The 144,179-nt window shown below is 39.9% G+C and overlaps 3 protein-coding genes across 23 annotated transcripts; all 3 read right to left on the bottom strand.

Annotated features, from left to right (window-relative positions):
* Window positions 1–6,374: 6,374 nt before the first annotated feature.
* LOC123946545 (protein mago nashi homolog) lies at window positions 6,375–15,992 on the bottom strand. 5 transcript variants are annotated; one of them, XM_046011929.1, is made up of 5 exons: window positions 15,132–15,992; window positions 11,717–11,775; window positions 10,669–10,779; window positions 8,408–8,490; window positions 6,375–6,732 (listed from the first exon to the last, which is right to left on the bottom strand). In XM_046011929.1, exons 1-5 carry the CDS (start codon window positions 15,223–15,225, stop codon window positions 6,633–6,635), a joined length of 447 nt encoding a protein of 148 aa, XP_045867885.1. In that variant the 5' UTR covers window positions 15,226–15,992; the 3' UTR covers window positions 6,375–6,632. The 5 variants fall into 5 exon arrangements, with proteins under 5 accessions (XP_045867885.1, XP_045867886.1, XP_045867884.1 ...); XM_046011930.1 differs by having other exon boundaries at window positions 11,717–11,819; window positions 15,132–15,983; XM_046011928.1 differs by having other exon boundaries at window positions 15,117–15,983.
* Window positions 15,993–17,182: 1,190 nt separating this feature from the next.
* On the bottom strand, window positions 17,183–63,461 carry STYK1 (serine/threonine/tyrosine kinase 1). Of its 16 annotated transcripts, XM_046011914.1 has the most exons (13): window positions 63,257–63,461; window positions 59,217–59,274; window positions 43,940–44,169; window positions 39,672–39,768; window positions 38,194–38,335; window positions 37,617–37,751; window positions 34,611–34,877; window positions 33,723–33,904; window positions 32,033–32,116; window positions 27,781–27,989; window positions 26,201–26,241; window positions 25,507–25,603; window positions 17,183–23,169 (listed from the first exon to the last, which is right to left on the bottom strand). In XM_046011914.1, the coding sequence occupies exons 3-13, from the start codon at window positions 43,960–43,962 to the stop codon at window positions 22,965–22,967; spliced, it is 1,482 nt and encodes a 493-aa protein (XP_045867870.1). In that variant the 5' UTR covers window positions 43,963–44,169; window positions 59,217–59,274; window positions 63,257–63,461; the 3' UTR covers window positions 17,183–22,964. The 16 variants fall into 16 exon arrangements, 15 of the variants coding, with proteins under 15 accessions (XP_045867870.1, XP_045867872.1, XP_045867880.1 ...); XM_046011916.1 differs by lacking the exon at window positions 43,940–44,169; XM_046011924.1 differs by lacking the exons at window positions 39,672–39,768; window positions 43,940–44,169 and adding an exon at window positions 45,666–45,853.
* A 13,484-nt stretch (window positions 63,462–76,945) lies between these two features.
* YBX3 (Y-box binding protein 3) lies at window positions 76,946–102,582 on the bottom strand. Of its 2 annotated transcripts, XM_046012955.1 has the most exons (10): window positions 102,044–102,582; window positions 97,793–97,856; window positions 96,715–96,748; window positions 94,203–94,292; window positions 91,381–91,503; window positions 87,379–87,582; window positions 81,994–82,091; window positions 80,175–80,346; window positions 79,191–79,290; window positions 76,946–77,516 (listed from the first exon to the last, which is right to left on the bottom strand). In XM_046012955.1, the coding sequence occupies exons 1-9, from the start codon at window positions 102,303–102,305 to the stop codon at window positions 79,225–79,227; spliced, it is 1,113 nt and encodes a 370-aa protein (XP_045868911.1). In that variant the 5' UTR covers window positions 102,306–102,582; the 3' UTR covers window positions 76,946–77,516; window positions 79,191–79,224. The 2 variants fall into 2 exon arrangements, with proteins under 2 accessions (XP_045868911.1, XP_045868912.1); XM_046012956.1 differs by lacking the exon at window positions 87,379–87,582 and having other exon boundaries at window positions 102,044–102,579.
* Window positions 102,583–144,179: the final 41,597 nt, after the last annotated feature.

The following is a 144,179-nucleotide window of genomic DNA, read 5'->3' on the forward strand; positions in this document are numbered from 1 at the left end:
ATTTTATTTATTTATTGGACAGACAGAAATCACAAGTAGGCAGAGAGGCAGGCGGGGGGGGGGGGAAGCAGGCTCCCCACCAAGCAGAGAGCCAGATTTGGGGCTCAATCCCAGGACCCCGAGATCATGACCTGAGCGGAAGTCAGAGGCTTAACCCACTGAGCCACCCAGGCGCCCCACACACACACAAAGCGACCTTAATCTCTGATCACCACTTAGTCTTCATGTGCAGGTAGTCAGCTGAATACCTCCCAGACACTAATTTAATTCAATAATATAAGCAGAGCTTCATGGGTAGAATCTGGACACCTCAAGAATACCGGCTGCTGGGCATTTTTTTTTCCTTTACTCCAATCCTGGATTGGCTTTGCTAATCTCAAAACAGAGAAAGATCCTAGCCCTCTATCCTAATGCCAAATATAAATAAATTGATAGATGATAGACAGATGATAGGTAGATAAACAACTGCTGAGAGAATTAGGGAGTAGGGGTGCGAGAAGTATTAATGGTGATCGGAAAGGTGGCAGAGAGAGAGAGAGAGACGCGGTCATTTATTGAAGGACCCACTGTATGTATAACCGTATCAAAACCTCCCCACGCTGATAGCTGTTTAGTATTGCCCTCATTTCATACATGAAGAAACTAATGTTAAGTTCATTGACTTGCCAAAAGACACATTATTGCTAATTCTTGATCCATGTTTAAATCAGGCTCATTAAATATTGAGTATAGTTGAGGTCCAAGGTTCAAATCTTCCCTAGATGTAAAAATGTCAACAAGTCACTCCTGATCGAGACCCCTTCCTCATGTGTTCAATAAGAATATCACTCACTTCATAAGCTTGGGAGAATTCAATGAGAGTAAGAGTAGATAGGATTTCTCAGACTTCAAAATACAAAAATATTCATTTTTTCCCTCTCTCCCCAAGGTTCTATAAATAGTGCAAGTGCTAGGACAGCAAAGTAGAAATCCTGACAGGCTGAGCTGGTTTCTCTCTCTTCATGTCAGGCTTGGAAGAGAGGGGTGGGGAGGGACAAGAGCACATTAATACAATTGAGGAGCTGGAAATATGTGGCAGCATAGTGCCACCTCCATTCTGTGACCTCAGACACCGTTACTCACACCTTACTGTCCTATGAAGTCACTAGTAACGCTGAGCCTTTATTCCGTTTTGATTTGCATCCTTAGAACTGATGGGGGTGCGGGAGTCAATTTCCATGACACAGGCTAGCCAGGTGCAGAACACTGTTTTACGCCACCATAGCTGTCTATCCTCTGTAAGCTGAGGACCACGTCTGTCTGGTTCCTATTCGTAACTGCAGCACAGACAAGATGTGATGCTGACATGTGCGCTCGATGAACAAGATTGGGGCAAGTGAAGAGGGATTGGTTTCACTCTTATGTAGACCATAAGGAATAGCGCAGAGGACCACAGAGGAAGGGAGGGAAAACTAATGTGAGGAAATCAGAGAGTGAGGCAAACCATGAGACACTCTGGACTCACAGAAACAAACTGAGGGTTACAGAGGGGAGTGGGGGTGGAGGGACTAGGTGCCCAGGTGATGGGTATTAAAGAAGGCATGTGTTGGGTTGAGCCCTGGTTGTTATACCCAACTAATGAATCATTGAACACTACATCAAAAACTAATGGAGTACTTACTATATGCTGGCTAACTGAACATAATAAAAATAAAATGAAATAAACTACATTTTCTGAAATTTAAAAAAAAAAGAGGAATTGACTAGAAAATCCAATTTTTCAGCTTTAGAGCAAAGCAATTGAGATGAATGATTGGGTAGCCAAATTGTGTAGCAGCTCCCTCCAAGCTCTAGTTATTTGGTTTCTTTGTCACTAATCTCGAATTTCTGAAGAGGCAAATTTCTTCTTAAAGAAGACAAGAAGCATCAGATAGTAGTTGCACTGACTTCAGGTGGCACTAAATGAAACTTCTAGCATGGCCTTTTGATCAAAGCAGCACAAAATGGGAAGCACCAAACTTCATCTGAAAAACCATTGGTTCATAAAACAGAAAGATGAAAAATTTGAAGAATATTTTCAATGTTGCTGTACTTCGTCATCTAAATTCACTTATATGCAAGACACACATAACACATACACACTACGAATATATAAAGCATGTATTTATTTACTTCCTAGCCGTTTTGCTGTAAAAGCCTGTTTTCATTTGGGAAACCACACATTGTACCCCAACCATTATTGACCAATTATTAACGTTGTCAACTAACTTAGCTCACAGCTTCTAGTCACACCTTCAAACTTTCTGGTAACACCTCAAACCTCAGTGGCTTATCACTTCACAGCAGCATGCTGTTCTTCCACTTGCAGACCAAAGTGAAGGATGTCTAGAGGCAACACCAGCTTCTACGGAAGGATGGTCTGCATCCCTCTAAGAGGAGTACCTCACCTCGCCAGGTTCCCACCTCCACAGTTAGACTTCATACCTAACCTTTAGGACACTGAGCAGTGCTAATTTTCTGGCCCTTGATGTAAAAACTCAAAAGACCTCATTTGAGGTTTCTTGTTCCTCTAACTGGCTACCTCATCTGTCCTTTACAATAAAATCTGCTCTAATGTTCTGGAGGTAAAATCCTTTACATGGGCCCAACTGCCCTCCAGCAGTCTATCAAACAATACCCATCCTTCCTCCAATTTCTAAATAACTAAATGAGAAGACCAACTCAGGAAATAAGCTTGAAAAAATTATGGCAAAAAAAGGACTTCAGGGGCCATATGGACTCTCTGACACTAAAGGTAACCTGTCTACTCACAGGTGGAAAAGGAAAGTTAAGTCTGCAAAGTAGGGGCATAACTGAGATTTCTGATGCTTCAGTTAGTGTTCCCTCCACTATTTTACATGGTTTAGACTCTGAACTTACCCTTATTCATTTACCTGTTGTTTATTTTTTCATTAAATTTTGTGGACATTCTATTCTAGCTCATTACCATATAATGATAGCAAGCCAATTATTAAAATAATCAACAAACTTGATGATCACCCAAAACCTACACATAGATGTTTATAGGAGCTTTATATAATTGCCAAAATCTGGAAGCAACCAAGATGTCTTTTACTAGATAAGTGGATAAGCAGAGGTCCACCCAAGCAATGGAATATTACCCAGTACTAAGAAGAAATGAGCTATCAAGTCATAAAAGACATGAAGGAAATTTAAATATGTAAGTGAAAGAAGTAAAAGAAGTCAATCTGAAAAGGCTACATATTGTGTAACTCCAACTACATGACATTATGGAAAAAAAACTGTGGAGACAATACAAAGAGTAGCAGTGATGCTAAGGGTCAGTGATGAGGGTAGGGAGATACGGATGGAGCACAGAGACGTTTCAGGTAGTGAAAATAGTAGCTGTGATACTGTAAAAAAGGATATATGTCATTATACATTTGCCTAAACTCACAGAACAAACACTGCCAAGAGCGAACCCTAATGGAAACTATGGACTTTAGGCGATGATGTGTCAATGGAGGCTCATCAAATACAACAAATGTATTTGTTGGAGGCTAAGTATGCATGCAGGCTGGAGTATATGGGAAATCTCTGTACCTTTCTCTCCTTTCTCTGTGAACCTAAAATTGCTCCCAAAAAAGTCTTAAAAAAATTACAGGGATCAGTACTGGAACTTACAGCATAATCCATGTTCACAAGTCTCATATATTTCAAAATAGAATAGTCTAACAACACGATATACAAAATAAAGAATCTCAGCTATCATTCAATTTATATTAAAACTGTCCATATGCATATAAACCCAGCCTCATTTGGTAAAATACCTGCCTGTACTTTTTTTTTTTTTTAAGATTTTATTTATTTATTTGACAGAGACAGACAGCAAGACAGGGAACACCAGCAGTGGGAGTAGGAGAGGGAGAAGCAAGCTTTCCACCAAGCAGGGAGCCCAACATGGGCCTGAATCCCAGGACCCTGGGATCCTGACCTGAACCGAAGGCAGATGCCTAATGATTAAGCCACCCTGGTGCCCTACCGGTCTGCACTCTTAACTACAAGAAGCAGAGGTACAAACCTCAGAAACTTAAAATAAAATAAAAGTAATAGAATGGTAGAGGCTGGCAGATCATCCCAATTCTCAACAGTCCTCTCTGCTGTCCCATTATCTACTGCTTTGTTTGAGCAAAGTTACAGTGCTCTACTTGAGAAATTAGGATCACAGCTGGACCACATCCAAAAGACACATCTTTATCCAAAGTGTCTGAATATACAACTCTGGCAGTATGGTCTACGCAAAGTTAATGGTGATTGAAAGGATTTCCATAGCAGCAGAAATGAACCTCTTCCCCTTCACACTAAGTTACAGAGACAAAATAATCTGATGGCAGTAAGTACAAAAGAAAATCACCTCAATACTTTTACAAAGCACTGACTCTGTGAAAAATATTGTGCTAGATGCTAGGAAACAACACTCCATCCCATAAAGGGGCCAAAGGAAGGATGGGCACAGAACCAATACTTGGAAAATAAGTTTTGATTATTGCTTACAGGGTGAGGGGGAAGGGAACGTGTATCTGCTGACCTGAGTACTAGAACCTTCCAGTTTCATATAAAATTGTATTATACAAAATTTAATTTTAGTGATCATTGTCCACCAACAGCTTACGAACAATTAAGAGCCAGTTCAAACAAGCTATTAGAAAATCAGAGACAATATAAAATATTTATCTTAATGATGTAGCCTCCAATCTTGGTTTGAATGTAAGAAACTCAGTAGACAGTGGAGATGGAGACAGACATAACAAATCAGCATGAGAGGGAAGTCAGAGAATGAAGACACGTCAGAGAATGAAGAACTTTCTCCCAACTTTGCTCTATCTTGATCATCTTACACAATGTCTTACTGGGGAGCCACAGAATGGCTATTTGGAGGAGCAACCAAAAATTGTGGGCCCACAAGACCAAAGAGCAAGCATTTCTCCCTTTCTCCTTGAGGTTGACATCTGAGTGTAAGAAAATTACAACGTGATTTGACATTGCATATCCCTCAAGGTCTACAACTTGAAGAGAAATGTTTATTTCCTGAAGAGACCTGGAGGTGATAACCAGTAGAGTCTTGCACAGTGGAGATCAGGTGACTTTTTAGGACAAATCTTGAGGATGGCCATGGATGTTCATGCAGTGTCAAAGATCAGACAGGACTTCATGGCAAACAGGCTGCCAAGACATGCTCTAGAGCTACAATATCTGAAGGGTAGCCACAAGGCACACTGGCTATCGAAATTTAATCAAATTAAATAGCACCAAAAAAAAAAAAAATGGTTTGTTAACAGCAATTACACCATTTTATCCTTATGTGAAAAATTAACATGACATGATCTAGAATAGACTTACTTTAGTAAAAATTGTTAATTAAAGAATCTGAATTGACAGATGGGTATTCATTTTACAATTCTTATAAAAACTTCTATGCTTGAAATTTTTCATAATAAAATCTTGAAAAAAGTTTAATAGGACTATAAATTCAGTTATACTAGCCACATCTCAAGTACTTAGTTGCCATGTGTGGTAGTTAGTGGCTACCTTATTGGTCGACAGATACAGAACGTCTCTATTATGTCAAAGAAGTTTATTGGACAGACCCACTCGAGAACTGAGCTCAGGAATACTAGCAAACCTTCAGAGATCAATTCTTCCCAATAAGGTCAGTCCTAACGTCCCAGGGGCGAGTGAATTCTCACTACTAGGACTGCACACTTTTAAAGACTGGGGGTTCAGATGAGGGATTAACAATCCCAGGGGCATAGTTACTAGCAGGGGAAGTTAATGAAAGAGGTTGCAGGAAACTGAGAATCATAAGTTGAATCATGCTCTTAATAGTGCAGATACACACACACGTGCATTAAAGTCTCGATTTTAAATAACTTGTAATGCTGAGAACTCATTTAATTCCTACAGAAACACAAAATATATTCTGAAATACCTTACAGACAAAAATCTACTGTGAAATAAGGAATAAGGGCATAATAGAAGATGTATTTCAACTGGGGTGCTGACCTGACTCTTGTAACTCTTTAGACAATTACTGATTACACCAAAAATATTAAAATCTTAAGAATTCCTGAGGGGTTTGGGATACATGTGAAAAATCCAGAATCTTCTGTAAACAACTTCTATAGGCACCAAAAAATTACGGACCATTAGGTATGAAAGAAATAAGAAGACATCTGCAATTGCTTTTAAAGGATGAAAATCTGGCATCACATTTCTGCCTGAAAGAACTTCTACCATAGGATGTACCTACTAGAACAATTCTTTATTACCTTAAAGTGAATAAAGAGACTTAGCCTTCTGGAAAAAAAAAAAGAAAACAAAAAACCCACTCTCCATCCAGGCTTTGATATGTTTTATTAGAGCAAATTTTCAACAAAAGGTTGCTTTTATTTACAGAATTTCATGTGTGAGGACTATCCACACCACTTGGACCCAAGCTGAGAATAACCATTAAGCCTGTTTATGTATTTTCTTATTGTTAGTTGGCATACAAAACAAAACAAAACAACCTTCACATTTATAAAAATCCCAAGAGTGTAAATGACAAACCCATCCCTTAATTAAATATAAAAACAGCTTCAAAAACATACAGTTTAGATTGGTTTAATCTTGAAATGTAATCCAATAAGACTAAAAACTAAACATTTCAGGTCCTGCACCAAATAGTAAAATACTCGAAGGCCTTCAGGATCCCTAAAATTTAAAAAGGTAAAAGTTACTTTTTTGTTCCTAAGATGAAACACATAATTTTAAAGTCAATTCCCAAAACAAAACACACACCAAAACAAAGGAATTCAGGAGAAAGGAAGGATCTGCTGCAACTAAAATGAACATACTGATATCATTTCTGTCTTTTCTAAAAAATATATAAATCTCTTCACCAGTTTCATTTATATAAGTATTTATTTCCTTATAAAAAGAAATAGCTATACATAGTAAGAATGTAGAAAGCAGATAAAATTATAAAGATAGAAAAAAATAATACTCAGTACTATGAGTCACTCCTCACAGGATAACTATAAATATTTTGGCATTTCTCTATTTTCATACCTAAAATCATTCCCTGTGCCCTTTTTAACATTATTTTTCCCTCATTATAACACACGTCTTCCCCAATGTCCATCACCCAGTTATCCCTCCCCCGCCCCACGCAACCATGAATTTAAAATGTTAGCAGCTTCAGGATGTAATGAACACTGGGTATTATAGAAGACTGAAGAATCAGTCTACCTCTGAAATTAATAATATATTATATGTTAATTAATTGAATTAAATAAAAATAAAAATAAATTTTAAACAATGAAATGTTAGCAGCTTTTGATGCATAATTATCAAACTGCTTCCCAAAAAACCCTGTACCAATTTAAAATCCCAGTTAGGGTATGAACACCACATCCTCATCAACTGTGGGAAAATCAGCTTGATAGTTCAAAAGTATCTGACTGGTCTTTACAAACATAGCCTTTTGTATCCAATAGTTACTATGCATTCATTCCTTTTTTCTTTCCTCTAATAAATATTTACAAAGCACTTCTTGTGTGCCAGGAATTGTGCTAACTTTGGTGACACGGCAAGGTTCTCACGGAGTTCACATTCAAACCAGAAAAGCAAACAAGTAAGTTCTTACAATTTAGGATGACAGAAGAAAGAGCACTAAGAAAACATTTTGAGGCATAACCGAAAGAAGTGGAAGCACAGAAATTTTTTGGGCAAAAACAATAGTATGTCCTACAAAGGCCCAGAGGAAACAAACTTGGGAAGATAGAGGAAGGTAAAACCACACTTAAGTTATACTGATTTTTTTTCAATTTCTTTCAAATATTAAACTCAAGGAGGAGAATGACGTGATATTAGGCTAATGAGGCTGATATAATCCAATAAGGATTTCTTTCAAATTTTATGAAACCCTACCCAGATTTTTACCAAAAATAGCAATTAAAATTTGCTCACTGTTATGCAGTGGTCAGATTAAATTTTTTTTTGACAATCAAAATATAAACTGCTAATCACTTTGACAGGAAGTCTTTAATGACATAAAAGTCGAATTTCATTTGCAGAATAAACTGATTAACTGGCCACTGAAATAATCCTAGAAAACTGGCTACTGTTCTAAAATGAGCCTCTCAAATCAATTATGTCAATTTATTTTATTAGATTTTATTTATTTGTCAAAGAAAGAGCACAAGCAGGGGAGTGGCAGGCAGAGGGAGCAGACTCCCCTCTACCCCACTGAGCAGGGAGCTGGATGTGGACTCAATCCCAAGACCCTGGGATCATGACCTGAGCCAAAGGCAGAAGCTTAACTGACTGAGCCATATAGACATCCCTAAATTACATCAATTTAGTTAAAATACTTTAGCATACTTACTTTGACTGATTTACATCAATAAGAGAACCTATTTTGGATGTGGTAAAAGAAATGTGTTCATCTCCAATTACAATTTCAAGCTCCTGAAAAAAATAAAATAGATTGCTGTAGTTAATGTAAAACTTCACCTCAAAGGTGTCTATATCCTTGTTACCAAGAGGTCTCAATTTAGCTGCAAGTTTTCTAGCAGTCACAGAGGGGGAAAAAAAAAAGGAAGAAATAAAAGAAAAGGAAAAGGAAAACAAAAGGAAAAGAATGATAGACATAAACTGTGTCTATAAAATAAAAACCTCATCAACTGCTCAGGAGTCCCCAGTATTAGGATCAACCAAGAATAGCTTTCCAGAAATCTCAGAAAGAAGTCACCATAAATATGAATGATACACGTTAAGAGTACACACAAATATTTCTTAAATCAGTAAAAACTAAAGATATAACTTTGAAGCACAATTCTGTAAATATGGGTATAAACCTATTTTTAATAAATAAATACAAGCACATTTAGTCCTTCTATCAAACTTTATAAATAAAATGTGTAATACTAACAGCACTGCTTTGGCATCTACTAGGTAGGAGACCCTGCTAAGGACTTTACAAACATACTCTGTAAGCCCTAAGACACTCTTCTCAGGGTATTTTATAAATGCACAATACCAGACGCATAAAGCACAGGGAAAAAACAATGATGTATTTACAACCATGAGTAAGCAAATGTATTGGTATTTGAGTCCTTGGCTGTTAAGACTGAAAAACACCCTGGTTTGACTTCACAAAGCATTGAAAATTAAGACCTAGGGGCGTCTGGGTGGCTCAGTGGTTTAGCCTCTGCCTTCAGCTCAGGTCATGATCTGAGAGTCCTAGGATCGAGCCCCGCATGGGCTTTCTGCTCAGCAGGGAGCCTGCTTTCCCCTCTCTCTCTGCCTGCCTCTCTGCCTACTTGTGATCTCTGTCTGTCAAATAAATAAATAAAATATTAAAAAAAAAAAGAAAATTAAGACCCAGTAAAACAAATATGACGTACTGTAGACATTCTTAGTGTGCCATAATTATTATAGAAATTATTTTCTACATTTTATCTGCAAATCTAAAACCAATAATTAAGAGGCTATATGTCTATAGTGATTTACCAGGTTAAATAACAAATGCCAATAAAGATGATCTTAGCTCCGTACTTCACTACGAGACCTAATTATGCAAAGTTTTTGGCACACACAAAACAGAGAACTAACTAAAGCTCTCAAACGATCAAAAAATTTTGACTTAAAGATCCAATAGATGATTTCTGGAACATGCCTACCCCTCCCCACTAAAACATATGAACATATCAAAACCTAGATGAAAATACTGAGTTCTACCTGAGTCTAAAAGAGATAAAAGGTTTACTGCTGTGGTGTCTGTTTTTTAGTACGTATGTACCTATTGCATCAAACAAACCGAGACTTAAATTTACTTTTTAAAAGTGTTTACAATGCAGAACATAAATTCTGTTAACTTTACCTTTGCTTTCCTAAATGCTTCTTTAAATAGAAGAGGAGTTAAGTGACTGCTACAGAATGTCACCATTTATTTGATTTCTCCACATTTTCATTTAGTCAAGGAAGGGGATGTTAAGTATAATCCTCAGGAATATACAAAAGTGAAATTAAGTGTTTCTTCGTCCAGGAGTTGTATCTCATTTCTTTAAGAATTGAAAAAAAACAATCAAACTGTCTCTCTACAAAGTGAAATTAAGCCTTCAAACTTCCAGAAGCCCTTTGAGAAACATTAATTACTCCATAGGGAATAGGAGGCAAAAGTAATGGTCAGTTTGAACAGAGAAACCAATGAAATCCTTCTCTGAGGCATAAGGGTGCAAGTAAAGAGTTCTCAACATTATGAAAATCAAGAAGGTGAATTCTACAGTCAATAAGAATCCTCTCTTGAATTTCACAAACACTGTAGTTATTCTTAATAGAAGTAATTAATATTCAATAGCAATTATCCGTAACAGGAAAACATCCTAACTTTAACTGGTGAGGCTACAGAGAAGACTGGTCAGAGAGAAGTCTAAATTTAGAGCTCTGTACTGACTCCTTTCCTATTCAGAGGTAGAACAGAAAATGAGACTAAGTGAAATAAAATTAAAGAGTATTTACTGGGTACCTACTAAATGGAAAACCAAAGAATCAATGAGGATCTATGCTAAATAAATAAGAAGAAACATAAAAATTACATCACCAATTTCTAACATGTGTGCACATAAAGAACCACTGAATACAAACCTGTCGGCCAACTCTGTCAGGGGGAGGCCACAACGCATCATCTTCTTTTGTAATTTCACTGTCGTCAATAATCCTCTTCAGTTCCTCCATTACACTCTTGTGCACATAAGCCTGAGAATAAATTACAATAAAAATTCAGCAATGTCTATTACTTCCCATAATTCAGAATGAAATAACATACAAAGTTACAAACCCTAAATATTCAGACTGTCACAGAAAAATCTAATACTGATCCCAAAATACAAGATGGGAGAGAATCACTCATCCTTAAGATTTTATTAACTCGCTTGCCCTTTCCTTCAATATATATTTGTCTCCAAATTTAAAAAAAAAAAAAAAGATAACTTACACTAGCCCCCTTTTAAAACCCTGGATTTTGCCTTTGTAACATGGGATTCAAATACCTCTGAGTAGTTAACAATGATAACAGAAAATCTGTGAGGCAAACAGAGACAAATACAAGTATACATTACAGTTACTGCTCTAAACTTTTTCTTACCCCTAACTTTTGAGCCTTTCATTTAAAATTCATACTGTGTTTAAATCTTGACTATTGGGGACCTGGATGGTTCAGCTGGTTAAGCGACTACCTTCAGCCCAGGTCATGATCCTGGAGTCCCAGGATTAAGTCCCACATCGGGCTACCTGCTCAGCAGGGAGACTGGTTCACCCTCTGACCCTCGCCCTTCTCGTGTTGTCCCTCTCCCTCTCTCATTCTCTCAAATAAATAAATAAATAAAATCTTTTTTTTAAAATAAATAAATAATCTTGACTATCAATTAGTTTAAACAGGGAATGGGATAAAAAGACAAACCTAAATAGGAAATGAATGAAATTATATGTTCAAAGGTGGGACAACTTAATATATTCAGAATGCTTCTTTGGCTGTTACACATGCTACATTTAGATCTAATTTAAATGGACTCTTTTTTCAATCTATAAATTGGCTTCTTTACAGCAATACAACCTTAGATGTACTTTTGTAAATTCTTAAGACATGAAGAAAATGGTCTAAATGTAAAAAATTAAACAATTGAAAAGAACTTACCTCCTTTCTGATCATGACATCATTCTTGTAATTGCTGTTGTTGGCATATCTAAGCTTTCCTGTGGGGAGTGCAAAAAAATTCACTCTATAACAGCAAAAACTGCTAAAAAAAAATAATAAAGATATGACACCGTAAGCAATTTCAAAGGTAAAGACTGTTTTACAGTACTACTTTTATTAATATTTCCACCTTTTAGCATAAGATCAATGTTAGCTAGACCTGTAAACACTCAAATATTTTTGGTAAAAAGTTGGCTACAGCTGAAGCCAGTCATTTTCAAAACTTTCATGCCTTCAAAGAATTTTTAAATATTCAACATAATTTTTAAATATTTCATACCTTTAACATCATTCAGTGTAACAGGAGGGTCATTTTTTTTTTTTTTTTTTTTTTTTTTTTTTTTTTTTTTAGTTTATGTTTTCTATTTATTTATTTTTTTTTCAGCGTAACAGTATTCATTCTTTTTGCACAACACCCAGTGCTCCATGCAAAACGTGCCCTCCCCATCACCCACCACCTGTTCCCCCAACCTCCCACCCCTGACCCTTCAAAACCCTCAGGTTGTTTTTCAGAGTCCATAGTCTCTTATGGTTCGCCTCCCCTCCCCAATGTCCATAGCCCCCTCCCCCTCTCCCAATCCCACCTCCCCCCAGCAACCCCCAGTTTGTTTTGTGAGATTAAGAGTCATTTATGGTTTGTCTCCCTCCCAATCCCATCTTGTTTCATTTATTCTTCTCCTATCCCCCTACCCCCCCATGTTGCTTCTCCATGTCCTCATATCAGGGAGATCATATGATAGTTGTCTTTCTCCGATTGACTTATTTCACTAAGCATGATACGCTCTAGTTCCATCCACGTCGTCGCAAATGGCAAGATTTCATTTCTTTTGATGGCTGCATAGTATTCCATTGTGTATATATACCACATCTTCTTGATCCATTCATCTGTTGATGGACATCTAGGTTCTTTCCATAGTCTGGCTATTGTAGACATTGCTGCTATAAACATTCGGGTACACGTGCCCCTTCGGATCACTATGTTTGTATCTTTAGGGTAAATACCCAGTAGTGCAATTGCTGGGTCATAGGGTAGTTCTATTTTCAACATTTTGAGGAACCTCCATGCTGTTTTCCAGAGTGGTTGCACCAGCTTGCATTCCCACCAACAGTGGAGGAGGGTTCCCCTTTCTCCACATCCTCGCCAGCATCTGTCATTTCCTGACTTGTTAATTTTTAAGGCACGTTTGCTTAAACTATGTCATGAACTAGACAGGGAATCTGAAAAGGAACTAACATTTCTTTTAAAGCCTATGTTATATATCTGTATTAGCCCTAAGTGATTTACCCAGAAAATTTAATTTAATTGGTAAAACAATCCTTAAAATGTTTTATTCTCTCATCTACTCACACTTGAGAGAACAGAGTTAAGTAACCTGCCCAGGGTCAAAAAGATTCATCTCTAGTCTACCTTCTTCCAATACTCATGTTTTCCCCAATACTCCAAAATGTTCTTTTAATTATTTCCTTCAAATTAATATATGTATATAATACAGCAATGCTACTATTTTAGCACTGTGACTAAGATGCACATGAACTATGTACTGCTTCTAGATAAAAACTGGTCAGTTTGTTAGCTGACCAATGTTTAATTTTAATCCATCATGACTTTTGTATTGCCTGATGCATGCTTCTCCTCATGGCTGTAGTCAGTTGCTCAGATATAAATGTAATGTGGTCCTGATCTCTAAAATGGTAGGTTCCCCTAACAAGGTTATCCCTTCACCACTGAAGGAAATACATGGTGGTGTGGTGGCAGATAACTGGATGAGAACCACTGTTCTGGCATGAACTCTCCCTGATAATATCAGACTACTTAATTTATGTGATTGGCTAAACATGACAGAGGCAAGCTGAAAGCTGTTCAAAGGCAAAGGCACTAAGAAGAGTATCATCTAAGAAAAGAATAGATGGAGAATTCAGGTAAATTTGGCTCCTTAGCTAAATTTAGAAGAGACATGAGGAGAACGAGGGAGAATAAAGTGATTAAGGTTTCTGAACTTCTGAACTTAAATGTCTTGATACTCTTCCTCTTTCCTAATATGTGATGCTTCTCTACTTTTTTTTTTCACTTTCACAGAACTTTGTCCAAAGCTTAATACACCAGTTAACATCCACACTGTTTTATGACTAGGTTCATTCATGTCTGCATCAGCCACCAAGACTTAACTCCTTCAGAGAAATTAAAGAGACTTACTCATTATTGTACCCTCAATTTTTGTACTTACGTGTTGCCCTGCACATAACACGCATTCAAAGAATGCTCACAAAGCTCTCAAAAGTCTATGCAGGTGAACTGTCCTTGATCTAAGCAGAGTTCAGTACACAGTAAGTCTCTAAAAAGAGTACTGGGGCACTCAAATCATAGAATATGCTGCACCTATGTGTCAGCAGACAGTTCCACCTCTCCCTTTGTTCATGCTGCTTTCAGCAGTCTGAATGGTTTTTTCCCCTCGAAGGCCAAGAAAAATACCTATTCTCATTTCAAGGCTCACCTTGAAAGAGGACTTTCCCTACTTACATTATTATGATCTCAAACCCACCTTTGCCCCACATTTTTTTGGCACGTATTTTTGGCATTTTGCAGACAGTCTTTGAGATGCTACTACACTGTCTTCCCGATGCTGGCCTCTCTGAAATAAATTCCTTTCTTGTCTCACCACCAGTAGATTCTCTGCCTTTGGATTTTGTCAGATGTGAGCCCCCAGTACGGTCTGTTTGGGAAGCCCAGAGCATCCCTGCGCACCAGCTACAATTTGAACTGCTACCTTCCCTAGGAAGCTTTCTTTGACTCCTAGTACCCCCTAACCATTTCCCCCTTTTTATCCTTAATGCATCTTATGGAGAACGACTATATTTAAGCACCCTACGCTTATTTTTCTACACGCGGAGCTCCCTCCTTCAGAATAGGTCTCATTCCTTTTCCTAGACACGTGGCCTTACATAGAGCGTCTGCATGAATACAATGATTGCATGGGAGTCCGAAAATTACCGGTCACCGGAAGACTTTAAGCATCCATTGCACAACAGCGTGGTGGGACGTTCTTTAAAGTGTTCAAGGATGACGCCAAGTAAACCAGACGGTGTGCTGAAAGTAGGATTCTGATTACCCTATGTTCAAGTTTCCAGTATCTGGCAGGATTAGATTTTATGAACTCACTTACACCAACTTATGCTTCTGATAGGCTTAGGTTCGGATTTACTTTGGCTCTAGCAGTGCCCTCAGTCCCCACTGTACACCTGCAAGCCCACTGAAACGGGTGCACTCCACCCGCCTTCTCCACGTCCTCTCCGCCCCGCTTCCCCTAGTCGCGCACCGCGCTAGGCTGTGGCCGCGGCTCACCGCTCTTCTGCTCACCGTCTGGCCGAAACTCGAACTCCAGAAACTCGTGTCCAAACTTGCCCTTGTGTCCTACGTAGTAGCGCAAGTAGAAATCGCTGGCCATAGACATTTTTTGCCCCCTAAAGCCAGCCCAAGGCCCGGCCAACTTGCCGCCGGGCGCCTGGTAGTGACGTCACCGCCCGGGATTAATACGTCACTGCGGGCGCGCCTTTCGGGTCCCAGGTCACCGAAGGAAAGCGGGAAGACAGTTTCCCATTTCAGAGGCTTGGAGGCGCCAGGGCGAGAGGAATTTCTCTTTACTGGGGTTGGAAGAACATTTTTCCCCCCAAAATTAAGTAGATCAGATTATATTAGTAAAACACAGAAGTGTGAAATGTGAGATTATTTTTTATGGGTTTAGAATTGAGGTTTTCAGGTCGCTTACCTTTCGGGTCTCTAATTCTCGCGGCATCCTGTCCTCACGAGGTGGGTGTGGCCTCGGCCCCCTTTAACTGGTGGAATGAGAAAGATAAAGCCCAGAACCAGAAAGGTAGACATGGAATATCACCCTACCCTCCAGTTAGATTCCTAACCGGAGCTTTCCCCTTTGGGTAGTGACTGCTAGTTATCCGGCAGCTAAAAGCCTAGAATAGAGATGAAGTAGAAAGAATCCATCAGACAAGAGGTCTGAAATTTGAAAAGCCCATTGGAACTAAAGATCTCTGACAGTCACGGTATAAGAGCGTTCCTCTTAATAGTAAAACTTTAATCATTCAGTAAGGGTTAATCTTTAGTAGCCTATGGAGTTTGACAGTTTGACTTAAGATCAAATGATTTAGCCCGCGTTTCTTCTTTCTTTTTCTTTAAGATTTTATTTGATAGAGTGTGAGCAGGGAGAGGGGCAGAGAGAGAAGCAGACTCCCCGCTGAGCAGGAAGCCCCATGTGGGGCTCCATTAAGTACTCCCCTGATCATGACCTGAGCTGAAGGCAGAGGCCCAACCGACTCAGCCACTTAGGTGCCCCAGCCCACGTTTCTTACCAGAAAGAATTAAATCGGGGAGATGAAGAAACGCTGCGATGTGGAATGGGTTTTGAAGGAAGTAGAAAGACTAGGTGAACTTTTATACAAAATCTACTTTTTAAATATTATTGATCACCCTTTTTTTATTTTTACCAGCAGAGTAATTCTGTTGGGTGACCTTTAACCTTCCGCAAGATTTAGAAGAGTGTCAGTCAGAACACCTGGATTCATTCCCACCACATACTACACTATCTACTAACCTTGGTTACTTACTTAGTCACTGTCTACATCTCTTTTTGTTCACCAGCCAAATGAATACCCTACAATGTCCTACAGTCGACTTTGTGAACCTCCAGAATTGCTGAGAAGACCAAATGAGATAATAAATGTATAATAAGCTTTAAATTTTATAAAACACCTAATGATTTTAACAGGCATTTCTTATGTGCCAGAAATAGATGGACGCTGGTAATAATAGAGCCCTTTACATTTTCAGTCCAAAGAAGAGAGCAAAGAGTAGAAAAATTTAACATAACGAAACAAATGTTAGAAGAAAGAATATTTTTAGTTCCTTGAGGAAGGAACAGTGTCACAGCAACAGTAGAGCTTTGGATCTCCTGCTCCTGCTCTTGACTCACCACTGTTCCCCTCTCACAGGGGAACAAGTCAGTCAGGAAGCCACACCGCAGCCATGACTTTTAAAGACACCAGGAAGACACCCATAGAACCAGAGGTAGCGATTCACTTAAGAATTACTCTAACCAGCCACAAGATAAATCTTTGGAGAAGGTGTGTGCTGACTTGAGGACAAGAATCTCAAAGTGAAAGGACCAATTCAGATGCCTATCAAGGCTTTGAGAATCACTACAAGAAAAACTTCTAAGACTGGATCCACAGGGTACTCCTTGATTTGCACCGTCCTCCTGAAATTGTTAAGCAGATTACATCCATCATTATTGAGCTGGGAGGTGAGGTTGAAGTCACTATTGCAGATGCTTAAATCAGCCATTTTTAAAAAAATTATCAATTGTTAAATAAAGGAAAGAAAGAATATTTTTAAAATGCTGGTAGAACAGCAGAAGCAGCAAGTCATTCTATTGGGGAATGGGGGAAACTGCAGAAAGGGAAAAATCAGGGAAGGTTTGTGACAAGGGGTACAATTCGAATCAGACCTCATTGAATAAGTTCAGTATATGTTCAAAGGGAGGAAAAGAATTCCAGGCAGAAAACAGCCTTAAGCAAAGGCACAGTGGTAGGAAAGTGTGTGATTTGGGAAAGCGAAGAAATCGCTATAGTTACAAGATAAGGTTCATGCAAGTAGAATAACTAGAAAGGCAGACTGGGCCAGATTATGTGGAGTCTATATTAACGCTTCTATAACTGTCAATATAGAAATCTATATTAACCATTACATAAATGTTAATATATAAAGATTATTCTGCCATTATGGAAAACATTCAAAAGACATAAAGCACTATCCCTTACCACTAAGGTGACTGTTCCAGTTCGACCAGGATTGGGGCATTTCCTGGGATGTGGAACTTTCAGTTTTAAAGCCTGCAAAGTCTCAGGCAAACAGGAATGAGTTGGTCAGTGTACTTATTACAAGAATAACCCACAGAAATTTGGCCACGATATCCCATAGTAACTCTGAAAATATAAGCAGTAATCCATTTGGTTTGTTTTTGGAAGGGAGACTCATTCAGTATCTTTAGATTCCCTGGTGCATGTCCTTCAGATTTCTGGCACACATGCCAGTGTTCATGTTCATGCTTATGTAAGAGAGCGAGCTACAGGTATCAGAACTTACTACATGTAAGTAGTGAGTGTGGAATGCACAGTGTTAAGATATTTATCTATAGGCCAATTACTGTCTTTATCCCCTTCTGAGGTAAAGACTAATCCTCTCTAACCCTATCTGTTTTTAGGATGAAATGTGAAAATATATGTATTTAATCCTTTATCTATATGAAAAAAATAAGCCACTCTCTCTTCTATCTGAAAGGATTGCAGAGTGATAAAGCCTTTGTGTTTTGTAGTCTTTTCTTGGATGTTATACAACAGAGATGTGGAAATGTTCTGAACAGCTCTTGAGCACTTGAAATGTGAGTGGTGAGGCCAGGAACTGAATTTTTTTTTTTTCATTTTACTTCATTTGTATTAACTTACATTAATATTTAACTAGCCACATGTGTGTTTTGACTACTGTGTTGGACAGTGAAGTTACCTAAGAACCACTTCATACCCTTTTACCTGGGCTGGAAATAGTGAAAATGTTTTTCAAACACTGAGAAATCTCAATCTCAGTTGCTGTAGGGTTCAAATTAGAGCATACTTACCAGGATCGCCAGAGTTTATTTATGAAAACAAATGTTTGGGCAGCTTAAATGAAGCCAAATAAAGAACTATTTCTGCCTTTGCCAAAGCAACCTATCTGTGATTAGCTTTAAAATATCCTTCTTAAGTAGTTAAGAAATACACATTTTATTTCCAACTCCAGGCAAAATTAAGGCTTAATGGTTTAATCAAATACACAGTATTCATTGATAGAATAATGATTTTCCCCTGAAATTTTAAGTTTACTGCTTTCAGCTTCACAGTGATGAATCAAGTCAGAGGGCTATGGTCAGAGATGATTATTTCTTAGAAGTGTTAATCTTTTAAAATGTTCTGATTTTTCCTGCATCTCAAATGCTCTCTTCTTTTGATCTCTCGAGTCTGCTCTGTCCTCACACTTTTCTTTTGCCTTTTGCCTATTTAAAATTATCAAATCATTCTTACTTAAAATTTTCAGAATTATGTCCTGAATTTCCTGAGATAACCACTAAAGAGGAGAGGTATAGTTGTTGTTGTTTTCATTTGTTTTCTTTACTTTATCAGTAGCTTTTGAATAGTTTGAATTTGTATTTACAGAACAAAAGCTGCCAGGGCTATCTCATTCCATTAAATGGGTCAGAGTAATAAGTCAAGAATATTACATAATCTAAAACAACATTCTAAGGTAATCAAAAAACTTTTAATGTCAGAATGAAATGGTCTATTTCAGCCTTTATGCCATCCACCCATCTTTCTCTTCTCTCTTCTAAAACAGACTTCTTGGGGCACCTGAGTAGCTCAGTCGCTTAAACCTCTGACCCAATTTCAGGTCAGGTCATAGTTTCAGGGTCATGGGATTGAGGCCCACATGGAGCCCTGCGTGGGGATCCAAAATCAGCACAGAGACTGCTTGTCCCTCTCCCTCTAGACCTCCCCCTGCTGCAAACATGCATGCAGTCTCTCCCTTTCAAATAAATAAAACTCTCAAATAAATAAATATATCAATAAATAAATGAAATCTTTTTAAAAATAAGACTTCTCTATGGATTTTTAACATTTATAATTGTCTTTTCACTTAGTGGTATTACTTTTTTAATTCACTTTTCACTTAGTGGTATTACTTTTTAATAAGAGAAACACCATTACACAGAAACACCAAAAGTTTCATACCATTGTTTCTCAGATCTATGTTCCTATGTGGTAGACACTATTGCTAGATTATTATGACATGATGATATATTTAATTCCAGTATTCAGACTAATAATTTTTCCAGTATATGACAATATCATATGCCTCCAACTCAGCATGACCACTAACTCTTATTTCCAAAACAAATAAAAACAGTCTCTAAATGAAGGATAATAGGATATCCTCCCAGTTTCCACTGTATTTCCTAAACTTTTTTAAAGGAGCTATGATAAAGCAAAAATTTAATAAAAATTATTACAGCAAGGTTAAGAAAATTCTATCTACTACCTTACTTTTTCTTTAAAAATGGTAAAAAAAATATTCAATTTTAATAACACCTTAATCCACCCTGAAAAACACTAGTGTTCTGCACAAGCGTCATTTGAAACTACTGGTTCAGACTATTCTAAGTTAAACTACATTTTCAGCTTTCAATTAGACTCTATCTAGGTGGTCATTAGGTCAGTTCCTAGCTGTTAGAGGCTTTTTTAAACAATAAAGCATAAATTGGAAAAACAAGATGGAGGGTGGAATCAAAACAATAAAACAAATCCTAGCCCAGATTCAAGTTAATTGAATGGTAAATATTCTAATTCTCTTTTTCACTCATTAGCTCAGAAATGCCTGGTTTGGCTGACCAGGTAAAATGCCAAAAATATAAACCCCCTTTTGGAGGGAGCCTGGCCAAGTGAGGGGGAAAACCCAGTTTTCTTAGAATAAACAATTATTTTATCCATTTTTCTAAACCTATATTCAGAAATGCAAATAAAATTAAGGATAAAAATTTTAAATAGGAATTGTCTGCTGCTTCCCCTCCTACCAAAACAACTATTAATATACAGTATGAAAGAGCAGTGTTCTGATGAATTATGCACCACTTTCCTCCTAACCTCACTATGCCCCCATCCACTGCCTACTTGCAGTTCCTCAAACAAATCATGGCTTTTTCCTTGCCCCAGATATATATACACATTTATAGCCCCCCCACCCCCCCCATGGCTCTTCTCCTCACTTTTTGTCAGGTTTACCTACCTGCCCCTAAGGTTTGCGTTTAAATGCCATTTCTTCAGGAAGTCATTTTACATTTCTTTCTACTACCCTATGGTTTTTCTTCATAGCACTTACAATTTGTAATTATTCCCACACAAAGTTATACCTAAAGTCTCTTACTTTCTAGACTGTAATTGAAAGCTCTCGGTTTTATCCAACACCCTAGAACAGTGCCTTGTACAGTTGGATCTAACACTCACCTTTTTTTAGTTGAATTAATACATAAATATTTTGTAAATTTGACTTAAATTAACAGGCAAGTGACAACAACGAGATTCCATAGGACTTTATCATTACGTGCCAAGCCCTCTACCTCCCTTCTCCCTATTGCAACTTAACACTCACTTGCATTCTTACTAGTCATGTGGTATTCTGAAGGGGCAAGAATCATTATTCAGTTGGATGACTAATCATGACCTCATAAGGATTCCAACTTCTACAGAATTGTCAACTGTCAGTCATCTTTCCTGCAGTAGCCTTCAGTGTCCCTCCCGGAGCACCCAGAGTGTTCTTTTAAAACCATAGATCACATGTTCAAGTACATTGTCATCACCCTGTTATTTTCTGTATTTTTAAATTGTTTGAGGCTACTAGCATCATCTAGAACCTCATACAAAAATGATGAGCTCATGATTTTAGTCACGCGGTACATGTACCATACCATCCTTCAGTGTAGTGTGACTGACACATTGAGCTTCTCTTTCTGGCTACAGCAGATTTTATATGAAAAAGAGATGAAAGATTCTAGGACAGGAAGGGAAAACGAAAGGAAACTACCACTTATTGAGCACATATGAGCCCAGTACTCTACAAATGTATATTCTTGTTCAGTCCTCACAACAACCCTGTGAGTAGGTATTATCCCTATTTCACACATGAGGAATCAGTTTTCTGACAATGTAGATTGTCTCTTGAATTTTTCTGTTGACATTAACTTCCATTTATTTACTTTTTTTTATTTATTTACTTTTATCCTCCCTATCGTAGAGATTTTGGCAGCTGTGTACAAGAAAAACCCTCCTTTACTCAATAAACATTAATTTAACTAATAAATTTCACAGTACATCAATAAATGATTGAATCAGAAACTACAATCCTTCTGTCTCAGATTGCGCCCTTTTATAACCCTTTCAAAGACCTTCTGGACTACTAAGCATTCTTTCTTGGCTTTCACATTTCCTACTTATTAAATACACACATAGTACATAGTACATTGAACAACACAGCGATTAAGTTGTCAACCCCTGCACAGTCAGAAATCTGTCTATGACTTTTGACTCCCCCAAAACTTAACTAGTAATAGCCACTGTTGACCAGAAACCTTACCAAAAACAGTCAACACATATTTTGTATGTTCTATATATTACATACTGTATTCTTATAATAAAGTAAGCTAGGAAAAAATCATAAGGAAGAGAAATACATTTATAAGCCTGCACTGCATTTATCAAGAAAAAAAACTCCATGTATAAGTGGACCCACATAGTCAAACCTATGTTGTTCAAGGGTCAACTGTATATTCCTAACAGCCTAATGGACTCTCTTGGCTCAGTCTCCCTAGTTTTATGGGGACCAGGAAGCTAGTCTGATGAACAATAACTGGCGAACGTTGTTAATCATGAAAGGACCCCTCCAGCTTCGAGTTAAAAGTAGTACCAGCAGAGTTCACTTGTCTCGTAGATCAAAAGAAGCCATCTCTCCCTTATCTATACCCACAAGGAAACTTGGAAGTTTTCCTTCGTGGTCCTCCTCCAGTCCAGCATGAATGGACCAGGGCTGAGGAACTTCATCTCCTTCCTCCACCCTCTGTTTGAAGGATGACCCTGGTCCATGTCTGTACTCTTGAACAAAGAGAACCTTTGATTTTCTTTCTCATCATATTCTTTAATGGCTCTCTATTCCCTCAGTTGACTCCAACTTCTCTGGATCCTATAATAATCTAGATAAAAGCATGCTTCAAGTGGACACCATCCTGTGGTGGGAGGATCAGCTTATTTGTGCAATGCCAGACAAACATTGTAAATCTCTAAGACTTGCTTTGTAATGGTACCAGCCACCTCATCTACCGTGGGTCTCCAGGGTTGGGACAGCAGAAATGAAACTCTCCTTCTCAGTCTCCAGGGTAAATGGAGTGTAAAGCCTCATCTAGCATCATTTCAGGTATCTAGGGAAATGTGTAGGGGAATATCCTATTTCTCCCTTTATGTCCCACTAGAAAGCTATTCTCCGTTCTTGAATGAATCCATCCCAATAGTATGCGATCACCCGTAAATGTTTCTTTCCCCAGGATCTTTAGAGGATGCTGTAGCTGTAGGAGAGGCTGTCCACGCTGATTCCTGCCACAGCTGCATACAGTTCAGGCACCACTAACTCAGGTACTTGCAACACAGCTTTGTCATCTGCAGTTCGAGTGGCGATTTCTACGCGTGAGTGCAGCTCTCTCAGTGAAGGGCGGCTCTCCTCACTCCAGCGCCAGCAAGACTTCATAAGACCATACCTGAAAGGGAAATAAGAGAAACTGGCTTCCTTGACAAGGCAGATGTTTGAGGAACGTGTCTCTTCTCCTTACAAAGCTTAACAACAGTAGCAACAAATTCTGCAGTTTTCATCTCCTCCTCATTGTCCTCTCCTGTTCTCCCTGGAGAATAATATTCCTTCTCCTCCTCTAAGTATTAAGTCACTTAATACCATCTTCTTATCAGGGTCCTTTTTATAAGAAGAACGACTGAAGTTTTCTCAAACTAGAATCAGTATGACAGAACAGTGTTGTTGATTTTTTTTTTCATTCTATTGCCCAAAACTCTGAGAACTGAAGTGTTCTCATCCTTTAGATGTACTAACTTGTAGCATTCCAGACCACAGCTATAAGGTATCTCCCAGTAAAAGTTACCTCACAGCCAACAAAATAAGAAGCTTTGGAATAATATGATTCACACGAATTTTGAATAATCTAATTAATTAGATGTTTCCTTTCATTAATCCACATCATTGACCTCCTTTATTACTTAGCTTCTCCAAGAAATTGCCTTAATCTAGATAAAGTACTTACCCACCTTTAAGCTGTCTTTTCTTCAATCCAGTTTACAAAGAATTAATAATGTAGTCTGTTACCAAGCACTTCTTGTCACGTCTTATCCTTCTCAGGAACCTACAGTGGTGTTCCACTCTCTGCTATGTAAAACTGACATCCTACCTGCTAGCTTTTCTTCCTCAGAGACCTAACATTGCCTAACTGAATGCCTCGCCTCCAGCCAAGTGAGTGTCTTGCTATGCCTTAGATGTTAACACCCCATCTTTCTTCACCCCATCTAACTCTGTCTTTGCTCATGCTATGCCTTGAGCATCCTGTTGATGGTCATCATTTCCTACAGGTTTGTTTTAGATCTCAATTCTTCTAGGCAACCTTCCATGATAAGCCTCAGTCCACACTGAGTTTCCCACACTCTTTATTGTTGTACAATGAGACTGTGTAAAAGATGCTAATTTAATAACACTTAGAAACATTTAGCAAGAACTTACTTATTTTATTTATAAGGCATGGTAGTGGAACTTGACATGCATTATTTTATTTTGCCCTCACACTAACTTTGAGGTAGGATTATCATTATACCTATTTTAAGATAAGTAAACAATGTTCAGTAAAGTAGCAGGACTAGAAGTGAACATGGTCTTTTTGACCCTATGACGTGAGTCTGAGCTTTTAATCCTTCTCTTATGTTGCCTCCCACTTTATCTTGATTTTCAGGTTGTTTTAGGCGTCCACATATTAAATTCTTCAAGATTAGATACTTTATTGGTTGTCCCTTCCCCCAATTACTTTATTGGTTGTCCCTCTTCCCAATATAAAGGACAGATTTTTACACATAGAAAAAAACCTATAAGAAATATTTTTCAATAATCATTCCAGTATACCCAGATAGTATGATTATACTGTATCCATGCTTGTGTGTGTGTGTATATATATATATATATACATATATAAAATGTATACAGTTTTGATATTTAACATTTCTAATCTGCTCGATACAGTAACTATTTATTGGTCAGGAACTCTGGTGATGGAAATTTATCCTTTCAATGCTGAAGAATTTTAAAATAGCAATAATTTTATCAGAAACTTATAGTAATATATTCTCCCCTGACTTCTTACAAATATTTTAACCATTTCTTATATTCTATAACAATCCCTTTTTGTAAATTACAGGTTATTAAATTCTGTGTATACTTTTTAATTTTTCCATTTTCTGCCTCTGCACTGGCTCATCAGCTGTTCCCCTTCTACTGACATTATTAGATACTCCTTCTCCCATCTTTCTAATTTCTTCCTACCCACCTTCTTCTTGTTGGCTTCTAGTTTGCTCAGAACTGGAAAAACAGTCAACATTTTTTAAAAGTTAAAGCTAAATAAGAGCCAGTGCATAACTGTAGAGCAATGGATTTTTTGGCAGTCATATTAGAACTGAGGCGGGCGGCCTCTGATACTGACATTTAGATAAGCAAAATACTACCGTATTTACATTGGATCTGGTCCACTTCTTACCTATTTTAGAAGCTTCTGGAAGAACTAAACTTTATCAATTTAGATTCCTAATATAGTCTTCAGTTGTTGCTTCAACACTGTGTGTGTATATGTGTATACACACACTTATACATATATATGTATATAACATATGAGCAGATGTATGTTACTGCATAGGTTTGTATGTAGTCTATTAGGCTGTATATTAGCACATAGGGCAGCTAGGGATTATCTGAGCCACTCTAAAAGGGTGCAGTTGATGAGGATCAAAAATGAGTTGTAATGAGAGAAGAATAGACCCTAAAAGCCACTTACATGGTATGTGTGCAACTACTGGGTCTCTTCATGATCTTCCTTCGTTGGAGATATTGTAAGATGCTCGTAGGAGGGACTTCAGGATATGGTGGTGCTCCTGTTGGTATGGAAAAAATGAAAGTAGCAAGGGAACTTTAGGTCCTCTAGAATATGAACTATAACATGACTCTTTATCCACCTGGGCTAACTGCCTGCAAATGGTAGGGCCAAAGGAAAAATGTTAGATACAATATAGTTGCTCCCCGGTGATCAAGTAAGAATGTAGCGTAGAGAGTTTGGGGGTTTTAAAAAAAAGTGTTTAGGAGGGAAAAAATACTGGTAATTTAGGGAAATGTTGAGTCTTTATAAAAGTAACAGAGAAAAGTGAGAGATGAGACCGGCCCTCCACTCCCCAAATGTGGCAGAGTACTGCATTTTCTCTATCAAATGGGTAATTAAATTTAAGGACAACATATTTATGTTCATGCAAAGTCATTGTTGGAATTATTCTTTGGATTTTCAAACCTCTTTTGGAATTAGTAAAGTGTTGAGGGAAAGAAAGAAAATAAAGTTAAAAGGAGTAAAGGATTTCATGTCAACCCAGTTCAAACCTCAGAGATCATACTGAAACCTCTTCCCATAGCATATGTCATCCCCACCGCAATAAAGATACTTTATATTTGCATACAGGCAGTACTTTAGGGACCCTCCTTACCTAGAGTCACCATCTCATAAAGCAGGATCCCAAAGGACCAGCTGTGAAATAAACAAAGCCATTTACTTAATTTCTATTTCTTCCTTTCCTAAAGAGAGTACTTAAACTATCAGGGGCCTTCGTAGGAACCATATAAAGGCAACACAGGGGAATTGAAGGTGTCTCATAACATAAAGTAATTAGAAAGCATTAAAAAGTATTTCTGTTCAATCCCCATCAAGTCTAATCTCTTTTCAGAGTGGTTGTATGTCTCCTTTCTTCTGTATTTCACATTAATGGATGTTTATTATAAATTGCTAAATTGTGGGTGTGTGTGTTTATGAAAACACACAAACACATCTACCCAAACATGAAGAAACTACTTTCTGCATCTTTTTCATCCTTTCCATTCATTCCTGCTGAAATTCTAGCCTTTATTCTTAGCACAAGTCCCAGTGAGGCTTATCATTTATCTACTATTTCCTCAATAGATCTAACTGCCCAAACCTAGGAAAAATATTAACAGAACAAGCTTCCACATAACAGAAATAGATATTTGTCAGAGCAATATGACTTAAGACATGTTAATTTCGCTATTCTATAATGTCACCATTAAACAAGCAATATTTCCCAGGTAAGCTTATTATTCCCAGACCTCTACTGGAAAGCAGATGTCAGTTAAGCAGCAATGGAAATCTCTTAATTGACTCACCATATTAACTGATGTTCTAAATTTCCTCTGCTGCTCATGAAATTCATGCTAGTAAGATATTATATGTTACATCTATGTGCTTCTCCAAGCTGCTGAATTATATGGTTACCTAAAGTCAATTGTTATTCTTTACAGTACTATATCATCAGATATATCAATGTAATTATGTAACCAATTAAATATAAATGCAAAGAAGTATTAGCTCCTGAAAACTAGGCCGATTGCTTTGAAAGTATACTATAAAAATGCACTGCTAAAAAGAAAGGGTTGCCAAATTGTGTGGGTGAGCCAACAGTAGAAAATTGGAAAAAATAATAACCAGCAGCAGCAGTCAAATTGCTTTACCATTTTTTTCAGATTTTTCACTCAGAATCATCCCAAGCTGAACCCCAAAATTAATGTGTTATGGATGCTATTTATACACAAAATACAATGTATAACTTCATTTAGCAGGTCAATCCTCATAAAAAAGGCTTTGGTCTTCCCTCAAAAGATCAATAAATATATATTTCCTTTTCATTTTAATAATTTCTGGTTTAATCGAACTTTTGATTAAGTGGACCCACCTCCTTCAGAGAAGAGGGACTCTACTAGATTAAGTCCTTGGATATTGGTATGAAGAACCTTTTCATGTTTCTTTTCTCTTTCCTAATTAAAACTGCTAATCTAATACGGAAGGAATACTTTAAAAGGCACTAGAAAGGATTGCAGTCAGATGCCAAGTATGAGCTCTGTCACAAAACACATATTTCTCCTGGAGAGTCTGTCTGACTTCTCAGTAGAGATTTCACAGATAGACATAACCGACAACAGATGCAGTCATGGTCAGGAACTGGAGGACACCTAGGTCAAGAAGGGAAGAAGTCCAAAGGGCAGCAACAAACCGTACACATCTCCTCTGATGCCAGCTGGTCTCAGCAGAAGCCGTTCTGGGGCAAGCCACTTGAGAGGTACAGTGTGAGTAGCTGGGATGGCCCCTCGAGCATGGGCTTCATAAGCCAGGCCCAGTCCACAGAGCTTGGCAGTAAGATCACTTTGGATCAGGATATTCCTAGCTGCCACATCCCCATGGAACAGATGCTTATCCTGGAGAAATTCCTGTCAGCATAAGATCAAAGATGGATCAGCTGTCTGAGGTCATGGCTCCAGTCAAAGACAAGAAGAAGCAGTCCTAGGAATCCTCAAAAAGACAAGGACATTTCAGCTTTCAACAAGTCTCGTTGTTGACAGATCACTTCCAAATCACCACAATGAATCAGACATTTTTGCATTATGGTTAGGATTACCAAACTGAGCAAATAATCCAAATAGCATTAATACTGGGTTTGGACCTTATGATCACTCATTCTGTGTCAAGGTCTGACCCCTGCCTGAGTTTACATTTCTCTTGGATGTGTTCCAGCTAGATCCTGGAAAAGGAAACAGGTTTCAAGTATCTAGCAGCAGTCCCCGAAATAAGATAATACATACAAAGTGAAATTGAGTGTCATAATAATGAATTTAATACAGAGCTTTATATCATCTCATTCTGCCCCTAAAATAAGAAGGTCAGGTGAGTTAGGGAAGTATCTTTCAGATAAATCTAAATGATTACATAAGGTCACACACTTTCAAGTGGTAGTGACCACAACTGGGTATTCTAATTCATAGGAAGTACTACAAATTCTGCTAATAATTCTCAAGCCAGCCTACAAATCAGAATTGCCTGAGAGCTTTTTTAAAACATATGATTTTTGGCCCAGGTTTACCTAGCCAAAATCTAGGAAGAAGGACCTTTTAATCTCTATTTTTAAGAAGTATCACAATGATTCTAGCACAGCCAACGCATTTGAAAGCCAATGCACCTGCATGACACGGATTTGCTGGAGTCATTTCCCCAAACATGAGGCTATTCAAGGCATAAGAACTTGAAAAGCTATACATGACCAAAGAGCTAGAGATTGAGGTCTATGATTGCTAAACAAGAATAACATACATACATACATACATACATACATACATACATAAAAGGTTAAGATGGTCATTTCCAGTCACTGATGTTAAAGGAAACAGTACCTAGCAGCTTTCTGTCCCTGGTGAGGTGAGGTTTTAGGACAAAGAGATTATACTGTCATGAGAAGAATTAAAGAATGTAATGACTTTGAGGTTGTCAAAGTAAGAAAAAAAATAGTATGACAATGCCTTGTAACTGGTAACCCAGACCCGTGATCAGTGCATCCCTTTGGGGAACCACTGCAATTGTGGCTCAGAATATGAGATATGCTGTATCCTAACACCCTAACTTTATCAGGGGAGCATACCCACTAGGCCCTCCAAACACTGTGGATAATATTCATTTCTACACTGTGGATAATATTCATTTCTACGATGTGCTCTCTCCTATGCCATGAGAACTTCCGCTGTTAACTACTCCTCTTTCTCACCTCACGGTTTCTTTTCTAAGCCTTCCCAGATTTCATTTAGATCCCTGATACATTTCACACCTCAAGGAGGTGAGATATATCAACTACCTAAAATAGTAGGTTCACAGAGCCTGATTTTCTATATAGTAAATGCTAATTTTAAGCACAGTTATCTAAATAACTTCATAGAAATAGTCATCTAAATTTCCTAATTCTGGTAAAGGTACATTATTTTTTCTCTTAAACCCTTTAAACCCTATTTTTCTCTTACCTCTTTATTTAATTAAGTTGGTTTAGAATGGAGGCTTGATCTCACTGTTGCCCCCTTTTATTTCTTCTTTTCCATTTGTTTGTTGTTCTTTTTAAAGTATGTGTATTTCCTCAGAAAGGCAAATTAGAGAATCGATTCCATTTACTATAGCACCAAGAACCATAAGATAACTGGGAATAAACCTAACCAAAGAAGTAAAGGATCTGTACTCAAGGAACTGCAGAACACTCATGTAAGAAATTGAAGAAGACACAAAAAGATGGAAGACCGTTCCATGCTCTTGGATTGGAAGAATAAACATTGTTAAAATGTCTATACTGCCTAGAGCAATCTATACTTTTAATGCCATTCTGATCAAAATTCCACCGGTATTTTTCAAAGAGCTGGAGCAAATAATTCTAAAATTTGTATGGAATCAGAAGAGACCCCGAATTGCTAAGGAAATGTTGAAAAACAAAAACAAAACTGGCGGCATCACGTTACCCGATTTCAAGCTTTACTACAAAGCTGTGATCACCAAGACAGCATGGTACTGGCATAAAAACAGACACATAGACCAGTAGAACAGAGTGGAGAGCCCAGATATGGACCCTCAACTCTATGGTCAAATAATCTTCGACAAAACAGGAAAAAATATACAATGGAAAAGAGACAGTCTCTTCAATAAATGGTGCTGGGAAAACTGGACAGCTATATGTAGAAGAATGAAACTCGACCATTCTCTTACACCGTACACAAAGATAAACTCGAAATGGATAAAAGAGCTCAACGTGAGACAGGAATCCATCAGAATCCTAGAGGAGAATATAGGCAGTAACCTCTTCGATATCAGCCACAGCAACTTCTTTCAAGATATGTCTCCAAAGGCCAAGGAAACAAAAGCAAAAATGAACTTTTGGGACTTCATCAAGATCAAAAGCTTCTGCACAGCAAAGGAAACAGTCAACAAAACAGAAAGGCAACCCACGGAATGGGAGAAGGTATTTGCAAATGACAGTACAGACAAAAGGTTGATATCCAGGATCTATAAAGAACTCCTCAAACTCAACACACACAAAACAGATAATCATATCAAAAAATGGGCAGAAGATATGAAAAGACACTTCTCCAATGAGGACATACAAATGGCCATCAGACACATGAAAAAAAGGCTCATAATCACTAGCCATCAGGGAGATTCAAATTAAAACCTCATTGAGATATCACCTTACACCAGTTAGAATGGCCAAAATTAGCAAGACAGGAAACAACGTGTGTTGGAGAGGTTGTGGAGAAAGGGGAACCCTCTTACACTGTTGGTGGAAATGCAAGTTGGTGCAGCCACTCTGGAGAACAGTGTGGCGATTCCTCAAGAAATTAAAAATAGAGCTTCCCTATGACACTGCAATTGCACTGCTGGGTATTTACCCCCAAAGATACAGATGTAGTGAAAAGAAGAGCCATCTGTACCCCAATGTTTATAGCAGCAATGGCCACGGTCGCCAAACTGTGGAAAGAACCAAGATGCCCTTCAACGGACGAATGGATAAGGAAGATGTGGTACATATACACAATGGAGTATTATGCCTCCATCAGATAGGATGAATACCCAACTTTTGTAGCAACATGGACGGGACTGGAAGAGATTATGCTGAGCGAAATAAGTCAAGCAGAGAGAGTCGAGTATCATATGGTTTAACTTGTTTGTGGAACATAACAAAGAACAGGGAGGACATGGGGAGATGGAGAGGAGAAGGGAGTTGTGGGAAATTGGAAGGGGAGATGAACCATGAGAGACTATGGACTCTGAAAAACAACCTGAGGGTTTTGAAGGGGCGGGGAGTGGGAGGTTGGGGAACCAGGTGGAGGGTAATAGGGCACATAGTGCATGGAGCACTGGGTGTGGTGCAAAAACAATGAGCACTGTTGTGCTGAAAATAAATAAATAAATTTTTTAAAAAAAGTATGTGTATTTCCTATCACATTCAGCATCAAAGCACATCTCCAGCCTAACATGTTCTGAACTCGTCTTTCTTGTTTTTCAGGCATAAAATTGTGCACTTCCTTTTAGCTCTGTAGCGTTTCACCCATTTGGTTTCTCTTCCCAACTCACTCACTATTTGCCATTTTACATATCTTTTTTTTTCATTTTATATATATTAATATTAGTATATATGAGGAAGTAAGAGTGTCAAGCATATAATTCTTGGCCCTGGTTTTTGACCACCTTTTAAAATCCTTCCTGTTCCTTCTACAAACCCTATGACTTTCTGCCTAGAATTACCAATCCTGTGGTATATTTTCTAAATAATTTCATAAAGAAAGAACTGAAAACAATTTATCAGTGCTTGAGTTTCTGCCTCTTAACTTCCATCCAGTTTTCTTAATTATCTATACCATTTGGAAATATAAATATGAGAAATATGATGTCAAATATCGGGCTAACAAGAAAAATCTATACCAGCTGTTGTCATTTTGCCCAGCCTTACCAAAGCCAGGAGGACCTGCCTCCCAATGTGATAGACTTGTTTTTCTGTGAGATCATAGAGAAGGCCATCCATGGTCATTACATCCTAAAGAGACAAAGAAAAAACATTATATCAAAATGACATGAACAGCTTTGAAAAAATAAATAAGGGCAGAGATATTCTTAAATTCAGATGTCAAGGCTAAGGGAAAGATACAAAAACATAGGGATGAAGATTCAAGAAGAGGTTAACATGAGAGATTCTCAGATATGCAAAGAAATACAATGATATATCCACCTAGAAAAACAATAAAGAGCGTAGATAAATAACAGAACAAAGGAATAACAGAATAGCAGTTAATAAAATCCGATATGCGTAAGACTATCTCCTGGATAAAGCAACAGTTTTCCTGGGGCGCTGTGTATGTGTGTGATTAATTAAGCACATTAACTCAGCACATTACTGAATGCCTACTACGTGCCAGGTTCCATCTTAGGAACTCAGAACACAAGAGTGAGTAAATTAACACGTCTGCTGCCTTCTGGAACTCAAAGTCTATAACCATATATAAACATATGGTTACATATCTATAAGCTCCATGAAGGACATGGAAAAGAGAGCAGATGATGGTGACAAAAAAAGATCTGAAGGATGAGCAGACAATGACTGTGCAAAAAAGTAAAAAAAGGAAAGGGGAGACATTTGGTGTAATGAGAGAAGCATGTGTAGATGGTCTAAAACAGAGAAGCATAATCATTTTGAAAAACAGAAGAGCGAAGTTAGAGCAGAGAACAAGTTACAGACGAAGAACCTCTTACAAAGGTTTTAACGCCTCAAGACTTGCACATTGTCCTATTTGCACCACCAGATGTAAGGCATTAACAGGGTCGCTTTATCATACACATTTAGTAGTAAAGTAATCAGTCCTTGGAGGAGGCTTGGTTAATATTAAACTTGTAAGTGAGGAACTAACTAGGGAAACATGCAGTACTTCAGATAGAGGAATATGTAGAGAAGCAGGAAAACTGCAAGGAAAAGGACTTGCACTTTACTCTGGAAATTTCTGAACATTTAAATTTGTTTAAATATGAATTTAGATATGAATATGAATATGAAGTACAGTAACTTTCAAGCTGGATTTCTCCTTGTTGACCCTGGCACATTGGAGTGATGGTATAGAACAGAAGACACATTTAAGACTAACAGCAGTAAAATTGCAATCCATACTAACAATAGTTTTTACATACATAATTTCTGTTAACTTCAATAATAACTTATTATTATTCCCATTTTACAGCTGCAGAAAATTCAGGCTCAGAGGGGTGACTTGCCCAAAGTCACATAGCTCGTAGGATATAAAGTGCAAAGTTCGTACTCCAAATCTGCACTATCCAATATGATAGCCATTAGCCACATGTGGCTATTTAAGTGTTTATCATTTAAAATTAAATAAAAATTTAAAAATTCAGTCTTTCAGTTACATCATCCACATTTCAGGGGCTTTAAATGTGATTAGTGGCTACCATTTTGAACAGAGAAGATAGAGAATTTTTCTGTCATCATAAAAATTTCTACTGGATGGTAATACTCAATCATTATTATGTTGCTATAAGATCTTTCTGCTTTGTCATCGGCCAGGCTATTTGACATGTGAACAGCTCATCAGCCAGGTCAAGCCTTTCCTTCCCAACACATCTACCCTGCTGCTCACCCGCCGACAGGTCCAGAGAAAGCTGAGCAGGTCTCCTTGGGCCACATCCTCCAGCACCATATAGAGCGGCAGCTTCTCCGTGCAGCAGCCTTCCAGCTGCACCAGGTTCCTGTGCTTCCCCAGGTACTGATAGAATTGGACTCGCCCTAAGAAATCCTGTACCTCCTGGAGTCCAGTCGGTTCTGTGGAGGACAGATGAGCCATGGGAAATGGGTCAGAACATGATCAATACAATGGGAGGTATGAGGGAAGACGATGGTAATTTTCAAGACTCTACAGGAGAAGAAATACTGACAAAAGGTTAAGAGAAGGGGAATTAGAAGATAATTCTCAATGTCACTGACTTTTTTGTCAAAGCAAACAGAATCATAGGCTTTAGAACTGGACAGACTTTCATCTGCTAAATAGACAAGTGTTCACATTCAAATATTATCACTGCCTAGGCCTTTTGATTAGCATACTTGCTTATCCTATTCTTGTTCTGTTTTATGTATCCATTAGTCCTGGTCCATATAAAGAGAGAGAAAGTAAGGGGGGGGGAGAAGGAAGGAAGGAAGGAAAGAAGGAAGGAAGGAAACAATATTAGGGAAAGTGATAGTGCAGACAAATGAAGGAACTACCTCAAAATCCTCATGCACTAAGATTCAGTATGAAAAAATCAGTTCCAGCAGCCTCAATAGGCAACACTGAGCTAGGGAAAGACCCCAAGAAAAATATTTCTGCCTTCAGTTTTCACTTTCTATCCTGTTCTTCCTCTGCACACAACTATGATCACTGCTATCCAGTGATTAACATCTTCATGTCCATAAGCGTGTCAGCATTCAGACCTGGGGGCTCACTGTGGGAAAGTAAAAAAGAGATAGGGAAGTCAAACACTTCTCCTTTTACCTTCCAAAGCCTTGAGGACAACACTCTTTGGCTTAGCAGGGTCCCCCGTGTACATCTTGGTTCGGTAGATGGTTCCACAACTACCATTGTGGATCTGCTCCAGAATTTCAGAGAGTTGCTCCCGGGGCACCTGCAGCTTAGCCAGAGCATGAGTGGTAGTTCGGAGGAGGCTTTCCACTGAGGTCTCCTTAAGTGGCACAAACACACTTCCTCCATGCCCTGCCACCTCCTGGCTTAGGCCCCTAGATGGAGGTACAGGGCCAATGCCTAGAACAAAGAGATGATACTAGTCATCTTTACCTACCCTAGGGGCTCCAGGAAAGCAGAGCCTGGAACACACAGACAGACGACAAGGAAGTTCCTTTAGCAATTTTCTCTCTACGCGATGTGGCGGTACCTTGTGTGAACCAGCATCAATACGAAACTTGGAAAACATTTATAATAACCCTATTACTTCTAAGACAACTCAAGATGGACCTCTGAAAAGTGGTAATGTTATTTTCTTTCTACCTTTCTCAGGATCACAGCTCAGTATTAGTATGGAAACAAGGACGTTCCTGAATAGGTACTCAAATTGCTGATATCTAAAAAGTGGTGGTAACTACCACTAGGGACTCATGCTTAAGTCAATCAACTCGAAGGCATGGTTATTCTTCCTCCCTTAAGATGTCCCCAAAGTCAAATTATTACATATTTCCTAGAGCCTTAGCCAAGTGTGTATATATATATATATATATACACACACACATATATTCTGTTACTTTCCCCTTTTCTTAGTCCATTTTTCTCCATTGGAAAGAGAAATTCATTCTTCTCATTAAACCACCATTCACCCATTAATCTATCCATTTATGTGACAGTATCACATCCTGCATGCCAGGACTATTCTACGTGTTGGGAAATAGGCAAAGTCCAGATTCTTATGATTACTTTCTCGTGGTAGGCTAGAGGATGCAGATAACAACATACCAGGGGATGAGTGCTATAAAGGACAACAGCAGAATCAGAGGCTATCTGTAATGCTATTTTATATTTCAAGGCCAGGACAGGCCTTTCTGATAGGATGACATTTGAAAAGTGCCTGGAAGCAATTAGAGACCAAGCCATACTGGTATCAGGAAGGATATTACAGACAGAGGGAACAGGAAGAGCAGAGGTATTGAGGAAGAAACATGCTTGGCATATATGAGGAAGAGGAATGAAATTAGTACAGCTGGAGCCATGTGGGATAATTGGAGAATTACATGAGATGAGGCCAGAGTGGGCCCAGATTCTAGAAGGCCATTGAAAGAATTGTGTCTTTTTTTATTCTAAAAAAAATTATATTTTATTCCAAGCAGAGAATGGCCAGGACTGATTTAGACCTTAAAAGAATCATTCTACTGCTCTGTGGAGAACAGTGGATGAAGGGATAGGGAGAGAATGAGGGAAAACAGTTAGAAGTGTACTGCAATGATCTATGAGAGATGAGAGAGGCTTGCATTTCTTTTGAAGATAAGAGTTAACAAGATTTGCTAATGGATTGGATACAAAGTATAAGAGAAAAAGGAGTCAAGGACATCTGCAAGATTTTAGACTGAACACATCGAAAATCAGACAACATTTATGAGGGAATTTCAGGACCTTTGCTGTGGCATATTACATATGACATGTGTATTGGATCCAAACTGTGAAATTAGTTGTTGAACACAGGAATCTGAAATTCAAGGGGGACTACAATTAGAAGAGAGAAAGTGTTTGAATCCATGAAGACCGAAAATGAGACCATTAAGGCAGTGACTATAGATTTAAAAAGAAAAGAGTGTTTCAAGAAGGAGAAGGTGCAAAATTGTTCCAAATGCTTTTGACAGGTTGAGAAGAGGACTCAGTTATAGCTGTCATTGGCAATCTCAGAAAGAACTGTTTTGGTGGAGTGGTGAGGATAAAAGCCTTATTTTAGTCTGTTCGAAAAAGAATGTGACAAGTAGAAGTCATGGGAGTGAAGTTAGACCACTTCTCTAAGAAGTTTTTCTATAAATGAATTAGAAGAGAATTGGGATAATTTCTTAAATTTTTATTTAAATTTGGGGCGCCTGGGTGGCTCAGTGGGTTAAAGCCTCTGCCTTCGGCTCAGGTCATGATCCCAGGGTCCTGGGATCGAGCCCCGCATCGGGCTCTCTGCTCCGCAGGGAGCCTGTTTCCTCCTTCCTCTCTGCCTGCCTCTCTGCCTACTTGTGATCTCTGCCTGTCAAATAAATAAATAAAATCTTTTAAAAAAATTTTTTATTTAAATTCAATTTAGTTCACATGTAGTGAATTATTAGTTTCAAGGGTAGAATCTGGTGGATTCATCAGTTGCTTATACTACCCAGTGTTCATGACATCAAGTGCCCTCCTTAGTGCCCATCACCCAATTCCCATTTAGAGAGGGAATGGGGATCACCCACCAAATAGTTTCGGATCCCTGTCAGGACTTTTTTTTTCTTTTTTTTACTCCTAGTTTCATGTAAACTAATTCACTTTCATTATACTCCCAGTGATACTTCAGAACAGGACATTGTCTCCTACTTAATGCTCCAAAGACTGCTATAAAGGCCACCCCCTCTCATCGTACAGTCCAGAACAGAGAGCAGAGCTGGGATGTATTACAGAGTAAAATATCATCCTTTGAGGCTGGTAAAAAAAAAAAAAAAAAGCCTTGGGCTTTACCTACTAAACTTCCTCCCCAATATGTAGACACTTACATGGCCAAATATTTGATAATGCAATAGGACACAGAAGATAGAAACTAGTTGCATGAAGTCTCCTCTGCCCACTATTGTTTCAACCAACAAGTATTACTGAGTTTCCACTCATGACTTCCTAGAAAAGAGCTCACCTTTCCTCAACTCCACAAGATAGGCCCCATACTTCCTCTCCTGTATCAAGGACCTCACCTTCTAGACTTGGGCTTACTGAGATTTGGGTCTTCCTTTTTGTAATCCCCATCTTCCCTGGCCCTCCTCCTAGCCCCAGTTTGAGTTTTACCTCGAAGTCCAGGAGACTGTTGTTGAGCTCTCTGTCCTCTGATAAAAAGCCACAGGATGACAGCAAGAAGGATAAGGAAGATGCCAACCAGGATGGTTGGGATGATGATAATCTCATACTGCTGCTCCCGGACAACTGGGTAGGAAATCAAGCAGAGAGAGGAGAGATTGCAGAAGAACACCAAACTCACATCCAGACAATTTCCCCTACCCACCAGTCCTCAGCTCCTCATACATGAAATGATCATCCCTTCCTTCTTCCCCTCCACTTCCACACAATGGAACAATTATTGGGAGCAGCTCTCTAATCAGAAACCCCAATGTCCCCACATCTCAGCCTATCAAGTGTGCCCTATGTCTTATCTCTCATTTTTCCTGCTGAGGTGAAGAATGTAGCATCTGGATCTCTGACTGGCACTTGTCCCTTTTCAAAGACAGTGACCTCTAGTACCCATTCCTTTATGGACACTGTCTTCATTTCTACTAATTGTCAACTCTCCTCCTTCTGGAATCTATGCAAACCTTAGTCTCTGTCATCCTGGAATCAGAAGATAGGCATCTGTGGTGTCTGCCCTTACCACACAGCTTGTCACTGAGACTGCATTCCAGTAGTATTCGTGCCATGCCCCTCTCATCTCCCAGGAGCTGTCCACTCCTTTGCTTGGCCCTCAGAGAATGTACGGAGCACCACTGAGAATAATTCCCAAGGATGGAGTTATTCTGAAAGAAATAAAATGGAGCATGCAGATAATTTTAAGACCCCTCAAAAGGTCATTAGGGGGGCTACTGGGTGGCTCAGTTGTTAAGCTTCTGCCTTCAGGTCAGGTCATGATCCTAGGGTCGTGGGATCAAGCCCCACATCGGGCTCCCTGCTCTGCCAGAGAGCCTGCTTCACCCTCTCTCACTCCCCCTGCTTGTTCCCCCTCTCACTGTGTCTCTCTCTGTCAAATAAATGAATAAAATATTTTTTAAAAATTAAATTAAAAAAATCATTAGGTATTAAGTACATGGCTACCTGGAACTTTTTGAGTCATCCATTCATCTCTGTCTATCTACCTGATATTGAAGTGTGAAGCACTTTGTTTTTTCCTAGCATTTTTGTCTTTTGTCTTTTCTACTATACAGCAAGTATAGCCCTGATATGGCTTTATCCTTTCATGCCATTGTTTCTCAAATTATTTTAAAGTTTCCCCTCCTATCCAAGACCCCTGCTCCAATGTTCAAATTCACCATCCCCAGCCTCCTGTGTGAGCATTTGTGGTCGGCAGGATTGATCTAGGTCCCCTATACTCCTAAGCAGGTTTAATTTTTTTTTTTTTTTTGGTGTATCCCTTATTTTTTAATTGGATCTTCCTCTGATCATTAAATTTAGACAGATGCAGGCATTCATTCCTACTAGTATGTAGATTAAAGGGAGTTTCAGAACCAAGCCATCTTCTGTGTCTCTCTCTTTAAAAAAAAAAAAAATATATATATATATATTCATAAGTTTCAAAACTAAAAAAAAAAAAAAAACCTAAAGTGATATACCATAAAAATCTTTCTCCCACCCCATCCTTCTCCTTTTATTCAGTTCCCAACTGTCCTCCAAGGAAACTAGCTTCTTGCTTACTGGGCCACAGATTCTTTAGGCACATCACTTTTAACTGTATGGTCAGCATATAGATGAAATTACAGCTCCCAAAACCCGGTTCGCTCTTTCTGAAGAGAACTGGTGTCTATACATACATACGTAAAACACACATACACACATATATGTAAGCTTGTAGATAGATATATTATAGATGTCTGCAAACTTTATTTTGCTTTTGGTTAACAAAAGTCTTCCCTGGTTCTAATTAATTCTGACAAATCTGAAAAAAAAAATGATTTTTTTAAACTGTCCAGGTCATCCTAAGTATGTGATCTAGTTTTATCATGATCTGCTAATAAGAAAAATTTTACAAATCAGAATTGCAGAACACTATATTGTACATATGTGCTCTTCGCCATATATGTGGTTTTCTATTACATGTTGTGCTTTATTGTTGATACTAGGAACCACAATGTGACTTACTGAGGCAGAGTCTCTTAGCGCCTGAAACACATACATAGAGTCTTCCAGTTTCAGCCTCGCCCCATTCTCACTCTTTTTGGAGCTCCATGAGCTTGTACTGTGAGATGAGAAGTAGACAATTTTCTTATAACTCAGAAGAAAGACAGGTGGCTGGTTGACAGGAGCGCATATATACAGAGGAGTAGGCAAGAGGAAGACCTGGGAGAGGAGAGGCACTTTGTGGCCTTGTGTAGAACAAGAGATCTACAAAGTCAGTGAATTAGAAGATAACAATGTCCATCTTCTTCTAGTTTATAGGCCAAGAAGACAAGGTGAAAGGCATTTGGGAAAGTTTCCACATCCCACAAGACCGCATAGCACTGGTGTTAGGGCAGGAATCAGGGAGATTTGAGATGGTAGAGGAGGAGAGGATCTTAAATGATGAGAGATTAGCACAGTCAGGAGAATTCCAAAGCTGCTTGGAAATTTCTCACCGCCATTCTCATTCTCCTTCTCCTTTGCTCTTACTTCCCTTTAGTGCACTATCAGATGTAACTGAGTTCATTTAGGGAGCAGCCAGTTTAACGAGTTTGGCTCTCCCGGGAGTGTTCCGTGAGCATAATCTCTCTTAACCACAGTACAAGTAGAAAAAAAAAATTGGTCAGCAGCCAGCTCCAACTTGCAAGCTCCGCCCAGAAACCAAACTACACACCCACTACACGTACAGCAGGAAGAAATGTAAAGGCCTGTGTGCACACGTATCCTGCTAGAATGGCTCATGGCAGGCCAAACACAACAGGCACGCGGCCAAACATACCCACCCACACCCAGTGACTCAAATAAATCCATGCTTATCCCCTTGCACCTACATATCACACTTATTACAGAGCACAGGGTGGTCACCTGGATACACTATGACCTTCTATTACATTTCCCGAACAAGGTTCATTTGTGTAGTTTTATTTGGGCATGGATACTTTGAAGAAGCTGGTGTGGTTAACAACTAGAAGCCCAATGTCACTGGATGCTGGAGCAGGGAAACAAACGTGTGGGGGAGCTATGGTGAGGGCCACTCGTAGACTGCTTTCCAGGCATTTGTACAATAAGCTCTTTCCAACTGTTACAGTTTGGCTACAGACATATGGAATATACAAAATGAGTCTAGAATTTTTAAGGCTACAGACATATGGAATATACAAAATGAGTCTAGAATTTTTCCGCCCCCAGGGGCATGGAAGCCTACACAGGAAGCCTTACCACCTTTAGAGCCCACCAAAGCACTTCTATTAGAAGATGCTCATATTCACTTGTAGCAGCAATATTCCTCTCCACATCGCTTTCCTCTCTGCAGTGAAATATTCAGTTACCACACCACTTTGCCTGCCCCCTGAGTCAACCTGAGAAAAGACATGCCTTCATGCCAGAACCTTCTAGGATGATTCTTCCTCTTGGTTAGATTCTAACCTGTCAGTGTTCTTGACCAACATTTATGTTCATATAGCTAATACTCTATCCCCTTTGATTACATCTAGACAGTTTTCTCCTTGTGTTAAGACAAAAATGTAGGGGCACCCTGCTGGCTCAGTCCACAGAGCATGCGACTCTTTATCTCAAGGTTGTGAGTTTGAGCCTCATGTTGGGTGTAGAAATTACTTAAAAATAAAATCTTTGATGGGGTGCCTGGATGGCTCAGTGGGTTAAAGCCTCTGCCTTCGGCTCAGGTCATGATCCCAGGGTCCTGGGATCAAGCCCCACATCGGGCTCTCTGCTCAGCGGGAAGTCTGTTTCCTCCTCTCTCTCTCTCTCTCTCTGCCTGCTTGTGATCTCTGTCTGTCAAATAAATAAAATAAAATTTTAAAAAAATAAAATAAAATAAAATAAAATAAATAAAATCTTTGAGGGGCACCTGGGTGGCTCAGTGGGTTGGGCCTCTGCCTCCGGTCAGGTCGTGATCTCAGGGTCCTAGGATTGAGCCCTGCATTGGCCTCTCTGCTCAGCAGGGAGACTACTTCCCCCTCTCTGCCTGTTGCTCTACCTACTTGTGATCTCTCTCTCTCTCTGTCAAACAAATAAATAAAATGTTTTAAAAAATAAAAATAAAATAAAATAAAATCTTTAAAAAGAAAAAATGTATGTTGGCTACTCCTTCTCTTACCTAGACTGTAAGAGAAGTCCTTACATATTTAAAACATTATCCCACAGTTCTCTCCTTATGCCATGTATTACAAGATTCAAGCCATTAGAATCAAGGATCCAGTAAAGTTGGGAAATTGTTTATTCTGATAATTCCATTTAGTGGTTGGAAAATATGTACACAGCTTGCCTATAGTTTACATATACCTACATCTAACAGTGCCAAATCTCCTCAGGCAGGGCTCCAATTAAAATAATATTATCGCCTCATTTGTGGTTATCATTCCTTATTTTCTCTCTTCTCAACCACTTCTAGCTTTCTGTTGGCATACTGAAAAGTTCAGCTCTCTTCTTGAATTGAGAATCTATAGAGGAGGAAATAGCACAACGAAGAAGGAGATACGATAGGAAGAAAATGAGAGTGAAATGGGGGGTAAAGTTCAGTCCAAATCTTTGCAAGATTACAGTCTGGAGACCAGATAAGTGAATGTTATAACTGAAATTAAGCTAACTATGAACATAAACTCTCTTTTTTTAAATATTTTATTTATTTATTTGACAGACGGAGAGCACAAGTAGGCAGAGAGGCAGGCAGTGAGAGGGAAAAGCAGGCTCCCCGCTGAGCAGAGAGCCCCATGTAGGGCTCAATCCCATGACCCTGGGATCACAACCTGAGCCAAAGACAGAGGCTTTAACCCACTGAGCCACCCAGGCGTCCCAAACTCTCCAAACTCTTATACGTAGGCACAGTGCAAGGATAACACCATGCCACATCTTTGTACCTGCTTCATTATACACAAACACAGTTCTATTTGCAAGAATAACACAACTCCTACTAGCAACACTTCTGTCCAGTGAGCACAATATAATCTCCCAGATATAGTCAGCAATTTACTCAGAAGTGTCCAGAAGAAATTCTTACCAAAATATATCTACAAATAGACTTAAAGAATTAGATCCGTTCTTCTGTATTCCATCTGCCTACGTCTTGTGAGAAATTCCTCAGCTGACCTCTGTATAACACCTGGCTCCGTTCCCATAAGATATGATTTAATGTTACACCAGCCTCACCTCAAACTTTCCATCTGTGTGTCAACACAAGTGGGTCTGCCAGCCATGTTCTTTTTATGAAGACAAGCGACCCATCCGCCCAGATGGATGCCACGCTGGGTAAGGAGCTATTAATAGCTGTGGGCTAGGAGGCAGACAGCTCAAAGGCCTCAGGTGAGGGTAAAAGATACGGAAGCAGCAGCCCCCAGACTCAGGCAGCCCACCCTCTACCTCACTCACCTTCTCTTCCCATCCCCCTTCACCCCTACCTTTGAGCTGTCTAGCAAAACAAAACAAAACCAAAACCAAAAACCACTTACTGGAATGAACATCTTAAATTGGAAATGAGATAGAAAAGAACTGCTCAGCTCTATCTACAGGATTCCAAAATGACTTAATCTTCAACATTCTAAAAAGCAAGCTGTCCTTCCTATTTTCAGCTCTAATAAACATATGTTGAGCAACTACAATGTCCCAGGCATTATGTTAGGCATTTTTTCAGAAATGAGGAAACTGCAGCTCAGAAAAATCATGTTTTGAATAAGCCAGGATTAAAAAAAAATAAGTTAAAACATGGTTGCCTGGATGGCTTAGTCGGTTAAACGTCTGCCTTTGGCTCGGGTCACAACCCCAGAGTCCTGGGATCAAGGCCCATATCTGACTCCTTGCTCATCAGGGAACCTGCTTCTCCCTCTGCCTAACACACCCCCCTGCTTGTGCACTCTCTTTCTCTCTGTCAAATAAATAAATAAAACCTTAAAAAAAATTAAAACACAAAAAAAGCAAGTAAATGACACAGCAAGGTTTCATGCCCCAATCTTTTAATTACAAACCCAATATCCCTTAAACTACTTTACTTCACATCTGTACTTGTCATTCAAATGGACAAGACCAACAGTGTCAAAAAAGAATTATGTCAGAATCCAAAAGAATCACAGAAAGCATAATGCTGAAAGCAAACTTCACCAACAAATACAACATAATTTGGGAAGTACAGGTGAATAGTTCTCCAAGATCTTACAGGGGCACAGACAATATCTGCATGTCTGTTTTCAAAATGTAGTCAGAAAATAAAAGTAGCATCAGCAACTTTTCCCAGGACTCACCAGATCATGGAATCCTGGATCATTTTCTTTGTTTGCTCACTTTCCTGGATCTCATCTCAATCCTTTTTCTACCTTCTGCTTTTTGAGAAAAAGGGTCTAGCTTCCAGAACTAGCAATCTTTCACTGAAACCTTGAAGGGAAGGGGCTAGAACTCCCAGGAGACAGGGCATTGGCCTCAGGGGTAGAATCACCACACAGCACCCAAGCTTCCAGCTTTCTCTTGAAGCACACTGGTCAGAAGACAAAGAGTAAAGAGAAAGGCACATTGAAAAACCCTCTTTCAATCCAAAAAACCTGACCAGTGTAGATAACTTGCCTTGTGCAGCATGATACCGCCTAGTGTGGATGAGACAAAGAGAAGGGGAGGTTGCCAGAAGGAATCCCTTGTCCTCCTGTTCTTCTCAGATGCTGAAAGATCGTGGTTGTTCTAATCTTCAGCCTCCCCCACTTTCCTAGAAACCTGGAGTTTGAATGCACTTACAAATAGTTGGAAGAGAGTCTTCTGTGGTGTCTGGGAATCCTGGCCTTGTTTAAACAAAGGTTCTGGGGCATCTGGGTGGCTCAGTGGGTTAAAGCCTCTGCCTTCGGCTCAGGTCATGATCCCAGGGTCCTGGGATTGAGTACCACATCCGGCTCTCTGCTCAGCAGGGAGTCTGTTTCCCTTCCTCTCTCTCTGCCTGCCTCTCGCCTACTTGTGCTCTCTGTCTGTCATATAAATAAATAAAATCTTTAAAAAAAAAAAAAAAAGTCCTGACCTTCTTTTAACAATGAGCCTGAGTGTTATCATCTTTTCTTATTTTTACATATCTACAGGAATTCCTAAAGCATATGCTACACGAGTAGAGACAAGAAAGCTTAACTTCCATCCTGGTACCACCCCCAAAATTTGCTTTATAGAGGAGCAATGTGATTGCAAGACAGGCTCCCTAACATCTAGGTAAGAATTACAGTAACACTACATGCCCCATCAGATTTTAAATATGATTACAGAGATTACATTTTCTTTCCTTTGAGGTGTTGTACAAATTCAAGACATTTTATTTTTATTATAAGGATCATTCTATTTTGCACATTCTTGATTCCATTATTCTCCATCTACCATGTTTGAACCTCAAAAGCCCAGAAATAACATATGTATTTCAATATTCTCCCACTGACTGTTTTCTGTTCCCGAGATCACTAATGAACCACCATTTCCCCAGCCCAGGATAAGGCTTCTCAATCAGGGAAAAGCCAAGGACACACAACTATTGCCCACCCCTAAACACAGAATCACTTCTGTTCCATCTGCGTCCCCTTTCTCCTACCTGATGAACACACCAGAAGACACCTGCTGGGGCTTCTCTCAAACACCTCTCTGCTACTGCTGTCAGCCACAGTGTGTTTCCAACAATCAGTCCTCCTCACTCTGCTTGACTTTTCTTTCGGAGTGCGGGGGAGACTCCTGATACTTTAAAAATCTTGGCAGTTTCCCCCATAATTGAGAAGCCCTTTGTTGCTCTGCCGCTTCCCCAGCCTATCCTAGCACACTGCCCTCTGGCACAGAGGAGAGCCACACTGACCAGGACAGAAGGAAGACATTTTGTGAAAGACTGAAGGAACACGTGTGCACGCGCACACACGCACACTTTCTCATAGTCTAATAAATGAGTCCCAGACCCAGGCAGGCAGAGAGAAAAATGGGCAGGGATTTCACAATCAGGAAATCAGCTCAACTGCCGTTTACCTCAAGGCCGTGTCATCCAGGGTGTGTCCCTGCTAAGATTCTATACATAGAAGGTAATCCTAGGTAAACAACAACAAAGGCCTGGCAAGATGAAAAAGATGCCTCTGGGAATGTCATTCTGCACCTCGAGGAGCAAACAGCAGAGTCCCTCTTCAGGAGTGGGTCAGCATGCTGCAGAGCAGAGCATTCTGGAAATTATGAGACGTGGAATCAGCAAAGAGCTGGTGCTGTGATAACAGAGTCGGAGGTCTGAGGTCCTGGTCTGGCTTGATAGGTTATTCATCAAGCATCCAGAGGCATAACACCAGAACTTGCCATGCCTTCCCTTTCTCATTTAGGGAGCAGGACGTCTCTTTCTCTCCTGAGGGCGGCAAAGAACCACAGAGAGCAGCAAGAAATGAATCCCACCAGTAAAGGGGCAGGGCAACCAGCAAGTCCCCTCAAGCAGCTGTACGTCTTGCCTCTCAAATTCTGAAGACTCCTTCAGACTGGCATCTTCTGACCCATATCACAGAAGCCCCAGAAACTCTCAAGTTTCATTCCTATCCTACCCTGCCTATAATTCCCTATGGGATAGTGGTAAGAGAAGGAGATTTGGAATCGGACTTCTATTTGAATCTCAGGTCCACCGTTCATCATAAGTGCATATAAGTCATTCTTACCTTTCTGAGCCTGTTTTTCCACTTGTAAGTAGAGACCGTAATATCTATCTGTCAAGGCATTTGAAAGCTCTACAGGATATTTTATGTAAAAAACCTAGTATAGTGCCCAACCATGACAGTCAATACATCACAGTCTCTCCTCCCTTCCTCCCTCCTTCACCTATCTCCCCGACTGGGAGGTAGTCACATAGCTGTATCAATCAGTAAGCATCTATAACTCTGAATAAGAAAACAAAACACCTATTATCAAAACATTTGTATATGTGGATCTTGGAAGAGATTGTGGTGATTATGAATCCCATAATTATGATTTCTATCACCACTGAAAAAAGCGACTATTTCCCAGGAGATACTAAATTACAGCTAGGCTGAGAACTATTAAGATTGATTATCATTATGTGGATTATGCATAATATGCATATTATAGTTACTCATTTGACAATAATAATTTCCATCCTTACTTCATTCCTATGCAAAATTAAATTTTAGTTGTAAAAATGATTACATGTTTTAAGAAACAAAAAATAACAGTGTAAGTTATATTGGATTGGTGAGGACTTGATAAGTCTAAAAGAGAAGACGCCTGGGGTGCCTGAGTGGCTTAGTTGGTTGAGCATCCGACTTGAGATTTTAGCTCCAGTTGTGACCACCCCCTCCGTGGGACTGAGCCCCCACCTGGCTCCCCACCAGGCACCAGCTCAGAGTCCACTTGTCCCTCTCCCTTCCCCTGCTTGTGTGCTCGCTCTCTCTCAAATAAATAAATATTTTTAAAGAGAGAGAGAGAGAAGACGCCTTCCAATAGGGAAAAAAACTCACAAAGAAAGGAGCCAACCAATGAACAAGGAAATTATATATGACTTAGTAACTATAGCAAGAAAATTACTAAGATGATAATAAATAAATGGTCATGAAAAGTGAAAAACAAAAGAAAACCAACACACCAAACCAAAATGTTAATATTTAACAAATATGGAAAAAGGGTAATGTAAGATCAAAGATGCTTACCTTAACTAGTAATTAAATAATACACCTTCAAGCAAAAACAAGATGCAAATATTTTTGCCTATTCACTTAAGAAGAAAAAAATGAAAGAGAATTCTGATACTCTAAAGAACCACAGGGAATCTAAATTTCTACATTTATGGAAACAAATTTTGCAACATGTAAGAAAAGAGCCTTAATGACATTCATATTTTTGACCCAGGAATTTCTCTCCCAGGAGTCAATTATAAAAGGATTTTTTTAAGATTTTATTTTTAAGTAATCTCTACACCAACGTGGCGCTCAGACTCACAACCCTAAGACCAAGAGTCGCACACTCCACCAAATGAGCCAGCCAGGCATCCCTTAAAAGGATTTTTTTAATGGAAGATGCTTCTGAACATGTAAAAAAAAAAAGATTATTATACATTATTTATTTCTTTTGAAAGCAGAAATAGGCATGTGCTTCAAAATAATGCCAGGTTTTAAGCAATGGAAGTGTGTGGAGATAAATATGAAGCATGATTGGCCAGGTGTTGAAAATCACTAAATTTGGGTTGTTAATACATAGGTAGTCATCTTACCCATCCTACCTATTTGCTTTTGTATAATTTTGAAATTTTCTACAATTAAAAAAAATTAAAAGTAGAAATAAAATTTTCATCAAGAAGAGTGTGATGGTTAATTTTATGTCAGCTTGGCTAGGCCATGGTACCAAGATAATTCATCAAACATTATTGATGTTTCTGTGAAGGAATTTTTAAAATGAGATTAATATTTAAGTCAGTGAAATCTGAGTAAAGGAGATTACCCTCCATAATATGGGTATGCGTCATCCAATCAGTTGAAGGTCTTAATAGAAAAAGGCTGACCTCCCCAAAAAAGGAGGAAATTCTGCCAGCACACTGCACTTAAACTGCAATATCTTCACTGTGTCTCCAGCCTGCTCACCTACCCGGAAGATTTTGGACTTACCAACTATCCACAAAGTCTTTAAAATAAATCTCAATGGATGGTAGATACATAGATAGATGACAAACAAATGTTCAGTTCATTCTATTTTTTCTTGAAAACCCTAATGAATACAAAGAGGGATATCAAATTTTTATACAATTGTACAATGGACTACTATAAATATATTAATTTTATGTTGAAGTTCATTAATTTTATTTCAATTTTATATTCAGCTTAAGTTTTAATAGATGGCTTTTTTATGTTAGTAGGTAAAGTAATGTAGTCAGATTTAAAATTTATCAGGCCCTAGTTTAATAAAGTTCTAAATTGGCAGCCATGTTTTAACATTATCTCTGTCTCTCTATGACTGTCATTTTGGGCAAGTTTTTTTCCCTGGCTTTAACTTCTAATCCATAAAATAATGGATCATGATCCTTGAACTGCCTAGTCAGAGATGTTCTGGCAAGACAAATAAGATAAAACATACAACAGGACTTTAAAATTTTAGACTAAAAGAAAGTTATGGATTTCAGAGGTCTAAGGTAGAATTATCATGTTCCCCCTTTCCCCTGCCCCGCATGCCTACGGCCCTTCCTTCTGAAGTATCCTTGCAGCCCACAGTTATAACTTTTCAATAGTAAATGATTGGGAAATAGATTAACCTGCTATTAAGACTTTGGTATTTCAGAGAATTTCAGGCCAATTCTACTCATTGTTCCATCATTAATCATATTTTTTCTTCTTTCATATATTGACCAATAATTTTTAAGAAGACAGATTAATGCAGATATGAGGTGGCCTTTGGAGAAAAACCTGAGATCATATGAACATTAAATAATACTATTTCTATACTAGCATGGATTCAAGTATAATGAGGCTCTGGCATCAATCTTCACCTTGGTTTCAGCTGCCTTCTGCCCTAGAACTGGTCATATTTTCCTCACCTAGATTATTTCTTAATAGAAAGTTCTAGGAGAAATGTAGAATGAAAAGAAAGTATCCTCAGGGCACCTGGGTGGCTCAGTCTGTTAAGCATCTGCCTTCAGCACAGGTAATGATCCTAGAGTCCTGGGATTGAGCCTCACATAGGGCTTTCTGCTCAGCAGGGATTCTGCTTCTCCCTCTCCCTCTGCCTCTGTGTGCGCGTGCTCTCTTCCTCTCAAATAAATGAATAAAATATTTAAAAAAAAAAGAATCCTCTGCTCATACAAGCAAAGGGGATATGAGATCTCAGTTACCGCCCTGGGTTAGCCCCATCTTGTGTGTGACCTTACGTAAGCCAATTAACATCTCTTTGTCAGAGGTTTGTATATAAAGCATCATGAAACATATAAAGGAAAAATATAAGGCATTAGAATTATTTATTTAGTATCCAAGAAATCAAAATTATGATCTGAAGCTATGTAACATATATTCACATAGAAGAGAATTCAGAAGTATAAAACCAAAGGAAAGATGGACAACAGAATTATTCTCTATCCTTTTAAGTAAGAAATCTAATACCTTCTACCATCCCCTCAAAATGGCTGTATAATCTAGTCCTTCTTTGCTACATGTTGACAGAAAGAATCAGATCTACAGGAAACTTAGGAAGAGTAAATGCATCCTACAAGGAAGCAGAAAGCAGTTTGAAACAAAGGGATGTGAATATTGTTAGAAATACTTGACACAGCCCTGGCTTCTTGATTGTCTCGGGAATAAAAACGTGGCAGTGGCATGAACTTTAAAGATTTGCTTGGGATGCCTGGGTGGCTCAGTCCACTGAGCGTCCAACTTGTGATTTCAGCTCAGCTCGTGATCTCAGGGTTATGAAATTGAGTCCCACAACAGGCTCTGCACTCAGCACAGAGTCTGCTTGAGATTCTCTCTCCTTCTCTCTCTCTCTCTGCCCCTCCCCCCAACATTCTAAATAAATAAATAAATAAAATCTTGAAACAGCTGTTTGATTTTATTTTGGAATGAAAGAAGTAACAAGATCCCAGTAGAGACAGGAAGGGAAGAACAAAGATCCTAAGTTTATTATCTAAAACCAGAGGAAAACCCTCAAAATTTTTGCCTAATATTTATCTAAATTGAACAACAACAATTTGAAAGTACTTTTCACCATACCTTGCTTGGGTTTCCTCCTCAAATGTACCTCCTAACATAGTTTTGATCTTTTTCAGGACCCAGGAAAAGTTAAATATAGATACTGTATCCTGGACCCATACTCTCTCCCTCCTCTCCCACTAAACTTGATTTCTTTCCATGAGTCAATACGGAGCAGTGTTCAAACAATAAACCAAGTGAAGCCATCTGCTTTGGACTCTGCCCTGCTGTGCCCCTCCTTAACTGTCATTTATGGGTTAGCACAGCTTCCCGCTCCAGCCTAGTGCATTTGATGGCATGGAGATACAATGACAAACGTTCATATAGAGCTCCCCATGTGTTAGGTGCTGTTCGAAGCACTTCACATATAGATGAAGAAACTGGGTCACAGAAAGATTAAGTAACCTGCTCCAGATCACACAGCTAGTAACAGGGATTTGGAATTTCCAGGTTGTGTGGCTTTGGAATTTGTTTTCTTACATTATGCCATCTTTCTAGCAGAGCTTTGAAAATCTTTGCTCTTTTCTTTTCTCTCTCGCTTTCTTTCTATCTTTCTTTTTGCAAAATTAGAATTACCTTCAATATTGCTTTCTTTTTGACCAAGATATAATTCACATACCATAAAACTCATCCTTCTTAAAGTACACAATTCAGTGGTTTTTATGTTCACAAAGTTGTACAAGCATCGCTGCTTTGTAATTTTAGAATATTTTCATCATCCCCCAAAGAAATCTGTACCAATAGCAGTCACACCCTGATGCCCATCCCCCAGCCCCTGGCAATCACTCACCTACTTGCTGTCTCTGTGGATGTGCCTATTTTTAACATTTCATATCAACGGAATCATCCAATCTGTAGCTTTGTGTCTGGTTCCTTTCACTTACCATGTTGTTTTTTTTTTCTTTTCAGCATAACAGAATTCATTGTTTTTGCACCACACCCAGTGCTCCATGCAATACGTGCCCTCCATAATACCCACTACCTGGTTCCCCCAACCTCCCACCCCCCACCCCTTCAAAACCCTCAGGTTGTTTTCCAGAGTCCATAGTCTCTCATGGTTCACCTCCCCTTCCAATTTCCCTCAACTCCCTTCTCCTCTCCATCTCCCCATGTCCTCCATGTCATTTGTTATACTCCACAAATAAGTGAAACCATATGATACTTGACTCTCTCTGCTTGACTTATTTCACTCAGCATAATCTCTTCCAGTCCCGTCCATGTTGCTACAAAAGTTGGGTATTCATCCTTTCTGATGGAGGCATAAAACTCCATAGTACTTACCATGTTTTTAAGGTCACCCATTGTATTAGGGTTCTGGAGAATAGAACCAATAAGATATATAGATGTAGATAGATAAATATACACAGATATGCAGATATGTAAGAGGAGACTTATTATAGGAATTGGCTCATGAAGTTATACAGGCCAAGTAGTCCCACAGTCTGCTGTCTGCAAGCTGCAAAGTCAGGAAAGCTGGTGAAACAATTCAGTATGAGGCTGAAGTTCTGAGAACTGGGGACCACTCGTGTTAAGTCCCAGAGCAGGAAGGCCAGAGAACCAGGAGCTCCAATGTTGGAGGGCAGGACAAGACAGAAGTCCCATCTCAAGAGAGAGAAAGTCACCCTTCCTCCACCATATTTGCCCCAAATATGATGATGCCCACCCACACTGGTGAGGGCAGGTCTTTTACTCAGTCCACTGATTCAAATGCTAATCCTTTTCAGAAACATCCTCACAGAGACACCCAGAAATAACATTTCCCAGCTATCTGGACCTTCAACAGCCCAGTTAAGTAGACATATAAAATTAACCACCAAAGTCTGGGTCTGAGAAGTTTTCTTCTTACGCACACCTGATGCCACACTCTCTCAACCTGTCTCTCCCTCTCTCCCCTTTCTCTCCCTGCAGAAAGGGGTCCTTCCCCTCCACAGCATGGCAGCTTTTCTCTCCTCCAATTCAGTTCCACAGACCTCACACCTGCCACGTTATCTCCCTCCAACTATGGAAATCCTTCTTCCAATCCTCAGATGGGTTTCCTGGGTGTTCCAAGTGAACAGACTTCAGTACTACTGTGTTGAGGAATGAGGAAAGCCCCAGGTCCCCCTACTTCTCCACCATCTGAACTCCACCTCCTAACCATCACATCCATGCTGTAGCTATAAATCAGTGCTTCATTCTTTCTTGTGGCTGAATAAAGGTTTTAGTTCTCACATTCGGGTCTATAACCTATTTGAAGTCAATTTCTGCATATGTTGTGAGGTAAGCATTCCACTTTATTCTTTTGCATGTGGATATCCAGTTGTTTCAGCACAGTTTCAGTGTCTTAGTGTTCATATGAATATCCAATGTGTTTGCACAATAAACTGTTTCAGCATTGTGTAGTAAATCAAATGGCCATAGGTATGAGTTTATTTCAAGACTCTTAACTCTGTCCATATGTCTATCCTTATACCAATAGTACACAGTCTTAATTACTTAGGTTTGCAGTGAGTTTTAAAATCATTAGATATGGGCGCCTAGGTGGCACAGTGGGTTAAGCCTCTGCCTTCGGCTCAGGTCATGATCTCAGGGTCCTGGGATCCAGCCCCACATCGGGCTCTCTGCTGAGAGAGCCTCTCCCCACCCCCGCCTACTTGAGATCTGTCTCTCTCTGTCAAATTAATTAATTAAATATTTAAAAATCATTAGATATGTGTCATCCAACTTTGTTCTCTTTTTGATGATTGTTTTGGATATTGTAAGACCCTTGCATTCCAATGTGACTTTTAGAATCTGCTTGACCATTTCTGTAAAATAGGCCATCTGGAATTTTGGTAGAGAATACATTGACTATATAAATCAACTTGGGGAGTACTGCCATCTTAATATTAAGTCTTCCTACCTAAGAACACAAGAGGTCTCTTTCCATTTATTTAGATCTTTAATTTCTTTCAATGATATTTTGTAGTTTTCAGTGAACAAGTCTCATTTGCTGTCAACGCTAACATTCACAGTTCTATGGCCTCTAAAAGTTAAGCCAGAATTTGTGTCTGACTTGGTGCTATCACAGAATGTTCTGTCTCTAAGAAAATCCATTCTAGAACAGGTTGGACAATACCTGCCTTGTAGAAGCTGGCCAGACATCCTATCTATATCTAATATGGTAGCATACTAAAAGGCCACTACTGTTCCTTCTCATGTTTGGATAAATGCACAGACCATAGAGCACCACATTTTGTAGCTCTTAGTGTCAGAACCCAGTTTATTTTCTTGGATGAGCCTGAGTTCGTCTAACTTCTCAGATTGCCCCATATTGGTGGGACTCATGATAGTATTCAAAGAATCACATCTCTAAATTTCTATCCACATAGATGTTTCTGCATATGTAATCTATGGACAGCACTGCTCCCTGGGCACCCAAAATATGTTTGACTGAAGTTTAAACAAAAGCCACAAAGGAGCAGTCCCTGATATTACTGTTAAATCCTATAACTCAGAGTAAAAATAACAAGGATTTCCATCTAGCACAGAGAGTTCTTTTTTTTTTTAATTTTGTTTATTTATTTGACAGACAGAGATCATAGGTAGGCAGAGAATCAGGCAGAGAGTAGGGGAAGCAGGATCCCTGCCAAGCAGAGAGCCCAACACAGGGCTTGATCCCATGGCCCTGGGACCACAATCCAAGCTGAAGGCAGAGGCTTTAACCCACTGAGCCACCCAGGCGCCCCTAGCATAGAGAGTTCTATCCCAAGGCTCAATGAACTTCTTTTTGTGAGGGACTTATCTCACATGCTATCTGAATATCTATAAACCCACAACCTTGGGCCCTGCTGATACTGTCAGATCTTTATGGGCCATCTGTTTGTAGTTAACATAAGCTCATGCTTCCATTTTTAAGTCCACTTGACTCCATTCTCCAGTCAATGCTAACTTAGTGAGTTAAAAATAGTCAATTTTAATATCAGCCCAAGAAAAGCGACTTGGAAAGATAAAAGCAGGGGTGTTAAAGGGGTAGTTCTTTATAGAAAATTATAAGATCACATTTGGTTTACTTATATTTCTTTTTTCCCAGTCCTACAGAATTGGAATAGTCCTCAAAGTTATTTCCATTCTTGTTTATTTTTACTTAAGATTTTGTTTATTTATTTATTTATTTATTTACTTGACACAGAGAGAGAGGGAGAGGGAGAGAACATGAACTAGTGGAGTGGCAGATGGAGAGGGAGAGGCAGACTCTTCAAGCAGGGAGCCTGACACGGGACTTGATCCAGAAACCTATAACTGTGACCTGAGCCAAGGACAGACGCTTAACTGACTGAGCCACCCTGCTGCCCCTCTTCATTCTTATAATAGAAAGCCACTTCCGAATACTCTACAGTCTTACCAACTTCATCTGTGGAAACCAAGGTCTGAGTGATAAGGTGACTGGCCCAAGGTCAGAAGATAAATCAGAGATCTAATCAGATGTGAATGCTCCTGATCTAGAAGTCCAGATTGGACCATCCTACGAATGGAATGTGGGTGAGGATGAGAAGCACAGCCAGTGAAACCCGAGTCACCTGGTGGTGATATATGAGATACTTGGGCTTCAAGAACAGATGCAAATACAACAGGTTCAATTCTCAATATCAACAAGCCATTCTATTTCCATGCTGGAAAGGAAGTAACCACTGCTGGGCCTTCTGGGCTGCTATAGCCACACCTCCCCACTAAAGTAACAAAAGAGCAGCTCTGCCTTCTATCTCTTACTCTGCCTGAGGAGCATGCTATGGAGGGCAATGCATGCTCCAGAGATGCCACAGAATCCTGAACAAGCAGCAGAGCCCTCTGAAAGCAAGAGGAAAACTTGCCTCCTCAACTTACCAATGAGGAAACTCAGCCACACAAGAGAGATGTCTTTCAACAGTCAATGAGCCCTTAAACTAAGACTTCTATTGTGTGTCTTGAATCTCCACCTGGTTCTCTTTCGCTACCATTTTCCACCCTTCATAAGGCTGGCTGGAGATCTGACCCCTTGTCATTCAGTTAAGTTTTGTAGGAGTGAGGATAAGGAAAAGGATACTAGTTTTTAGAATTCCCAATGCGTGCATACTTTCATAGTTTCTTCTGCCTGCTGGATCTTGGGTTGTGTATATGTCTGGACCAGCCTGTGGAAATCAATGCCCTACGTGTCCAAGGTTGAAGACTAGAGACTTCACATTCCAGCTGTGTTTTCATTGCAGGCACTACAGGGCTTTAAGAATACTCTAGTGGATGCTTTATTTCCTTCTTCTTCCTCTGCCAGAACTCATTTTGACTCATAATAAGACATCAGTCCCCCGAAACAACTAAAGGGACCAAGCACTGAAACCTGTAGGAAGAGACCACAGAGGTAGGAAGCAGGACAGCTGCAGATGAGACTGGCTGGATTTGTGGAATTTGCTTACAAATCTGATGAAAAACAAGGCAATAAAGATAAATATTTAGCATTTTCTTAGCCTTCCTCCTCCTTCCTTGAACCATAAGCAAGCCTGTCACCTCTACTACTCAGCTCAACAAGCCCTTTCCTGCTGCCTTAGCCTCTAACCAGCCAGAAGGATCTCTATACTGGGGCCCCAACTGAGCATGGGGCCAAGAGCCAACAGGAGCTTTTCTTGCCTGGGCCAAGCCAGACCCAACTGACTTAAGAGGGACTTTGGAGAAGGATACAAACTGGGCGGTGGTGGACCGGGGGGGGGGTCCACAGGCTTTGATATACGACTGGCCCTGATAGCTGAGTACCCTCAGAAAAATGTGCCTAGGGGGCACCTGGGTGGCTCAGTCAGTTAAACGTCTCCCTTGAGCTCAGGTCATGATCCCAGGGTCCTGGGATCGAGCCCTCCATTGGGCTCCCTGCTCTGTGGGGAGCTGGCTTCTCCCTTTCTCTCTACCCCTCCTCCTGCCCTGCTCATGCTCTCTCTCTTTCTCTCTTAAATAAATACATTTTAAAATAAATTCAAATAAATTTTTAAAATATTTTCAAAAAAGAGAAAAGAAAAATGTGCTTAGGATCAATTTCTCCAAACTCCAATTATCACCTTTCACAAATGTTTTTCATCATTCAGTTAACAGCATAATATGGATATAACATACATTTTGTCTCCTGAAGTTCTTCAACACAACACTCTGCATCTACCCAACATAGTGTATTTGCTTAAATCATTCAAAATTGTTGAGGCAAAAGTCAATAATTCTGAAGCCTTCTCCAGAAAGCAAACTGTCTTAAAATATGAGTATTATATGTTCATTATTGAGATTTACCTATGGCCATAACGTATATTTTGAAACAGTTTTTTTTTTTTTCAAAGATTTTATCCATTTGACAGACAGGGGTTACAAGTAGGCAAGAGAGGCAGGCAGGGAGAGAGAGGAGGAAGCAGGCTCTCCACAGAGCAGAGAGCTGGATGTGGGGCTCGATCCCAGGACCCTGGGATCATGACCTGAGCCGAAAGCAGAGGCTTTAACCCACTGAGCCACCCAGGTGCCCCTGAAACAGTTTTTTCTTAACCTTTAGCTTCTGCTACAATTTGTTCTTAGTAGAATTCTAACATAGCCTAGAACTATGTACATATGATAAGTTTAATTTAGGCCAGTGTTCTAGAAATAGCACCATATTTCTGTCTTTTGTTACCTGACAATGTTAAAAATTACTGCTAAACATATACAAACAGGACAGTTTACTATGTGGGGCTATAGGAGGTTAACAGCTACAGCAGGAAAATTAAAACAGGTTTCCTTTTCATTTATAATTCTTGCCAATAATTTAGTCCCTAAAAATCTACAACTGCAGATTTGAAAAATGTCATCACTATCTTCAAGTTGATTTGACCACGGCCATTATTAAAAATTAGCTATATGGTTAGAGGGCTACTGCCAGAAAGACTGTAATTATAACTGAGGAAACAGACTGAGTTACGGGGTGGAGACAAATCTTAGAAGTTGGAACATGACAGAGACTTATGAGGGCTAAAGAAGGCAGGAGGATCGGGAAATCCTTCTGTTCCTTGAAAACTCATCCTTCCGAAGTCGCATTCCCTGGGATCTATCTTGCCCAGCTCAGCGGCTGTTCTAGGCAGGAGCAAGTAGTGAAGGCCACCTGAGCTGAAGAGGTAAGAGTAGTCAGCTCAGGAAAAGAGGCTGAAGTCAGGGAATGGGTGGGAACCCCTTCACCCCACCCACAGTTTCCTTTCTTGCCCAGAGGTGACTGTCTCCCCAGCTAAATTCTAACCTATCCCCTCATTCTTATCCTGGTGGAAACTGAGAGAAATGGTGAAACATTCAAAAATAAAAGACTCATTTTTTAAACCCAGGAAGATTCCCCTGAGGTTTCCCAGTCTACATGAACACTTCATTCACTAAGGGGGGCGGGAATAGGAGACAATGAATGACACTGAGGTAAATCATAAAAAAGTGAGCACGGAAAGAGTGCCAGAGCTTAAAACAGATTTCAGGTCCCTGTACTCCGGACCAGACTCTTTGCACCCTACACGGATGTTGGTGCAAGTAGCTGCTTCGTGGGCGGATGGGTGTGCACCCATTCCCTCTACTTTCATTTTCCCTGTTAGAAACTGTGTCCAAAAAAAAAAAAAAGAAAAAGAAAAGAAAAGAAACTGTGTCCAAGAGATGATATGCTAATATAGAGCACTGAGTACCCAAGCTGCTTACTCAGTGCTTAATCGGTTCGCCTGTTGTTATCTGTTTCTTCCCTTCCCAACCTGGTAATTTCCTGGAGGGCCTGGTCACCTTCTTTAGCACAGCCCAGAAGCAGGCAAAGGGCATCTGAAGTCAGAAGTATGGTGGGGCATTGAGACTGGCTAAACCTAGGCTGGTGGGAAGGCCGAGAATGAAGCGAGAGAGAGACACCTTCATGAGAACAAGAATTTCAGGCCTTCGTCTACTTTCTTTCTTCATTATTGTACCCTTCCCACCTAGACCAGCATATAACACATACAAAAATTCATATGTTTAACGAAAGAAAATTGCTAACTTCACCTGTAACACTGGGGGGTGCCTGGGTAGATCAGTCAGTTAAGAGTCTGACTCTTGGGACACCTGAGTGGCTCAGTGGGTTGAGCCTCTGCCTTTCCGCTCGGGTCATGATCCCAGAGTCCTGGGATCGATCCCCACATAGGGCTCTCTGCTCATCAGGGAGCCTGCTTCCTTCCGCCCCTCTCTCTGCCTGCCTCCCTGCCTACTTGTGATCTCTGTCTGTCAAATCAATAAATAAAATCTTAAAAAAAAAAAAAGAATCTGACTCTTGATTTCTGCTCAGGTCATGATCTCAGGGTTGTGGGATCAAGCCCCTCATCAGGCAGCCCACTTGGGAGAGAGTGCACCTGGATTCTCTCTCTCCCTCAGCACTCCCCTCTCACTCTGTCTCTCTAAAATAAATAAATAAATCTTTAACAAATTAAAAAATAAAAATAACATTGGATCCAAAAGAAATTTTTATAGAAAAATAACCTACACAAATAAATTGGGTATAAAGAATTTAATTGTAATGCTAAATTACAGTAGGGCTGGGAAGTGGTTTCTAACCATGTTAGATAGGAAGTATCAGGGTGCCCAGCTCTCTGCTCAAAGAGGACACATCTTTGGTTCTATCATTAGGCAGGATGCTGGTTGTCTCTATAACAGGGATATATAGTTCTCTGCTACACATAGCAAGCAAAACATTGATCCCCCAGAGTGAAATAGGACAATAAACCCAATAAAGAGAACCCAGTCATTGAAAGCTCAGTGTGGCTGGCAGGTAACAACCATCAAAGACATCTATGTCCAAATCTCCAGAACTATGAATATGTTAGTTTTTTTAAGAGTGTCGAAATAGCAAAAGGGAAGAGATTGCAGACAGAATTAGGCAACTGACCTTGAAACAGGGTGATTATTCTGGGTTATCCAGTGAGTCTGATGTCACCACAAAGACCCTGAATATGGAAGAAAAAGGCACAGGTGTCACTGCCGGCATAGGGAATGTGAGAATGACTTGAAATGGCTTTGCAGGTGGAAGCATGACAAGCCAAGGAATGCAAGCAGGCTTTAGAAGCTAAAGAAAGGCAAGGAAAAGGCCTCTGCCCTGAGCCTCTAGAAGGAATGCAGGCCTGTCTACCCACTTGAGACTTCTGACTTCCAGAACTGTAAGATAAAAATTGGGGTTGGTCAAAACCAACAAATGTGTGCTGATTCGTAACAGCATCAATAAGAAACTAACCTGCTTGGGGCGTCTGGGTTGCTCCTTCAATTAAGCGTCTGACTCTTGATTTGGGGCTCAGGTCTTGATGTCAGGGTCGCAGGATTGAGCCCAGTGTCAGGTTTCCTGCTTAAAATTCTCTCTCTCCTTCTTCCTCTCCCTCTGCCCTGCCCTTCCCCTCACCCCACCCTCTGCTCAGCACACATACTCTCTCTCTCCTTTAAAAAATAAAATTTAAAAGGAAACTAACATGCTCAGTTTAAAACAGAGCTGCAGAATCACAAAACTCCCCGGAAGAGTTTGGAGCACATGCCTGTAGGAGCTGGTTGGGAAAGGTGGGAAAACAAAGTTTCTGCAGAAGACACCTGAAATAGATGCGCTCAACTAACCTTGAATGTGTACATAATTCAAGAACGAGGAACTGTTATGGGTTGAAATGTGCCTCCCCAAAATTTAGATGTTGAAGTCCTAGCTTCCAGTACCACAGAATAGGATGTTATTTGAAAATAGTCTTGGCAGAGGTAATTGAGTTAAAAGGAGGTCATTCAAGGGGGCCCTAATCCAGGATAACTAGTATCCTGTTAAAAGGAGGAAATGTGGGGCACCTGGATGGCTCAGTGGGTTAAAGCCTTTCCTTCAGCTCAGGTCATGATCCCAGCATCCTGGGATCGAGCCCCGCATCCCGCTTCCTCCTCTCTCCCTCTCTCTGCCTGCCTCTCTGCCTACTTGTGACCTCTATCTGTCAAATAAAAAAATAAAATCTTTAAGGAAAAAACAAAGGAGGAAACCTGAAGACATATGCAGGAGGGAAGCCATACGAACAAAAAGACAGCCATCTACAAACCAAAGAAAAAGGCCTAGGACAGATCTTTCCCTCCCGGTGCTCAGAAAGAACCAACACTTCCAACAGCTTGATTTCAGACTTCTAGCCTCCAGAACTATGAGACACTAAATTTCTGTTGCTCAAGCCACTCAGCTTGTGGTACCTCGTTAGAGCAGCCCCAGCAAACTAACACAGTGATAAAAGAGTGTATAATTCTCACTGAAGCAAAACAGGTGTGTGCAGTCCTACTGAATTTCGCTTCCTCATGCTTCATAGATACTGTGTTTTCTATAAATTGCAGGTTTGTGGCAACCTTGCATTTTTTTTTTCAACATTTGCTCACCTCGTGTTTCTGTGTCACATTTTGGTTATTCTTGCAATATTTTAAACTTTTTAAATTATTATTTTATTTGTTAACATGGTCTGCAATCAGTGATTAGGACTTGATGAAAGCTCAGATAACAGTTAAACATGTTTTTAGCAGTAAAGTATTTTTTAAAAGATTTCTTTCTTTATATTACAAGGGGGAGGGAAAGAGTCTTTTTTTTTTAAAGATTTCTTTTTTTTATTGTTTTGAGATTTTATTTGTTTGTCAGAGAGAGAAAGAGAGAGCAAGCTCACAAGCAGGGGGAGCAGCAGGCAGAGGCAGAAGCAGGCTCCCCGATGAGTAAGGAGCCTGATGTGGGACACTATCCCAGGACCCTGGGATCATGACCTGAGCCAAAGGCAGATGCTACTGACTGAGCCACCCAGGCACCCCAAGATTTTATTTATTTCTTTGAGAGAGAGAGAGAGAGCATACACATGAGACAGAGAGCACAAGCAGTGGGAAGGGGTAGAGAGAGAGGGATAAATAGATTCCCTGATTGGTGGGGAGCATGAGGCAGGGCTGGATCCCCATCCCAGGACCCCAGGATCACAACCTGAGCCCAAAGCAGATGCTTGACCCACTAAGCCACCCAGGCACCCCTAGAAAGAGTCTCTTTTTTTAAATAATGATAATTTTTTTTAGGTTTTATTTATTTATTTGAGAGAGAGAGACAGAGAGACAGAGATCATGACAGAGATACTGAGAGCGAGCACAGGTGGGGAGGAGAAGGAAAAAGCAGGCTCCCGGCTGAACAGGGAGCCTGATGTGGGACTGGATCCTAGCAGCTGGGAATCATGAACAAGCTAAAGTCAGGTTCCCAACTGATTGAGCCCCTGATCATTTTTTTTTTAAGATTTTATTTATTGTCAAAGAGAGAGAAAGATCACAAGCAGGAGGAGCAGTGGGCAGAGGGAGAAGCAGGCTCCCAGCTGAGGACCTATGACTCTGGGATCATGACCTGAGCTGAAGGCAGACGCTTAACTGACTGAGCCACCCAGGGGTCCGGGAAAGAGAGTCTTAAGCAGACTCCACTCTGAGTACGGAGCCTGGTACCGGGCTCTATCTCAAGACCCTGAGATCATGATCCGAGCGGAAAACAAGAGCCTGGCACTTTTACCAACCATAAAAAAACACAGTATCTTTGCAGCGCAAGAAAGCAAAATTCAACCAACCGACGCCTGAGCAATAAAGTATTCTAATAAAGGGATGCACCTTTTTAAATTTTACACATAATATTATCGCACACTTAATGGACTACAGTACAATAAACATAACTTTTGTTTGCACAGGAATCAAACATTTCATTTGACTCCCTCTGTTACAATATTCACTTTATTTCAGTGGTCTGAGACCAAACCCGCAATATCTCTAAAGTCTGCCTGTACAGTTGACCCTTCAACAATGCAGGGTTGAGGGACACCGGTGCCCTGAGCCACAGCAAATAAGCATATAACTTTTGACTCCCCCAAAACTTAACTACAATAGCCTGTTGACTAGAAGCCTTACCAATAACATAAACAATCGAGCAACACTAACTTTGTAGATTATATGTATTACAGACTGTATTCTGATAATAGAGTAAGCTACAGAAAACACTTAAAAATCCTAAGGAAGAGAACATGCATTTACAGTGCTGTTCTGAATTTATTTTTAAAAATCCATGTATGGGTGCCTGGGTGGCTCAGTGGGTTAAAGCCTCTGCCTTCGGCTCAGGTCATGATCCCAGGGTCCTGGGATCGAGCCCCACATCGGGCTCTCTGCTCAGCAGGGAGCCTGCTTCCTCCTCTCTCTGCCTGCCTCTCTGCCTACTTGTGATCTCTGTCTGTCAAATAAATAAATAAAAATCTTTTAAAAAATTAAAAAATATAAAAAATCCATGTTTAAGTGGACCCACACAACTCAAACCCAGGTTGTTCATAGGGCACCTGTTCCTCTCACTAGAAACCGGGCTGGCCCCTTGCAGGGGTGAGGAGTGCTGAGGAGGTTCAGTCAGGTGGAGGGCACCTCCAGGTGCATTCCAGTGTGTGTGTGTGTGTGTGCTGCACCCTACAAGAGCTCTAGTGCTTGATTTCCACAACTGCTGATGGCTCTCATGAACTAGCAGGAAGAAAGCTTGGTCTGAAATGTATGAGAAACTCACATGGCTAGTGGATTCCTAACAGAATGAGTCCACGATCACCGAAAGGAAAGGGAAGGAAAGGAGACAAAATGGGGACCAGGTTGACAGGGAGAAGGGAAAGAGGCACAGAAAAAGAGAAAATAAATTACAGAAATTCGGTCACCAACAGTATATCATACTGTATAGTCATAAATACATAAAAGTCAAAACCCACAAGATGTTCCTTCCAAAGAAATACATGTCCAGTCACCTGATGACTATTGTTCGTTCACATAAAATTGGAACCTCCCTTCACAACCGTCCCTATCTGGGCCTCCCTCTTTCCTTCCCAAATGTCCAGGTCCACCCCTCACTGATCACTGGCCTCCAGTTCCCGCCCCTCCTGCCCCCCAATCCCCGTGCACTACCGTGTCCCTTCTCCGGCCGCTCTGCTCTCAGATGCAACTGGCCCAGCCAGAGGGGGGAAAAAAATGATCAGTTTGGGTACGACAAGGTGTGCCAGCCTCAAGGAAATGCTTTTCAGTCCCTCCTTCCCACTGGTGGGGCGTGGCTGCCAGCAAAGGATGGAGTCTGGGCGGGCTCCCCACAAAGGGAAGTCTGTGGGCACTGAGGTTTCCGGGACTCACCACACACTAGCCAGCAGGAAACCTCTGCTGAAATTGTAAAAGCTGCACTTGTTACTGATCTACTTACTGAGCTCCTCCTCTAGTGATTGCTGCATGGTCAGGTACGAAGGAGACGTCAGTCCTGGTGAAAAACGGAGAGTCATTATAAAGCGCAACAGCGCCACCTCATGTCCGACCTTGTAGCAGCAGCCTTCATGGGTTGATCAGGATTTTAGCTCGATGAGTCCTCTCCTGAAATAATGGCAACCTCAAGCCCTTGCTGGGGAATCGCTAAGGAATAATTGGAAATAAAAGTATCAGTAGTAGGTAACCAGTCATTAGCATATACTTTCTAAATACATTCTGGGCTCTCCTCTAGGGATATAGCATAAACGAAAGTAGTCATATTACCTGCCCACATGGAATTTACAATCAGAGGAAACACGAAAGAAAATACCCAATACTTAATACAAGTTCTCTTAAAGAAATGCAGGTCACAGATGCCTTAAATAGGTGACCAGTTTGCTCAGCACTGATAGCATACCAAACAGAAAAAAGCGCCTATTTAAAACAGAAAGACTTTAAGTGCAATGTAATGTGGAGTATTTCTCTAGAAGCTTCTCTATGGAAATTTTTCTTCCTTCAGAGCTCTATCAAAATCGGATGAACTGTACTAAAGGTCACTGAACTGTACATTTAAAATGGTTAATGGGTAACTTTATGGTATATGAATATTACATTAATTTTCTTTAGATAAAAAGGATGGAATCTCATCAGCCAACTGTTCTTCCCATCCTTTAGGTCATGATTGATTTTAAAAAGCCGACTGAACTGATCTGAGCAATATTAGTATTGCTATTATTATTACTATTAGATATTATGCAGTCTCCGATTCTGCTTTCCCAAGCATTGGAATCTCCTGAGGCAGAGGCTGCAGATGGCTCATATTTTTAATTTGTGCAGCACCCTACTAGACTGCTACATCCCCATTCTAATTTACAAAATTTTATTTAAAAATCCCATTACTGGGGCGCCTGGGTGGCTCAGTGGATTAAGCCGCTGCCTTCAGCTCAGGTCATGATCTCAGGGTCCTGGGATCGAGCCCCGCAACGGGCTCTCTGCTCTGCAGGGAGCCTGCTTCCTCCTCTCTCTCTCTGCCTGCCTCTCTGCCTACTTGTGATCTCTCTCTCTGTCAAATGAATAAATAAAATCTTTAAAAAAAAAAATCCCATTACTGTGAAGGAACCATTACAGTGATAGAAGTTATAACCTCTAGGACATATGAATTTTTTTAAAGGCAAAATACAGCAAAGTGAAAGAGGCCAGGATTCACTCTCCAATTTTATTGAGCAATTCAAACAAAAGATGGAAATTTTTAACTTTTCTGAGATAGAGAACATTCTGGAAATAGTGACACTCAGACACAGAAACACCTAAGTACGTTCTAGATACAGTGCTAGTTAAGGTATAAACAGGAGGTCCCACGCTTATACTCATGAATAAATAAAGTTACTAGCTATGTTATTTCTTTTGTAATCTCCAAGTGTTCATTCCCTTGTAATTTCAATTATTGCCTCTTTCTCAAATGTCTGGCCCTCTGACTCATTTTCAGCAATGCTCCCCTCCAGCCATTCCTGCCAGCTGGTTATTTCTGCATCGCAATTACTTCATTAAGTGTTGGTTTCAGTGCTCATTATCTGCGCTGCTCAAGTGAAGTGTTGAACGGTAGGAATCCACCCTGAATACCCACGGGGACCTCTCCATCCTGCAGTTTACACCAGATGAGACTTTGCTAGATTCTGCTCTCCTCAGAACTCCTGCAACAGCCATCCATTCCAGTGTTACTTAGCACATTCTCTCTTGTACGATTCCTGCAATTGTGAGGGATCCCCACTTGCAATCTGGTGCGGTGGATACTCTTAAAATCTATTTATAGGAGGCGTGGAGAAACCCCAGGGAAATCATTAATTATAAGGAGAAAAGAGACTCGGGGCGGGACTTACAACTGAAGGAGACTGGAAAAGTAAGCGGTAAAGTCACTGCACAAAGCAAAAATAAACGGCAACAACAAACAACAAACTTGGGTAGCATTGCTTTGGAACTGTTTCAAAGGCATTTAACACAGATGTGAGGCAGATAGATTTCGGACTTGGTATGAAAAGGCAGCCCAGCTTCACCACAGAAGGGCGGCAGGAAGCTGAAGGAGACCCGGAAGGCTAACACAGGGAAACAGCAATCCTGGTAGGAGGCTGGAAATGGAGTCAGCGATAGAGCCCCAGTCCCAATGCCTGGCACCTAACTGGGGCTCCTCAGGCCTCAAGAGAACAGTAGACATCAGCAGGGTGAATCTAAGGCAGAGAAGGAAACTGAGAGACTCCATGTTGGAGCCGGGATTTGATTGGAGAAAATTTATAAGGTGTTATGCTGCCCTGGGGGCTCCCAGGGCCAGCTGAGGAACTGCTTTTTGAAATAATACTGTAGTCTTGCAACTAAGTAAAGACAAAGACAAAAGAACATGGGCTAGCGCTATCAGTCTTGCCTCACATTTAACCTAGGTTGCTATGTCCTAGGGAATGTGGATTACGTGTATTTAACTTTGTATGTATACATTGTTTCTTTTCTGTTGCTGAGGTAACAAATTACCACAAACACAGTGGCTAAAACAATACAAAATTATTATTTTACAGTTTTCTAGGCCAGAAGTCCAGTGCTTATCCCTCTAGGCTAAAACCAAGGCATTGGCAGGGCTGTGTTCCTTTCTGAAGACTCTGAGAGAAAATCTTGTTTCCTTGGCTTTCCCAGCTTCTAGACCTCCCACATTTCTCAGCTGAGCCAGTAGTGGCTAGTCTAGTCCTTCCCACATCACATGTGTGTTTCTCTGACCCCTATTCTATCATTATCTCTCTGTCTCTGACCACAACTAGGAAAGTTCTGTACTTGTAGGGACTCATATGATGTTTAGATTGGGCCCACAGGATAATTTCCCATCTAAAAAGTCTATAATCTTAGTCACAGCTGTAGAGTCCCTTCTGTTGTGTAAGATAACATAATCACAACTCTTGAGGATTAGATTATGAACTCTCTGGGGTGGGGGGTATTATTCTGCCTACCACCCATTGCTTGGACGAGATTTTAGCATAAGGTCCATATCTCATACCTCTTTATAGTCCTGCAAATAGTGAGAGATCAGTTAAGTGTTGCTGACCACAAAAGAACTCTCTCACTTGCCAACTACTTTTATTCTGGGAAAGAATATTCATATTCCCCATGGGGGAAAATGTGATGGTTTGAGGCTTTATGCCAACCATATGCTCCACTCATTTCTTTCTTCCCTTCCTTCCCTTATGAGATTCCCAAGATTCTCATAGAATCATTGAGTGTAGCTTAGAGATCAGTGACCTACAGCGAGTTTCCACAGCTTGCGCCAACTTGGACAGGTTGACTTTTCTGGGTGTCAGTCTTCTCACTCATGAAATGAAGAGGATGGAGTAAAGTTAGCTCCAAGTTTTTGTCAAGTTTTGCATCCCATGATTCCCTAACCCTTGAACACAAAAAACTCCTCTGCCCCAAATTCTTGCCCACTGATGCCTTTCACACAGGATGCCATGTCTGGCAGGAACTGACCAGTTCTGTCTAAATTTCCTCAGTATGAGGAGCTGCTACTGGGCCCCTCATTCCATCCATAGAAGCTCTACCAGAAAATTATTCCTCATAATAAGTAAAAAAATGTGACTTAGCTTCACCAAACCCCCAATTTATTTATTTGTAAAATGGAGGTGAGGGGCGCCTGGGTGGCTCAGTGGATTAAGCCACTGCCTTCGGCTCAGGTCATGATCTCAGGGTCCTGGGATCGAGCCCCCGCATCGGGCTCTCTGCTCCGCAGGGAGCCTGCTTCCTCCTCTCTCTCTGCCTGCCTCTCTGCCTAGTTGTGATTTCTCTCTGTTAAATAAATAAAATATTAAAAAAAAAAGGAGGTGAAAAATGTTGATCTCATCAAGTTGTTGAGTAGTTCATGTAAGAAAATACACTTGAAAGTATTCAAAAATCAAAAGCACTATATAAATATTAATGGCCATATTATTATCCGATACTATTGATAATAACAATCTAGATTATTACTAACCTCTGTGCAATCTATGATGGGTTACATTTATTTCTTTTTAATTTTATCTTGTTTATTTCAGCCCCCTTCAGGCGAAACATTAAAGATAATCCTGAATCAACCTCTGATTTACAGTTTTCTGACTATATTATTGAGACATGGTCAACTACAAGTTGATTAAAAAAAAAAAACTATTAAAAAATTTCTACATATCTCCTGAGGGACCAGGCTGGCTCAGTTGGTAGAATGTGCAACTCTTGATCTTTGGGTTGTGAGTTCATAATGGGTGTATAACCTACTTAATTTTTTCTTTCTATGTCCCTCATTGATAACATTAAAAAGAACCAGATTTTATCTTTTTTTTTTTTTTAGATTTTATTTATTTATTTGAGACAGAGAGAGAGAGAGAGTGAGTGTGTACAAGCAGGGGGGAGGGGCAGAGGAAGAGGGAGAAGCAGACTCCCGCAGAGCAGGGAGCCTGACAAGAGTGGGACGTGATCCTGGGATCACGACCTGAGCCTAAGGCAGAGGCTTAACCAAAAGAGCCACCCAGGTGCCCCAAAAGAAGAGGATTTTAGTACATACCATTAAATAATTCTTAAAGATTGATACTGATTAGTTACAAACACTATCTGGATATGATTTTCCAAAAAGTTACCTGTCTCCCTAAGGGAGAGATATGCTTCAAGTCTTTTTTTTTTTTTTTTTTCCTATTTGCAGCTTTTGAGGCTTATCAGTACATTGAAGAAACGCTGCATGGCTTCTCACTCTTTTCACTCCATTCCACCCCATCAAATGGCATCAAAGAAAGTTCTTCTACCTTATACAATTCTAGCATCCCTCTTTCCCCTTTTCTATTGTCTGGTTTATCCCCTCTTCTTTTGCCTGAATCTCTGTAAGTCTTCTAACTGGTCTCCATCTCTTAGTCTCACCATCCTCTCATCTTTTATATTGCAACCAGAATAATATCTTCAAGAAGCAAGTCTTGTCATAGAACACCTCCTCCCATCTGGAATCTTTAAACTATTACAGAATTAAATCTTTTAATGATTTAATTAATTAAATCTTTTAATGATGTCCATAAATGCCTTTTTTCTTTCCATGTTTCAATATCTTCCAGTCATACATTCATATTCCCTGCAATACGAAAAAATAAATGAGAAGTACTAAGTCCTCTGACTCTACAAGCATTTGCATGTTCTGTTCCACATACCTGCGATGCCCTTCCTCTCCTAATGTTCCTAACAATTCCTCTCCATTCTTTAGGATTCCGCTCACCTCTAAGAAGCGTCCCTGACCTTCACTTTGAATTCTCTCCCACATAGACTGTCTGCCCTTCTCCAACTTCTCAGCACCCAAAGTGGTTCTCCCTGGTAGAAGTTTGTCTGTTTCTTCTGTTAGGCTATATTCTCCCTGAGAGCACAGACCACAATTTATTACTGTAGCTAGACCCTAGTGAAATATCTGGCACAAGGTTATCAAATATGGGAAATGGATCAGAGAAAGCAATGGTCTTAAACTGAAGTCTCAACGTACTTCCAGATTCAACATTTTGTTTGATCCCTAGAACAGCTTTATGAGGCAGAGAGGACAGATATTGTGAAGAACATGTGTTTCTTTATTGTACTGTAGGGTAATTGAGACTCAGTGATTGTGGCTTATCTGTGGTTACAGAAAGTATGCTTCAGGGTCAGGATCTGAACCAAGATCTTCTCTTTCCAAGTTAAATGCTTTATTAAATACATGTTTGTACTCAAACATCTGAACACTATTAGTAAAACTCAACCTTAAAATATTTATAAATAACTACAGTCTCTAAGACATGATTAAGAAATGCATTGCAGGGGCACGTGGGTGGCTCAGTGGGTTAAAGCCTATGCCTTCGGCTCAGGTCATGATCCCAGGGTCCTGGGATCGAGCCCCACATTGGGCTCTCTGCTCAGCGGGAAGCCTGCTTCCCTCTCTCTCTCTCTGCCTGCCTCTCTGCCCACTTGTGATCTCTCTCTCTCTCTGTCAAATAAATAAAATATTAAAAAAAAAAAAAAAGAAATGCACTGCAGATAGGAATAGGAAATAGGAATAGGAAATCCAAATCTTATTAAGAACTCATTTATGGGGCGCCTGGGTGGCTCAGTGGATTAGGTCCCTGCCTTCGGCTCGGGTCATGATCTTGGGGTCCTGGGATCGAGCCCCGCATCGGGCTCTCTGCTCCGCAGGGTGCCTGCTTCCTCCTCTCTCTCTGCCTGCCTCTCTGCCTACTTGTGATCTCTCTCTCTGTCAAATGAATAAATAAAATCTTTAAAAAAAAAAAAAGAACTCATTTATGTTATAATAATGCAGTGGTCTGAATAGAGCACAGAAAAAGAAAAACCAAAGAGCAAAATCTGTCAAGTGCGTTCAACATAGCCTAGGGGAAAATATGCCTTGATCAGATGATGTGAACATGTTGTACGGTCATTGTTATGGTACGGAAATACCATAGTACTACAGTATCTCTCTGACTGCACCTCCCTGGCTTCCTAATGTCTTTCAAAAGTTCTAAACATGTTTCCAGACCAGTTCCCTTGCCACTTAGTGCTTCTGGAACATTCCAGATTTTAGCACAGCTAAGCACCAACCCCACCCCTTTGGTTCTTTGTTCCCATGTCATTTGGTCAGTGAAGCTTTTCCTGACCACTCCCCCACTCCTGCTTGGTTCATCTATCACCCTTACTGAATTTCCCCCAACACACTAAAAAGTTACTTATCATCTTTCTTCCCTAACTATAGGCACAGAATTTTGATTTATTCACAGATGTATCACCAGAACTAAAACAGCATCTGACAAGTAACAGTCACTCAGTAGGTATTCATGAAATGATGAATGGATGAATCAATGGTCCATGGGTTTGGGTTATATTTTCTTCTGGTTTGCTTATGTATTGTGGTTGTACATGTTTTTGAAGCAAACGATTTAATTCTTCTCATAGATGTAGTGCACCTCATAGCTATTTATGTTTCCATCCTAGAACCATATTTGCTACCTATCTCAGAGCCAGATTTATTGCCCACTCTGCTCTGTATAGGATTTCCTGGCTAACAAACTGAACTCTGCCTCCGTTTTGACTCCAGCTTTATTTGCCCTTTCCCCCATTCTCTTGTCAATTTATCACTCGTTTGATCTTTTTGTGTCCTATACCACTGTAATTCACCCTAGAATAGGGAGAAGAAAATTATCAATAAACCCAGGGAAGTTTTTAAGTTTAGGTTATTAAGATGTCATTTCTAACAAATCCTGTTTTGTAAACCTAGCACTAAACAATCCTTGGTGAGCTAACAAATAGAAAGTTCATGAGTGAGCAAAGCTGAGGACCTGGTTTCATCATGACGATGCACCCACCACGTGCAGCATGAAGAACCAATTAGTCTTTTTGTAGGTCCTTCCTTTGCCTTGCACTACAATGGGGCATAAAGAGAAAAACACAGATCCTATAGCCAATCAGACCATGATTGAAGACCAGATTTGCCTCTTAACACTTCATGCTTTGGAATCTTGGCAGGCTGTGGTAGGTTCTGTTCACTTAACCTATTAAGGTGCTATTAAGGGCTTGCTCAGCCCCCTTACACCAAGGTACAGCCATGTAACTAGCTCTTGCCCATGGACAAGAGCAGTAGTGATATGTCCCCCATGGTCTGAAGCAGACTCTGTCTCATTGCCCCACCCTCTGGCTGGATGACAGCAAGACATGCTGGAACCACATATTAAAGACGACAGAGTCACAGCATGGAAGGAGACTATTCCTAAGTGGCTCCTAGGAGGAAACATGCCCAGGGGAGCCACCTAATCAAACATGCCTGCAAGAAAAAAAAAAAAATTCTATTAAGTCACTGAAATTTAAGATTGGTTGTTACAGCAGCTCGTATTCATTATTCTGACGAATGTAGGCATCCTAATTTTTCAGAGCCACTGGTTTCCACATCAGTAAAAACAAAGTAGTATGTCTTACAGTAAAGGTAGAAGATAATAGATGTACAATGCTTGGTACTGAGGTTACTTTAGTGAGAGTTATATAAATAAGAGGAAAGTACAAAGATATGCTTATACTTTTCTCTTGAAATGTGTAAAAATGAACTTTCACTAAAATTCACTCTTTTCATATAAAAGTGACCATGGCACACTCTGTCGGGGGTTCACATATCACATATGGAAGATGGGGGTTCCTGGGGAGAAGAATGGCAATCACATGGGACAAAGGAGTTGGTCATTTGCAAGATGTATTTGTTCACGTAGGTTAAACATAATGCAAACTGTGATGATATCACTGTGGTTTACAACACCAAAACTGTTAAGTAGTATAAACACAGCAATACTTTGGAATGCAAAGGGGAGTAATCCTGAAAACCATTTGTCCTAGAGTGAGCATAGCACAAAGAAGTTGAATCACTATGCTGTACGCCCCACACTGATGTGACATTGTCAACTCTACTCAAAAAAATTACAAGTTAAAAAAAAGGAAAATAAAGGAAAAAAATTGTCCTATTCAGGTGCTTACTGTTTTAACAACCATCAAAGTACTTAAGAGAATTGTCACATTTAAAATATCCATTTTCCTTTTCTATAAAGGCAGGTCTCTTAAATTTGCTATCTTTTCTGTGATCAGTGACAGGTGCCCCCTAGCAGATAGCTTTAGAAAAAAAATGAACATCTTCAAAGCAACAATAAGTAAAAGTGTCCACAGTGAGTAAAAAATGGATTTTTTTTTTTAAAGAACCTTTGCTATGGGGTTTCAAAATAGGTTTCTGGAAATGTTCCTATTTGTCTTTTGTTGCTGAAGTAAAGTACTGCTCATATATGAATTCTCTCATATTTACATACTATAAAACTTCAAAGAATTTACTAACCCCTTTATCTAGTTTCCATTTATTTTGAAAGTTATTGGTATGTAACAATTTCTAACTGGTTTACATACAGTATTTTGATACCAGGTAAATGGAAATTTTCTATGCAAATTTCAACAAAAACATTTAAATAATTGGTGGATGCAGTAAAAAATATGTATGACAGCAGCAAAATACTTCTCTTCCATTTGAGCCCATATATTCTTTTCAGCTATTAGAGCCACGGAAACCAACTATCAAGTTACACTGAACAAAGAAATAGAACAAGCCAATACCGTTACAAATAATGAAACATTTTAAATCACCATACTGATTATTATTAAAATACTTTAGTTAAGATGTTTGGTACATTAATACAAACTTTTTGCCCAGTACTTCATCTTTCATCTTTATTTTTTATAACATATGCTATGCATGTATACTCATACATACATGGGGTCTATATAAAAAAATATACATGTATCAGGGTGCATGCTCACTTTAAAAAATTGATTCAAATTGATTTATTAGTTAGAATGGATGATTCAAAGAACAAGGAGATGACTGCTCTCAATGGTAGTGATGCTATCTAAAATTTAAATAAATTCACACGGAATCACTAGCAAAGTATCATGAGAAAAACTGCATGGTGGAGTCTTCTGCTTATTAACTTCAGGGAATTTATTCCTGAGAGGGGTGGCAGGAGAAAAAAACAAGCCCCCTGCACCCTCCAAGTTAGAAATACACAAACGGGGATCCTGGGTGGCTCAGTGGGTTAAAGCCTCTGCCTTAGGCTCAGGTCATGATCTCAGGGTCCTGGGATTGAGCCCCGCATTGGCGGGGGTTGTGAGGAGGGAGATTGAGAAAGGAAATGCAAATCAAAGGCACTAGAAAAGTCTTCCTGGGTTTTCTCTTTCAACTGCCCTGGTATCTGTAAGGGAAGATGGTACTAGTATGATTAACAACCACTATCTTGATGTCTACGGATTGCTGCTTATCTGGGAGATGGAAATGATTAACTGCACATAGCACCAGCAGTAATTGAATGTCTATGAAGAAAGAGGGGGAAAGGGTGAAGCAGAGATACAGGCAGGGAAAGATCTGGAAAGTTCAGCTCTGTAAAGAATACGGTTTCAGTCAATTCTTAACCATTACTAGTCTGTTTTACTTTGGACAGCTTCAGGGTTATCTCAAACTATGCTTGTCAAAAGGCTCTAGTATTAACAACTTAAACTATCCTAAGCCGACACAAAGTGAGCAGAGGGCAGAGTATGCCATCCACGTTCAGCCTCTTGCTTAACTGAGTTACACTCACAGTGCAAGGTTGTTCCCACACACCTGGAACCTACATTGGCTGTGGTCTCCTCCATGAACCTTTGCCCTGTAATTATATACAGGTATAGATTACAAATCTCAACCAGTGAAATAAAATTCTCTGGCCCCATCCCTAGGTGTGACCGTGGCAGAGTAACGCACAAAAGACAACAGTGTATTAGAGTGGAGGGAAGGCTGAGGATAATTCTGAAATTACTTCACTCTGACCACCAATTGAAAACCTGACTCAGGGCACCCGGGTGGTTCGGTGGGATACGCATCTGCCTTCATCTCACTTCATGATCCTGCGTTCCTGGGATCAAGTCCCGCTCACAGGGATTCTGCTTCTCTCTCTGCCCCTCCTCCCACTCATTCTCTCAATCTAATAAATCTTAAAAAAATAAAAAACAAAAAATTCACACACACACACACACACACAATTGCCAGTATTTTTATTACTTGAGTTCTGTTCTCAACTGTTGAAAGGGACTTTTACCCCTGGCGCCATGTCCATGCAGTAGGCACAGGAATCATTTTGAACCCCACATGAAATCCTCTTTGAATTAAACAGTGAGATTGAGGCACAAAAAGATACTATAGTAATAATATAGAAGTCATTTCTCACCTCTTCTGTCACATGCCTCCATTCTTAACCCTCTTAACAGAATACTGAGCAGACTCCAGAGGTGCAGGGAGGGATGGACAAACTAAGCAACCTGTCACGTGACCGGCATGGATTTCAGCTCCGTGACAGCCTTCCATCCCTGTTGTGAAAATCTGGGTGGTTCTGGAGCTAGAGTGTCAAATGAAATTCTTTTACCCTAAGATAATGACAAAACTAATGTAGTATCACCCTTGTGGGACAAGATTACCTAATTTTTAGAAATTTTTAACAGCCTGTTTCCTTTCTAGATTTCTTCTATTTAATAAGACTCCTACACCATGATGTACAAAATCTCTCCTCTGGAGTCAAGAGATTACATTTATTTTCTCTTTTCAACTGAAACCAAGTACTAGCTTCCCAGAAGTTTCAGTCTGCATCAGCTCCAAGATTTAAAGAACTCTATTGCTCAAAATCTGTCTGTCAGTCTGTTTAAATACCTTTTCCCGTTCCATTCCACTAAAGAGCAAAAGTACTTTCAAAAATGGCACTTTTGCAATAAACGCAGGAGCCCCTTAGAATACTACATCAGTTGAGCTATTTGTGATACAAAAGCACCAAGCATCACTCTTGGCAAATAGTTGGCATGCAAATATATCGAGTTGCGTAGGGGTTCTCTGCGGAGGCTGTTCCATCGCCTGTGCTACTGTGCGATCACGGATGACAGGATGACAGCCTTCTAGTTATCTCCGCTTGGTTCCCACCCACCCAGCCTCTGTATCTTGATAAAGCAATACTTAAGTCCCTGATCCTTTGTCGTAAAAAGAAACAAAAACACAAAAACAAAAAACAAAACCAACTTATTTCAGGCCCATCCTCACGTCACATCCAATTCATATTCTTTCATTGGTACCTACAGTGTTTGAGGGTTGTACTTATACCCACTCCCAAAGGGTTTTTTCCCCCCAACTCTTTGCATGCATCGTGACATTGTTTTTTTCTCTAGAAATAGAGTAACAGTAAACCTGGAAACAGATGGATAGAATTTAGAGGTAATGATGTTTAACTGTGAAATAGTGTTTATAATTTTAATTTTTAAAAGGGTCTCGATATCCAGAAAGAGGGCTGACACAATAACTGAAATGTTGTGCAGCCAGTACAAATGAGGGGAGGACTCTACCTATGCTTGATAATGAATAACAGTAAGGATAATCAGATGGGCTAAAAATGTCACTGCCAAGTGTATATTGTTAGGACACTTAAAAAGTATCTGAAAGACACAACAAAATTGTTTAAAATGAGCAGGAAGGGGTGGGGGACAGTTAGAACACCAGCTGGGCAGTAAACTCACCCATAGGATTCTAGAAACAGATCTAATGTTTGTTGTAAGAATAACAATTAAAACCCCTTCCCCTTCCCTGAAGTGCATCAGTTTGCCAAACACACACACACACACACACACACACACACCCATAAACATAAAAGATCTGAAATAGACTGAAAAAAAAAAAAACAGAAAACAACAACAACAAAAAAAACAGACTTTCTGGTTGCCTTGAGGGAATGAGAACTAAGATGACACTTCTTCTTAAAATACTTTATACCTTTGAGTATTTTTGCCTTGTGCAAAAAACCAAATTTGGGTTTTTTTTTTAACTTGCAAGGCAATACAAGGTTCTTGAACAATCCACTTTCCCTTGCTTGCCATTTCTTAAACAGGCCAAGCAAGCACATTCCCTCCCTGCAGTCTTTGCATCTTTTCTCCCTGCCTGGAACGTTCTTCTCTTAATAGCTTTCCCATCTCATGAATCCATTTATAGATTCTGTTATCATGTAGAGACTGTCCCCCCATTTAAAATAAATAAACCTCCTACAATTATGACAATCTTTATCCCTCTACTGTGTTTTCTTCTATCATATCTATATTAAATTTCACATTTGTTTACATGTTCATTTATTCTCAGTATTTGCTTACTAAAATGTAAGCTCAGTGGGACTAGAGTCTTTTGTTGGTTTGTTCCCACCTCGTCACCAGAATAATGCTTGGCACAAACCTAAGGCTCAACATGTACCTGATTTAAAGGATAAATAAATGTGAAAGGTGCAGTATATCTGAGAACCAACCACATAGCATTGACACATACTGTAACATTTCTCAATTCGAGGGCATCACCTTTGCTGGGGGAAGAAATTCCTAGCGAGGAAGGGCCCCCCCCCTTCCTCTTTTCTGAAAGATGTAAACATACAACATGTAAACGTACAACATGGCAGTTGGTGTTGAAAACCTCAGGCTGGACATTGAAGAAGGTCAGAACTCCAAACTCCTTCCTTATATAAAGAAAACTGTTCATCTGAATCCCATCATGTCATATCCACAAAGATTATGCAAGAGCAAGGGAATGAAGCATGCCTATTGCCGAACTCAGACAAGAACGTGTTCTTTTCCAGCTGTACTTTCCAAGAGGAATCCCATGGTCTCAAGCTCGTATGCCTCCATTTATCAAACAGCATTCATGCACCTTTACGTTTGGTTCTGAGTTTACTATTATGTGATTTATGTAGTGTGAAAAGACAAAACAAATGCTAAGATAGGAAAAGCATGCTCCAGTCATACACCTTTTTCCTTTCAAGGGTAAAAATTTTATTTTTGAGGAACTTCATACTGCACATTTTTAAAGAGTCACATAAGAAAGCAAAAATGTTATCCTCCCCTCATCCTAGAAATAAATAAAAAGGGCATAAAATTTCTTTTTAAATCACGACACTTGGAAGTTTAGCACCAGCATCCAAAATGAACAAAAAAGGAAAAAAAAGCCTTTACTATATATTTCAGATTCCTTTGGTTGGGGTTCTCCCCACGTGGTATTAATATTTCTTCTTTCAATTCATATTACCAAAACAGTAAAAACCAGGAAAAAAATATAAACCTAGTGGTTGCTGAAACTGGGGAGGTTGCTCTCTTGTCGTTTGTGCAGGCATTCCTGGGACCTCAGCCTGCTAGAAAAATTGGCTGACGTTTTCCTTTTGTAGTTGTTTGTTTCATAAAGAATAATAGTAAACATTCTAATGTCCACATCTTGGTTATTAGTCTTCCACATTATTGCTTGGATGTTTCTTTGGTGTTGGTTAAAGTCATGTTCTGCTTTCTGCTTTACTTTTTTTTAATGGTCATTAATTCTTTAGGTCACCTGGAAAAAAATTAAAACCAAGAGTGACAAAATGACCAAAAGTTGAAGAATAAAAAGGCGAAATGTAATTCAAAAAACAGTGTTTCAGAAGCTCTAAACGGAATCTATCCTTGCATTTATAAATTTGTAAAGTATACATTTAATAAAAATTTTTATAAACCAGAACATACAATACATGGTAGTAATAATTTTATAAAATTATTTAAGAAAAAATTACCATCATGAAGCCTTTTCAAATAAATGATACTACAGTATCACCAATTCTTCATAATCATTTTAGTGGCTGCACAGTATTTCCTAACATGAATATACCCCCCAAACTAAGCCCTTTCCCAAGGTTAGGTTACAGGTAGTAGAAATATTTGTTTCCCTATATTTTGGATTATTTCCTTAGAAGACCTAGAAATAATGTTACTAAGTAGAAGTATGAAGCCAAATGATGGAAACACAGTTCTAAGTCAGTTAATGCAAGCAAATTTAAATAGGAACTTTAATTCTGATACACTGTCCACAAAACCCAGAGATAAAATACAACATACCCAGCATAACAAATGTTTACCTGACACAAGGTTACGAGTTTAACAATCTCTTTTAACTAAAAACTAAGTCTTTATTTAATGAAAAGGGCAACAACCAAGAAATACTCAGAAATTTAAGTCCCAGGAGTTACCAGGTAAAAAACCCAAAATGAGAACTACTATCATGGCTTCCAAATTCCTTTAAGAGTGGTTTCACAGGGACGCCTGGGTGGCTCAGTTGGTTAAGCAGCTGCCTTCGGCTCAGGTCATGATCCCAGCACCCTGGGTTCGAGTCCCACATCGGGCTCCTTGCTCCGCGGGGAGCCTGCTTCTCCCTCTGCCACTCTGTCTGCCTGTGCTCGCTCTTTCTCTCTCTCTCTCTCTCTCTCTCTGACAAATAAATAAATAAAATCTTTAAAAAAAAAAAAAAAAAAGAGTGGCTTCATAATTGGGTCAGTCTTTCCAGTTATATTTCTCACTACATAAAGTTTCCAGGGTCTTCACCAGGAAAACAGGAAAGCAGAACACATCGATAAAGACGCAAGGTGACCTTCACCCAGAGGTTGGCTTTACCACACCCAGTTCAAGCCCTTCCTTCATACCTGTTCTCTCTTAAATCTCGACAGAACTGTAGTGAGTAAGTCTAGCTGGCACCCTGTTTTATCAGCAGCAGACACTGCCCAGGTAGAGGATAAACAAACCACTTGGTAGCATCCAGCAAATGCGTAGGAGACCCTGCACTGAGTACAGAAACCCCCTGGCCCTGGCCCTCACACAGTCTACTGCATGGCCTCAAAATTCTGTTGGTTATCAAAGGGAAGAAAAAAAACACTCTACGTTTATTCTGCAGATCAATCTCATTCAAACTGGCCAGTAGGTGTCACAAAGGTAAAACTTCCAAAGTTTTCTTAAGAGGTATAAGTATTAAAAACTGTCCAAAAAAAAAAAAAAAAAATATATATATATATATATATATATATATATATATACTCTCACTAACTGTCAGAATGTTAACACCCCCAGGGGTCTAGCAAATTAAGGTCAAATCCCATATTTAACCATGACAATTCCTCTTCTCCAGAACTCTCAAGGAGACGCAAGGTGGGCCCAGAGGAGCCACAGAGCCCGTCCAGGCCAGAAGCCTGGGGGATCCTACCTGGTGATGGTGAAGGTGCTTGGGGAGCCTGGTGTCACTCAGCACTGCTCTGCTCGGTGGCTGGAGCGGGGTTCTCAGGCGGCGCTTCGCCTGCCTTGGTCTCAAACATGAAACAAAACCACAGGTCAGGAATGAATCGGTCCACATGACAATTGGACAATTTGTCCAATGACAAAGTTTAAGACTAAAAGGTCTCAAAAGTTAGCATCTTGCTGCTTATGAGGGTAAATCACCATGCAAAATTAACTATTCTTAAGTAGAATCAAAAACCGATACCACAGAAGGAAGGCCCATATAGGACAACAGAGCAGCACCACCACTGTCCACAACAAAAAGTCCCTGATACCCAACTGTTTTCAATCCGTGCTTAGAGAGGTTCCTCTCTAAATGCTGTCCTTTGTTCAGAGAGTCCTAAACATGTCAATTCTGAATCTCCATTAGTATGCATAATTCTTTCAGAGAATATTAATTAAACAAATTCAAATGTTTTGTTTGTGTTATGTACACGCCACTCTCTCTCCATAACATATATTATATAGATATAGGTCTTACACAAAATATTATATATTAAAAATTGGGGCGCCTGGGTGGCTCAGGGGGTTAAGCCTCTGCCTTCGGCTCAGGTCATGATCTCAGGGTCCTGGGATCGAGCCCCACATCGGGCTCTCTGCTCAGCAGGGAGCCTGCTTCCCTCTCTCTCTGCCTGCCTCTCTGCCTCCTTGTGATCTCTCTCTCTCTCTGTCAAATAAATAAATAAAATCTTTAAAAATATATATATTATATATTAAAAATACATTATCATCTATACGAAATATAGAGTGCTGGATATAAAATTCCTATAAATGTTATTAGAAATGACGTTTTATAAAAAATGCTAACCATCAGTTACCAGGTTCTAAAACCACAGTCAGGCTGGAAGACTACATAGGACCTGACATGATTAAGGATGATCCGGCACCACCTCTTCCGGCTGTCTCAATCTACCTCTTTGCCATCTTGGGAAGGAGCATTAGGAGGACGGGGGCGACGCCGGTAGTTGTACGGGCGTCGGTATCCACGGCGAACAGATGGCTGGTTTGGCCCATTGGCTGCTTGTTGGTTCTCCTTGTCTTCAGCCTCGCCAACAGCTGGGGCAGGTCGGGGCCGAGGAGGGCCTCTAGAGCAGAGAACACAAAAGGAAAAGAGCATAGGTACAAAGGATAGGGGGCCTCGAGTACAATCTTTATTTTTTAAGATTAAATTAAGATTAAGTCAACGAATCAGTATTTATTGCAAGAATTACACACAGGCTAATGCAGCAAACAGAATCGAGATTTCTGTGAAAAAAAAAAAACAAACCTGTTTTTTTCACTATTTTCCCTTTTCCTCTGAATATCGATTTGTAGTGACCAAAGCTACACTGGACATACACCAGGATCCTACCAGGCACTGGCCAGGCCCCGAGGACAGGAAGATTTATAAAGAAAAGTGGTGTCTGGTATCTGCCCTCCTTGAACACTTTAGTGGAGGCTACAGGATTACACATGGGGGAAAACTCATATGACCATGTGCCAGAGCCTGGGCTGGATGATTTGGTGTTAAATATTTCATTTCAATGCCAATTATGGAAACTGGATTTATGGTGAGAATATCAAGAGTAGTGTAGAGAGGGCACGTATTTGGTTGAACCCTAAGGAATGCTGCTTTTTATAGGTCGACAAAGGCCAAATGTAATTTTCGCAAGATCACACACAGCCAGGGATCAACAGAGCTGGAGCCGACATTACCACTGTCTCCTTTCTGTTCTCCTTAAGACATCTCCATGAAGTCTCTTATTTTTGAAAGTCCTTAGTAATTAATCACTAGGAGTGATTATGTCTAAAACTGGAATGAATCTTGCGAGGAAAAAGGACACACAGTGGTACAAATCCTATCCCAAAATGACAGACTTACTCTCCTTTCAATAAACCCATATTGCCAAACCTCAAGGTGTCAATGTCAATCAGGAGTGAAGGTCCACTTTTTTCACTCACATCAAGGACCAGGAGAAGAACAGGAAGGCTTCTGATATAAAGAGCTTTACAAGGATCTTAAGGAGTCTAGCCCAACTTAGTCTTCACAAGGGATAAAGCACAAACAACCTACTCCTTCACTAATATGAACATCACTGGTAGTAACAATGTTTCATGCTTACTGAGGGCTTACTATATACCAGGTACCATTATCTTAGATTCACTGATACTTTTAAAAATTGTAAAATATTCTTAAATCTCCATCTTAAGAGACCTGGTATAAGTCTGAAGTGTCCAGGAAATTCAAAAGGAGACACAGGTCCTAATTGCCAGCAAGATGGGAATTTAAACACAATCTGATCTGTAGTCTGACTTAATACCTACACTGCCTTGGTTATCCGAATTCAACATCCCAAATACTTTCCTGGCACTCACTCCTTCCTCCATTTGTAGCTCTACCAGTAATCACCCATCAATTAATTTACTGCTTATTTCATTAAATATAATAAAAAAATTAAGTATTAATTCATACCATATGAAAGTTAACAAATACACTTGATCTTAGCCAAAAGGCCAAGAAGCGATGAAGGTTAACAAATACAAATAATATTTGGTACAGAAACACCTAAATACTTCGTTAGGTTGGGGGGAAATGTCCCACGGCCATCTGAAAGCTTATTGCAGAGTTCCCCAAAACTTAGGTTGCAGCTACTTCTTCTAAATACATAAGAGATCCATAAAACAGACCCACAACACTCATCCACTGTACTCACAAGTGCTTTAACTGGTCGTTAATGAAAAACGTCACATACCTCCGGTATCTTGGGCGGTAAGTTGGATTTCGATGAACCGGTCCCTGAAGCTGTGCCCCCTCTGGGACTCCCTCCTTCATCTCTCCAATCTCACCAGCCTACAAGAAGGCAGTGAGAACTGAAAATCAATGTCATACTACCAGATATAAGAGACATAGACCCACAGTTAAGTCAGAATCTTTTTAAGTAAAAAGATGCTTCATTATAAAGCCAAGAACCATCAACTTTAACAGTGAACTGTTTACTGATTTAGATCTTCATGAATGATAGCAAAGAAAAGCTTTCCACTAGAACAGTCCTTTGCCTATCACAGATCACCTTATTTTATAATACTAACTTAACATTTTGAAGTATCCCATTCATCTCTTACCAAAAAAAAACCCTACATTATAAAAGGAAATACAATGATACACCACATTTGACCTATGAGAATCTTTTCCATTTTTCAATTCAGACCCACTGATTACATGAACAGGGTATTCCTTCAACCATTCATGGTTTCTACATTCGAAGGTTTTCCCACACCTCTTAACTACACCTTCACCTCTAATTTCCTCCTTTCGTCTCTTTGTGTTATTTAAGTATACCCTTTAAAAAGTAATAAAATTACACTTTCTTGATGATAAATTTATTTTAGGTTGGGGGTATAAAATTTATTTACTGTAGAACTTCCAGAGAAAGGAATGATTAGACACTAATGACAAAACCCAAAAGACATCTCTGGAATTCTTTATAATACAGTCACATCTCAACTTTCTTTTCCTCCACACTAACAACCCTTTCTGCTCCATATTTCACTAAGAAAGAGAAACAGTCAGCAAAGAATTTCCACATTCTTTCATTCTCCAATCTGCCCACATACCTGCATTTACCGTAATTTTCTCCTCTCTCCTAACCCTTGGGTGACTGGTCCATGCTCAGGTCCAAAGCCAACTCCTCTCTTACCTCGAACACTCTGACTTGTTATCCCCTCCTCCCCTTCACTGTATAATTTTCCCTCTTCTCTACACCCTCATTTTATCCAGGCACACAAAACAGGCTGAAAATAGCACCCATACTTGGCAATGCTTAAAAAAATAATCACAAACTTACAGAAAAGTTGGAAGGACAGAACCTAATCCTCAGAACCCATTCAAGCTTCACCAGTTGTTCCAGTAATGTCCTTGAAAGCAAAAAAGACCCACGCAGAACATGCAATGAATTTAGCTGTCTCTTTGCCTGGAACAGTTCTTCCATTTTTACTTGGTTTTCATGACCTTGACACTTCTAAAGATTACAGGCCAGTTATTTTATTCAATATGGGGCTGTTTGGTGTTTCCTCATGATTTAGCTTGTGCATCTTTGGCAGAGAAGCCATAGAAGTCATACAGCATTCTTCTCACTGCATCCTGCTGGATGCCATATGGTTTCAATTTGTACCGTTACTGACAATGTTCACTTTCAGAAGTAGTTAAGGTCGTATCTGCCAAGGCTACTTTGCGGTAAATTTACTCTTTCTCTCTTTGTCCTTAATGAGGATTTGGAGAAGTACTTTCAAAGTCTGTAAGTATTTCCCTCCTCATCAAATCCTCAATATATTCATTTACGTATTTATATCTGTATAGGCTCATGGTTTTCTATTTTATTCAATGAGTTATATCTGTTACTATCATTACTGGCCAATGGGAAGCCTTTCAAGCTGGCTCATGTCCCTCTGACATGTCTCCAACATTCTTTGAGTACTTTCTTGCTTTTTGGCACAACAAGATGTTCCGGGCTCACATTGTACTTTCTCTGGCCCAGCTCTGAAATCAGCCATTTCTCCAAGAGAGCTTCTTTTTATTGGAGCATGGTATTTAGAAATGAAAAAACAGGGACCAGGTACGCTCAGTGTTATTAAGGAGTCTCTGTTTTCAGGCCGTCTCTGTAGACAGAAACAGGAGACACACACATGGTAATATATACCGATACACACACAGTATGAGCTGCACACCTATATGTGTGTGGGGGGGTGTGAATGTAAAGCACATTTGACTCGACCTTCTATAATGGCTTTGGGAGTAAGTTGTTGGGGAGGGAAGGGTTAGGGAGGCCAGGAAAGAATTCACTAAATGTCAAAACAAAAAGCAAATGAAACCTTGCTGTGATCCCATATCCTCCTCCAACTACTGCCCCACTTGAGTTCCTCTACAGACACACACATAAAAGAAAACCATTAACGCTACCGCCACAGAAACCTCAAGGGAGAATCTAATACCTTTTCTTCCTCAGCCACTGCACTCTTCGATTCATTCTAACCAGACTTTTGCTCTTACCAGACCACTAACCTCCAAGTTACCAAACCCAGTAATCAATTCTCAGCCCAACTTCCTATGCTTAACAGCATTTAACACAGTATTTCCTCCTCGAAGTATGTTCTCCCTATGTGGTTCTTCTTCATCTTCCTCGTCTTGCACTGTCAGTGTGCCCCAGGACTCCGTCCAAGGATCAATTTTCAACCAACACTCATTTGATAGTTAATACCATCCCAGGCCAGGCCTTTTAATAAGTCCTTATGACTCTGAAGTTCCACCTAGTCCCCCCACACCCCTGGACTCCCTTAGGTCTCTGTCCCTGCCGATCCCGGCCTTTCCCAGTACCTGACAGACTCATTCCCGCCCTTCATTTATGACCCCAAAGGCTTCGACAACCACCTAATCTAAAATGACACACGCCTTCCTAACTTAAGCCACGTTATCCCTCTTGACTGTGCTTTACTTTCCTGCCTACTTCACATCTCCAAGGAAAATTAATGTGGAGGAGGGATGGTAGGGGGAGATCTCTAGATGAATTCTACCTTTCCCCCAAAACTGATCTTTCTTCAGTTTTACTCTATTTGTTTAAATCAAAAGCCACAGGGGTATCCTTTACTCCTCACAACACACATTCACTCCATTATCAAATGCCATCACTTCTGGGTTTAAAACATTTTCTAAATCTGGCCACTCAGCACACCTCCACCACTACTAGCATTCCTATCCATGCCGTGACCAGCTCTGCACGGGGAGATTATAGCAGCCGGTCTCCCTACTTCCACTCCTGCCTCCTGTGGTCTAGCTTCCACAAATAGTCCCATGAGCTCTTAAATACGTGTCTTCCCTGTTTATATCCCTTTACTGGCTTTTTGTCACATCTAGAGCAGGTCAGCAGTCCTTACCAGTCTACCAGGCAGGCTGGATCTGCTCTAAACTACTACCCTAATCTCACCTCCCACCCCTTGCAGCTTCCCTCACAGCTGTCCTAACCACACAAGCCTCCCTTTAGTGCTCTAAACAAGCCAAGCTGCTTCTCCCCCAGGAACTTTGATTCATAAAAAGCAGACAGAAGCAGCAATTAACATGTATGAAGGATTAGAATTTACTAGAATGGTAAGATGGGAAGAGCATCATCAGAAACTGAGTTTAAATCAAGCTCTACAACTTCTTGCCCACGCACCCGTAGGCAAAAGTTGCCAGTTTTTAAAAATACTCAAATCTCTTCATTTGTAACACCACCAGTAAAAAATATGGAAACTACTGCCAATTTTATAAAGCTATAGGGAAGACTGAATGAGCACTGATTTCAAACATCTGTCACGTGGTCAATGCCAAATAATTTATATGCCCTTTTCTCATACACTTCTTTTCTCAAAGACCACAAATAGCTGCTCTTTGCTCAGTGACTGGCTCTACTTAACTTCCAAGTGCAAATTAAATTAAAATCAAGCTAGAATATGATCTTTAAAAAGAAGTCATTTGGTCACTGATATATCATGCTATACATGTCCTTTGTACATAAGGGAAACACTATTGTCCTGTATATTATCATTTTTCCCCCGTTGTGTCCAATAAATTTCAGTATTTATGTCGTAGAAAATGTTTGCAAACACTTTTCTATCCACCTCAAGAATTTTAGCATCCTAGAGATCTCTCTACACTTTTAAGCCATTACACCATCAACCTGGAGGCAGCCTAGGTGTATGGAAGAGTTTTAGGGATTTTCATCTGATGCTGTTGATTGCCTAAGCAGATCTGCATTAGAAAGACTGTTAAGGAAAAGATGTTGAAGGAATCTAAGCACAGTCTTTATTTCATATATGGAATGGATGAGAGATTCAGCTCAAGTTAAAACAACTCTATGCAATTATCAGAATAAGCATACATTTCTCAAAATTAGTTTTCAGCCAGCTTGTGCAAATGCTGCTCCCCCTAGCACTGAAGAATCATTTTGTTCTGAACCTTCAATTCCTAAGATGAAATACGATTTATTTTAAAAACACAGAAAAAAGAACCAGCATGTTCTAAAAAAAAAATGACACATACGGACGTGCTAAATACTAAGAAAGATTATTTCAGGAAAGTACAACTAATGCCCTAAAAATAAATGGGTATTATAATCTCACTGACTCTTCCTGTTCTCATTTCCTAGAAGCCCTGAGTGCTGCCCTAAAGAAACCTACTATGCCTCATGGACCCAATCTCTCCATATATGCAAGTCTACTGGTTATTTTTAGCACATTCGTCAGGGACAGCTGTTAAAGAGTGGAAGGGAAATAACAAGAAGCAATGTAGAAAGAACACAGTCATGCGTGATGGGATAGAAGATGGGTAGCAAAGAACAGACTGAACAGAGTGTTCAGTCAAAACACTTAGTGGAAAAACAGAAAACAAAAAACAAGGACACGAAGAGGAAGACATTATAGTGAGTGATAGCAAAAATGATATCCTATCCCAAGTCTTCCAAATTTCCTGGGGACTGTGAAATTGGTACAAGTTTATTAATTATAGGTCAAGTTCACAATAGCTGTTATCAGTATTTTTCAGTAAAAAAGGAGAATCAATAACTAATCAACAATCTCCACATCTACATTAGGTTTTCTTAATCAATGCCATCTCACAATATTAGTATTTATTTAGAGATTTCATCTATCCTGAGGCAGTGCACTAAAATCTTTACCCTTGATTTAATCATCATAAATCCACGGAAGAGGTACCTTATTATCCCCCATTTAATGGATGAGGATTAAACTGGTTTTCTTGAAAGCTCACAGATTCACACAGCAGAGACAAGACTCCAATCCAGGTCTGCCGACTTCAGAGTTCAAGCTCTTAATGCATACCCATCTGTGTCTCTACTTTACACTGCACGCTATTCACCAGGGTGCCCAAGTACAGGCATGGCTCTCGTGGTTATGCTTGTGGTACCATTACTAGCATGGCTGCTCTGGAAACGTACACTAAAGGCCTTGCCCCAGCTTCTGCAGCATCAGGAAGCCACAAGCAAGGTTTGATTCCCGGCGGCTGATGTTGGAGGAGGAGGAGGAAGAGGAGGCAGAGGAAGGACGGAGGGGTGAGGACTGCTGAAGACAAGTCCCAGGTGCAATTTTACCTGCATTCTGTTGGGATGGGGAAAGACCCGTGAGCGACGGTCAAAGGTCTGTCCCACGTGGTAAGGCGGGAATCGCCTCCGGTACTGAGGGCGATACTGGGGGCGGCGCAGCTGACTCCGGGCCCCAGAGAACTGCCCGTCAGTGGCAGGGGGCTCAAATCCTTCACTGCTGCCGCTCCCTTCCTCCTCCTCCTCCCCAGCGTACTAGCAAGCAAAGAAACAGAGATTCAGAAGAAGTTTCGGCAAGGACAGAACCACAGAATACCACTTAGGATGAGTATCACCAAAAGAAAAAAAAAAAAAAATCCCCCCCAAAAGAATAATCCCTTCTATTACACAGGCAGAATGCATTTAACCCAGGTTATCATGGGATTACCGGGGATAAACAACACTGAGATCAAAGTAGGTCTGTGCAGATAAAATACCAAGCAGCAGAGAAGCAAGAGCAATCTATAATGAATTTAGCAGTTGTCTAATTAGAATTGGTGACTATCTGTTGATCAACCACCCCCCAAAAAAACAACTACAAGGTTGATACTAATTAGCTCTGCCAAATGAGTATTTCCCAAGATTTGCCATCCACTGGGGTGAAGTCAGGACAAAGCAAGAAGAAAAAAAATACTTTGTGGTATTCTCAATAGGTTTGTCCTAAGAGTCTAACCATCCCGCATCAGTTCTCAAAGTGTGCACAGGGTCTCGAAACCTTCCCAATTGGGAGACAGGCACTGAATTCGAACATTCTCGTAACACTACTAAGACACTATTTGCCTTTTCCCCTCTTCCTCTCTCATGGGTATGTGGAGGGGCGCCAAAAAGCTACAATGACATAAAACCTCTTAGCTGACTAAATGTAGAACGAGATACAAAAATCCAGCTGGCTTCTACCAAACCCAATATCAGAGATTTGCAAAAATATAAGCAACATCATGCTTCTTACTCAATTTAAAAAGTTTTCATTAAAAATGTTACTTATATTTATGTGTAATGAGTTTATTTTAAATCAATTAAATATCTTTTAAGTAGCTGCTCTAACTGCTAATATAATATTGATACATATAAACACACATAAACAGAAACTCTGGGATTGTCCATTAACATTTAAGCATATAAATGGGTCTAAAAACCAAAAAGTTTGAGAACCACTGACTTATGGCATGTTTCTCTTCATGTGTTTTGGAATAAAGTTTTAATTGTACTTTTATAATAGTAAATAACAGATATAGGCAGTTTCTAAATATAGGTCTTATTAAAAAAGGAAACTATTGACCTTATATTTTTTCTATCAAATACTAATGTTTTATATTAAAAAACAAACAGCCAAATACCCCTCAAAGAATTTACCTCAAATCTTTTAAAGGATAAAGATATGCAAATGCCAAAGGTAGTCAAGAGAAATTTAACTATAGTTTTCAAAAATGAATAAATTAAAAACTAACAAAATAATGACCCATTTCTTTAAGATTTAGAACCCTCCAGAACCACCACATGGGTAACTAAATTCCCAAAGAGAAGTCTCAACTATAGTCTAATTTCAGAAAAATCAAGCCATTCTACACTTCATAAAACCTGCATCAGACACAATGCCCAGCTATATAAAAACATACTAGCATAGAAAATATACACCAAAACAGTTAAGTGTGAGACTGCATAAATCATTATTTATTACAGCCAAATCTTTCATTAAGAGTTTTATAAAATAAGAATAATGGCACTGCCGTTGCCAAACATGCTCTTTCCAGCTAAGGAGAAAAGTCTTTCAAGAAAAATTTCTTGGGACGCCTGGTGGCTCAGTCGGTTCAGCGGCTGCCATCGGCTCAGGGCATGATCACCAGGTCCTGGGATAGAGCCTCACATCTGGCTCCTTGCTCAGCAGGGAGCCTGCTTCTCCCTCTGCCTGCCACTTCCCCCTGCTTGGGCTCTCTCTTTCTGACAAATAAATAAATAAAATCTTAAAAAAAAAAAAAAAAAAAGAAAACAAAAATTTCTCACTAAAAAGTTTTTCTACCATTTTTACTTCTGAATTAACCTACTAATCAAAATACAGTTGGCCCTTGAATAATGTGAAGGTTAGGGGTGCCAACCCCATGCAGTCAAAAGCCCCAAAACTTTTAACTTCCCCAAAACTTAACTAAAGGCCTATGGTTGCCTGGAAGCCTAATGATAACAGAGTCAACTAATACCCACTTTATATGGATATATATATGATATACTGTATTCTTACAGCAAAGTAAGAATAAGTAGTATTTTTAAGGAAATCATAAGGGAAATACATTTACATTACTGTACTGTATTCACCAAAAAAGTCTGCAGGTAAGTGGACCCACACAATTCAAACACGTGTTATCCAAGGGTCAACTGCCATCAAAACTAGAGTTCTGTGAATCTGATGAACATGACAAAGTTAACATGAGATAATAAATGTTATAGTAACTCTTCCTATCTCTACCCCTGCATAGGTTTTTACTAAAAATTGAATAGGATAAGCAAAATATGTGAAAGAAAATAACAGAACTAGGGAGGAGGATGGAGGCGATGGGTGGGTGAAACAGATGATGGGGATGGGATTAAGGGGGGCACTGGTCGGGTTTAGCACTGGGGGTGTATGAAGTGTTGAATAACTGTATTATACGCCTGAAACTTATGCAGCACTGTATGTTAACTAATTGGAATTTAAAAACTTAAAACAAACAAACAAACAAAAAAACTAGAGAACAGTAAAATAAAATTAAAAAAAAAAAGAAAAATACACACTCCGGCCACAGAAACAGAAAACTAAATAACAAGTGTCTGATAAAAACCAATTTGGGCAGGGTGTTAAGATGAGAGAATGAAGAGGGAAAGCATTAAGATAAGCAGAAAGATGTAAACCTACCAAAGCATGGGGACATTTTATTCTGGTGAGATTTTTCAAAAGCTTTTCTTGGATAATATACACAGCCACAATCTAGTGCTCACAAAGCATCTTCAGTTTTATTCTGTAGCGCCAATCCTATGTGATAATTCTTAAAACATCAAAAATGACTCAAATTTAATGGGATCCTCATGACTACAAATGAATGGGATTCTTTTTGAATGCCTTGAAAGTACTTTAAAAAGAGCCTTCTAAGGTAAGCTGCAGACAGACTTGGTTGTAAACCCTTTCACCTGGATTGGTACCAATCTAAAGAACTAAAAATCTGGAGAATTACTTACTGCTTCTTCACTTAAAAATAATGGGAGGGGCGCCTGGGTGGCTCAGTGGTTTGGGCCGCTGCCTTCGGCTCAGGACATGATCTCAGGGTCCTGGGATCGAGTCCCGCATCGGGCTCTCTGCTTGGCAGGGAGCCTGCTTCCCTCTCACTCTCTCTGCCTGCCTCTCTGCCTACTTGTGATCTCTCTCTGTCAAATAAATAAATAAAATCTTTAAAAAAAAATTAAAAAAAAATAATGGGGAAATGCTACACTAAATAAAATAGTTACTTGGTCAAAGCAAATTAGTATTTCTGTGGTCAGCAGAGTTTTTTTTGCCTATTCTCAAGCTATTCAGTCATTCTCCCTTGCCAACCAAACACTTATTTTCTTAGAGGTCAACAGTGCTAGGGCCAAGAGATGAACAAGAACAGGTTTATACAGGTTTATACCAATCATGGAAATCCCATTCCCCTTTGCCAGTAAATGCCACATGACTAGGTTCTGGGCAGATAAAAGAGCCAAAAAAAGAGAAAGCCCTTTTGACAACACTGGCACAGCTTATCTTAATTAAGCCTTCTTGTTTAAAGATAATTGTCTGTTACTTGCAGCCAAATTTGTACAAACTGATACAACTTCTGTATGGCAGGTATCCAAAAAGACCTTTGGCTATGGAAAAATGGTGGATATTAAAAATTTCCCACCCCAAAAAAAAAAAAAGAAAAATCATTTTGTGCCTCCAAGAGAAGATACATCTATCTGCTCCAAGGATGCACACTTAATTTTAGACATGAAAATTTTTTTCATCACCATTTAAGAAGAGAGACAACGTACATTACGGGGAGGTCCACGGCGCCTGCCATAGTAGCCACGTCTGTAACGGCGCCGATCAGCAGCATAACGGCTCCCTTCCACGGGAACTCCATCTGGTCCAGTCACATTGGCTGCTTCTGCACCCTGAGTAAGAAAATAAACAAAGATGGCCTCAAAATGAAAAGATGCTGAACACCGCCCCCCCCCCCACTCCCCCAAAAAACAGCCTGGGACAGTCAGAATGTTTAGGATTCGCAGAACATACTCACAATTCCTATCAGAACCTCAAAAAAATACACCCAGGTATTAAAATGGTGAGCAAGGTGCTTGGTGTATTGATTAGAATGTAGTTTCTTTGCTCACACAACCTCAACTTTTCCTTCCTGTTTGGTTATACTAAGTTCAAGACAGGATGTACCTCTTTAAGAACATAAACTGGTAAATATAATACGATTATAAAAGAAATAATGCCAGGCCAGGAAGAATGTTCCTCAAAGGAAAATAACTGACACATTATCTTCTTAGAATAATATTGAAAACGGATGCCTGGGTGGCTCAGTCAGTCAGTCAAGTGTCTGCCTTCGGCTCAGGCCATTATCCCAGAGTCCTGGGATTGAGCCCTGAGTGAAGAGTCTACTTCTTCCCCTCTCTCTGCCCCTCCCCCTGCCTCCTGCTCTCTCTCTCTTTCTCTCTCTGTCTCAAATAAATATTTCATTTAAAAAGGAAAAAAAGAAAAATGTTGAAACCTGTATGATTCTAAGAGGCACTAGGAGAATAGCTATTCATGGGCTCAGATGGCTCTGTCCAGCACAGAGTGTTTGAGAGGGAAACTTCTCCCATCTTGGCAGCAACAGAAAAGAGTCCTTGATTTAGCAAGACATAGTTTTCCACAAATGTAGTGCCACTTTAGCCCTCCTTATTATCCTTGAGACAGACTTAACATTCTCCTTCTCAAATGGACAGATAAAATAATGCTTCAAAAACATAAAAAATTCAGACAAGAGATTCAAACAGTCTATTTCACACTCTACATCAATTTGTAAAACCTCACGTTCTGAAAACATACAAGGTAAAAATAACCTGGCAACACACAGTTTTAAGTGTTCAGTGGGTTAACAGAAATCACTACAGGTCAGCATTTGCTGGTGGATGACTTGAAACTCTAGATTTGCAAGACAGCCTAAGGATCACACTGGTAAAGAAATCATTTAAATTTCTCTATTAAATGCAGTAACTTTTGCTCTTTTAGCAAAACAGTTTGAGAGCTGTTAAGAATGTGGACCACAAAATGATGTGCATGTAAGTGGAAAGAGCACCTGCACAGTACTTCACTAGTCATTCTCTCAGTTTCTAATTCAGCTGTCACATGCTACCATGGCAGTTATACCACATATGGTTTTAAAATGTTTTCTGATTCTACATTATTTTACTGATATCTGTAATAGACTGCTGATTAAAAACAAAGCATAAAGGACATTACTAATACTGGAACAAATATGTAACAGTATAAAAAAAGTTCTGTAGATATATTTCAAGATGAACCATTAACTTTTCGTATGGTTCCTGATCTGACCAAAGCTGTTATGCAGTCTACCGAGATGCTTCTGGCTTTCCAAAATCCATGCCAAAGAGAAAACAGAGTGATTATGTTAAATTTGAATCTTTTGGGGGGTGCCTGAGTGGCTCAGTTGGTCAAGAGTCTGACTCTTGATTTGGACTCAGGACACGCTTTCAGGGTTATGAGACCGAGCCCCGCGATGGGCTCCAAACTCAGTGGGGAGTCTCTGCTTGAGATTCCTTCCCTCCCCCTCCCTGTCCTGCCCCCAGCCCCAGGTGTGTGCATGTACAATACACGCTCTTTCTCTCAAATAAACAAAGAAATCTTTTTTAAAAATTTGAATCTTCTTGGGGTGCTGGGGTGGCTCAGCCACTTAAGTGTCTGCCTTTGGCTCAGGTCATGATCTGATCCCAGGGTCCTAGATCGAACTCCGTATCGGGCTCCCTGCTCAGTGAGGAGTCTGCTTCTCCCTATCCCTCTGTGTGTGCACATGTACACTCTCTCAAATAAATAAATCTTTAAAATAATTTTTTGAATCTTCTTTTATTGAGGTTAAAGCATTCTTTAATGTGTATTATTTGTGCAGAAGTGCTTATAAATCAGAGCATGGAAGTTTTATACTTATAAAAATCTTTCTCCCCAAAGCAACTTTTATCTATTTTGAATACTATGAAAGTTATGAGTACCTGGTTCTGCTGGTAAAGCATGCAACTCTTGATCTTGGGGTTGTCAGTTTGAGCCCATGTTGGGTACAGAGATTAAAGTTAAATTTTAATCTATACTTGAATATATATTTGGTAGCAAAACAAAATATTTCCTTTACATTTTGAAAAATTAGCTTCTCCCTCCATAACTGAACAGGGTTCATCATTTATTAAATGAGAAATTAAAATGCCCTTTTATAACAAGTCAAGGAACATTTATAATGATATTCAATAATCAAAAATGTTCTACTTAGGAGCACCTGGGTGGCTCAGTGGGTTAAACCCCTGCCTTCAGCTCAGGTCATGATCTCAGGGTCCTGGGACGGAGCCCTGCATTGGGCTCTCTGCTCAGCAGGGAGCCTGCATCCCAACCCCCCTTCTCTCTGCCTGCCTCTGCCTACTTGTGATTTCTGTCTGTCAAATAAATAAAATCTTTAAAAAAATTTTTTTCTACTTAAAAGTCACTTCTTCCTGTCAAAAATCCAAAGGAATGTTAATTCAAAAGGAGCTGAGGCACCATTTATTATGCAAGAAAAGCACAGGCCTGCACACTCTGATACCCAGCCACAATATTTTCTCACCTTCTCTCCTTCAACCACATCAAACTCTACAGTCTCTCCATCGCCTACACTGCGCAGATATTTCCGTGGGTTATTCTTCTTGATGGCAGTCTGTCAAGAGAACAGAAAATTCTAAATGAAGTATACATCAATACTGGCCACAGATTTCATCTTTCAAGTTTACTGTGTGTATTATTAATTACTTTTTAAAAATTATTCTCCCACTAACCTGGACCTCCAAAACAAACAAAAACCATCATAAAACTATGTTCCATGTTATTTTCTGGATTCATGCTATCTTCTGAAATTTTTCTTGATAGATGGATTAAACAGTGTTTAGTTACCACAACTTCTGTTACAAGCCGATCATGATACTGGATACTATTAGTTCCCTCAAACTATTAAGCATCTAAGATTCAGACTGAACATCCATCAGTGGTTGGGCGGGAAAATGCCGTGATGAAATCTTACATATTTCAGTAGAGAGGTTTCTACAGACAAGAAAATCTGCTAACTTCAAGAGGAACTGTAAAACATATGAAAAGAGGAGGGATGATGAAGAATAGAAAAAAGGAATTTAAAAATGCCAGAGGGATCATTTTCTGACGGAATACACAAAATTACCTCAAGAATGAAACATTACTGATCATCATAATCTGGCCTCTTCCCCAACCCCCCCACCCCTACTTTGATGGATAAGAAAACACAAGCCTGGTTAGTGACTTAGCAGAAGACCTAAAGATACAGCCTGATGGGGAAAGTATAGGGGGAGTGAATGGTAGAAATGCATATCCCTGTACTGTATGATATTTATTCAATATTTTCCCCATCACACCATTCATCTCTCACTCATCCCTACACACACATTCCCTGATGATGCATTAAAAGGTTCATGAAGCTATTATGCTGCAGGAGACACCTGCCTATGAAAAGGCCTCCCTTTCTCCCTATCTCAGGTCAGTGGAACGGAGAGAACAATTCTGCAATGAATTTCCATTTCTTTAGCTGGTATCTCTAAATAGTTAAAGGGGCTCCGAGTTTCTGTGGAACTAGGTCAACCTTATTTTATAAAGCGATTAGGCATGTGTAATCCAGCCCTTCCCTTACTCGAGTGGGAGGGAGGTGGGAAAAAAATGAGCCAATAGGGCAGAGACCTCACCCACAGAGGAAGAAAGGCAGCTCAGGACAGGATACAAGCACCCACAGTTAGAACATTCAGCCATTCCAAAAACAGCCCCTCCCTGCCGGCTCCTTCCCTTTTTCCTGTTAAACTGGGCAGGTCTCAACACATCGAGGTGACTCACACACAACCTCATGGGGGCTGGAATCAGGTCATATGCTTGCAGGCTAGTGATGCTGGCCACCAGTACAGAAACTTGGGAGGTCCTTTTACTACAGCAGTCACCAGACACAAAAGAGTTCTTTACCCAAAAAGTCTATTTATTAGCTTCTAGGTATTAAAAGCAACACTTTCAGTCTGTTACGACTTCAAAAGTCACTGTATCTCAACAACAAAAATCCATTCACCTTATCTAGGTACGACTGATATATATCCAGTCAAGCAGAAATGTAAACAAGAGAAACCACAACTAGAGAGCTTAATCTTAGATATCCCCAGCTCCCGTCACCACACCCACCTCAAAGCCACCGACAACACCAAACAGAAGGAAACAAAAACAGAAAACCAGCCGCTTGACAGCCCTGCAGGTCAATGTGCTGGTACTTGGCTCTATACCTTCCTGTTACATGCTAAGAGCTCCCACATCTTTGAGACAAGTCACTGAAAAATTAAATATATAAAAAGAACAAGGGGAGGCATATCTTCTTTGAACCAACATCGTAAAACAAGTCCAGGATACACGATGAAATAAATAGCATCCCAGGCCAGGAATGTAAAGAGAGACAAAGATACCAGTAGCAGAGAAGCCTGCAGTTCCCATATTTTACCCGTTTTCTACATTTCCTTCGAATCCAAGGGAATGTGGACCTTTTGACCTGGAGATGTGCTAACCATGCCTCATTTTAACAGGACTGAGGACTATCCTGGGAATTGGGGAGTTTCCTCATGTCTTGGATACACACATTCTAACCATCTGCTTTGCTGTGCTTTATCTACCTCAAGTAGAGTTCCTCCGGTAGAAGGGCTTTAACCAAGACCCACCCAGGCAAAAGCCAAATCAGTTCCAGCCAAACACTGAGGAACCACAAAGTCAGCAAAATAAGATGCTAACACGGAAACAAACTTTTGTTAAGGCCTCAAAGGCTTTAAAATTAGAAACTGGTCTTAACTTATTATTACTCCATTTGAATATTACTGCAAACATAAAAACTAAAAAACAGTTAATATCATGGGATAGAAGAGTTTATCTGCCAATCTTAAAAATGTGGAAATGAGCTCCCTCAAAAAAAATAAAAGCACAGTAAAGAGTTTAGAGTAATAGTTTATAGGACTTCATTTTGGAAAAAAGACAAGGACAGATCACAGATACCCCTCTCCTCACACAGCAAATGTAACATTTATTATTCCTCTTACCTGATGTACAAATACATCTTCTTTGGTGTCATTTCTGTTGGGAGACAAAAAAGTTCACAAACAAAAGTACTAGATATATGGAAATACTTAAAAGAACAGATGGTTTTATGGGGTTAGATTCCAAGACTTCAAAAAGACAACATAAATTCTTGTTTAATCTCTCAACTCAACTCAGATGCTTGGAATCAGTCCTTGTGAAAAACTTTCAAACCTGCAAGATACCTGTCTTACTCCTCCATATTACCAGAGTGCTTAGATCCAAATGTGCAGATTCTATAGAAACATCCCTTCCCTCTCATCTCGTCCTAAATCACGTGGAATGTAATCAGAGCCTGCGATTTCCCTCCCAGTAAAGCAAAGTAAGACAGTTAAAAGGACAGGGCACAGCTGTGAACTAGGCTCTCCTTACACTGAAACCTAAAACAGCACCCCCCCATCCCTCCTGCCCTAACTCACGCCCCACCCCACCAAATCAGATAAGGAAGAAATTAAGGAATTTTTTAAGGGTGGGGACAAAGGGGGCAAAGAAAAATAACAATATCATGTAAAATATCCCCATACTCCCAACAGCCTACAGTTATGTTCTTGTTTTTATGTGGTTAGAAGCTACCATCACTTAAAGAAAACACTACACTTTCTACACAGGACTTGGGCCAGACCTGAGTTACAGATCCAGCTCAATTACTCACTAGTTGTGTGACCTTAGGAAAGTTGCTTAACCAGTCTAAGACTCCATTTCTCCATCTGTGAAGTTATGGATATGGTCCCAAGTATCCTAAATCCCTTCCTGTTTCTCATTTATCTCCCTCACCCTTTTTCTTTTAGTGACTGAATTTTATAAAATGTTACTTATCAGTATTCTGGAAATGTATTTTAATTAATATTCAATACCAGTATCTTAGAAATGAGAATGTTGACAGTACTTACAAATCTTAAAACTTACTCCAGGTATCAGTTAAAAACAAAACAAAACAAACTTACATATAAGCCTTTTTAAAACTATGGTAAAGATTTATAAACTCCTGGTGCCATAAAGTAAGCACGCATTTAAAACATATATGGAGATATACACACATACCGATTTATAAATCCATATCCATTTCTGACGTTGAACCATTTGACAGTGCCAAGGACTTTGGTGGCTAAAATAAGATTAAGTAGATAAATTAGTATCTGACCTACAAAGAGATAAAGCTCATATCACTAAGGTCTTGATAGCATTATATAAAGCCTAAACATACCTGAGGAAACCATTAAAGGCTTAAATCTAAAATATATTTGGAAAAGAAAACGGAGCAAGGGAAGCTATCAAAGGAAAACACTTTTCAGAAGACTAAACCTCTCTTCCTTGTTAAACTTTACAGTAAAGCCATAAAATAGTGGTCATAAGTCTACACAATTCTGTAGTAATTAAAACTGGGAAACATTATTTAAGGAAAAAACAAACAAAAAATACTCTTTAGGATCCAAGTTTTAATGCTGAAAAAAAAATTTTTTTTAAAGATTCTTATTTACTTATTTGACAGAGAGATCACAAGTAGACAGAGAAGCAGCCAGAGGGAGAGGGAGGAAGCAGGCTCCCCGCAGAGCAGAGAGCCCAACGCAGGTGCTTGATCCCAGAACCCTGAGATCATGACCCAAGCCGAAGGCAGAGGCTTTAACCCACTGAGCCACCCAGGCGCCCCAATGCTCAAAAAATTTTCTAAGTGCAAAAGAAGGTCACAATGAAAGAGAAGGTAGACGGATAAACAAGGTTAAGTAAGTACCAATGACCCCAACACAGCACTTTCACATTTTGACATATAAAGCTTTGACATATAAAGCAAACTTGAGTAAGTGAATCTGGTAGCTCCTACAAAGCTACTGTTTTGTAGCTAATCTACAAAGATATAAAGTATCTTGTGTAGTTGCCAGAGGAGTCAAGAGTAATAATAGAATCGATGCTGTCTCAATCCCAGTCTGTACTCACCACCCGGAGACATGATGTAACAGGCCTTTCCAAACCATAGTGATGAATTTGGGCTTCTGTTTCATTGTTTACCCTACTCTCTGCAGTTGGTGAGAGTCAAACTCAGCATTTTTTACAAAATCCCCCTCTTTAACCTGATTGCCTCCACTTTCCATCATGAGGACAACTTCTGTACAACACCAGACTTCAACAGAATTCAAGAGAATCTAAACAAATACTATGGTCATATAACTTGCCCTTCAGAGATTCATCTGTCAGCCATCAAGCACAATTCGAGAAGACTCCTTTGAATCAACTGTGAATGCTAAATTCAGAATGTCTAGGAAACGCCTACGTTCAGGAAATACACAGAGCAGTTATCAAGACTCAATGAAACAGGAAATATGACAATAAGAGTATGGTAAAAAAAAAAAAAAAAAAAAGTTTAGTAGAGAATGAAAGTAACAACAATCCACGCTGCCTCTGTATGAGATACAAAGTTGATAATTTCCAAGGATAAACAATAAGGATTCAGTTTTTAAATTCAAGACTAAAATAGTAATTAGAGCTTGCTTTGTTGTGGGCAAATGCTGTCCACAGTTTTGCTATACTGATATGCCTAAAGAAATATGTTAGCTCTCTTTGTAAAAAAAAAAAAAAAAAAGAAAGAAAGAAGAAAAAAAGAAAGGAAAAAAACTCATTATGCCTCCAAAGTCATTCAGCCCACCACTGACAAGCAATCTTCAGCTCTATGTCCAAGTAACAAAGATCTCTCCAATGCAGAGATTGAACCACTGTAATCTTCAGTTTTAGGCCATTCTAATTAGAGCAACAGGTCAAAGAAAAAAAAAACATGTATTAGATCTAACTGTACACAGAAGAGGCTCATTTTTTTTTTAAATATTTTATTTATTTGACAGAGAGAAATCACAACTAGGCAGAGAGGCAGGCAGAGAGAGAGAGGAGGAAGCAGGCTCCCTGGGGAGCAGAAAGCCCGATGCGGGGCTCGATCCCAGGACCCTGAGATCATGACCTGAGCGGAAGGCAGAGGCTTTAACCCACTGAGCCACCCAGGCGCCCCAGAAGAGGCTCATTTTTGATAAATCATATGCTTTTAAGTTACACATCATTTCAAATAATAGGCTTTTTGTGCCTCCTTTCATTTGCCCAAAAATTAATGACCTGGAAAAATATGAAGACAAGAACTGTTTGATTCATTTTCGTATTTGATGTCTAGCACTGTCAAAGGAATGATCTTGATTAGAAAGGCAATATTACTGGGAAAAAAGATGAAATTTTCCAATCTAACTTCAATCCAGGCTGAAGGCCATTTTTACTACTCAAAGTAGTTTTTTAAAATGTCCTAATTCCACAAATATTCCCAACATCATGGGATCCAACATCCATGCACACCTCTTGCTTTATAATCATAAACTCACTTCACATACCCAAAGAGGGAAGGCAGGGAGAGGGGCATGCATGTACAGAGGAAGACCATATGGCTTCCAGGATATTTATTAGGAGAGTTTTCTTTCACTCAGGTAAACTACTTTCTCTGGCCTATGGCTGGCTATCCACTGAAGTTAAAGACTGTATGTAGGAACTAGAATGAGAGAATCCAAAACCAGGATTCCATTTCAGTCAGCACTGTGCCTGGCACATTTTAGGCACCCATGTGTTTGCCTGGCAAAGGAGAGGAGATGGCAGAACACACTGGACAGGGACAAACAGTGTCGAAATGTCACGCGGAAGGCTGTTCTTCATTTTAAGAGTTGAAGTTACAGTGGAAACATGAAAGACCTCCAGAATGATCACCTGGGATGTGGTAGAGGCTTAACAGCAGTTGGTGGTTAAGAAAAATTAATTAATTTATCTGTTCCTTTCATCTTTAAAGAGATCTGCTTCTGTCTGAAATCCAGCAGTTTAGTTTAGATCCTAAAGGATGCAAGGATCAAGTGAAAACCTGCAAACATTCCTGTGTACTAAAACAAGTTATGAATATTAAGAATATACCTTAACACTTCTTTGGATAACCCCAAGGTTGTCTCTCTCAGACACTGTGCATGGAAATGTTCCAAGAAACACTTGTTGGAAACAATATCTCAATACAACACTGACTAGACTGGAGTAACTTTCAGTCCAGCAAAACTAGGGTAATTTTGTTTCTTAACCTACACAGGTTACATTTAACATGTACCCCCAGTAACTGAGTAAAAGCCCTGGAAGAACAAGTAAAGGGGCGGGGAGTAGGGCATGGTACTGTATTACTCTTTCTTCACCTTAGTCCTTCAATTTTCTTCCTAAGAAATTGGGTAGGCAAGACTCAGAGATCAAACATGCCCCACCCCAAATACTGGAAATTGCTCTGAAGCATCCTACACCATCTCCTAACTTTCCTGTTTAAAAAAAGAGAGTGAATGACATAAGCACACACCCTTCAGTTTATTCACCACCCACCTGCTTAAAGCCTTGCACTGGGAGTTCGTTCAGCCTCCAGAAGGCTGAATAAGCGACAAAATCAACAATGACCGCACAAACCCTTTCCACTGCTCTGCCCCACCAACCCGAACGTCTCATCTTTCCATCTGTTTTGCTAAGTTACAAGTCCCTAGATAAGGATATTCTGAACAAACGTCATACCCACCCTATCGACTTAGTTTTTTCAGCTGCTGCCCCAAGCGCATTCCCACAGTCCGGGGAGAAGAAAACGCGTAAGCGACTGGCAAACAAGGAATGGTTCTTTGCAGCAGCGGGCAGAGGGAGGACGTGGGACCAAGACCCAAGTTTCCCGGAGAGGATTGCAACACCTCCGAGCCGGCATGTGGCCGCCAGAAGCATGGCGTCTTTCCCATGCCCATGTGGGAAGGGCATCCGGGACAGACACCTGAGCCTTCTCACCAAGAAGCCTCTCCACCTTGCCCTCCCTGTGCCCCTCTCCCCCAATTTTCCCCGAGGTAAATCCTCACCTCACCCAGATCCCAAGCAAGGGCTCCACAGTCCCCGTCCCACGTGTCTGTCCCTCCCCTACATCCACATCCATCCCTACCCTCCCAGACCGTCCCTCCTTTCCTCTCTGGACCGAGGTATTCATCACTGCGGGAATGTCTGACAGTGCCCGCGCCTAGGTGACAAAAGTGAAGCCCCCAACCTGCTGGCCCGGGACGGGAGAGGCGCGCACGGGGCACACAGGAGCGCAGGGCGCCGCGCGCTCACCCGGGAGCCTCTGCAGGGCGGGCGGGCTGCGGCCACCGGCGCCCAGGACCCCGACTGTCACTCTGCCCCTCCGCTGGCAAATGCAGCCGGGAGCTGCCCGCACGTGCGCAGCCGCCCGCGGCCGCCGGCCCCACTCGGAGAGCCCCCACCCTCCGCGGCCTGACTCACCGAGAACTTTTTTCTCCGCGTCTTCGCCGCCGGCGGGGGCTGAAGAGGCGGGGGCCGCGGTGCCCGTGGCTGCGGGGACCGCGTCCCCACCGGGGTTTCCTGCGACGAGGGCGGCGGGCGCTGGGGCCGCGGCCTGGGACGCGCCGCTGCCCACCGGGCTCTTGGGCGCGGGGTCCTGGGGAGCCGCGGCGGCCGCCTCCGCCGGAGCCTGCGGGAGGGTGGTGGTGCTGGTGGTGGTGGTGGCCTCGCCCGCCTCGCTCATGCCGCCTCCTCTGCTCTCACTCGGGCACCTCGGTGGCGGTTGGTCGGCGGTTAGCGCGGCTGGTGGTCGCGGCGGCCGGGGCTCGCTCTCGGGGAGGCCGGTGCGGATCTCGCGGCGCAGGCGGCGGCGGCCGAGGTGGGGTCTCGCGGCGGAGGCGGCTCGAGCTCTCGGGCTGCGCGCTCGCTCTTGGGCTCCTCGCTCGATCTTACTGCCCCAAAAATGGCCCCGCACAAGTTTTTCTAGGCGGCGCGCCGGCCCGGGAGGGAAGGGCGGGCGAGGGAAGAGGGTGGGGAAAGTTGGCTTCAGAGTTGGGCACGACTCTCATTAGCATTTAAAGGCGCCCGATGCCCTTTCCAGGCCACCAATCCGCCCGGGACAGGCGCGCAGGGGCCGCGTGGGAGAGGCGAGGAAAGCCGGGGTAAGCTTCGCACTGCAGCCTGGGGTTCGCTGAGGAGCACGCGCTGCGGGCCCTTTTTGGAGCCGGGCCGCGGGGCTCCTTCCTCGCGACATCTCCACACCCGAAACCGACCTGTGGGCGAAGTAAAATAGGGGATCCGAATTACGCGGCGCTTCTCTGCCCCATACCCTTGTTTTTAACCCCTTTCTATTTATTCATTCAGCGTTTATGAAGTACTAGAAACTGTTTCTGACACAACACTTAGGAATGAAACAATCTTAACTCTACTTGGCTGCTTATTCCTAAGCGATAACTTACGGATAATTTTATCTATAATCCACAAGTAAGGAAATTGAAGTGCAAACGTTAGAGAATAAATTCACATCCTACCTTCTGCTCGGGTTGCATCTCTTGCTGGTGAAAGCTGAAGCAACTGAGCCCTCTTAGCTTCAGGGATGAGGGGTACAGAGAAACAAAGCACTGAATAAACATATTCCCAGTTTGAAGGGTCCACATGGCCTTTAGAGAATGCACTGGGTGATGCTAAATGCGTGGCCAGAGGGACTATTTTATTACCTGTTCCCAGCGCCTCTTTGGAATTTAGTAGGAGTATTTGGCGTTCTTTGCCTATAGGATCCAGGCAGCGCCAGGTATAAATTCTAGTGGTGCTGTTGAGAGATTTCACTTAGGCTAGGTGTGCCCTGTCGCAGAGGGTGTTTCCTCCTTTTAAAGTTTCTCCAAGGCACTATGGAAAGGAGATGAGATTATCATACGTTAACTCGTGTCAGAACCTCATAAACTGCTCTTTTGTCCAACAAAAGCTCATTTTCTTCATTTCATAGTGTCCTGAATCATTTACCTATTCTTTTCCCCTGGAATTCTCTATTTTGGGGCTACATCAAGAGGGTGCTATCAAGTGTAATTCACCATTGTATCCCCACTGGCTAACACAGTACCTAGCTAGCATAGAGCTAGAACACAGTAAATGTTTACTAAATGAAAACAAGTGAACAAAAAGACCAAAATTTTCCAAACTTATCAACACACTCGTTATCAAGTGTGTTAACTATACAGTTTTATTACTTCCTTACTCCATTCATGAAAAAATACAAATTAAAGAAAATAAATTCTTAGAAAAAAATAGCAAAATGTGGCATTTTTTTAACTTTCCCATGTACTTATATGTTTTCAAAATAATTGACACCTAAATGTCAATTCATATTTTAGCTTGACTTCAATATGGACTATGTGGTAATGTTAATTGTGGGTGCTTTTTAAAATCCTGGTCAAACACTTAACATGATTAAAGTATCTCTTAATTTTAAAGATTTTAGTCTTTACATGATAAGCATGATTGATTCTGGCAAAGACTGGCCATTGACTTTCTTAGCCAACAAAGTTATTATCAATGCTGTTTACCATGTAGAATTGGATTGCAAGAAAAGAGAGGCCTTGAACTCTTCAAACTCCATTCTCATAGTCAAGCCCTTTTTAAAAATATATGCATGTATGCCCCACCTTTCAAAAATTCACGTTAAGGGGCACCTGGGTGGCTCAGTGGGTTAAAGCCTCTGCCTTCGGCTCAGGTCATGATCCCAGGGTCCTGGGATCGAGCCCCGCATCCATCGGGCTCTCGGCTCCACGGGGAGCCTGCTTCCTCCTCTCTCTGCCTGCCTCTCTGCCTACTTGTGATCTCTGTCAAATAAATAAATAAATTCTTTAAAATAAATAAAAAATACAAAATAAAAAATTCACTTTAAGCCATTTCACTTTCACAAAAGACCTCTGTTAGTACCAGTTCTCAACTAACAGAAATAAATCCAAAGAAGATTTCGCTTCTATTAAAAAAAAAAAAAAGCAAAAATCGAAGATAGTGTTCAACATTCATTTTGTGGCAAGTCATCATAGAGCAGTGTGCACCCTGAGCAATGAGGATGGCCCTGCCAAGCTCTTTCCCCAGGAGCCACACTCAGCATCTCAGGATCAAGCTGCCATAGCCTTGAACTGTGTCTGTGAGCATCTGTGTTTTTTCTTGATTTATTTTGTGCATCTGTTAGCAAGATGTGTCCTAAGGTATCATAAAAGCCCAAGAGAGGTTGTTTTTTGGGTCTGGGAATGCTCAAGAATTTTTTCATATAAATAAATGGTAATTGTGTTTTTATGCCATTTCCGGCTCATGGAAACACTGTACATAACAATAGCAGGAGAAACCTGTATATATATTCACCCTTGGAAAATAATTCCTAGTTAACAGGTGGGGTTTCCAGCCTCTGGAAGATCCTAAAATACTTACAGATGCATCCTGGGATTTCTTAGAATTTTGTGCTGGAATGGCTCCTAAAATTACTCATCATTTGCATCCAAGAAAAAGCACTGAGCAGCTGGTAATTCTTGGTATTGTGCTAAGTAAATCTAGAGAGGATTATTTAGAACAAACAAGACCTATGGTGTTCTGTTTTGTTTTTTTAAGATTTTTATTTATTTATTTTAGAGAGAAAGAGCATGCAAAAGCAGGAGGAGGAGGGGAAGAGGGAGAGAGAGAATCTCAAGCAGACTCCATGCTGCGCACAGAGCCCAAATTGGGGCTCTATCTCATGACCCTGACTGAGATCACGACCAGAGCAAAAATCAAGAGTTGGACATTTAACGGACTGAGCCACCCAGGTACCCCAATAGCTATGTTTTTTTTTTTTTCACTTTTTTTTTAAATTTCTTTTCAGCATAACAGTATTCATTGTTTTGCACCACACCCAGTGCTCCATGCAATACGTGCCCTCCCTATTACCCACCACCTCGTTCCCCCAACCTCCCACCCCCCCCCCCCCGCCCTTCAAAACCTTCAGGTTGTTTTTCAGAGTCCATAGTCTCTCATGGTTCATCTCCCCTTCCAATTTCCCTCAACTCCCTTCTCCTCTCCATCTCCCCATGTCCTCCATGTTTTTTGTTATGCTCCACAAATAAGTGAAACCATATGATACTTGACTCTCTCTGCTTGACTTATTTTGCTCAGCTATAAAAGTTGGGTATTCATCCTTTCTGATGGAGGCCTAATACTCCATCGTGTATATGGACCACATCTTCCTTATCCATTTGTCCGTTGAAGGGCATCTGGCGACCGTGGAGAGCTATATTGTTTTAATTTATCATAACTAGAGGCAACTTAGATACAGATGCACATAAAGTCTTCCGGTCCTTCACTCACTCATTAATTCACACACTCACTTAGCACCTAGTTACTAAGCATATACTATATAACAGACAAAATGCTACATCATGAGTCTCCACTGTGGACCAAAATGAAGTTTGCACTAAAGTTTTGTTTGTTTGGTTGTTTGGTCTTTTAATGTGATGTTAAATAATTTTTTTCACTATTGTTCCCTTTATAAGAAAATGTCATTTCTAAAAAAAAAAAAAAAGAAAGGAGAAGTAGAAGAAAGAAAGAAAGAAAGAAAATGTCACTTCTTAAATTTGAGATTAAGTGGACTATACAAAAAAACGAATTGTAGTCTAATTGTTGGCCGCAAACGTTTTTAAGCAATGACTGACTCGATGATGAAAATAAAAGCCATTCTGTTCCTAGGATGAAGAGACTTGGAGCTTCCATAACCTACAGAAGACCTGGAGGTTTGGGAGGTGAGAGAAAATCCCAGAAGCTCCACTGGAGATGACTAATCCAGCCCAAAGCCAGTGGTTCTTGGAACCCTCCCAATGCCACTAGAGTTATAAGATCTCTAGTAGGAGATTCTCAACCACTGAATACTACAGCTGGGTTGGGAAAGACTTAGAGCTTATGCAATTTAGAAACCTCTCTTTAAGAAAAAAATAATGAATACAAAATTACTAATGCCACTCTCATAGTCTGGAAAGGGCCCCTCCAAGAAAGGAGGCCCTTAGGTCTGTACCTTAGCTTACGTGTGTCCACACGTGTCCACCCCATACCAGCTACCTTAATTAGCAACGTAGATGCTAGAGTTCCTCAAGAAGTTTATCTATAAGCAGCTTTGAACCTCTCTGTGTCCATGCATCTTCCTGTAACTAACTGGAAAACAATGACATCCTTCTATTCTGTCTTCTAGATCTTGAACTAAATCTTGAACTAGTCTCATTGATAGATTCCAACCTGGAAACATAGAGGGAAGGAACTTCTGGGAAATACAGTACTGCCTTTGAAGAGGCTACGGGTGATGTAGAGTTGCCGAGAGACTATCCAGCGTTATCACCCTAGGGAGGAAAATACAGTTGTCTCACAGAGATTAAGGAGAGTTTAAGCCATTCAGGGAACTAGAGCTTTAAAGTATGTAAGCACTGATATATTAGCATATCTGAGATTGAAAAACAGTGCTCTTCTAAACCTGATGGATGCTAAAACAACCAAGGGTGGGGGGGGGGGTGGGAATGGTCTGTTTGGAATTAAAAATACAGGAATAAGAGAGCAAAAGACTAGTCTGGTCTCCAGCAATGTTCTTCTCCTTCCAGGAGAGGAGATAGCTTGACTATAAGTCTCTGTTTGGCACTCACTAATAACGCATTCAACATGTTTATTGGCCATTCACATTAGGTGCTAAAAGATATAATGCAAATCAAGACCAGAATATTCCCTGTATTAAAGGAGCTATTGGTTTAGAACAGCACTGCATAACTGAAATATAACTTGAGCCCCAAATATGAGACATATGTGTAATTTTAAAGTTTCTGCCAGCCACAACAATCAAGTAAAAAGAAACAGATTAAACTGATTTAATACATTTTCCTTAACCTGATATACCCAAAATATGTATTATCATTTCAACACATAACCAATATAAAGTTATTAATTATCTATTTTACATTTTTTCTTTTGATATTGTTTTTAAACTCTGATGTGTATTTTAAACTTACAGACCTCTCAGTTTGGACTGGCCACATTTAAAGTGCTCAGTGAGGCTACTGGCTATCACATTGAGCTGTACAAATCTTCTAGACAAGAAGAAGTTTAATTTTTTAAGTTTTTGTTTTTTTTTAAACTAAAGTTTACATCCAACATGGGGCTCAAACTCACAACCCTGAGCTCAAAAGTCACATGTTCTTGCAACTGAGCCAGCCAGGTGTTCCTAGACAAGGAGAAGTTTAGCCTGAGTAATTCTCCACAGGCCCATTGTGAAAATGTCCTAGCCTTGAAATCTGAACACACCCGTCTTTGGTAACCCATTAAGATAAGTTCACGTGTCAGGCTCACATGAGCTTCCCTATGACATAATACCCAAAGAACTTACATGAATCATAATTCCATGATTCTGAATAGTGGTATGACAGTGTCATTGACTTTGACAGACAAAGATCACAACTAGGCAGAGAGGCATGCAGAGAGAGAGGAAGGGAAGCAGACTCCCTGCGAAGCAGAGAGCCCAATGGGGGGGCTCAATCCCAGCACCCTGGGATCATGATCTGAACTGAAGGCAGAGGCTTTAACCCACTGAGCCACTCAGGTGCCCCGACTCCTCTTTGATTAAGCATATAAGAATTTGGAATCTGGTAGAATGTAAGGAACATGCGCAGAAATCTGTAAACACTCTGAACTCACCTCAGAAATAGAATCAACTGATGGGGCACCTGGCTGGCTCAGTCGGTAAAGCGTACAATTCTGGATCTTCCCATTGTGCGTACAAGCCCTACATTGGGTTTGGAGCTTCCTTTAAAAAGAGAGAGAGAGAGAGAGAGAGAGAGAGAGAGAGAAAAGAATCAACTGTGCAAGGCTCTCTGGCCACTAGAAGATATTCATCTTTCCAGGACCCCTCGAGAGGAAACCAAACAGCTGTGTGCAATTTTAGTTTATAGCATTTGGAACTGACTCTCTAAAACAATGCATAATTCTCCTCTTCCTGAGAAAGCTTTCTTCTGTCTCTTTCTACACAGATTACTTTTTTTTTTCCTGTTCTAGTCCACTTTCCCTATTCCTTTTCATCTTCTTCAGTACTTTCATTTATATCTTTACTTGTTCCTGTTCAAAAATTAAATCTAATTGGATACCTAATCCAAACTCTGGGAAATCTAATGCCTTATGGGTTTCTCTTTTTTCTTTCCCTCCCTTCCTTCTTTCCTTCCTTCCTTTTTCTTTCTTTCTTTCTTTCTTTCTTTCTTTCTTTCTTTCTTTCTTTCTTTCCTTCTTCGTGGATATGATAATTCTGGGAAATAAATCCTCAACTGAAAAGAGAAGAGGGAAAGCATCCAATAGATCTCTTCCTCAATTTTTGCTCTTCAAAACTCTTTCTTCTCTCCTCTTTCATATGAACTCTTCCTCTCAGTCAGACTCTATTAGCGATTGTAACTGCTTCCTTTAGTGATCTATTTTGGTTTTGGAGACACTTGTTCAATTTGATTGTGATACTCCCTGAATATGGGAACTTTGGAATAGAAACTGAAAATGAGAAAACTTGTAAGGGTAAGGGGAAAAAAGTAGCTCCTAATAAAACCGCAAGAGAGAAAGATTAATATTAATTAAGTACCATCAGACTTTTGACTTCCATATGATGAGTTCACAGTGTTGAAGAAAAAACTCAGTATAAAGTAGCAATACTTGCTAGTGTAATATGAATTTTGTGTAATTATTTTTACACTTGGAACTAAACAAAGAGAGTAATATCTAGCTCTTTCAAGTGTTTATATCTCTAGAAATCTTACTGCACTCTGAGAAAACTATTTGTAGTCCTTTTTATTTCCCCCAAGTAATCTCTATACCCAGTGTGGGGTTCAAACTCCCAACCCCAAGATGGAGAGTTACATGCTCTCCCAACTGAACCAGCCAGGTGCCCCATCTAGTCCTCCTCTTTTTATTCTGCCTTCATCTGAATTCTTTGCACCTGTCACTGTTGGTCTAAATATAGGATGTTGGGGAATTTGAATCTGAGCTATAAGGAAGAGTCAAGTGATGAGTAAAGCACGCATCACCCCCCAGAGCAGACTCCCGCTCCTGTCAAATCCTGGTAATAGAATACCAATTAAACACATCCTGCTTGCCTTTCCCAATAAGTCAAGACTCTATTCCACCACCAACTTCCTGCTCACAAACATTGTCTTTAGAACCTCCCCAAACAGAGATAACTGAAAGTCATTTTGTCACAATGGAGTTTGAACAAAAATCAGTATTATGATCAGTTACCTGTGTCCTAACTAGATTGTATTTTACTACAATTTACAATTGCATACAAGCTTGTTGCAAATTCCCAGAAACACATCCACCTACTGCTGTTTTTGTGAGACATGAAATATATTTTCAAAAATTCTTTTAGTAAAATAGTCTTTCCTTTATTTGCATTCCTGGTTAGACAACTGACAGTGGTTTTCAACCTCTTGACTGTCAACAAGGCAGTTTTTTTCTTCTCTTTGACTTATTATGCCATTTAACTTGAAAAGAAACAATGCATAAGAAAGTAGTTTCATTGTTAGAGGTGGAGAGATCTTAGTCTTTGGTCTCAGCAGCAGAAAGGAGAGGACAAAGCTCAGTGGGTTAAGGCGTCTGCTTTCAGCTCGGGTGGTGATCCCAGGGTCCTGGGATCGAGACCGGCATCTGGCTCTCTGCTCGGCGGGGACCCTGCTTCCCTTCCTCTCTCTCTGGCTGCCTCTCTGCCTGCCTATGGTCTCTCCCTGTCAAATAAATAAATAAAATCTTAAAAAAAAAAGACTTATCATTTAGAAACCATCTCAATAAGACACCCTCGTTGTGTCGCCACTGTGGGTCTAAGGCCTGTCACCTTCAGAAGTCACCAGCGGCACATGCGGCTATGCTGACAAGTGAAAGAGAAAGGGTAACTGGAGTGCCAAAGCTAAAATACCACTTGGCCGGTGGGGTGAGGCACCTAAAAATTGTATACCACAGAGTCAAGCCTGAATTCCATGAAGGAACAACACCCAAAACCAAGAGGCCAGCTGTCACAGCATCCATTCATCTTAAGGATTTCCAGGATTTAGTCACACGATGAATGTTCTGGTTTAAGGGAAGCCTTGGTGGTTCAGTCAGGTAAGTGTCTGCCTCCCCACTCCACTCGGGTCATGATCTCAGGGACCTGGGATGGAGACGGGCATTGGGCTACCTGCTCAGTGGCAAGTCTTCTTCTTCCTCTCCCTTTGTGATCTATCCTGCTCTCTCTCAAATAAATAAATAAAATCTTTAAAATAAATAAGAATAAATCTCAAAAAAGATGCAGCAATTTCAGAGTTTTTTTAAAAATTGTTTTGAATGCTGGAGTAGAAGGGTATGGGAGGAATTGGGTGGCTGGATGATGGAATGTCTTATGGTGAGCGCTGTGAATTGTGTCAAACTGGTGAATTACAGACCTGTACCCCTGAAACAAATAATACATTATATGTTCATAAAAAATAATAAATTTTTTTTGAAGATTTCATTTATTTATTTTGTGTGAGAGAGAGTGCACATGCGAGAGCAGGGGGAGGGACAAAGAGAAAGGAAGAAGGAATATCTTAAGCAGACTCCACACTGGGCAGAAGCCCCAGGCAGGGCTCCATCTCACCCCATAAAATCCTGACCTGAGTCAAAATTGCGTCAGTTGCTTAACTGACTGAGCCACCCAGGCATCCTGCAATTTTAGAGTTTTTAAAGATGAAAGCAGATGTTCTTGAATTTAAAGTTACACCACACTAGGAGTCCTCACAGTGAGAGTTTACATGGAAAATGAAAAAAACTCAGAGTTATATAATATCTACAGGGAACACAAATTCAGGTAGGCTAATTTTTAAAACCAAGATTGCAAGAATTAGTGGAGTGATTTTGTTTGTTTTCTGAGCAGGTTACTTTGTTTTGGTGGTTGTTGGGGTGATGGTTTGTATATGTGTGTATGTAAATGTATTATAATTATTATTATTCTGCCACTGTGAAAAAAAAATCCCACTATGCTAAAAACATGTCTTCGAGATGATAGTAAAGACATGTGTTATGCTATTTAACTATGGCTACTCTTATTCTCCTGTATCTTAATTTTAGGAGATTTTATTCAGAGCCAAGTTTCATAATCTATAACTATAATGAAGTTAAATATTGTCCTAAAGTTAACATATAAAATCTGACTTCTAAAGGAACCCACTATCGGGGCCTATGAAATTGAAGAATGACCATTTATTTGAATTTTACTAATGTATAAAAATGCTAGCCAGCTATTTTGTTATCTCTAACAAGAGTAAACCAAAAGAACACAAGTGAAATCGTACCAAGAAGGAACTCAGTTTAATAGCATCTAACCCTGAGATGGTGAGAAATTCCATCACGTGACAAAATGACGTTGAGGTGTTCCTATTTGGGAAGGTTCCAAAGACAATCTTTGTGGGCAGGAGGTTGCTTGGTAGTTGGAGAGAGTCTTGACTTACTGTGAAAGGCCCACAGTGTTGTGTTTAATTGCTATTTTTTACCCCAGATTTGACAGGAGTGGGAATCTACTCTGGTGGGCAATGCACTCTTCACCCCATCACTCGACCCTTCCTTCTAGCTCAGAAAACAAGATGCATTATGGCTGCTCTGCAAGTATAACTGGGCACACCTGAACCCGAGTTTCTGATCGCAATGTATTCTGGTCCCTTAAGATTAGCTGGCACTTTCTTGGCCTCTATTACAGCTGAAACTCTTAAGCAAGCTGTACATACCTTCAGAAATAGGCCACAGTGTCATTTGAAATACAAGTCTGTCAAGAAAATGCTAAATTGGGATTACTGATGCCTATTCCTCCAGATGAGGACCAAACTCATATTGAGAGCAAGTTTTGTGATCAGGATCACTCAAACAAAAAAAAAAAAAAGAGAGAGAGAGAGAGAAAATAGCTCCTAGTTAGAGACTTTTTATTCTCTTCAGTTGACCCTTTCTCTTTCCCATTTTTTAAAAGATTTTATTTATTTACTTGAGAAAGAGCAAGAGAGAGCTCCGAGGGAGAGGGAGAAGCAGACTCCCTGCACCCCAGGACCCTGATATCATAACCTGAGCCAAAGGCACATGCTTAACCTACTGAGCCACCCAAGCCCCTCCTTTTGCCATTCTTAGGATTTCATTTGTCATCTATAGTAGTGACGAGGGCACAATTATTCAAATACTAATAAGAGGCATCATTTATTTGCTATCTATCATGGTCTAGGAACTAAACAGGGCCTCATATTCATCATCTCTAATCCTTGCATCAGCTCTGCAAGGTTGGTACTATTATCCTAATTTTGCAGGTGAAGATGAAGAAATCAAAATTTAGAGTGGTTTAGAGCTGGTGGATCATAGAACAGAGATTCAAACTCAGGTCTTTCAAGGTCTAAAGCCAGAACCATCTCTTCAGCTCTGCAGCGATATTCCCTCTATCTCTTATCCATATAGACTATGTGAGGCTATCAGCTCCAAAAAGTAATCTGACATTCATTCAGAGAGGCAAGTTTGTTTAAAAATGGTACATGAAGCCATATCACTATATGGTTACTCTTATCATCCCACATCCCTCCATTTCTATCACACTCGGAGACTCGGACACATGGAAGCAAAATGAGAGGAGGGAAAGAATATATGAGGAGTGAATTCAGTGACTAGGCTATGGCCATTTTTCTGTCTTTTTATATACTGATTTCCTTTACTTACATATCTTTTTCTGGTTTCTGTCTTACATGCTAGGATTCATCTCAATTTCCCCTTCTCCTATAGTACCCCAACACAATTTAAATTTCCAATATGATTTCTATAAGTCAAGCTGTATGTTATTTATGTTGCAATAGAAGAATCAGAGAGAATTCTAACTAACCGTTTTCATAGACCTTAATTTGCAATCAGTATGATGGACTGAGGCACCCACAGAGAGCCTGTGACTGAAAAAAAGGTGGACCTCACGGTGAGACTAGCATTGACCTGTATGCTAGTGTTAAGAATGGTGTTAAAACCCAGGAAATATGGGTTTTAATCTTATAAGCTGTGTAAGTTTATTTCTCCTTACTTCAGTTTTCTTATCTGTAAAATGGAGATAATAGTAGTACTTCTTTTATAAACTTGTTGTGATGATTTAATGAGATAATGTATATAAAAGTCTTAGAAAAGTACCTGTCCCATGAAAAGTATTCAGTAAGTGTCTATCTTCCTCCTCTTCATCAGAAGAAACACACTTATAAGAGAGCCATTTACAGTTTAGGGGATACACTCACTGTTTTTTTTATTGTGCCTTTGAGGAAGGTGCACATTCCATGATTGGGTATACAATGAGTGCTTGGGAAGGAAAAGCTAAGGTGTGTTTTGAAGTTCCCAAGGGAGCACCATCAGGCCACTGTCATCTCAGTAGAGGTCACATGCAATTGGCACCTCTTTTGCTTGACTCATAGCCCCTTAACCCTTTTATGATCTACTTTATGTGCCCATGAGTCAAGTAGCATTAGCTCTACACAGTCTTCTCAGAAAATTAGTTATTAGTTATTACCAGATAATTTCTCTCCTGTAAGACTCTCTCCTGGAAAAATTTCTGTGCTGTATTTGGCGAAGGATTTTGGGAAAGAATAAATACACTGGAATTTGGAAGGGAAGAGAGGTACAACCTCAACATGGATGAACATGAGCAGAAGACTGACCAAAAGGATGAGAGGAAAAAGAGAGAGATGGTGCCTCTAAGGATGAGGAGGCTTGGCTGAAGATTTGATTTGAGTGAGAAACTCAAGTTTCTTTCTACCAATGGACCCTGTGCTTCTGTCCTAAACCCCTGTTAAATTAATTAAGCAAGGAGACCATTAGACTGAAGTGACTTTAATGCCTTAGTAATCTATGTAAGCAAACCAAAATCTAAGCTTGTAATGCCTCAAGGTTAAGAAATTAAAACCTAAGGGGGCGCCTGGGTGGCTCAGTGGATTAAGCCGCTGCCTTTGGCTCAGGTCATGATCTCAAGGTCCTGGGATCGAGCCCCGCATCGGGCTCTCTGCTCCGCGGGGAGCCTGCTTCCTCCTCTCTCTCTGCCTCTCTCTCTGCCTGCGTCTCTACCTACTTGTGATCTCTCTCTCTGTCAAATAAATAAATAAAATCCTTAAAAAGGACAATCAGTCACCAACAGCCAATTAGTCTTTACCAAATAATGCTAAACCTACAGCCAATCAATTTCCTGGCTTTGTTTTCTGTCTTTACTATAAACGTCTTTCCCCTAGTTCCAGTTGGTGGAGTGCTCCTACTCATTTCTGGTTTGGCCAATTTGAGTCAATTTTTGTTCAAACATATTCTTAGAATTAATAATAAGCCTCTGTTAATCTTTTTACAATTCTGGTGTCAGTAGTGGGATTCTCTTTCCCTCACCCCTGGAAGCAATGATCAGTAAACATGCATAGGCACACACAGTGCGCACTGTTTTCTTGCTCCATTTGGGGGTCACAATTAAGTCCCTCTAAGATATATGAGCTCTACAGTTTTTGCATTATGAGTCCCCAGACTTTATTTGAGCATTCCTTCTGTTGGATTGGGTCCAACTTAAACCAGATTGGGTCTGACCTAAACCAGACTGATCCAGTGTGAGACCTCAGGTAAATAAAATTTTCTTTTAAGGAAAAGAGAGAGAGAAAGAGAGAGAGAGTTGCTTCTAAGTCCAAAGAGGGTCCCAGCTAATAAGTACATAAATTATGAACCCAGAACTTAAGTTTGTCTGGACAAATGGGTTAAACTTACGAAAGATAGTCTTAAATTACAATGGAAGTGGGAGACTTTTAACCTAGATAAGTTTATCCATTTATAAGGTGCCCTAGAGAAAAAGGAGTCTCAGCCAAGAACTCAGAAGGGTAGAGGAAAAATTATTTTTCCTCCCCTACAGTTTCTGATGATCCAGATGGGACCTGCTGGGACACCCCAGTCCTTCTGGAACCTGCAAATGGGATCCTGGGAAAACTAGCAGAAGCTGGCAAAGAGCAAGAATACTTACTAAAGTCAGCTTTCTGGATCTCTGTCCATAGTGCCTGGTCAAGAAAGAAAAGTAAACTTCCCTTATCTCTTCCTTTCCAAATTCAGATTCTTGTGAATTGTTTTCTCAGTGCCCATTAGTTATCAATCCTTTCCCTACCAAGTACAGCTACTCTTTTCTTGTTTGTTTCATTTTCTGTCCTGAGAACTTGGCTTGGCTTTCTCTCTGTTGGGGCATGCATGTTGCCAGCTCTTGTATGTGCAGGCAGCTTAACCGCCAGGTTTGAGGCCCTAAGAATATGTTTAGACACCTGGGTGTCTCGGTCAGTTAAACATCTGCCTTTGGTTCAGATCATGATGCCAGGGTCCTAGGATTGAGTCCCCACTGGAATTCTGTTCAGTGGGGATCCTGCTTCTTCCTCCACCTGCCACTCCTTCTGCTTGTGCCCTTGAGCTCTCTCTCTCTCTTTCTCTCTCTCTCAAATAAATAAATAAATATTTAAAAAAGAAAAGAAAAAGAGAAAGAAAAGAAATACTTAAAGAAATGTGGGTTTCACCCCATTTGCAGAAATGTCCTACCGACTGTTGGCAGCTCTTACCAAAACTGTCCAGGTCTTCCTTTCTTTTGGTCATCTTTGTGAGTGGTTCTGCATGTTAAGAGGACTATCGCTTTTAAACTCTCTTTGAGGATGCCTCTTATGTCTGTGATTAAGCCATAAAAGGAGAAGGGAGTTGGGGTGAAATTGGAGGGGGAAATGAACCATAAGAGACAATGGACTCTGAAAAACAATCTGAGGGTTTTGAAGGGGTGGGAGGTGGGAAGTTGGGTGAGCCTGGTGGTGGGTATTATGGAGGGCATGTATTGCATGGAGCACTGGGTGTGGTGCATAAACAATGAATTCTGGTACACTGAAAAGAAATTTTAAAAAATTAGTTAAAAAAAAGAGGTTTATTGATTTTGTTTTTGGATCATTTGAATATATAACTTTGGATTAAAATAAAAAAAAAAATTAAGGAGTTCAATACAGCCAGCAATATTTCTGTTTGTCCTGGATAAAACTTGATAATAAAATATTTGAAAGGATTTTTTTTAATGAGCTCTATGGTCAAAAACTGGTCAACTTGGAAGCTGATATTTAGAGCCTGACTGGAACTCTTTTCAAGTCTTCCTCTCCTCAGCTCACATGCAACAATGTGCTCAGAAGGAAAGAAACATCCTGAAACTACTGTGGAGGGATTTACTAAAACATTCCCAAGACATGCAGCTCTAAATCTTTTGATTTTCATCTTAGTTGGAAATCTTCTCCTTGGTATTAAGAAATAGTTTGGATGGGTGGGTCAGCCCCTTGATAATCTTTCAGGTTGCAACCCAATTATCTGAGGAATTAAACAAAACAAAACAAAAAAACAAAACAAAAACAAAAAACAAAAAATGTGCTTGTTTTAAATAATAGAAATGCAACACTAGAAGGATTCAAGGCCTACCAATCCTTTTTAACAGTTCTCAAACCTTCCCTATTTGTCTCAAAAGGCTTGCAGATATTGAAAAAGATCCAGACATTGGAAATAAAACACCTTCTTGAGAAAACTTACATCCTTTCCCTGTGCCTTTGAGATGTAAATTTTTGACCCAGTCTTTAGTAAGAACCCAGAGCCATCTCTTTGAAATGCAAACTTCAGGGAGATAATTCCTATGGGGCGGGGGGTGTCAGGGGTGGAGAAGAAGCTTTGTAGAAATTAAGCAAATAAAAAAAATCTTAAAAAACTTGTTCATAGGGGCTCCTGGGTGGCTCAGTTGGTTAAACATCTGCCTTAGGCTCAGGCCATGATCCCAGGACCCTGGAATTGGCCTGCACTACTATCAGGCTTCCTGCTCTGTGGGAAACATGGCTTCTCTCTGTCCCTCTGCCTGCCACTTCGCTTATGCTCTCTCTCTGTCAAATAAATAAATAAAATCTTAAAAAAAAAATCTTGTTCATAAATATTAGCACAAAGCTTAAGCTAAATGAGGAGGTAAACTTAAATTATCCCTTCTGCCAGAAACACAGTTTGGAACTCTTCTCTTATGAACCAGTGATTTTTGCACCACTGCACCTGTCTTGTGGCTAAAATTTTTAAATACAAGCTATAAGGTCTGTTTGTGTCTATCTATATGTTTTATGTCCAGTTATGTACATATAGATTTGTGATTTTTCTACCTCTAGATGGTATTGCCAAAATTAATTTGTAAAAGAGCTTTTTATTTAGCTTGGAGTAGAATTAAGGACTTATATACATCAGTTATTCTCACAGAAATATGAAAAATAACTCATATATTTCAAGTTCAAGGGATCTGGGATAACCTTCAAGAAATGAAAACCACTTTGTTTTGTTAGTTTAGTAAAAACTGGCATGCCTTCAGAGTTATCAACATTAAATACAAGGCAGACATACAACTTTTATCCTACCTAGGTTTACTGAAAGTCTAATTAGCTCTTTTATCTCATTACAGAACTTGTCAACAAGAAGAGTAACTTAAGAAGATAGCTGTTTAGTGTCTTACAAAATTTTCATGAGCAATTTAAACATAATTGTTTAAAAATAGTTTCCAAAATCTTTTTGGTAACTTGAAACCTTAAAGTGATACTGTTACGCTAAATGATGGATATTCATTGACTATCTAGATCATTTCCAGATAAGATAAAGCTTTGAAAGGTTAATTACCGAACAGAGGTTTATCTACTTTTGCTTTCTTGTTAGAAAGGAACTAAAGATGTTTATTAGTATAAATGCCCCTGTCACACTGAAAAATGTACTATGAGGAAGAATATACTTCTAGAAATTATGAAAAGTATTTATAAATTTCCCAATCACAGAACGCAGGTATAACAAACAGTCCATAATTGCTTATTTCTTAGTTTTCACTAGAAATGAAGGTTTCTAAGGGTTAAGAATTCTGATCAGTGTATGTAATTAAAAATACTAGAAATAATAAGAGTGAAAGGAAACTGTATGAAAGGTAGATAAGAAAAGTAAAATGTGCTTTTAGGATAAGGAAAGATATAAAGGACATGCTTTTGTTAAGAGAAAAAGAGAGTCATTTTGTCCTAAAGTGAAATGGTTGTTCCAAACTGAGAATGAAAAAAATATAGGACAAAACCCAAATGGATGCAAAAACATTGTAGATGATTTGTAGAAAGGAATTCTGGGGGAAAAAATTTTTATGTGTAGTCAAACTGGCTATGAGCCTTAATATCAAAAAGTACACTGGTACAAAAATAAGAATTTGTTTTCTCTCCATAACGATGACAGTTTTCATGGAAGAGATTATGAAAGGTTTTTCTTTATCTTTTTGTGTGATCTGCCTGGAAAGCAAAGATTTTGTGTCTTACCAAAACAGTTTCCTGTACTACATGTTTTCTTGATCAGGGCTTTGATTAGGGGAGACCTGAATCTACTCAATATTAAAAAGACCTAAGTTTTGTTCACAACAATGTAACCTTCTGTATTTACTTTTAAAATCTTCCATGAACACTTTTGGGAAGAAGGTAAGTATTATTTCATAAAGACCTGTGATCCTATTTGATCAAACTTTAAACCTTTTGGCATTCTTTACAACTCCCCAAAATCAAATGGAAATGAAATCTTTTTCCTCAAACTGACTTTGAAATTTCCTGTGGGGTCCCTGAAAGAAATTTCACAGGATGTGTCTCTCACTATGTGAAGATGTTAAACTAATGAGACTTATTTGGCATGTTAACGTATGTGGGAAGTGTTGTCACATAAATAGCAATGAAACAAACACACAGAACAAACTCTGGATTGACAGAGGGAAAAGGAGTAGAGAGATGAGCAAAATACGTGAAGGGGATTGAGAGGTACAGACTTCCAGTTATAAAATAAATAAGTCACAGGGATGAAAAGTACAGCATAGGGAATATAGTCAATAATAATGTAACAACTTTGTATGATGACAGGATGATAACTACACTTACCATGGTGAGCATTTTATAATGTACAGAAGTGTTGAATCATTATATTGTACACCTGAAACTAACATATCATATGCCAACTATACTTCAATTAACAATTTAAAAAATTTAATGGTATTACCATGAAAAAAAGAAGTGATAGAAGTGATCATAAACTTTCTTAGGTTGTATGTGTATAGGTATATGTTACTAATACAGGTATTCTAGAAGTTGAAGTTCACAGGAGTTCATCAGTACATTCATTGTCCAATTATTGTCTTAAATTATTGTATGCCATGGAAATAACTAAGTTTCCTTATCAAATGAACTCTCATCAGATCTTTAACCAAAGCCATTTTTAAAGACTTTTCATCATTTACAGTTTCTGTTTTGTATTGACACTTTTGTAAAAGGGTTTTATCTTTAGATAATTCATGGAAAGGCCTCTAACAAGTACTCCATGATTTAGGTTTCTGACACTTTGAGATCATACCACTGAACTGGGTGAGAATTTTCAGAACTTTAATGGAAAAGCTGGATTTAACCAGAACAAGAATTAATAATGAAGGATAGTTTGGAATAAAGAAGGACAGGCATGGAAAGAGGCCCCAACCCTAAGAGGCAACCACATGTAAAAGGATTTTACACCATCCTGGAAGGAGCCTTCTACCCTTTCCCACCTGATAGAAAGATGACAAAAATCTGATTAGATGACAGGCAATTTGGTAAAGTATACCTTTATAAGTAGAATTGAAACATTTTTTTCTCCCTGCCTGTTCCCTCTAGAATTTGGATTATCTTTACTAGAAATAGGGATGCCTGCAGAGAGAAAAAAATATGTTTCAATGGAAAGTTAGCATAGTCTTGTGGGTATTAAATTCTATTCTTGTTCATTGTCTTATTTACATACAAATTAGACTGGATCCTGAGTTTTTCTGCTTTCTTCAAATATTTGTCTATGAATTTCTGAGCTAACATTTTCAATTTTCTCCCATCCTTCTAACTTGGAATCACTAAGAACAAAGACAACCCCGGAACCTCTCTAGAAGGGAGGCTATTAAACACCATACCAGGTCACTCTCTAGTGGGCAACGAAACTTCTTGTGTGCACATCTCCCAACTAAAAAGAGCCCCTCCAGATTCTTAGAACTGCACACCAGCTGGAGATCTAATATTAAGGTTAACTAGGAAGAGTCCAACCCAGAATCAAACAGCACCTTAAGGTGGACAGTTCTTTAAGGATTACAATAAGATTACTTCTGAGGTCTAGACAAGGAGGAATCTGTGCCATAGCAAATACTTCCTGTTGGACCAACACCTCTGATATCAGCAAATACAAGAAATGAATAGACAAGTCACTTCACTGAAACAGGTAGATGACCTCTTTTAGGTACAGTCTTTGATTTATTTGACACCAACTGGTTTGGTTCATGGGGACCCTGACTAAGGAGCATACTTCGGTCTCTTGGGATTACACTCTTCATAGTCATCATTGATGTGCTCTCTTCTCGCAGGGTCTTAAACACGTGGTCAGAGTCATTACCAGTAACCAACATTAGATGGTCATGCTGTGCTTATAGGGACAGACAGAAGATGAACAGTAAGATGAATAAAAACAATGCTTCCCTGGACCTGATGTCATAAACTACCAGTTTCATGACAAGACAAGTCTTTGTTGGATACCGAGAGTGGCACTAGTATCAATCGAGGTTAATCTCTCATGTATGACAGGATGAGAAAGAAGGGGAAATTGTTCAATTAATTAAACAAGGAGGCTATTAGGCTGAGGTTATTTTAATGTCTCTTAGTCTACATAAGCAAACCAGAAACTAAATCTGTTAATGCCTCGAGGTTGAGAAATTAAAACCTATGGACAACCAATCACAAATAGACAACTAGGCTTTCCCAGATAATAGAACAGCTTACATTATAGCCAATCGATTTCCTTCCTTCGCTTCTGTGTCTTCTCTAGAAAAGTCTTATCCCTAGCACATGTCATTGGAGTGCTCATAACCACTTTTGATTTGATTCTGCCTGATTTGAATGGATTATTTTTTAAAGATTCTATTTATTTGTCAGAGAGAGAGAGAGCAGGGGGAGCAGCAAGCAGAGGGAGAGGGAGAAGAAGGCTCTCTGCCAAGCAGGGAGTCTGATGCAGGACCAGATCCCAGGACCCGAGGATTACAATCTGAGCTGAAGGCAGACACTCAACTGACTGAGCAACCCAGGTGTCCCTGAATTGATTTTTACTCAAAGAAACTCTTTAAATGTTAAATAGGCTTCATTTTATCTTTTGACACCCCACACAGTTATTCCATTTTTTGAGACTCCAATTTATCTGAAACTAATTACAGATTCTAGGCCTGCTCTGTCAATGGGCAATGGACAAACATGAGGCTGTTCTAGAAGAAAAGAATCTTTTTTTCCAGGAGGACTTAGTTCTTAAAATGGACAAGGAGAAAATGTTTCTGGTAATCCTCACTTTGTTCTCTATAGTTAAGAGTCTGCTTCTTGGTTTCATTCTCTCTCTCTCTCTCTCTCTTTTGTTTTTTCTTTGCTCATTTGTTTTATTCCTTAAATTCCACATGTCAGTGAAATCATATGGTACTTGTCTTTCTCTGACTGGCTTATTTCACTTAGCATTATAATCTCTAGCTCCATCCATGTCATTGCAAACAGCAAGATTTCGTTCATTTTTTATGGCTGAATAATATTCCATTGTGTGGGCATGTATACACACAAGGAATATATATATATGTATATATATACAAAATATATATACATATATATAAATGAAAGATATATATATATCTCACATTTTCTTTATCCATTCATCAATGGACACTTGGGTTACCTCCATAATTTATCTATTGTAAAGAATGCTGCAATAAACAGAGGGATGCATACATTCCCTTGAATTTGTGTTTTTGTATTTTTCAGATAAATACCCAGTAGTGGGATTACTGGATCTTAGGGTAGTTCTATTTCTAACTTTTTGAGGATCCTCCATACTGTTTTCCATGATGGCTGCACCAGTTCGCACTTCCTACATTTCTTAAGCAGTGCACTGTAAAACCAGTTCTAACGAGCTCATTTGTACACCTAACCAGTCAGTCATAAGGTTTTTAGAGGCCATCAGTCATCAGTGTAAATTCATTACTACTGCTGGAATTTGAATTCCAGAAATTTGCTTTCTTATGTTTGATTCTTATATAAGAAAAAGAACATGAGGAGGGCTCATCTTGTCAAGGCCATGACATGGTGCCTCTAGAGTTCCCGAAGAAAATCTCCTCCCACAACTTATTTATTTTTCCATTTGATCTTTTTAAAAAAGAAAAAAGGAATACATACTACTTCTGTTAAAAAGCATAAACTGTAAGAGTAAAAAGTTAAAATCTCTCTTTAAAGCTTTTTCCCATGTATCCCACTCATCGGAGATAACCACTATTAAATCTGTTTTATGTAATTAAGTACCACGATGAATTATAACGCATTGAAAAAAATAGGAGTTCATGAATCAGACTGATCAAAACAAACGGAGAAGAGGGAGTGTGCTTGCTTAACAACAAGATGCTAAGTACTGATTGGTGATGGTGGAGGATGGGCGGAGGTTGTAAGTCAGCCTTTTCTAACTGTCTTGGTGCAAACTGCATCAGCTAAGATTCATCCATGGATACTCTGTGGAAGAGAAAACGTTGACGAGGAGCAAGAGATTTCTGTGGATTTAAAGTGTCCATCCGCAGATCCCTTTTTAGTCAGAAGAGAAAAAGGAGTAATGATGTCGTGGAGAAATTGAACAGCACCTTGAGCAAGTGAGCAGAACTAATACCACGTGTGAAGGCAGATGGAGATCTTGTGTCTCTAGCTAAGGGACGCTGTGAGGGGCACAGGATCGCCCAGGTAGTGCTCCAGCTGCAATGTGTACTCTGACTCTAATAACGAGGAAATGCCAAATAAACCCAGAATAAGAACTGTTGCATTAAAAATGGTGTGACTGAGGGGGTGTCTGGGTGGTTCAGTGGGTTAAGCCTCTGCCTTCAGCTCAGGTCATGATCCCAGGGTCTTGGGATGGAGCCCTGCATCAGGCTCTCTACTCAGTAGGGAGCCTGCTTCCTCCTCTCTCTCTCTGCCTACTTGTGACCTCTCTATCTCTGCATCAAATAAATAAATAAAACCTTAAAAAAAAAGGGCATGACTGTATCTTTCAAAAATGCCCATGTTATGAGAGACCAAAAAACCTGTGAAAATATTCCAGATTAAAGAAGACTAAAGAAACATGACAACCAAACACAGCACTAGATTGGATCTGTGTGCTGGAAAAGAAAAAAAAAATGCTATAAAAGCATGGCTGAGTTAATTTGCAAAATGGGAATTCAGGCAGTAGACTTAATAATAAAAGTATTATATTGATGTTAAATATATTGAAGTTGTACGTAACTGTGGTTTTATAAGAGATTATCATGATTCCTAGGGAATACACACTGAAAAGTTAGGGATAAGAGGTCATGATTTATGCAACTTACCCTCAAATCATCCAGACAAAAAGAGAGAACAATAAAGCAAATGGGGTAAAATGTTAATAAATGAATCTCGGTAAAATGCACCTGGGTTCTTGTTGTACTCTTCCCTAATTGTCCGCTTTAATTGAAGTTTTCTGTATGTTTGAAAGTATTTGCTAATGAAAAGGTAAAACAATTTTAAAAACACGGGTTTCGTCTTTTCAGGCTTTTTGTATGTATTTAAAGTGTTTCTTTGTATGTTCAGATACATTTTATAATATATTCAAATACAGTTGCATGCATTCAAATACATTTTCTGACATTACAAATCAGATTTACTTTTTAAATTTATTACTCGACCTATTGCTATGATAAAACTGCAGATCTCAGCACAGAAGAAGAGTCGGAGCCCTTCTCAAAAGGGCACCATCAAGTAGAAGGCCTAGAAGCAAACAATATCTCATCTCTGTAATGATCAGATGATTAGGGTCACCTGGCAGGGTGGGGAAAGGAGCAAAATGAGGGTGACAAAGAAGGGAAGAGCATAATGTGAATCTCTTACTATATCTAAGCCCCAAATTAAAATATGCAGCACATTGTATATAGTGAATATGGGCCGTATACATTTGACATACTGTGCTGCTTAAGCACCTTAATATATGTCAGATTTGTAATCTGTGCAGCATCTCACCTGTTATGGAGATTTACTAAAATTCCAAGATAACTAAGAAAATAACGTTATTCTCTTTAATTCCTTATTTTGCTCATGACCAAACTGCAAAAGAGATCCCAGTTATAAAAAAAAAGACTCTGTTTTTGATTGTCAGGCCTTCCGAAAACAACCTGCTAAGCTGAGACCTCTTTTTCCTATTTGTAAAGGATTAGAACAAGCTGATCTATTTCTCAGTATTGCTCTGAGGAGTAGCTCGTGAAAGAGAGTAAAAGATTTCAATAATTTAGGAGAGGCTCATAAAAATAAGGAAATAATGCCGGGTATTTCTGCCCCATCCAATACTGCAGTCTCTGTGAATGGAGGAATGAGGGGTAGTTCTGATGACCCACCTCGTGGAGGCCGTAAAGAGCTTTGTAGAATATTGTATGGGCTGACCACTGGGACTGAAAGGTGTAAATTACCGTTACTGTATGCAGACGTATTCCAGGAACAAGGTACAATGTACCTAAGCAGAATTAAATGAGTAATGAAACAAAATTTCAAAACAGCCACTGAAAGGTAAGCACTCAGACCACCCAGGAAGGTGCTCCCCTCCCTCTCCTGTTAACAGTCGGTTTCTTATCACTCGCTTCAATGGTAAGAGGAAGAAAAAAAATGTAACAGAAGCCTCAGAACTTGACTCAGCATGTCCTTCTCTTGCCCCTTTAACCACTCTTCCTCTTTCCCCGCCCCAACCCACCTTCAGCAACACTAACATCTCTTTGCTCTTATCTGTCATATGGACTGAAGGCTGTTACCGAAAATAGGAGTTAATACATTTCAGCTATGGAAGTTTTGGTCAGTAGATTTCATATTCCTCGAGAACTACAGTTGATGGTGATGACGACCGGGACCACCTTGCTCAAAAGAACTGAGTTGGTTGAGCTCAGTATGAAGAAGAACCTTGATAGATAGGTGATGTCAAGAACAGTTGGATAAGGCATTTGTGGGGGCATTCCTGAGCCCAATCTGCCTTTCTAGGTAAATGCATTGCACCCTCTAGAAATCCCTTTTTTTTTTTTCATGTGCTGTCGCATCTCCGTTCATTTTTACAGATTGTTTCATCTGTCTAGAACACACCGTCCCCTTCTGTACATCTGAGAGCTTTCATTATTCCTTCAAGACTGTGTTCAAACTTTACTTTCTTTATGACATGTTCCCTAGCTTCTCTAAGCCTATTCTAAGATTGCCAGACCATGTGCCCCTGGAAGTCTGATTCTTGGTCTCCTTCACCATACAGCGTCTGCAGCAGCAGCAGAGTGACTGACTAAAAATAGGCATCAAAAGCATGATGAGTAAATAAATGATCAGTCTCTCAAGAAAATTACAATCTGGGGGCGCCTGGGTGGCTCAGTAGGTTAAGCATCTGCCTTTGGCTCCGGTTGCAATCTCAGGGTTCTGGGATCAAACCCTGGTCTGGTAGGTGCTCTATGCTCAACAGGGAGTCTGCTTCTCCCTTGCCCACCCCCCCCCCCCCCCGCCCACCATGTGTTTTCTCTCTCAAATAAATAAATAAAATCTTTAAGAAAATAAAAAAGGAAAAATAAATTAAAAAAAGAAAATCACAATCTAGTGGTGGATAAAAGAAAACAAGTAGTATATAATACAGAAAGTTGGGCAAGGAAAAACCAAAAAAAAAAAAAAAGTGACTTAAAGTGCTTTGGGGATTTGGAGGCTAAGAAAAATCCAAGAATAAGGCAGAGTCATGAAGAAAATGACATTAGATAAAATTTGACTGGGAGAGGTGGCAGTTATCACTGAGAAGGTATCTATATCATGAAGGGAGAGTGAGGGAGGATGAAAATGCCTTTTTATAATTTATATCATTGACAATAAAATACAGAATGGTTCTGCTATAATAGTGGCTCTTTTGTATTGAATAGTCACAGAGGATAAGCAACATGTTGAAGAAGTTCAGGGTCAGATTTTTTTCTCCCTGGGAACAGAATCTAACAGCAGAAAGACTGAAGAATTATTGGAGTCATGTAGGAAAAAGTGGAGATTACATTATTAAAAGTAAACTTTTCCCCACATCTTATTTTTGCCTAATTAGGTCTGCCAACAAGATTTTTTTTTTTTAAAGATTTTATTTATTTACTTGACAGACAGAGATCACAAGTAGGCAGGGAGGAAGGCAGAGAGAGAGGAGGAAGCAGGTTCTCTGCAGAGGAGAGAGCCCAATGCGGGGCTCGATCCCAGGACCCCGGGATCATGACCAGGACCCCGGGATCATGACCTGAGCCGAAGGCAGAGGCTTTAACCCACTGAGCCACCCAGACGCCCCTGCCAACAAGATTTTGATGGGTTAAGATATCAGGTACGGGAACATTGCTTAGAGAGAAGAAAGCTAAGGGCTAGGCTTGGAAATCAACTCCATGAGGAAGTTGCTCATTGAGTTGCTCATTGAATTGCTCATTTCATCACAGCCAGGCAACTCGAGATGAAAAAGCTAAGGGGGGGGGGGGGGGAGAAAAACCCATCTTTGTAGCAAGGCAAGCCTCTGGTATTAAACTGCTGGGGCTTTGACCTTACAATATGACCTATGTGATCTGGGGATTCTGTTTTCTTGTTTGCAAAATGCGAATGATGGTTGTTACAATGATGATGATGATAACGACCATGAATGGAGGGGATCTCGTGAGGACTAGACAAGCTAACGTGCCCAGTGGTCTGCCATGCATACAGTAGGACTCTAATATATGGGGGCTATTAGTTGGGAATGCCTGCTATGTGCCAGACATTTAAACGTATGTTACCTGATAGTGTTCTCAACATTCACTTTTAATTGGTATTATGAGAACCCGTGTATATGTTTCCATACTCGGCAAGTAGCCAGCCTAGTCTTTAAACTCTGGATGGCTTGACAGCAAATTCTGTAACAATTCCAGTATACCAGGATCCCTCACAGATATGTGACAATTGGACACCTAGAGCTTTGCTTTTCAGTTTGTCTAATATGAGCCTGGATGCCAGCTTTTGAGCTTTCGTTCATCTCTGAGAGAAAATGGGATATTACTTGTGAATATGTGTACATGTATTTAACTCTGCCGACCGCCATTATCCCCATGTCCAATTTGGATAAACCAGGACCCCAAGAAGGAAGCCAGTAAAATATTTTGCTGTTTGTTTGTTTGCTTATGGTTTTGAGTGCATTTGGTTGTATTTGGTATAACTGTCTGAGCCCAGACAAGTGCCAGTTAGAAATGGTTCTTCTGTCCTGAGCTTAGTGCAGGAGTTATTAAAGTTTTCAAAGCTCCTCAACATTAGTCTTGATAAGGAGTTTTGGGATTTGACACTAAAAGCAAAGGCAAAAATAAACCAGTGAGAGTACATCAAGCTAAAACACTTCTGAACAGCAAAGGAAACCATCAGCAAAATGAAAAAGCAACCCAGGAGAAAATGGTAGAAACATGGCTACCAGGCACTGTAGGGTGGAAGAAATAGGGAGAGGTTGGTAAAGGGATACAAACTTTCTGCTACAAATGAATAACGTCTAAGGCTCTAATGTAAAACATGGCAACTATAGTTCTAATACTGTACTGTATAATTGAAATTTGCTAAGAGAGTAGAACTTAAATGTTCTCACACATACACAAAAAGAACATAGATACGTGAGGTGATGGATATGTTAATTAACTAGACGGGAGGAATCTTTCACAGTCTCTACCTGTATTGACAACATGAAGTATATTTTAAATATCTCACAATTTTGTCAATTATAGCTCAATAAAGTTTATATTTATATTTATATATAAAGACAGCTGGGTACACTCCAAGGATCTGGATGAAGTTTGCACACATTTTAAACCACATTCTGCACTGTGCACACCTTTAGCTCAGACAGATATGAAAGAGGTGGGGGGAACCTATAAAAGCTATAAAGAGAGCAGTAAGATGATCATCCACTGAGATGCTAAAATACAGACCTGAATTAAATTCCAGATTCCATATAAGCTTTCCAGACCCTTTGTTAGCTGTAGGATGAATGCATTGCCAAAGAGAATCCCCCCTTAGTTTTTCCTAATCACCTAAGCCCCCAAACCGTTCTGTCTGAGCTGGACTGACACTTGACATATCACAAAGCTGAACTTTTTTTTTTTTTTTTTTAAGAGAGAGAGATCACTCCCCAGCGGAGGTGGGGGCAGGGGCAGGGGGGAGGGAGGGGTGTGGGGAGAATGGCATGGAGGGAGAGGGATGGAGAGAATCTTAATCAGCTCCATGCCCAGAGTAATCTCACAATCCTGATATCATGACCTGAGCTGAAATCAAGAGTTGGAAGCTCAACCAAGTGAGCCACCCAGGTGCCCCTACGGCTGAACTTTTTTTTTTTTTTAAGATTTATTTATTCATTTGACAGACAGAGATCACAAGTAGGCACAGCAGCAGGCAGAGAGAGAGAAAGAGAGGGACGCAGGCTCCCTGCTTAGCAGAGAGTAGGATGCAAGGCTTGATCCCCAGACCCTGGGACCATGACCTGAGCGGAAGGCAGAGGCTTAACCCACTGAGCCAGGCGCCCCCACCACTGAACTTTTTAAAATGAATATAGAAAAGGACCATAAGGTTACAAAGGAAGGAAGGAAAGGAGGAAGGAAGGGAGGGAGGGAGAGAGAGAAGGAAGATGAAAGAAAAGCAAGGGAGGCCGGAGAAAGAAATGATTCTTTTGCCTTGAGTGTTTAGAGCAGGAGGTCTCAAAGTGCAGTCTCTGGAACCAGGAACCTCAGTGCCATCTGGGAACTTGTTAGAAATGCAATTTACAAATTGCCAGACACTAGCCAGACCTAAAGAATCAGAAACTGGACAGGCAGGAGGTGCTGGACCAGGCAGCAATTTGTGTTTTAACAAGACCTCCAGGCATTTCTGAAGTGCACTACAATTTGAAAATCACCGATGTAGGATATAAGCAGCATGTAATTTTTAGCTCTTGATAGTAGCTAGCATTTCTAACATATTGGTAACGTTCAAGTTTCTCTTTTACTAAAAAGAAAAAATGTTCATTGTAAGCAACTTAAAGATGTTGCCTAAAATTTCATTGACCTGGTTGGGATATTAAATATACTTGCTAGATCTGCTTTATTGTTCAAGGACCACTTTCCAGAAAGAAGTATTCTTTACAAGTGACAACCTATTTTAGTGACTCCAGCTTTAGTCAGAAAATTTTTCTGTATGTCAAATTTAAATTAATCTTTTGTGATTTTAAGTGTATTGCTACTTGATCTGTCATTAAAGCACATTTTTATTTTTACAATTCATTCCTTTTATTTTTTAAAGATTTTATTTATTTGATATATAGAGAGAGATCACAAGTAGATAGAGAGGCAAGTAGAGAGAGAGGGGGAATCAGGCTCCCTGCTGAGCAGAGAGACGGATGTGGGGCTCGATCCCAGGACTCTGAGATCATGACCTGAGCCGAAGGCAGAGGCTTAACCACTGAGCCACCCAGGCACCCCTACAATTCATTTCTTAAAAAGATTTTATTTATTTATTTGAGAGAGAGATTGAGCAGGAGGAAGAGGGAGAGAGAACCTGAAGCAGATTCCACGCTGAGCCCAGAGCCCAATGCAGGGCTTGATCCCACGACTAGGAAATCATGACTGCAAGTTCATGACCTGAGCTGAAACCAAGAGTCCAGAGGTTAACAGACTGAGCCATTCAGGTACTCCTACAATTCATATTTAAATAGGCAGACTAAGGTATAGATATTATAAGATCAAAATTTTCTAATTTTGGCCTAACTTCAGATATTCTGAAAAATTATCAGAATCTTTGCCCTAAATTATGATTTGATAGTTCTCACCATCAGGATAGGTGGAATGTGGACATATCATACAGTCTAGAATTTCATCCTGATGTCCTTTCTAATTTCTTAGAAAGATATTTAGCCATTTGCCCCATACATTTTCTGGGGTATCTGCCCCACTCAAGAACATCCTTCCATGATAATCATTACCCCTGTCTGTGCTTTACTCTATAGCCATAGTCATACCACGTTGAAGTTTTTCTCGGAAGTTAGGAATCAAAGATGTGGGCTAGTCTCTGCTAGGAGCTGAGAGTATGTGAATACAGGAGTTATGCAGTGTAGAGAAGAGAAAGCCAGTTATTTGAAAGCAGTAGCCCAGACATGTCAAGAAAATCATATACTGGAGAACATGGAGAGAAAGAGACAGTAAGTATGAGCAATTGCCATAGATCCTATGGAGACTAACAGCAAGCGTTTAACTTTTGACATAATAATTTCATTATGATTCTGATCAATGATTTGATAATGATTCTAATCTTTCGTATCACCTAAAGCAACTTCTTGCTCCTGGGATCTTTGAAATGCACCTTTATTCCATTGAAAACACATTCTTTTTTTTTTTTTCTTTAAGTTTGAATGAAATTCTGTTACTAACTCAAGGTGGCTCAAGATTACAGGCAATGAAGAAATGTTCCTGGGGCGCTTGGGTGGCTTAGTCAGTTAAGCATCTGCCTTTGGCTCAGGTCATGATCCCAGGGTTCTGGGATCAAGCTCCGCATCAGGCTTCCTGCTCAGCAGAAAACCTGATTCTCCCTCTCCTTCCACCACTCCCCCTGCTTGTGCTCTCTCTCTCTCTCTCTCTCTCTCTTTTTCTCTCTCTCAAATAAATAAAAGCTTAAAAAAAAAGTTCCTGCTCTATTTAAGTGGCAGTAAAGAAATGTGAGTGATCCTGAAATAAATCTTAAAACTGAAATTGCTTTAGCAATGAATCCACTATTTAATAGTGTCTGGGAAAGTTATTTGTCTTGTCCCATGCTAAAAATGAAACAAATCTGGGGCACCTGGGTGGTTCATTGGGTTAAAGCCTCTGCCTTCAGCTCAGGTGGTAAGACCAGGGTCCTGGGATCGAGCCCCGCATTGGGCTCTCTGCTTAGCGGGAAGCCTGCTTCCTCCTCTTGCTCTCTGCCTACCTCTTTGCCTACTTGTGATGCCTGTCTGTCAAATAAATAAATAAAATCCTTAAAAAAAAAAAACAAAAAATAAAAGTGAAACAAATCTTTAAAGAGTCCTTTTAGTTATAAAGAAAATAGCAAACATCTCATTTCTACATCAATGATGAAGGTGGTTAGGAAGGAAGGATGGTAACTTTATGTTAGTCCAATGGATTTTTTTTTCAGAACTGTCAGCAAGTGTGATGGAAGGACCATGGACTTTGACCAGAGCCACTAACTTTTGAATTTCGGTTCCATCACTGACTGTCTGTTGCTTTGCATAATTTACTTTGTTTCTCCCTGCTTACTTCCTTCTGCAAAATAAGGGTGAGGATGGTTAGGTTCCCTTTGCTTGACTGTGAGGATAGCAGAAAGTCTGGGTGGTAGTTGGTTCCCAGATGGGAATCATCCCCAGCCTGCTTTCTGTGTAGCCTTTGTTTCCCCAGCTTCTTTGGCCTTGGTGACATCATAAAAAAACAGGGAAGAGAAATCTGTAAACATGGGCCACTGAAGAAACCTTCTTAGAATTCATCTTTGAATTTACGTTTAAGCTCAGGATTATTGCCACCCTGTGGATTTCTTGAGTAATGAAGCAGTCCGAGAAATTAAAAGGGAGATTGTTGTTACTGTCCTTTTACTGAAATCATCATTGTGAGCGCCCTCTTCTGAGCATTGGAGGAATGAGCACCCTCAGTATTCCATTTCCGTTTATAAAATTGAATGTAGTCCAGCCTCAGGGAATGAAATCATTAATTAATCCATCCTCCTCCCCAATTTAAATACAAATGCCTAATCCTTAATAATTTGAATTTCAGAGCTGGCCAGTAGTCAATTCAGGAAGAGAATTTTAGGCCCCTGACTTCCAATTGAACATACTTCCCCCTTACCCAATAAATGCTTACATCTACAGTTAGCTAGTGGTTATTTTTTCATTATGTGCTTATTTTATAGATGGCAGTTAGTTGATCAGTTAATTAATTTGCCATGTAGTACTGTATTTACATGAGATCCTGCTCTCTTCCTGAGTGCTGTCAATGTTCTTTCTTCAGAAGCATTTTTGTCATTCTTATTTTTTTTTGGTGGAACTTTTGGACAATGGTTCAAGAGCCTGTGCCTATTCACTGAAGATGCATTGCAAATTTCCAGTTCTGTGTATTTTGCCTGCTTTCTGAAATATCTCTCCCCATCTCGGATGCTGTGCAAATCCTATTTCTTCAGGGCACATTTCAGGTTCCTCTCGTTCTTTTGAGACTTTCAGGCGACAGTGGCTAGGACTATCTCTTTTGGGGCATCTATCACTGACTTTTATATTTTTTTTATTAAAGATTTTATTTACTTATTTGACAGAGAGATCACAAGTAGGCACAGGCAGGCAGAGAGAGAGAAGGAAGCACAAGTAGGCACAGGCAGGCAGAGAGAGAGAAGGAAGAGAGAAGAGAAGGCTCTGCTGAGCAGAGAGCCTGATGCAGGGCTCGATCCCAAGACCCTAAGATCATGACCTGAGCCAAAGGCAGAGGCTTAACCCACTGAGCCACCCAGGCACCCCGACTTGTATGTTATTTTAACATGGATATTACTATTTCTTCAGCTCGACCATGCCCTCTTTGAAAGCAAAGACTCTCTTAATTGTGTTACCATGAGCGCTTGAATTACCAGCGTATACCTGATTAATACGTATTTCCTGATTCATTGTGCATGTCCCTGTTTTCATTTCCCCTTTTTAAAAAAAATCATATTTCCATCTTTCCAAGCGAGCAGGAAAACAACAACAACCATAACAACAAACCCCTCTAATCTGTTGAAGATTATTGCTTTTTGTTCTACTGGTTTTGTGTCAGCCCAGGTCTTCATTTGTGCACATGCGTGTATGAGACAGGCAAGAAAGCAAGCATGGAGGTAGGGTTTGACTTCTCCCACAACTTCTAGTTCCCAGCAATTTATCTATGAGTTGGGATCTGTGTTCAAGTTGCTCTCTCTCATAATGGTTTTGTTTTCTGCTTCTCTGAGGCAACTGATGGTATCACTTTAAAAGAAATTCTCAGGTTGAGGTTTTGAGAACTAAATGTTATCCAAACATGTTTGAAGATTGATTTGTGGTTATGAAATCTTTTTTTTTTTAAGATTTTATTTCCTTATTGGATAGAGAGAGAGGGAGCACAGCAGGGGAAGCCTCAGGCAGAGGGAGAGGAGAAACAGGCACCCTGCTGAGCAGGGAGCCCAATGATGTGGGACTCCATCCCAGGACCTGAGATCATGACCTGAGCCAAACTTGGATGCTTAACCAACTGAGCCATCCATGCTCCCCTGTGGTTATAGAATTCTCAACTTTCCCCCTCTCCCCTCATTTCCAAGGTTCAAATCTTAAAGTTTGCTGTTCCTTTTTCTGAGGAGAGGAGTGGTTTATTGTTGTTGTTGCTTTAATTTGTTCCACCTCACAATGAGAGGGTGGTTTCTATGTAACAGGTGCATGTGTGTGTGGAGGGTTCATTTCCTTTAATTATACTCCAGCTCGAATAATGATTTTTCACTAGGAGGGAACTTGAGTGAGTACTCGGTTTTGTGTCTGGTGTTTTTTCTTAAGGACTGTTATCTGGTTGGACAGAGAGCCTTAGGGCAGCTCTCAACTTCAGACTTTACTTCCTTCTGTGGATTATTGCTTTTGCTTAATTTTATTAAATCTATGAGCATTTCCTTTTATTTTTGCCAGCTCAGGAACGTACTGAAAAAAATTTTTCAGATCATATTTAAAATTCCTAGTTCTCAGAATTGGGATCGTTGCTCTCCATGTGCACAATGGTGGTTCATTAATTTATAAATTTCACAGAGCAATCCTATTCTGATTTTGGATTGAGGTTTCACTAAGTTTATAGAAAAATTCAGGAAGACTTCATAACTTTATAGTAATTTATTCTTCTCATTCTTTTTTTTTTGAAAGATTTTTATTTATTTATTTGACAGAGAGAGATCACAAGTAGGCAGAGAGGCAGGCAGAGAGAGAGGGGGAAGCAGGCTCCCCGCTGAGTGGAGAGCCCGACGCGGGGCTCGATCCCAGGACCCTGAGATCACGACCCGAGCCGAAGGCAGAGGCTCAACCCACTGAGCCACCCAACAGCTAATCCTTCCATGGTACTTACTATGTGCCAGGCATTATTTTTAAATCCTTTAGTGATCTTTTACCTGGCAAATTTGTTTCCTCCCTTGAGTTTTCCTGTCATTTGATTTCTCTTGCATTTCAAGGAAAGGCAATTACATCAACTATGGTTATTTGACTCTTTCCTTGCTTTCTTTTCAATATCTGTTCCTTTTATTTGTTTAATCTTTTTTTATTCCTGTTTTATTTGACACCTCTCTTTAACGAAATTGTTTTTCCCCTGGGTGTTTCACTCATCTTGATTGCAGGTTTCTTCTTCTTCTTTTTTTTTTTTTTTAAAGATTTTATTTATTTATTTGACAGACAGATCACAAGTAGGAGGAGAGGCAGGCAGAGAGAGAGGAAGGGAAGCAGGCTCCCTGCTAAGCAGAGAGCCCAATGTGGGACTCTCTGCTCCATCCCAGAACCCTGGATCAGGACCTGAGCCAAAGGCAGAGGCTTTAACCCACTGAGCCACCCAGGCTCTCCTTGATTGTAGGCTTCTATTTGCATTTGAGAATTCCTCTTTTCCTGCCTGCAGACGCTTTTTGGATTCATGGTTGTCTGCCTCCAGTGTTGGAGTAGAGACAATTGGAATCTGCCAGTAAAGTATCTTCCTGTTATTCCTATGAGGATTTTCACTATTCCTTTTGAGAGCTGTCAGCCACCTGGAACCTGTAAGGCTGTGACCCGGTTATTCACAGTGGCTTCTTGAGTCTGGTAGCGGATGCTTATGTGTGTGTGTGTGTGTGTGTGTGTGCAGGTGTGGTGACAGAGCCAACCTGCCAGACAGCTTTACATTCCTTCTCTATGCAGTCACCCTAATGGTTGTCTTTGGCTCCCTTTTCTTCTTTATTTTTATTAATTAAGAGTTAGAAAAGTCTTTGTAACTAATCTCACCCATATCCGCCATTTTATGTGCTGTCTGTCTTTGTACCAAAATTCCTTCCGCAATTCAATCCTGTCTGATTTCTATCCTTTAGACATAGATAAACATTTCAGCTATCCTGATGACATTCTTTCTTTTTTTCCAGTATCGTTAAGGATTTATTCCTTATTTTAAGTTAATTTTCAAGACTTGTTGTGAGGTGAAGTTTGTTGCATTTGCCCACTCCGGTACCAATGCCCACTTACTCATTATTAATGCCATTTATTAGTTGTAATTCTCATTTCTAACTATTTCTTGTTGGTTCAGCTGTTAGAAAACCACACTTAACAATACCAGTAATGAAAGGATATTTGTATCCAACAATCTCGGATCAATAGATCAGGAAAACACTGGACTGAGTAAAACTGAATAATTATCATAGGTCATTCTATATACATTGAGATCATCTTGCACTTTCCAAAACATTTATATATCTCACCAAATTCTCTCCACAAGTCTTATGTAAGCATTATAATTTCAAATTGAGGAAATCACGCTTGAGGATTACCTGAACTTCACACTATTAGTACACAGCAGAGTAAACTTAATGCCCACTCTAACACAGCTATTGAAAGCGCAAAATCGGGGCACCTGGGTGGCTCAGCGGGTTAAGCCTCTGCCTTCGGCTCAGGTCATGATCCCAGGGTCCTGGAATCGAGTCCCGCTTTGGGCTCTCTGCTCAGCAGGGAGCCTGCTTCCCCTCCCCCTTCTCTCTGCCTGCCTCTCTGCCTACTTGTGATCTCTGTCTGTCAAATAAATAAATAAAATCTTAAAAAGAAAAAACAAAGCACAAAATCTACATCAAGACAGTCTGGGTTCAAATTTCACCTCAATTATAGATGAGTTGCATCACCTTTGGATTTCCCCATCTCTTAGTTTCTCGTCTGCGAACTGTTATTAATTTTAGTACTAGCCTCAAAATATTTTAGTGAGGATTAGATTGAAAGAGCTCAGAACTGTCCCAAGCACATAATAGGTACTCAATAAATCATCATGTTGTTATTATGATTGTTACTAGAATTTTGAACTCATATCCACCATCTTTTACTACTTTTTTTTTTTTTTTGAGAGAAAGGGGAAGTGTGCACATTTGCACAGGGACAGGGGGAGGGACAAAGGGAGGAGGAGAGAGATACCTAAGCAGGCTACGTGCCCAGCACAGAGTCCGACATGGGGCTTTATCTCACAACGCTGAGATCATGGCTTGAGCCAAAATCAAGAGTCAGACGCGTAACTGACTGAGTCACCCAGACACCCCAAGACTAATTTTAAAGTTCCTTTTGAATTTAGGGATAAGGTCAGAAAGAAAAAAAGAAAACTCTCCAAAAGTGCAAATATACACACAATATATAAGTATTGTCTAACCATTTGCAGTGCTAGCTTAATCTGGTGCTTCTACATTCTAGGCAATATAAAATGTACCAGAGAAACTATATAGAACAAGTCAGATTCTCCTATCTCTCATGGAGTTTACATAACAAAAGAGGAAACAAGTGATTAAAAATATATAATTATACTAGGGGAACCTGGCTGGCTCAGCTTGGAAGAGCATGAAACTCTTGAACATCCCGATTCTTGATTTCAGCTCAGGTCATGAACTCAGGACCTGAGTTAAAGCCCCACATTGGGTGTAGAGATTACTTACAGATAAAATCTTTAAAAAAAATGATTTTACTAAAACAAAGGCATTACAGTTGTACTAAGGGCTTTAATGCATGAAATCATTTGACAATGTACTGCTCAAAAGACTTAAGTACTCATGGTCAATTACAGTGACTAGAATGTAATCTTCCCAAAGTCATGTCTGGAAAATAATTGCTCCCCCCTTTTTTTAAAGACTTATTTATTTATTTGAGAGAAAAAAGAGAATGGATGGGGGAGGGGGGACAGAGGGAGAGGTAGAGAAAGAAGCCCAGGCAGACTCCTCCTTGAGCATGGAACTCAACATGGGGTTGATACCATGACCTACATACAGATCATGACCTTCATTGAAATGAAGAGTTGGAGGCTCAACTGACTGCACCATCCAGATGTCCCAGTAATCGCCTTTTAAACTGTTGGAAATCGTTACAAAAGAACACCCATGGTTTCTACTAAAAGAATCAAAAACAAAACTTTATCATTTTTATCTTTTACTGTTCAAGTGAGGGAAACAAAGTATCTGACAGGTAAGAAGGTCTTTGGACACATGGTCTCTATTGCAAAGAGAAGGATGGATCTTCTGTTTGTTTTTGTTGTTGCAAGTTTCCAGAGGGAGATGAATGAAATGGAACAAATATGCATCAGTGGGTTCATGGGCTGCAAGTAGTATGCTAGGAAACTGCTATGTTCTGGGTGGTTGTGTTCCCTCAAATTCATATCTTGAAATCCTAATCTCAAAGGTGATGGTGTGAGGAGATGGGGCCTTAGGGAGATGCTAAAGTCATGTCGATGGAGCCTTTGTGGATGGGATCAGTGTTCTTGAGAGATCCCTCGGAGATCCCCCCTCACCATGTGAGCACACAAGGAGAAGCTGGCAGTCTGCAGTCCGCAAGAAGGCCTTTGCCCAACCATGCTGACACCCCGATGTTGGACTTTCAGCCTCCAGAATTGTGAAAAACAGATTTCTGTCATCCATAAGTCACTCAGTCTGTGGTATTTTGTTGTTGTGGTATTTTGTTGAACCAAATGGTCTATGACAAAACAAAAATTAAAACTTCCTGTGTATTGATCAGAGATCATTGAATATAAAAATTCTTCCATTACTTGTGTCATTACTCTGTGTTTTATTCCCAGGCGAGCCAATAAGAAATAGCCTCCAGGTTCCAAACATTTGTTAATATAAATATATATATATAAATAACATAATAATATAGAACTATTCCTATATATGTATATATTGATATATAAGTATATTAATAAATTGTTGTATATTAAGATATAAATATATAATAATGAATAGTAAATATTTAAATTTATATTAATATTTGTGTAATAAATATACTTAGTAATTAATATATAAATAATATATAAAATTATCATGTATACACTGACTGCCACCATGTCCTAGGCACATTTCTAGGCATTTGGGGCATATCAGTGAGCAAAATGGGCAAAGATTTCTGACTTTGGGTACTTTAAAAAAGTCAACAGAAAGTATCCTCTGTTCTCTACCCACCCTGCCTATGGAGAGAGATGAGGGAGGAGCAGGACCCTGCTACTGATGACAGAACTGAGGGCAGACTAAAGACACCTGAGCTCCAGTCAAGGCAAGGAACCACGGAAATGGTCCTCTTGTTTGTCTCAGTGAGGTTTGCTCGTCTGAGCTATTTTTACAGTTCACCATAATGAACAAGGGCAGTGTGGCTCCCTGGAGGCCAGGGACGTTGTTCCAGCAGTCGCTGACTGTGCTGATCATCACGGGGCATCTCTATCTCCGGGCAGAATGTTCAGGGCATGTGGAGAGGAGGGTGACCTTTCCAGAGTCATGGGGCAGAATAAAGGGAGTTGAAGCCAGTACCATGGATGCTGAAAGGAAAGATTGTTAAGGAAACATTCCTAGAAGACAGAGTGAGATTTGGTGGCTGTAGATGTCACTGCAACAGTCATCCAGGATTCTGCCCCTAATGGTTTTGCCTCGGGGGTTGGACTAAGGAGTTTATATGAAAAGAACAGTGGTCAAAAGAAAAGCACATTGCCTTAGAGCAGTCTCTAATACACATTAAGAAGCAAAGTCAGAACACAAGGTGAAAATACGTGTGTTGATAGAATTACTCATGATAATCTTGTAATTGCCTCAAGTTAAAGTACTTTACAACTGTTTTCATTTTTACAACTATATATCAGGTCCTATAACCCCTTGTTAGTCAATGTTTTTTGTGTCCTTAGTTAATTCTTCAATCTGTCTCTCAAGAATTTTTTTTTAAAGATTTTATTTATTTATTTGACAGAGAGAGATCACAAGTAGGCAGAGAGGCACAGGCAGAGAGAGAGAGGAGGAAGCAGGCTCCCTGCCGAGCAGAGAGCCCGATGCGGGACTCGATCCCAGGACCCTGGGATCATGACCTGAGCTGAAGGTAGAGGCTTAAACCACTGAGCCACCCAGGCGCCCCTGTCTCTCAAGAATTTAAACAAATCCATCACCACTAGCATGTCTGACCACAGGGAACATACTTTCTTTTCCTCTTTCTTTCTGTCACAAAAATCCTTCAAATCCATCCCACAAATTTCCTTAGGTTTGTTAATATACATTGACTCTCTTTAGCTGGGTTGTACTTAGTGCAAGTGATGATCAGTGTATAATACAATATTTTGATAAATTAAATGTGTGTATGGAAAGCTTTCTTTGCAACATTGGAAATTATCTGTGTAAGCACTAGGTAATACAGGACTATTTGGTATAAACTAGATTGGAAGTATGGAGATTTAAGTGAGGCCTCTGACTCTCTTTATCTCTTTTTCTCTCAAAAAGGCTGAGCCCAAGAGGGGACCCTTGTGTACTAACTGACTGAGCCAAATGATAGGGAGAAAATGACCAGTCTGCCTTAAGGGAATAAGCCTAGATAGGATTTACTCCAGGAAGCAGATGAACAAGAAAGTGCATTCTCATGGTATTTCCCAGTTAATACCCTGATATTTTTGTTTCTGAACAAGCAGATTAGTAAATCTTTTCCTTTCCTGGGAGGGAACAGAAAGGGAGGTGGGCAGAGGGTGGGAGGAAGGACTGGAAACATGAGAACAAGGACACAAGGGTATGGAGAAGGGTAAGCAAGCCTCTCTCCCCATAAACCCTCATTACAAGTCCATGGTACTATAATTACAAAATGAACCCAAAGTTTATAATGAAAAACTCCACCAAAGAAAAAATGCCTCCTAGCCTTATAAACTAAAATGTAAAACACACACACACACACACACACACACACACACACACACACACACACAAAAGACCCTATATTCCAAATTACTCTCCTCTGCAAGTTCATCGCCTGCTCATCTTATCCAAGTCAACCAGATGCCTAGTGGCTTCTAATTTCCTTTCGTTGTAACTGAGCTTGAGCCGTCTGTCAGTTGAATAATTATAGATGCTTAAATCTCTAAAGTTAAAAAATATCACTCTCGCTGTCCACCCAGAGTGGCTCATATGTTCTATTTTTTGAAGAAAAAAAATAATAGCACATAAAAAATTACAAAAATGCTCTATACTCAAGTTTAGAACTTGCCTTGAGTAATAACATTTAATGAGGAGAAGCAATATTCCCTTATTATTATTGCCAGCCACAGAGGTAAGAAAATGGGGGGGAAAAAGAAAAAAATATTGTTTTCAGCTTAACTATCAATTTCTAGCAGATGTGCATAGTCTACAAATCACGAACTAAAAATTAACGAGAAGGAATCTCTCCTTTAAGAAGTTAGCAGTGATCTTATGCTTTATCTATATATTATCTCTCAGGGAGTAGAATGCAAAACTCTGTCTTCTTTACCACTTTAGAGACATTACCTACAGTTGACTTAAGAAATTCCTCTTCTGGGGCATCTGGGTGGCTCAGTCATTTGGTGTCTGCCTTTGGTTTAGGTCATGATTCCAGGGTCCTGGGATCAAGCTCTACATCAGGCTCCCTGCTCTGAGGAAAGCCTGTTCTCCTTCTCCCACTCTCCCTGCTTGTGTTCCCTCTTCCACTCTGTCTCTCTGTCAAGTAAATAAATAAAATCTTAAAGAAGAAAGAAAGAAATTCCTCTTTCTATTAGTTTCTGAGAAACCTCTGAATTTCCATTTCCTTTTTGAATCTCTTGTTGCTAGTATCACAATATTAAATGGGATCTGAATCCCTCCACAGTATTTTTCTTTAAGATTTATATATTTATTTTAGACAGAGACAGAGAGAGAGCATGTAAGCAAGGGGGAGAGGCAGAGGGAGAAGAAGAGAATCCCATGCAGAGCCCCCACAAGGGGGTTTGATCCCATGATCCTGAGATCATGACCTGAGAGGAGATGTAGAGTCAGACAATTAAGCCACTGAGCCCCCAGGCACCCCCAAAGTCTCTCTCTCTCTCTCTCTATATATATATATATATGTATTAAAGTTTTTTATTTTATTTTTTTAAAAGATTTTATTTATTTATTTGACAGATCACAAGTAGGCAGAGAGGCAGGCAGAGAGAGAGGAAGGGAAGCAGGCTCCCTACAGAGTAGAGAGTCTGATGTGGGGCTCGATCCCAGGACCTGAGATCATGACCTGAGCCGAAGGCAGAGGCTTAACCACTGAGCCACCCAGGCACCCCTCTCCAAAGTATATATTTTTTATTTTTTATTTTTTTTAAGATTTTATTTATTTATTTGACAGACAGAGATCACAAGTAGGCAGAGAAGCAGGCAGAGAGAGAGAGGAGGAAGCAGGCTCTCCATGGAGCAGAGAGCCCGATGCGGGGCTCGATCCCAGGACCCTGGGATCATGACCTGAGCCGAAGGCAGAGGCTTTAACCCACTGAGCCACCCAGGCACCCCTCCAAAGTATATTTTAAAATAGGATTCCATTATTTGTAATAGGGAAATCGAAGCAACCTTAGATTTCATTCAAGTCTTCTGCTTTGAAGATGTAAGTCTTCATCTCCAACAGGAGCCCCAAAACAGTTAGCCCTATATTACTGTGTCTGTCACTGTTATTTCCTATAGTAAAATTCTTCAGGCTTATGAATGCTGTCCCCTAGAGGAGGCTCCTTTCTTGCCCCCAAAGTTACTTCAGCTGGAGAATTACTCTTATATTATGATTTTTAACCTTTTTGGAGGAATAATTTATATACAGTGTAGTGCATAGATATTAATTCTATAACCTGGGAAAATTTTACATATAAATATGCTTGTATAACGACCTCCCCAGTCAAGCTAAAGGACTTGTCGGTTGATGCTTGAATTAAGCTCTTGATTTGGAGGAAAGTCAGTGCCCCTAGGTCGAGGTGAGAAACAGTAGATCCTGTTCTGTAAGCTAGCTTCTGACTTCTTCAGGCCGTGAATAAATTGTTGTACCTCAGGAGCAGCAGCAATATGTCTGCTCCAACTCTTACTCTGAAGAAGTGGACTAGGTTTCTAGTGTTTGCTTTTCTTTCTCTTCTTTTTGTTTTTTCCAGATACGCCTCTATTTTTTTCTCAAGTATATCTAATTTAATTATTTTAACTGCAATTACATGGTGATTAATGAAGATGAGCATTCTTTCTTATGTTCTGGTCCATTTGGAATTAGTTTTTCATGAAGTGTCTGTTCAAATACTTTACTTATTATTATATAGGGATTTTCACTTTTCCTACTGAGTTGAAGGAGTTTTCTCTAACTTCTGAATACAAGTTCTTCTCAAAGACTTGCATAGCAAATATCTTTATTTTTTGTTTTGTAATTAGCAGTTTGTGGCTCTGTCAATTAATGTTTTATGATTTTGCAATATTTTTTAACATTTCACAATTTTTTTCTGAATACAGTAACCAAAAGTCTGTATACAAGCCCCAAAGGGCTGTGATGGTCATTTAGCCATTTTTAAATGAGAGACAGAGCACGGTTAACCAGGCTTGTATCCAAGGAAGCACTCAAATGGGGCAAAAGGCCCCCAAATTCTATAGTGAGACCTATTGCAAACTGTCCTAAGTATATATGGCACATGGAATGAAAGCATTCTTGGGAGTTAAGACCCAAGCCTTCCTTCTCATTTTTCTTCCATAGTGAGTGATAGGAATGTAGAAGAATCATGAAAACACTCTGGAATTTACTTCACTTTCTTCCTCTTAAAAATAAAATGTCTAGAAAAGTCATTCTTAGACATTAATTTTAACGTCACCTATTTATGATGACATTTTTTGATAGAGTTGATTTAAAGATTTATGTGCTAAAGGAGAAAACAAAAGAACTACATCGAGTGAGAGATAACTGGTTTTATGGTGTTACGGGTACATTTATTGATACACAGGAGAATCGATATTGTTTTACGAGCACAACACAAGTGGTAGAAATCAGTTTCAAGAACACGTGTTTGATAGCCATGGACAAAGCACGGTGTTCTTTCCCCCATTTCCTCACCAGATGGTGTGGGGCCCTTGGAGGAAGAGCATTACAGGAGATGGAAGTCTGAAGATTCAGATAGGAAATGGAAGATTCCCATCCCACAAAAATTCCCATTTCTACCCCCACTCAAAAGCTTTTTCCTTGGACTTAACTGGCTCTTTGAAATCAGTCTTGGTTACACAGGGTGTTTAGCCAGGCTGCTGACTTCCCTCTCCTTCTATTCCTGGATCTACACATTCCCTTTACAGCACTTGGTTGTTAACTAAACAGTTCTTAAGATTTTCTAAAATACAATTCCAATAATCTTTTTATTCAAATCGTGTTGCATTCAGGCCAAAGGACCACAGCCCAGTTATTGAGCCATTTCTTTCAGAACATGAGGTGGAGAGTCCAAAAGAGCATGTGACTCTTGATGCGG

Source organism: Meles meles, chromosome 7, assembly GCF_922984935.1.
Source record: "Meles meles chromosome 7, mMelMel3.1 paternal haplotype, whole genome shotgun sequence".
Classification (NCBI taxonomy): Eukaryota; Metazoa; Chordata; class Mammalia; order Carnivora; family Mustelidae; genus Meles; species Meles meles.

Bases quoted from the DNA above. Each gene is read 5' to 3' on its own strand.
- LOC123946545 (XM_046011928.1), bottom strand. From the start codon at position 15,225: ATGTCTATGGCCAGCGATTTCTACTTGCGCTACTACGTAGGACACAAG. The intron at 11,776-15,116 runs GTGAGCCGCGGC...CACTCCCCACAG, and splicing joins AGACGGTGAGCAGAAGAGCG to GAAAGCTTAGATATGCCAAC. The intron at 6,733-8,407 runs GTAAGTATGCTA...TTTAAATTTTAG, and splicing joins ATTGATGTAAATCAGTCAAA to GGATCCTGAAGGCCTTCGAG.
- STYK1 (XM_046011911.1), bottom strand. From the start codon at position 44,491: ATGCCCCAGAACCTTTGTTTAAACAAGGCCAGGATTCCCAGACACCAC. The intron at 38,336-39,671 runs GTAAGTCACATT...TATTTCTTTCAG, and splicing joins CGCTAAGAGACTCTGCCTCA to AATAACTCCATCCTTGGGAA. The intron at 26,242-27,780 runs GTACGGTTTGTT...TTTATTTCACAG, and splicing joins GCTGGCATCAGAGGAGATGT to CTGGTCCTTTGGGATCCTGC.
- YBX3 (XM_046012955.1), bottom strand. From the start codon at position 102,305: ATGAGCGAGGCGGGCGAGGCCACCACCACCACCAGCACCACCACCCTC. The intron at 97,857-102,043 runs GTGAGTCAGGCC...ATCTTATTTTAG, and splicing joins CGCGGAGAAAAAAGTTCTCG to CCACCAAAGTCCTTGGCACT. The intron at 91,504-94,202 runs GTGAGAAAATAT...TTTCTTACTCAG, and splicing joins ATGTGGTTGAAGGAGAGAAG to GGTGCAGAAGCAGCCAATGT.